Raw genomic sequence first — 125,669 nt, 5'->3', positions numbered from 1 at the left:
AAAGACACAGAAACAGGGTCAGGACCAGAATTTGGTAAGCCCCTTGTCAACAGAAGTTCCATGGCTCGTGATTGGTGACACAGAGATATTTGCTGACTCTGCATTCTTCACAATCCAACCCCCCTTTCTTATGCAGTCTTGTGGCTTCCAAACTCTGTGTGCTGAGTCAGCAGCAGACAAAGCAAAGGGCCAAGGCACACAATCTTGCCTATTCTGGATGCAGCCACGGGACATCCCCTCTGTAAACACAGAAGGATTGCCCTCTTGGATCAGACCCCAAAGTCCATCCAGCTCACATTCCAAAAGCAGAACATTTGATGCTTCAGGAAGTTCAAAAGCAGGCATAACTGGAAATAGCCAGCCTTCTCTCCACCCCACCCCCCGCCTGCCCGCCCGTTCTAGGGGTGCAGAGGTAAGGAATTCAGTTTACAAGGAGACAAGTCTATCTTGTACTTGCAATATGCAAACTGAAATGCCGCTATTCTTTGAAATTCAGACTTATCCAAATTTTGCAATGCAGCTTTCCAGTCATGTAATACATGGAAAACCTCATGTGTTAACAAGGGCGTACCCACCATACGGCAAGTTAGGGCAGCTGCCCTACTCTAGAAGCAGGGCTGGTGGGCAGAGGCAGAGCACAGCCCGGCGGAGCGCGAGTTCGCCATTCCCGCCGCGCCGCGCCGCACCCTCCCTCCAGCTCCCCGGCGCGCCCTCAGGCAAGGCCAAGCGCGGCGGGGAACCAGGGAGCGGGGAACCCACGCTCCTCCTCGCACAGCCTACAGCGTCAGGAGCGCTGCCAAAAGGCTTCCTCCCTGCAACAAGGCGCTGCGGATTTGAGTTCCGCTCTCAGAGCCCGCGCCTCCTTTGCAGCAACGCGGTGAGAGGGCTTCTCCCATCCCACCCACTTCCTTCTCCCCACCCCCCACAAATACGGTACTGGGCACCCGCCCCCCTCTCGAAAGCTGCTCGATCATTGCCTGTGCCTGCCTGCAGTGCCTTCATTTCAAGCGGGCTCAGGGTTTGCAAGGCGACGGTTGTGTGCACAGCGCGCACGGATTCGGAATCGGCCTCGATGAACGCGGCGGGGCTGACTCAACAGATGCACTGCAGGGATGCGCAGGTTCTCCAGCGAGACTGGCGGGATTTCCACCGCCCCCTCCATTATCTCTACGCAGACCTTTTCCTGCCTCCTTCCCCCAAAGCCCCGTATTCCCTTTCCTCCCGGTAGACATCCCCGCTTTTTGCAACGCGGTTGTCAGACCCAAAGCAAAATAATTAAGACGCCGTCGGCAGAACCGCGGCTATCTTTTTGTGAGACATCAATTAGGGATAAAGGGGCAGGTTTGTTCCAAGGGATGCTGCGGTGCGACAATACTTCAATACTTCGATACGTGTCTTGTTACGTAGTAAGAGGTAACCCGTTTGCGATCAGGCTGGCCGCCACACAACCTCCCGCAGCCCATATAATCCTAGCAGAGACCGTTTTCCCAACGGAGTTGCTATATACAGTATATATATGCTGTGCTCTGTCTTTACTCGTCTTGCATTAACATATGTCCTTCTCTACCACACACATCTATTGCAATCCGCAAACCTTAAGCCACCAGCAGATACGCTCATCAAATGTTCTATTTTAAGAACATTTTAAAAGCATCTGTTCCCGCCCACTTTGTGGCCCCTCCCCTTCCGTGCCTTGGCCCCTCCCCTTGCCCCCCCCCCTAGTTTTGATCCTGGGTACGCCCATGTGTGTTAAGTACTGTGTTGTTCATTAAAATGTACACATAGTGAAAATAACATGCAGAACGGTGGGTGGAGTATCACTGGATTCATTTCATTGGAAAGAGAAAATTCCGAAAACTTTATAATACCAGGTTATTTACTGGTATATAGATTAAGTAGGTGGGAACTTTACCATTATTATTATCACAGTCATAGAATTATAGAGCTGGAAGGGACCCCCAAGAGCAGGGCTGGGTTTAAGTTTGATGAGGCCCTAAGCTACTGAAGGTAATGGGCCCTTTATATGTCCAGCTGTCCTTTGTCAACAACAAATTGTCACTGTTTTTTGTGTTGAATATATGCAGTATATATTATAGACCTAATAGGTATCTAAAGCCATTTGCCACTGTTGCTGTATGTAGGTTTTATTTTATTTGTTTTTTACCTTATATTTTGGAAATGTACATCCAGGTGTTTTTTCCCTTTAAATTTTTTTTTGGGGGGGCAAGATAGTGGGATCCCTAAGCTATAGCTTGTTTAGGTTATACGTAAATCCAGCACTGCCTAAGAGCCATCTAGTCCAATCCTTTGCAATGCAGGAATCTCAACTAAAGCATCCGTGGCATATGGCCAGCCAACATCTGCTTTAAAACTTCCAATGAGAGAGAGAGTACAATCTCCTGAGGGAGACCATTCCACTGTTGAACAGCTCTTACTGTCAGAAAGTTCTTCTGATGTTCAGATGGAATCTCCTTTCATGTATCTTGAACCCATTGTTTCAGGTCCTTTCCTCCCAAGCAGCAGAAAACTAGCTTGCTCCATCTTCCATGTGACAGCACTTAAACTGTTTGAAGATGGCTATCATCTCACATCTTAATCTTCTCTTTGCCAAGCTAAACAGGTCCAACTCCCTAAAGCATTCCTCCTGAGGCTTGGTTTCCAGACCCTTGGTCACCCCACTCTGTGCACCTTCCAGATTGCCAATTTTCTTCTTAAAACTTCCAGGCATGGAAACTCAGGTGAAGCACATCCTTCCCTGCAGATGTGCCTTTCTAGCAAATTTCGTTTAGATACCGAGAAACATCAGCACATTTTGCAGATTTGCAAATGTTTACCTAGGGTAAATTTGTGAGCATGTGTAAACCCCATGGCCATAAAAGTCGGAGGTTCCTTCTATGCTTTTCTCCAAAACTGTTGTGAACCGCCTTCTGATTTTCAGTTGAAGGGTGGTATACACATTTAATTGATTATGATGATGATGACAGTGAAGTGTTGCCTAGAGTAGGAATGGTTTAACAATGAGGATACCTTAGAAAGGTGGCTGAGGACAACCCCAACTGTGCAACATCTAAATAGAGTAGAGTCCTCCTCAAGTTTGAACTGTGACCCTGAGGAAGCAGACATGGAACATAGGAAGCTGCCTTATACTATTTGGTCATTCCAGCTCAGTATTGTCTACAGCAGGCATGTCAAACATGCGGCCCTCCAGATGTTTTGGCCTACAACTCCCATGATCCCTAGCTAGCAGGACCAGTGGTTGGGGAAGATGGGAATTGTAGTCCAAAACATCTGGAGGGCCGCATGTTTGACATGCCTGGTCTACAGTGACTGGCAGAAGCTCTCCAGTATCTTTGTGAGGGTGTCTCTCCCAGTCCTAACCTGGAGATGCCAGGCATTGAATTTTGGACCATTTACATTCAAAGCAGATGACTGAGAAGGTGAAGGAAGAACTGTTGGAAACTGGTTTGGATTTAGATGGGGGCAGCGAATCACATTGCTTACTCCAGGGAGCTTTCTGTTCTGGAGCTGCTGAATGACTTCCCATCATTCAAAGCCACTTCATAAAAGCTGTCCTCTGTGGGGTCTTGCTGAGCAAAATGAAATATCCTTTCACTGCTTGGGGTTGCTGATGTGTGGCACGTCAACACCACAACGTCAGTGGGAGATGCAGTTGCCTAGCAACCCCACGGATCCATCTCCTGCTAGGATGTGAATCCTGAATGAAACAGCAAAGACACATGCTCACCAGCCAACAGCACTGAAGCACCTTGTGGATTGATGGACAACCCATTCCTTGCACCTTACGTTTGGCAAAGTGAAAGCCCAATTAATGTGTTACATGAAATGAACCATAATGTGTTACAAATGAACCAGAGGGGGGCGGCGAGAACTTCCAAAGGATGTCAGGTCCTACCACTGGTAACTCATGGAGACCAAAACAGGGTCTTGTGATGCTGATGGTAGCTTTATGTATGGTACTGAAGGGTGTGTGGGAAGTGTCCCTCAAAACTAGATCTTCTACAGCCAGCCTTCATCATTATACCTCCTGTGCTATCAGAATTCTGGTCTCTCAGGAAACCAAAGGCATTAGATTACATGTGCCCTATAGGACACCACAGTAGTCTAGTGGCAAATTCAAAAGTGCAGGGTCCCTTCATGATACCCACAGCAACATTTCTTCCTTGTCCGCCGTTGCAGCCCTCAATGTTCTTCCCATGTACTTTCTCCAGAGGGACCCTAGGAGCCCGTCCTCAGTGGCTGACTTTCATTCTGATTGGCACCAATGAGCACAAAGGGTGAGAAGACATCTTCTCAGGGAGCAAAGAGCTGGCACCTTGAAGCCACCTTGAAGCCAATAGGGACACACCAGGCTTTATAAAAGCCCTCACATCCATGTCAGTTCTCAGTCAGAGTAGCTACAGGTGGGCATGCCTTGCCTCTTCCAGAATCTGATCCTGCCCCAACCTCCCAGCCTACCTCTGACCACATTTAATTCTGGCCCTGTGGGAACTCTGATGTTTGCAGGGTCTTGACAATGAAGCAGGAATAATCTGACCTACTGTTATGTAACCTGGCAATGTGTCTGCTTCAGGAATACTGTGTGCTGTTCTAAAGTGGGCCTTCTCAAAATAGGGTATTTAAGTGCTACTTTGTGTGTGTGTGTGTGTGTGTGTGTCACACACACCCCAACCCCACCAGTAAATAAAACTGCCAGAGGGCTGGAACATTTTTTCTGACTGAAAAAGGTTATATGAACTCTAGCCTAGGGGTGGGGAACTGACTAACAGCACAAACCTATCCTTGTCCACTGGGTGGGAGTCGATGTGAGAAGATTGGTGCTCTCACAAAGGAAAGGCCTTTGTGTAATGAGGAACACAGTTGGGTGAATAGAGACCGTGTTGTCTCTCATGCACACACAGAAGACAGTTGTGCCCCGATTCCTAGAAAAACTTGGTGGTGTGCTGATGAAATAATGTTCTCGTCCCTGTCTGAATTGGGGGACTCAAGCAGTCCCCCCAACCTGCTGTTTTCAGTAATTGGCTTTCAGAAGCATTGCTGCCTCCATCTGTGAAGGCAGAGCAGAGCCCCTGTGGCTAGTAGCCATTGATAGTCTCATTCTCCTCCTCTATGAATTTTCCCAATCCTCTTTCAAAGCCACCTGAGTCAGTGACTAGGATTGCCTCTTGTGGGAGCAAGTTCCATAGTTTAACTATGCATTATGCTCTTTTAACACCTATTGGTGTGGTCATTAGGGGGTTTGGAGTGAGGTATCATCTATATGCTGGTGACATCCACCGCCATCTCCCTGTAACATCTGAATCATTCAAATCCTGACCTGGCGTCTGGATGAGGTGATGGGCTGGATGGCAGCCAACAATCTGAAGCTGAATCCTAGCAAGATGGACGCCCTGTGGGTGCATGAGATAGGTCAGTTGCCTGTTTTGGACAGGTTTGCAATCCCCACCCTACCTCCAGATCGGGGTACCTTCTAATAGTTTTTGCTTATATGACAGCTACAACTATTCTTGGGCGGGGCAGCAGCTGATCTCGGAGAACTATCACATCCCACCACTTTCCAGTCAGGATCAACCCAGAGCTTGATTATACCCTCATGGGGAAAAAGAGGAGCCTTCCAATCTTCCAGGATTACATACAGGATCTGAGCAGGCAACATCTCCAAATAGAGGCCCAGACCTGAAAATGTCCCATTCCTGAGAAGAAAGTCAGACTCTTCACATCAGGTATATACAATGTGCTGCCCTCCAATGTTGCTGGGCAACAACCTGCATTATCCCTGACCATTGGCTGTACTGGCTGGGACTGATGGGATCTGTAATCCAGCAACAGGTTACCTGTCTCACATGACCAGTCAGCTATAAAATTGTTCTGTTTCATGTTAGCCATTCATGTTAGCTGCTCCCTAGGCAGGTATGGAATTTGGAGCTCCACAGTAGCAATGGCAGGAACAGGACTAGGCCTGGAGTTGGGAATTTATCCTTGACACGAGATGTGAGCCTGTCGCCCTGCAAATGATACTGAACTACCAGTCCCAGCAACCCCTGCAAGCATGGCCAATAGTCAAGGAAGATGGGAGTCAGACTCCAGCAACATTCAGAAGGGCACAGGTTCCCCTTCTCTGACCCAAGAAGGAACAATTATTTATTAGAGGAATTGAAGTTGAAATCTATGTTTAGTGAAGCCAGCTTCACATGCACAGGATTATGGCTTGACCACAAAATGAGTAAGAACCAATTTTGGAGGGGCCTAGTTGAAAGTTAGAACAAAAAAGAGCTCCAGATAAGATGCAAAGAGGCCTCTGCAAGTACAAATTGGGCTGGGCGACATTTTCCAATGACTATGGTTGGCTGAGGTGCTGGGGTGAAAGAAGAGGGCAGAATAAAGTATGTTTCATAATGGAACGTTCTCACAGACTTTTTTGAATCTGACCTGTAATGCATTACTAAGTACGGCAAAAGTCTAATTGAGAATCTGGTTTGAGCCTCTGTATTGAACCCCTAAAGTGAATTTTCTCCCACAGGATCCATTTGCCACCATGTCATTATAGGGTTGTGCCCAAAGTGAGGTCGCGGCTAATTCTGAGGAAAGAATTCTGAGGAAACTCATAAAAGTATTTAGAGGAACTAGCTTAAATTCCCCAGTGGCAATATTAGCCTTAAAACAGAAGAGAGTTAGAGAAAGATTGTATGCTCTCAACAACAAGTAAGAATCCAAACGCCCACAAACAAACAAAAACAGAGGTACTATTATCACCATCGTCATTATTATTACTTCCTTTCAGAAAGAACTGTGTTTTTGTTGTCGTTGTTTTTTTTAAAAGCTCCAACAAGATTGGCCACATTAACACTTCTTTAGTTTCATGCAGAGAGAGAGGAAAAAAACTTGGGGTTACTGGATTGTTTCATCATTCCTCTTTTACAATATAGGCAAAATGGCAAAATGAATGCAGGGCGGGGGAGAGAAAATAAAGAAATACAAAAGAGGTGGGGAGACAGCATTCAGAGGGGGTGCTGCAGACATCGCAAGTCCCAGATGCAAGGCCTGCCAAGAGCAAGAGGTTTTGGGCCTTTTGGGGTAGGGCGATGAATAGATGGACGAAAGACAACATAATCAGAGGGCACATTGACCCCCTTCTACCCCAGCCAGGCAGCATAGCAGACATATATAAGTTGTGGGGATCTTTCTTTCTTTCTTTCTTTCTTTCTTTCTTTCTTTCTTTCTTTCTTTCTTTCTTTCTTTCTTTCTTTCTTTCTTTCTTCTTTTTGGCTTAGGTTTCTTCTGTGAGGGACAACACCCCTGCAGCATGAGTTTTTTTTTGTTCTTTTTCTGAGACACGAGACAAAAAATTATACAGCAGCTTTGACACACACAAAACGGCAAATAAATAGCTACCGATTGTTCAGAGGTCATTCAAAAGAAGAAAAAGCGTCTCACTTTTCCATCACGCACACACACACAAAATGAGAGCGTACAATAACAATGTCACATCATCATAATAATGTGTGTGTGTGTAGCATTGCAATTTGAACCACAAACCCAAATGAGGATGGACATCAATTTCAAATGGATTTTTAACACACACACACACGTGCGACACCCCCAGGATTTTAAAAGCAAAAGCTTAGCTGCGATTAAGCCATCCACTCTGACAGTTCCAGGCCGGTCCAGTGGCGCCCTGACACAAGACGTCTTAATGGGACCCTAAATCTCCAGTCTGCATGATTCTTCCCCCCCCCCCCAACCAGTAAGAGATATTTTAAAATGGTGCTCGTTCTTAATCCATTCGAAACAAACAAAACAGAATATTAACATGTGAGAGTATTCTTCATGGCCCCAAGGAAATGGCGCTTATCTTTTCATCATCCTCTTCATCGTTGCTTTCTCCTCCTCCTCCTCCTCCGCCCCCGCTTTTCTTTTCTTTTTAAATCGTTGTTAAATGCAGACGCTGGCAAATGGAGATGACGAGCTGGTTTTTGAGCACAAAGTGGTTGGGTTGACGTCACGCTCCAAGCACACCCCTCTCCCACGTTTTTAGCGCAATGAGGGGCTGGGATACGTCAGGCGAGAGAGTCTGGTCTGAGGTGGGTGTTTGATGGCACTGGAAGGGGGTTCCTTCAGGTGTGTCTGAAAAAAAAAGGGAGCAGAAAAGCAGTTAAAAGGGGGACAAAATTGGTACATTTTGACTTGATGGACATTCCTATGCTTACAGACTAAGGCAACATTCACACCATACATTTAAAGCAGAGTATCACTTTAGGCAGCCATGGCTTCTCCCAAAGAAATCTGGGTACTGTAGTTCATTAAGGGTGTTGAGAGCTCTTGTGAAAACTTACTATTCTCCTCACAGAGCTACAATTTCCAGAGTTCCCTGCAAAGAGGGACTGGTTTGTTATACCACTCTGGGAACCCCTCTATTATCACTCTAATGGCTGTCTGTTTTAGGTTTTATTAGTTCTAAATCAGATTTGGAAAGCACTAAGTTGGTCTCTCTAAATGGTCTGTTGATCCTTGGTGGTGTTTGCTGACTCTACTGACAGAACAAACCTGCAATATGGACATCAAAAGCTTGTCAGTTATTTGACCTCACAGGCAGAACCCACTCCTGTGACAAGATTCCCAAACTCCCAGCACTTGCATTGAGGTTGATAAATGTGTTCTCTCATTGGATATCCAACTCAAAGGAGACCCACTGATATTAATGAACATGGCTTGCTTAGGTTTATTACGTAATTACAATGGGTCTGCTCATGAGCAAGCTAGCTGGATAAAACCTAATGCATTTTGACAAGCCACTACTCAGTAAATTATTCACAGAATGGATATCTTGCAAATTAGACAATGGGTTGAGTAATACTATCCTCATATTCTACCTGTTCATTGATTAAAATTGGGATTTTATCGAATTCAAGAACCCTAAGAACAGCCTGCTGGATTAGGTCAATGGCCCATCTAGTCCAGCACCCTGTTCTCATAATGGCCAACAATATGCCTCTAGGAAGTTTTGTTAGCTAAGAACTGGAAATCTCATGAACTACCAACAGGGGATGACTGGCAAATGAAGATGATGGAGTACATGGAAATGGCTGAGATGACCGGAAGAATTCGCGATCGGGGAGAAGAAGCGACAGATGAAGAGTGGAAAGATTTTAAAATTTATTTGAAAAAATATGCAAAAAAATTATATTAAGATTAGATTTAGAATTGTATAGAAGCTGTGGATTTAGAGCCTAAGTAAATAGAAAGGATAGATTTGAAATTTTAAGAAATTTATATAAAAATGTATTGGAAATTGCTAAAAGATAAAAATGAAATGATGCGCAGAGGGAAGGAACTCGAGGAGGTCCCTACACACAATGTTAAAGAAACTTAGAGTTGTATTTAGATATTTTTTTTCATTTTTTGTTATGTTATTGTATTTTAATGTGTTTTATTGTTGTTTATTTTTCTGTTTTTTTCTCTTTTTTCTTTTTTGTGTGTAAAAAACTAATAAAAAATATTTTTTAAAAACAAACAAACAATATGCCTCTAGGAAACCCCCAGGCAGGACCTGAGCACAAGAGCACTCTCCCCTCCTGAAGTTTCTAGCAACTGGTACCGGTAGTCAGAGGAAGCATTACTGCCTCCACCCATAGAGGCAGGGCATGGCCATTGTGGAATTAATTTGTCACCTCCTCTTTTAAAGCCACACAAGTTGGTGGCCTTTACTGCCTCCTGTGGGAGGTCCAAAATTTAATTATGCACTTTATAAAATCTGTCCTGAATCTTCCAATGTTCAGCTTTTTGGGATGTCAATGATTTCTAGTGTTATGCAAGAGGGAGAAAAACGTTTCTGTATCCCCTTTCTCCACGCCATGCATAATTTTAAAAAACTTCTATTATGTCACCTCTTCCTCACCTTTTATCTAATCTAAAAAGTTCCAAGTGCTGCAACCTTTATTCACAATGGAGTTGCTTCTTCCCCTTAATCATTTGGGCCGCCCTTTTCTGAACCCCCTGTTAAAGAAATCTGAGGATGTATTCCCCATAAATCAGGGAGGAGGCACAGCATCTAGATGTTCCCAAAGCAACCCCTCATCCCTATAGCCCCCCTCTATCTTTTTTTTATTTTAAAAAATGCACCTACTTACCAAAGCATAAGACTGCAAGCTATACGAGTCCGTCATAGAGGGAGAGCGCCTGAACAATGGAAGGGTCAGCCTTGGAGCCCTCCTGGAACTCTTGCAGGGTGAGTTTTCCATCTGAATTCTAGGACAACAGAAAACAGTGAGGGATCAGAGAGGATAATCACAACAACTCTGTGAGGTCTGTGTGTGTGTGTGTGTGTGTGTGTGTGTGTGTGTGTGTGTGACTGGCCCATTATGGCTGAGGGAGGATTTGAGCTCAGGTCTCCCCATCCTCACATTTTCTACCTAGAGATGCTGGAAAGTGAACATAAGCTGTGGTTTTGCTTGCTCTCAGGTTCAATCCTCAACCCAAAATATTGTACTGTATTTTGTATGGAGTCAAGCCATTTGGGACTACCTAGCAGTACTGTTGACCCTGACTGGCAGCAGCTCTCCAGGACCACTAGGCAGGGTGTATTTCCAAGCCTTAATTGGAGATGATGGGGCCTTCTGCATTTGAAACAGGTGTTCTACATGTATCCCTTTAGAGCCAAAGGCCTCAATCCCTCGTGGGAAATCTTCTGGAGACCAGATGGTCGTGATAGGTGGGACCATATGCAAAAGAGGGCGGAACAACAGGTGTTGTTTTGTACATTTGAACAACCAAAGTCAGAGGGTTGCACCCACACACCTCTCTCTACCCAACATGCAGGAAAACAAGAGGTATGCATGATCAGAGTTCAAGGCTACATCCCTGCCAAGCAAAAACACTTCAGGAAGTTCTGAAGTGAAGCAGATAAGGACAGTGGTCTGAGGAGAGCCCCGAGGGCCAGATAAAGAACTGTAGAGGACCAGAGTTCCCTCTCACTTAGCTACAATTCTCCCCCCTCCTGCAGAGACTGTCCATGCAGATCTTCAGATCCGTTTCTGCCCACAGGGGGAGTTTGGTTCATGTGGGAATAAGCCTGATGACAGGGTGGAGGAGACAGCCTGCCTTCTGGGCCCTCAAAAGGCACCCTCAAATTAATTGAAGCAGGGCATGGGGGACATTGGTTGTGATCTCTGGTGTGGGAGGGTGGCAGGGAAAATGGGCCTGGCAATTTCTGAATGGTTGCCTCAAGGTGAGACAATGTCTGGGTGCATCTTACTTTATCCATCATGGCAAAAATCCGGTCCACCCGCTTCTCTGGGGTGTTTTCCTCTTCAGGGAGCTCCACAGTGTTCCCCTAAAGAGAAGAGAAGAGAAGAGAAGAGAAGAGAAGAGAAGAGAAGAGAAGAGAAGAGAAGAGAAGAGAAGAGAAGAGAAGAGAAGAGAAGAGAAGAGAATAGGGGTTCAGTCTCTGCCTCCTGGCCTGGAATGAAATAAATAAATAAACAAGCTTCTCCCAAAGAATTCTGGGAATCTGTAGTTTGTTAAGGCTGCTGAAAGTTCTTAGGGAACCTGCTTATTCCTCTTATAGAGCTACAATTAATTTCCAGAGTTCCCTGTGAATATGGACTGCTTGTTAAACTACTCATAACAAACTCCAGTGCCCAGTAGGGGGACCCTTTGACCCTTTAAGTTGGTATCATAGTGCAGTGTTTCTCAACCTTTTTTGGGCCACGGCACACTTGTTCCGTGAAAAAAATCACGAGGCACACCACCATTAAAAAAGTTAAAAAAATTAACTCTGTGCCGCCCTATATTATAATTATGACTGTAAGAAACACTTGCCAAATATTGCTTTCCGGCGGGTCAGTGTTGCGTATTGGCGGCTGCCAGGCTCGTTTGCACTGAGCTTTGGGAAAGAGGAGGAGAAATATTGCTTTCCAGCGGGTCAGTGCTGGTTATTGGCGGCCGCCAGGCACGTGACAATGCAAACCGCCCTTCTCGTCACCGCACGTCGCGGCACACCAGCCAGCGTCTCGCGGCACACTAGTGTGCCGTGGAACAGCGGTTGAGAAACGCTGTCATAGTGCTTTAAAGGTATGGTGTGAATTTGGCCTAAGACTACAAAAGCCTTTAGAGGTTTTACTCACCCCAAGGAGTATAATTTGTAGCAGCCTGGGGGGGGGGGAACCAACATAAACTCCCAACTTCCCCCATTTACAGAAGCATCCAGACTGGTCGCCTGGAAATGGTTTGCGAATTACCCAGGTGATGAAATTTTGCTCCTCCAGGGTGGAGCCTAGCATTTGCCCTTCCCTCCACCTGGTTCCTCTTTCTATAAATAACAGCTGGAGAATTACTCATATTGCATCCTGCTCTTTCAAACACTCACCACCATCTGGTAAATGGCATCAACAATGTCCAGCATCTCATTCCTAGTGATGTAGCCATCGTTGTCAAGATCATACAGCTTAAAGGCCCCTGAAACCACAAGTAGAAGGTTAGGGAGAGCTATGCCGACCTGCGGCTTAAAAGTCCTAATTACATGTTAGCCCCGCCCCCATCTGGGCATCATCTGGATGCCTAGATGGTGTGTCTGTGTGCATGCGAATGTGCGTGCTATGTACAGTCCTGGCAGAAGACTTTCATAAGCTGCTATCTGAGAGCAAGAGGGAAAGGGGCAAGATCCTGAGGGTGCCACATGCCAAAAAAGGAAGCCTTAGCTCACATTGCAAAGGTCAGTTTTGCTCGGGGATGGATTGTGGGAACTGAGCCCTAATTTAGAGTGTTGAATGCTGAAAGGACCAGTTTTAATTGTTAAATCCAGTTGACCACTTACACCGCAGTTTCTCATCCAACGTCCCCCGGGAAGTGACCGACAAGGCTTGGATAAACTCGGAAAACTCAATCCTTCCATCCTGAGAACAACAGAAAAGTGATTTGGTAAGGCTGGAGCCACCTAGAATGGCCCAGGGCAGCAGGCTATCTCCAGAGAAGCTGCCTGTCTGAAACCCTGGAGAGCTGCTGCCAGTCAGTGCAGATGTGATTGAGCCTGATGGAACAATAGCCCTGACTCTTATAAGGCTGCTTCCCAAACAAGGTAGTTCAGGCACCCCCAAACTGCGGCCCTCCAGATGTTTTGGCCTACAACTCCCATGATCCCTAGCTAACAGGACCAGTGGTCAGGGATGATGGGAATTGAAGTCTAAAACATCTGGAGGGCCGAAGTTTGGGGATGCCTGAGGTAGTTTGTGATGACTGGGGAAGTGGGTGGGATCTCACAGTAGGAAAGAGCACCATGCACTCTCTTGCATTGCAGCAAGGGAAAGAAGCCTCAATCTATTTCTGCTCCACATTAATTCCTCACACGCTCTTTCAAAAATCTATCCTGTCCTGCATCCAATTTAATCTGTGCTTGTTTTGAAAAAACATGCACAAAAATTCCTATTTAAATACATATTTCAGGAAGCATTTTATCCCCAAACAAGATGTTCCTAAGTGGAGTTTAAATTCTACATACACATTTGTAAATGCATTTTATTCCAAACTGCACTCAAAGAATTTTCACATGTTTAAATCTGTTGAGCCGAGAGCTCTGTGTGTAATATTCTGGAGGATGTTTCAATCCACACATCTAAGTCCAGGAGCTGCAAAATCCATGCCAGTTCACTATGGGAGACACAGAAATCAAAATTCCTAAACCACCTGGAAATACAGCATAGCTGGGCATTGCTACAAAGGAGATTCTGCTGGAACTATCAAGGACAAGCTTTCCCAACTGCCTTGCCCCACTCCATGCCTAGTGTGTGTGTGTGTGTGTGTGAGGGGGGTATTTTTGCCGCTATGTGGATGTTTTATATTTTATTGCCAGGCATCATTTCAGTTGTTCTTAGTGTGAGATGTTCGTTTGCCTTACAGACATTTTTTTTAAAAAAAATTGTGATCTGTTTTGTATGCTCCACCGCCACAGCTGGGGCACTAATGCTTCTGAATGCCAATTGCTGGAAACTGCAGGAGGGGAGAGTGCCCTTGTGCTCAGATCCTACTTTTTGGCTTCCCACTGAGGCATCTGGCTGGCGACTGTGAGAACAAGAGGGTGGACTAGGTGGGTCACTGGAGGAGCAGGAGGCTTGAGGTGGCTACTAGCCACCATGGCTGTGCTCTGCCTCCCTGATCAGAGGCAGGAAACACTTCTTCATCTTATTAGATTATATATGGCCTTTAATGGGCATTCATTCCAATTTGTTTGCAGGGTCATACAACAGGAGCATTCTTCCTGATTTGTTTGAAAGGTGTTGGCACACCTCCCCGTTAGTCATTCATTCATCTCACTCTTTCCTATGCATATCTCCATCATTCTCCAATACCAACAGTCACTGGGAGATCCAAAGGTACCTTTGCCAAAGTGGTTGCTTTTGATGTGTTGAGTGCTATTAACAGCTCAGTCTACCTTAATATTTCCTAAAGGTCACAGCTTCTCAGAGGAATGCTGGAGTACTGGCCAATTAACTTTCAGTTTCCTTAATGACAAAAAGCAGAAAAGGGGGAAAGACACGTCACACCAAGAATTCCCTTGTCCATTTAAGACTTATTGTCAACCATAAACCAGGCTTTTCACTCTGTCTTAGCCAGATGGGCAAGATATAAATAATAAATTTGTTGTTGTTGTTATTACTTTAACTACCAATTTTCCTTCTGTTCTTCTTAATGACAGAAATTCGTTACTCCAAGTTTCTGGACTATAGATTTTTCACCAGGAGACAGATAAATCTCTCTAGTTTGCAGTTTTTCCTGTCCCAGAAATGTTTAAGAAAGAGAGGGTGCGAATATTTCTACCCATGGAGGGTGTTTACATGGCATTCTGGCACAATGTCACTCCTTAGCTTGCCAGCTCTTTCTAGCTCCCGTCCAAGCCCCCAGGTGTGCAGACAGCAGAAAACAGCCTTGATCAAAGCATTCAAGGTACTCCCTGATCACCCTTATCTCCAGAGTGATTTAATAGTCGGACTATCCATCTGACCATCATCAATCACCACATACTGTAATTATACTGTGTTAGTGGCAAGCTAACAGAGAGACAGCCGAACCACCATTCATCTCCCTGGAATCCCACAATTCTCAGCACTCTTAACAAACTACAGTTTGAAAGGTTCTTGGGGGGGTGGGTGTTATTGTATGTATAGTGTGGATGCAGCCTAACGGAGGAATACCTTTTCTAAGATGGGACCTTCATAGGTACTTTCCTTAAGTTAAATTATTCAATATATTTCTAGCCCACCCTTCATCAGATCACCCTCATCAAAATAACCCATTCAAACAGTAAACACTTGTAAATATCAGTTGCTAGAAACCGCAGTAGGGGAGAGTGCCCTTGTACTCAGGTCCTGCCTTTGGGTTTCCCATTGGGGCATCTAGTTGGCTACTATGAGAACAAGATGCTAGACTAGGTGGGCCCATTGGCCTGATTCAGAATGCTCTTCTTGGGTTCTTAGGCTCATTCTTAGGTTCTTATCTTGAAATGTTGTTGTATCTTATTCTGTATGTTGCTATGAGTCACTTTAAGCATGAAAAATGAAAAAGTGGCATACATATAAACTGATTCACAGTGGTGATGGTGAGCATAGCCAGGTGCTGGGCTCCTCCAGTTCCCTCCCTACCTAAAAAGTTAAATAATCCACGGTTCTGCAAAGATGCCTGCAAGTGTCACGGCTTTGCTCAAGGTGGGAGGGATGTTCCTCAGTGGGATAAACCTTATTCTCTTGGATCCCTTTTGGAAAGGAAAAGGGGAGCATTAAAATGCCAGAGGAGGAAAGTGGTTGTGGGGAGCAACTTAGAAAAGAGCAGGTTCCTGATTAGCATTTAGCTTTACTGCAGCTCTGCTGGTTTCGAGATGGTGGGGGTGAGTTTAATCCAGCCGGCGAAGTTTAACCAGATGGATTGTTTAATTCCTGCTACTTTTACTGGATGGGGCGGTTGTCCCAGCAGAGGGTTTCCACAGTTGCATAACATGTGTTTCCTGCTTGGTGTTTCCTGCTTGGCAGGGGGTTGGAAAGGATGGCCCTTGTGGTCTCTTCCAGCTCTATGATTCTATGTCTTGCTTCCATCCCTCCTGCTTTGAGTGTTGCAACTATTATTATTATTATTATTATTATTATTATTATTATTATTATTATCCTGTCTTTTTTGCAGACTGCTAGTCAAGTTGGGTTACACAAATTAAACAATCTCAGATAAATATAATTTGCGGGGGTGGGGGAATGAGACACAGATCATTCTGTGATGCTGTGAAAATCAAATCTGACAGATCCACCAGTCCCTAGTGAGGGTTCAGACTAGGAATAAAACTATTTATCCTGCCTAAATAAGGCTACTGAAATGAAAGAAAGCTGATCACACATGGTTTTCTGCTTATGGCAGGACTGTGAGCTTAGCTCAGTTCTGTAACTGCGAACAAATCTCTACACCCAGAGTATGCTCAGAGGCACCCTTGTCCTTTCATTTTAATGGCATGTCTTTTGCACCTTGGAGCTGGTATTGGTAGATGATATTATTATTATTAATTATTAAATATATTTATATTCTGCCTTTTTTCCAGACCAGGACTCAAGGCAGCTTACAGAAATTAAGACAAACTAAGATAAAAGGCAGAAGGCTAAAAACTTTTTAAAAGTAATTAATAGAATTAAATTAAAAATATATAAAAATAAATCTAGTAAAATACAGATAATAAAAACAGCACAGCACTATCTGAAGGCCCTTTCCTTAAACAGTCAGTTCCCAGAGGTCTGTTGGAAGAAAATAGACTTTACCTGCGGGTAGAAGTTCAACAAGGGGAGAGCTGGTCTTGATTTAAAGAGGGAGTTTTACTTAATCTCATTTCCTCCCTAATAACAACAGACCAATAAATGGGTAAATAAATAAATTCACCCCTAAGGACTTGAGCAGGCAACCATTTTCAGCCACCATGGAGCAAAGGGATGGATTTTCCTCCCTTCTGAGACCAGCTGCGCTAGAAATCATTATGGTTTGGAGGTGGGACATTGGCCCAGGGTTTGTCAGATCAGGAGCATCACAGACCCTGAGATTTCAGGGCCCAAATCTGAAACCAAGGTGTTGTCACAGGGGGCAGTGATGTCATGCGGGTGGGCCCTAGACCTAGAGGTTAATTGGGACAGGGAAGCAGAGGAGGGCAGACCCTGTCAAACATCTACACTGTAATTTGCAGCCAGCTCCTGCCAGGCTGTAGCTTGCAAGTTGCATGCACAGTCCTCTTAATAATTTTGTTTATTATAATTAAAGGCCCTCTCACCCACCTGGAGATTCAAGCCCTCTGCCTGCCACCTGGAGGCAGCCAGGCCAATCTGGAGACTTCAGTTGACACCTGGCAACTGTGTGTGTGTGTGTGTGTGTGTGTGTGTGTGTGTGTGTGTGTACATGCTTTCTAACTGGCAAGCTCCATTAATGCTTCAGAGGGGAAGATAAGGATAAGGAAGTGAAGGGGGGTGAATCACAGAGAAACGCAGTGGACTTACTTTGTTCTCGTCGAAGACGTTGAAGACGAATGTGGCAAACTTGGTCGGGTCCCCAAAGGGGAAGAACTGCTTGTAGATCTTTTGGAACCCAGCAGCATCCAGCTGCCCACTGGGGCAGTCCTTGATGAAGCCTTTGTACCTGCGCAAGGAAGAAAGGGGAGGAGAAAACAGCTTGAAGGTGCCCCACAGTATTGACAAGGCGCTACAGATTCTGTTCAAGGTGGCTCTGATGATACAGCCTTGAGCAAGTGAGAAAGCAAGGGACATGGAGTTGTATCCGACTTGCCCTTCTCAAGAGTACACGACTGAAATTAACGAGACAATACCTTTGGTGGGTCTACTTTGAGTAAGACTGGCACTGGGTGCTGCTACCCATGGGATCCAACTCCCAGGAAATATCAGGTTGTACCTTTCCGGAGTTTATTTTGCCAGCTGCACTTGGCGGCCATTTTCCTTTCCCAGCGTGCCCTTGGTTAATGTGTGGCTTGAGGGCATTCCTGGGGGACAGGGAATGGTGGCCACCAGAGGGGGGGCACTTTTCTCCTCCTCCACACTCCATGGCATGGAATAACACAACGCCCAAGACATACTGGGGAATTGTGAAACATCTCCCTTGCCTAACATAAACACAATAGAAACCCTGAGAGTGAAGGCAGCATAATAGCTCAAAAGACTGAGCTAAAGTCAGCCATAAGTTCATTTCTTGCCTTTGCCATGAGATGAATAGGTTGGTCTTAATCAAGTCCCTCCCTTAGAGCCTTACCTCCAATGTAGGGGAGAAGAAGATAAGAAGACCCCTGAAGCGGGATCGTGACAATTGGCCCACACCTACATGATGTTAGTATTTGTAATGTAATTTCATTGGGAATGTATTTCACAAAGAACAGGTGGTATTGGGGAAAGGATGTGGCAGTAGGCAATTGGCAGTTGAGAATTGGTAGTTGGCAATTGAGGGTTGGTTGGTTATTTCTGTTAGTTCTATATTGACTGTGAAGGTGAGAGGTGTGGGGACTTCTTGCATATGCTGCCTGGAGGAGTTTGGAAATAACACTTGTTGTTCAAATGTTACCAACCTAACAAGTAAAAAGATTTACACTCAACTATTTGTGTAAAGGGGTAGGTGGGTGGGTAGGTGGGTGTGTATCACACCGGCCTCCTGTCCTCACAGTGGCCAACAAGATGCGCCAGTGAGGAGCCTGCAAACAGGACAGTTGGAGAACAGCCTTTACCAAAGGTGTCATGGGCTTTGAAGAAACTTGATCTCAGGACGCAAGGGAGAAACGTGCTAAGAGGAAGCCATGCTTGGCAAATCCACACCGTGAACAACTCCAGCCTGGAAACCAATGTCCCCACTGTGGAAGGACGTGTGGATCCAGAATTGGCCTCCACAGTCACTTACGGACCCATTGTTAAATCCGTGCTTATGGAAGACAATCTTACTCAGCTACCGGTATGAGCGATCGCCAAAGAAGATCCCTCTTTTCCATAAATTTGTCTGATCTTTTAAAGCCATCTAGCTAGGTTGGTGGCCATCACTGCCTCCCATGTTCCAGCTGGCCAAGCTGGCCTGATCCAGCAATGTGGTCTCATTTTGCACCCCCTTCATTCCACTGTGCTGCAGCCAATGGCCCATCTAGTCCAGCATCCAGGTCTCACAGGGGCTAACCAGATAGCCCAATGGAAAACCCATAAGCAGAATCAGAGCACAGTTTTCTCCTGTGGTTTCCCGCATCCAAAGGGAGGTGAAACACAGTGGAAATCCATCTTACTCCCTTGAGTCTGTGGTGGGAGCAACAGGAACAAATGGCCAAAATATTTACTAACCAGCACCCTGTTCCCCCAGCTGTTATTTCTGACTTAGGTAACACGGCAGCAGGAGTTATAATAATATTTACAGGAAAAGGGACCGTGATGGATGCGGCAGCTGTCACTGTGGGATTCTGGATTACCTTTCCTATCCACGCATGAGGCTTATGGGTAGGCTGGCTTGATCAAAGCATGCCATTAGAAGTTTGAGGGTTTGTTTGTTTTTTAAATAGGTAGCTCTTCTCCATATAAGCCCACTTGCGGGGAGGGGGGGGAGCCTGGCTGGCACACCTCTCCTCTGACTGGCTTGAGAAGGCGCCTGAGCCTCCCTAAATGATTACAGGAGGTTTGGAGTCCCAGGGATGATTTCACTATTGCCCTATATTGTACGGGATCATCATTCATATCACGTGTGAAGAAAGTAGGTAGAGAAAAGTTTCTCTCTCATAAAACTAGAACTCATGGGCATTCAATTAAGCTGAATGTTGGATGCTTCAGAGTGGATGAAAGAAAGAGATATTCATGCAATGCAAATGTAGACCATGGAACTCGCTCCCACTGGAGGCAGTGATGGCCATCGCCTTGAATGACGTTAAAGAGGACTGGACAAATTCATGGAGGAGAGGGCTATCAATGACTTCGAGCCATGATGGCTGTGCTCTGCTTCCACAGTTGGGGGAGCAACGCTTCTGAATATCAGTTGCTGGGAATTACAAGTGGGGAGTGTTCCTATTGTACTCAAGTCTAGCCTTTAGGCTTCGCACAGGCATCTGGTTTAACCACTTTGGGAACAGGGTGCTAGACTAGATGGGCCAATGGGAGCAGCCTCCCAAGGTTTCAGGCAGGGGACATTCCCAGCCTTACATGGAGATGCTGGGAATTGAATCCTCTTTTAGGACCATTCAAGCTGGTGGCGATCGCTGCCTACTACACATCAAAAGGCAAAAGAAAAGGTCTCTGCCCCAAGGAACAAGCTATCTAGATTTCATCAGTGGGAAGACTGGGGAGACAGTGGGAAGACTGTCAAGATGGCCCATGGGGAAGGTTCCCTCCCCTCTCCCTGTGTGTGGGAGGTCTCTTTCTCAAAAGACACCTTAAGATACGACAAAGGGCGAAAGCAAAGACTGAATCCATATCCCTTTTCTCATAGACACTGTAAGATGAGGAGAGAGAGAGAGAGAGAGAGAGACCATTCAACCACAGCCCCCCAAACTCTGCTCTGAAAGAGCAATCCAAGATAAGCCACAGGGAGCCCTTGCATTTCAGGCACCCAGGGGAATCTGGGCTGATCAGGTCAGAGATCAGGTGCTTTCCATGAAACCAATCCCTCTGACACACCTCAGGCACACAAAAGGAACAGCTGATGATACATTTGCAAGGGCTGCCTTCTGCTGGTGAAGGCGAGGTGAGGGTGACCTGGTTTCAGACCCTGCTCTCCACTTTAATCTATTCCCTGAAATTACCTCCACAGCAAAACCTCATAATCGTCTACCTCCAAGAGCATTTAGCCAGATTTTCAGCAAACAAAGAGAGGCTAGCACCACCTACACCAACACCTAATCATCAACCTGCTCTGCAGACTCAGAGCTGTTTCACCCAGATGAATCTATGAATTTATTAAAAAGATTTTTTTTATCGTTTTCAGCACAGCTGATCCAGAAGGTGGTACAGTCCTAATACTGACAGAATGGACTGCACCACCACAGATGGTAGGTGGGGAGAATATCATTTTCAAATATTTATCTATGCTGATTAACATTTAGAAAAGGCATCTCCCCACAAATAGAAAAAGCGCTAGCTAGAATCTTGCTGTCTTGCTCTGCTACTTTTCTTCTGGCAGGGAGCTTGCTTACTTACTTACTTGTTTGTTCCTTTCTTGCACGTATATCCCTTCTTTTCCCCCATGGATGTTAAGGTGGCTTACATGGTCCTCCCCAGTGTTGGAAAAGGTATTCCCCTCTCAAAGGAAGGGTGAATACAAGATACGAAAGAATAACTCTATTTGGAAGAGGCATTACTCCATGAGAGAGAAATGCCACTTCTGAGGTCAAGGATGAGGAACCAATGACCATTCAAATATTGTTGGACTCCACCTCTCATCCAGCACCAGCCGACATGTCCAAAAGACAAGGATGGGAGGAGTAGTCCAGCAACATCTAGATGGCCACAGGTCTCCCAAGTCTGCCTGAGGTACTGGCGTAAAGTTGGCACGGTTGTGCTACTCATTGCGGTTAACAAACCCACTTCAAACAATGGTTTCCCATTTTGGTTCAACCACTCAGATGCAACACTGAAACTGCAGCTACGCTCTACATTTCATCTACAGAGTACTGCACTACCAGAGTCCGCCTTCAGTTCTCAATCTCCTAAAACAGATCACACTATCAGCCTACCTCACAAGGTCATTGTGAGAGATGGCCCAAGAGAAAGCTCTTTTCTACTTGATTTAATTTAATGCATTACCTATAAGAGAATGTCAGATTCTTTCCCACACACTCCCTTTTTCAGTTGCAAGAAACTAAATTGAGGTGGGGATTACTCCCTCTCTGGATACCATGGGCATAGCCGGGGGGGGGGGGGGTAGGGAGGGACAGCTGCCCCTCGATCAATACAAATCAATAAAAATACATAGCAAACTGAGGTTCTGCCCCCTCAACAAAAGACCTGCCCCCTCCTAACAAAAGGCCTCCCCCCTCTTAAAAAATCCTGGCTACTCTCATGCTGGATGCTGTTTAGTTTAACACTAGTTGAATTCCCCACTTTTACAGCCTGTTCTGATGAGGAATTAATCCTCCCTTCCACAAAACAAGCTGTGCGGGAACCATCTCCTTCCCACGAGCCAAGATAAAATGGGAATAAACAAGGAACAGGAAGGGGGGGGAACACAGAGAGAAACAGCAGATGGGGGTGGAGAAGTGGGGAGGGGGTGAGATTAGGGGAGCATTATGCAACAGGGCCACCCAAATCTGTCAAGTATCAAACTGAGCAGCAAGGGAAGGGGGGGGAGCACTAAGATGAAACTGATCAGGAAATATGACAGGGAAAGAGGCAGCATCTTCTTTCCCTCATTGCTGTCCATGACACAGCAGGAATCAGAAATGGGGCGGAGATGCATTTGAGGGCTGTTGGAACAATAGAGAAGTGGGGAGGGCGGACACCTTTGAGGGAGTTTGCAGAGGGGGTAGCACGAAATCAGGAACACAGGAAGATGCCTTGGAATCACAGAACTGAAGAGTTGGAGGAGACCCTGAGGGTCAAACCAGGGCAATGCAAGAATTGTTGTCCTATATGGGGATCGAACCTGAAACCTTGGCATTATCAGCACCACGCTCTAACCAACTGACCAAAGAACATTAAGATGATCCCACCTAGTCCAGCATCCTGTTCTCACAGTGGCCACCCACTTGCCTGCTGGAAACCCACAAATAGGACCCGAGCACAAGTGCACCATCCCCTCTTGCCATTTTCAGCAGCTGGAGGAGGAGAGGGTTCTTGATGGCTAGTTGCCACAATGGCTATGCTCTGCCTCCATGGTCAGAGCCACATAGCCATCGTGGCTAGCAGCCATCAATAGCCCTCTCCTCCTGCATGAATTTGTCAAATCATCTGTTAAAGCCATTGAAGTTGGTGGCCATTACTGCCTCCTGTGGGAGGGAGTTCCACAGTGAACAATGAAATTATTCATTATTGTTCATTTATTAGTACTAGTAGTAGCAGTAATATCCTGCCTTTCTCTTGAGACGGGATTCAAGGCAACATCCAATATTTAAAAAACAACCTTATATAATGCAAGGTAATAAAAAGAAACTAATTGATAACAATAGTTAAAACACACGCGAACACATTTAGAGCCAGCCTTTCAAATCCAGTTTGCTGCAACAGCAGCCCAGTGATCAGCATGACCTGCACCTTACTTTCCAAAGGCTCGTCTCAACAGGAAGGTCTTAGCCTGCAGGCAGAAGGAAAGCAAAGAGGGAGCCAGTCCAACATCTCTTGGGAGAAAATCCCACAATATGGGCGCCACCACAGAAAAGTCTCTCTCTTTCTCTTGTGTCACCATAAACCATGCTTCTGATGGGACCAAGAGAAGGTTCTCACCTGAGGATCTTAGCACATTGGGCAGGTTTGTAGAAGGAGATACAATCTTTCAGGTAAGCCTGGGCCCAAGCCATATCAATCATGTGCTGAGCATGAGTGAATCACCCTCCTGCCCCCATACAAGTTCACTTCCCATTCACCAAACCATTCCCTGGAAGGAAACTGAGAAAGGAATAGAATGGAACATCCATGCCCAGCCATTTAACGCTTAGCCAGTTGATTAACTATAGGGGGCGGGAGGGTTGTGGGTGGACTTTTTCTTTTTCAGGCGGATGCTGTTCTCCTTCCCAGGAAGAACGAACTGTTTATTCTTCTGTGACTAACAGTGCAATTTGTTGTTCAATCTGGAACAAGCCAGGCCTGTTAGCTGGCCACACTCAACAGTGCAAATAAGTGAGCATGTTTGCATTAGCAGAGGGAATGCGCAGAAATGTTTCTGTGATATGCTATGTGCTAAGAAAGGAATCTCTGTACAGACTAAGGGTGCCTCTCCTCTCCATTTCCTGGAGCAGTTATTGGTAAGAGTGTGCGGTGATGGCCATCCATGTGAATTGCTTTAAAAGAGGATTAGATCAATTCATGGAAGAGAATATCAGTCGCTACTAGCCACAGTAGTGATGTTCTTTCTCCCACCATTGGAAGCAGCATGTCTCTCTCTGAATACCCATTTCTGGGAATCTGTTGCACCCAGGTCCCGCAAGTGGGGCATCTAATTGGCTACTGTGAGCTGAGTGGACCCCAATGGACTGATTTAATAGAAGGAAGGATAGAAGGAAGGGTCTTTGCACCTTTTGATCATGCCTAGTAGTTATTGATTGGGAGAGCGGGTGGCGCTGTGGGTTAAACCACTGAGCCTAGGGCTGCCGATCAGAAGGTCGGCGGTTCGAATCCCCACAATGGGGTGAGCTCCTGTTGCTCAGGCCCAGCTCCTGCCAACCTAGCAGTTTGAAAGCACATCAAAGTGCAAGTAGATAAATAGGTACCACTACAGCGGGAAGGTAAACGGCGTTTCCGTGTGCTGCTCTGGTTCGCCAGAAGTGGCTTTGTCATCCTGGCCACATGACCCGGAAGCTGTACGCCGGCTCCCTCGGCCAATAATGCGAGATGAGCACTGCAACCCCAGAGTGGGTCACCACTGGACCTAATGGTCAGGGGTCCCTTTACCTTTACCTCTAGTAGTTATTGATAGCCTCATCCTCCATTTTGTGCCTGAATGCTTTTCAAAGCTGCCCAAGTTAGTGGCCGTTCCCAGTCCAGTAGGAACAAATGTCCATCATTTTATTTATGCCCTATGTGAATGTACTATTAGGTCTGTCCTGGATCACTGACCATGTTCTTGCTCCACAGCCTGAGGCAGTAATGCTTCTGAATACGATTACTGGAAACTGGGAGAGAAATTGAAGGGGAGAATGCTCTTGTGCTCAGGCCTTGCTTGAAGGTCTCCCATTGAGGCATCTGGTTGACTACTGTGAAAACAGGATTCTGAACTACCGTAGATGGGTCTTTGCTCTGATCCCACAGGGCTCTTCTTAGCCATGGTAACTAAGTTTCTCTGTTCAAATGCAGTCTATCTCTGCATACCAGTTGTTGGGGGGCAACAACTATTGTGCTTGGGTCCTGCTTGTGGACTTCCTATTGCAGCATCTCACTGGCCACTGTAAGAACAGGAGGCTGGACTAGATTGCCATTGGCCTGATCCAGAAGACTCTTATTATGTCTTACCTCCACTGGTTGAGGCAGTATATCCCTGAAAATCAGTTAACAGACATCACAAGGTACTACTTGTGGGCTTCCTACTAGGGCATCTGGCTGGCCACTGTGGGAACAGGAAATGCCACTGGTTGGATCCAGTAGGACTCTTCTTAATTGCAGTTGCCATTTTGATGACCCAGTTTGGAGAGATTCCTTTGGAGCTCTCTGCAATCACCCCCTTCTATCCTTATGGTGCTGAATAATTTGATGTCTTCTGTAAACTTGGTAAAGCTATAGCTCTGTGTTTTCAAATTCTGGTATTTTAGTGTGGGTGGCAATTTACAGAATTGTTGCTGTTTTATTAATTTAAAACATGTTTTACCCTGCTATTCAGCAGGAAAGTCTCCCCGGGCAGCTTAGAGGTGAAAAGTCTCTATGTATATGTACAGTATGTATGTATGTATGTATGTATGTATGTATGTATGTATGTATGTAAAGATAGATATGTATGTACCGGTATGTATGTATGTATGTATGTATGTACAGGGGTACCTCGACTTACGAACGACTCGACAACCGAATTTTTTGACTTACGAATGGGGCAAATGGCCGCATGCTTACGAATTTCTCGACATCCGAACAGAAACCGCGGCGGTTTTAGATAGGGTTTTTTCGACTTACGAATTTTTAGATGGGGTTGCTTTGACTTGCAAATTATTCTGTTTCCAATGCATTCCTATGGGAAATCGCGTTTCCAATGGCACTTTTCGACTTACGAATTTTTCGACCTACGAAGGTGCCTTTGGAACGGATTAAATTCGTAAGTCGAGGCACCACTGGATAGATAGATAGATAGATAGATAGATAAATAGATAGATAGATAGATAGATAGATAGATAGATATGATAAAATATAAAGATAAAGAGATGGGGTGTGGGTGTGGGTGTGTGGGTGTTTACCCTGTTAGCTATCTAAAAGACATCACAGAAAAGGGAAAGGGGGGGGAGCAAACTCAGGCAGCAGCTCTTAAGATAATGAAAATTCCTATAGAGAACTGGCTGTGATGGAAACAGATTGAGGGTTTCCAAGTTTCAGGCAAGGGATGTTCCCAGCCCTACCTGGAAATGCCTGGAATTGAATATTCTGCTCTTCAGCTGCATTTGCATTCCAGGCTGTAAACGGTGGTGCCTGTCTTGCCCTGATAACAGCTGGATGCCTTCCAAAAAAACCCAAAAAAACTACAGAGGTTTGGGGAAGGAGCCAGCCTTTCTAGACTGTATGTATGCCCTGGAGGGAAGGCACCATTGATGGCACAACACAGCCATTTTTATTATTTTTAAGTGCTATCTACAAGATGAAAATATAATGAGAAGGTTTTGCAAATCAGATAGATGCAGGGTTTTGTTCAAACGGGGGGGGGGGATGGGAGCTTGTGCAATCCTAGCAAAGAAAAGAGAGCCTCTGAGAGAGTACAGAGCATTTTTCCACCATAAATGTAGTACATAGCAGCCCTTGTTTCTTGAGCTACATCAAGTTTCTCATTGTAGATGGACTCTTTGCACCCTAACTTCTGCCAAAAGACTGATATTGATTTATTGGAAAGATAAAACCATGGCCCGCTTTAAACAATTGATAGAAGATACAACAACACTCGCAATATATGAACAGATTGCATTTAGAAGTAGACTGTGCATGAATAAATAAAATGATATTTGGAATGCAGTTATAAAAATGCACATGTAAAAATTGTAATATATTGTAATTGTAATATATTGTTAGTAATTTTTCATTAGTTGGAATAACTATATTGCTTATATAATTACATATATCACAATTTCAATTTTTTTTTGCTTCTTCTTTAATTTTTGTTTTTGTTTTCTTCTTTTCCTTTTCTTCTATTCTATTCTCTAACTGAAAATTTTCAATAAAATAATAATAGTCTCTCACTGCATTTGGTTTCTGACTATACATTAGGCAGAACTGTCAGATAGTGAGAGCTGTTTGACAGAATGTAGTGGACTCCCCTTTACTGGAAGTTTTTAAACAAATGTCGGAAGGCCATCTGTCAGGAAATCTTTAGCTGAAATTTCTGCATTGTAGGGGGTGGACTTGATGGCCTTTGGGAACCTTTCCAGCTCTCCAGTGTTATGGTTCTATGTTTCCTTACAACTAACACAGCGGGAGTCAGAGGCAAAATAAGTGGAGCAATTAATGTAAAAAATTGCCTTTGTATAGTAGGCTAATTGTTGTTTTTCTCTCTTGCGCGCGCGCTCTCTCTCTCTCTCTCTCTCTCACACACACACACACACACACATGGTGTCTATAGTATCCCTCCAGGCAAAAAAGAAGCACTATCAGAGTTCAATGACACATTCCAGCCAGGCAAAAGCACTCATATACCTGAAGGAGCGTCTCCACCCCCATCGTTCTGCCCGGACACTGAGGTCCAGCTCAGAGGGCCTTCTGGCGGTTCCCTCATTACGAGAAGCCAAGTTACAGGGAACCAGGCAGAGGGCCTTCTCGGTAGTGGCACCCACCCTGTGGAATGCCCTCCCACTAGAGGTCAAAGAGAACAATTACCAGACCTTTAGAAGGCATCTCAAGGCAGCCCTGTTTAGGGAAGCTTTTAATGTCTGATGGATTTCTGTATTTTAGAATTTCTGTTTTTTTGGAAGCCGCCCAGAGTGGCTGGGGGAACCCGGCCAGATGGGCGGGGTATAAATAAATTATTATTATTATTATTATTATTATTATTATTATTATTATTATTATTATTAAAGCAGAGTCAATGAGGGGTGTAGCTGGAAAGTGGGTGTGGCCTGAGAAGAAGGGGAAATGGCTTAGGGAGAGTTCCAAGGGCCAGAGAGAGAGGTCTGGAGGACCGCATTTGGTCCCCAAGCTTGACGTTCCTCACCCCTGCTTTGTTCCTCTGCCCAGTCAAGATTTCATTCCTCCCAAATTATCAGGCCTACAGATGCTACATTCCATTCCAGAAATTGCACTCCACAAACGAGACAAGAAATTATAGAGACCAGCAGGCAAGCATATAACATGCACACCTGTGCAATGGTAGCAGCGGACTCCCCATTTCGCTTTTTTCATGCTCACGAACACAAGTGTGCATGCTTGTGAACTCACAAGACTCCAGAATAGCTCTTGAGTACTCACCACTGCTGGACCTCCTTCTCCGTAACTGGAAAAAGAACAGAGAAGGAGAGTGTTTATTGGTCATTCAAAGAAAAATGCAGTTTTGAGTTCTGTGTTCTGAGTTCTCACTACCTAAATGTTTCAACCTAGTTCATACATTCTGACTCACTGCTTTAAACTTGATTCAAGTACCATTGCTTATCAGCAACTGAAGCCTTGTTCACACTTTATGGTACAAGCTGCCTCTACACACATGCAAGTGTTTCTGTGAAAGAGAAAGAGTACAGCTCAACTGCCTGGGTACACAGGCACAAGGACCCTACACTCCCCTGAATGTTACATGTGAATAAAGTGAACATCTCAAATGTTTGTGAACACAAATTAGTCACTCATTGAATGTAACCACACCAATTTGAACATTCTGCCAGTGCCGCTGTTGCTGCTTCTAATGTTGAAGGCAAGCAGTGAGTGTCAAGAGCTCTGGAGCAAAAGAACAGTGGGATATATCAACAACACATCTTTACAACAGCAATAAAATCTAAGGGGCAACCCCTCCCCCCAATACTGTATAATAAAACTCAGTCTAATAAGGATAGTGCTCAGCAGCCAAATAACATTGAATGTCATTTAGAAAAGAAAAACAAGATGGATTGGGTCAGAACGAAATAGAGCCATGTGGAAGAGGCTGTGGCTGGCTGGCTAGCAGGCTAGAACCTTAAAGAAAAATAGATTTTATTAAAGCTTTTTCATAATGCAATAAAATAAAAAAGTAACTAAAAAACAAAAACAAAGAGAAAAGGAAACATCAAAGGAAAACAAAAAAGAAGAAAAAGAGAAGTAAATAAGAAAAGTAAAAAGGACTTTTGATTTTCTGTCAGTTACATAAAAGAAATTATTCAAAATATTGACTCTAGAGTGACACGCACCTGATCTCCTTTCTGTTACACAATATTTTCCCAATCTTCTTACCCAAATAGATTAATTCATTTTCATTTTTACACAAAAGGTCCAAAAGGATTCTCTAATTATTATTAATAATAATAAATGTCAGCAATAGTTTTTCTCTAATTAAGAATATTAACCTTGTCTCCAGTAACCTCAACATTCCTCCATATATTAAATAATAAGTCTTTGTCCACGCAAGATTCTCTCCACTGTGATCATATGAAAACAATATTCCATAGTTTTTTTTACTCATTTTTTACTCATTAGTTCGCACCCAGTTTCACATCATCTGTTCCTATTTACTGTTATAACTCCTGTGGTTTTCTATCTTGATTTTGGAAAAAAAATTTGCTTCTGTTTACTCTTTACAGCCATTCCTATTCCAAGAAAAGCGCTAGAGGTTTGATAGCTTTTTTTCTCTAAGTTCAAACTGCATACAGAGTCCTTTCTCTCTCTCAACTCTATCTCTGCCAGCTCAGGATGTCTCTTAATCTGTCCATCCATCCCTTCATTCCACTCCTCCACAACTTTGCTATTTGGCTGTTTCATTCCTGTAACCTGTGTGAAGGATGTCTCCACCATCTTTTGCTTCCAATTCTACCATTTCACTCTCCTTTTTTGGCAATCCTTCTGTTTTCTCTTTAATTCCACTGTCCATTTCATCCTTCTCTGGTCTGCTTTCATTCACAATTTCATCAATCTTAGAGCTCTACGGTAATCTCTTTTATTTGGTCATCAGACAATTTCTGAAGAATGCCAACAGTCAATGGAATGTCCAACAATGTATTTGCCATAAGGAATATTCTTTATCTTATCAACAATTCAGTATCCACCTTAAAATATTCACAGTCTCCACCTTAATAACTTCAATCTCCACCTTAAGATCTTCACAGCATTTTCTCTTATCAAACCACATTCCTTTCTGACACATGAAATGGGAGGTAAAAAAATACTTTTATTTAAAGGCAGCACTTTCATCAGGAAAACAGATAGTGATGATGATGATGATGATGATGATAAACTTAGCATTCAGAACTCCCTTGATCATTTAAAACTTTCTTGGTTCAAACAATTAGAACATGCTTCTTGTTCTACCTTCAGTATTTTAATGATCAACAGGACAGAGCCCCCAATAGCAGAGTTTAAATACACAAAAGTCAAGGAGTATAGTGTTAAGAATATAGGTTCCTAGTTTAGGCCACATGCGCCTCTCTTTCTACCCCTCTTGCAATGAACAGACCACACTGTTAAATAAGTTTAAAATGATTTACTTACAAAACCTTCCAAAGGTCAAATTCATGCATTTATCCAAGCAAGGAGAATAGAGGCAGAATACCCTTAGGTAGAAAATACAAAAAGGTAGCTTCAAACATGTGCTGGGGGGGGGGGGCAGCTGCCACTCTAGATCAAGTAAAACAATAGAAATACCTAACTAACTGATAAATCACATTGGTTCTGTCCCCACTAACAAAAGTCCTATCCCCCCTAACAAAAATCCTGGCTACGCCCATGTCCCCATGTCTGGTTTCAAAGGAGAGAAGACAAAGCCACTGGGGCAGAATGGTTAGAGTGTTGAGCTAGGAAGCCAGGACCCACTTGGCTATGACGCTCACTAGGTGTGGTCTTGGGTCACAGCCATTGCCTCTCAGCCTATAACATACCTCACAGGGGTGGAATGGGGATTAAATGAGGAGGGAGAGAACCAGGTACACCACCTTGAGCATCTTGGAGGAAAAAGTGGAACATAAATGCAATAAATCATCAACACCATCAGAGAATTCTGCACTGGTTATACTGTGCCTCCAGGTTTAGGCCCAGCATATCTCTGTGGGGGATGCGGGTGGCACTGTGGGTTAAACCACAGAGCCTAGGGCTTGCTGATCAGAAGGTCGGCGGTTCGAATCCCCACGACGGGGTGAGCTCCTGTTGCTCGGTCCCTGCTCCTGCCAACCTAGCAGTTTGAAAGCACCTCAAAGTGCAAGTAGATAAATAGGTACCGCTACAGCGCTTCCATGTAAACGGCGCTTCCATGTGCTGCTCTCACTCGCCAGAAGCGGCTTTGTCATGCTGGCCACATGACCTGGAAGCTGTACGCCAGCTCCCTTGGCCAATAACGTGAGATGAGCGCCGCAACCCCAGAGTCAGTCATGACTGGACCTAATGGTCAGGGGTCCCTTTACCTTTACCTTTACCTCTGTGGGAGGGATGATCCCTTATTTGAGGGGATGTGGCCTGGAAAAGTAGTGCAGCCTTGGGAAGGCCCTGACGACCAGTGAGAGAGGTCTTATAGGCCTCATTTGTCCTGTGGCCCCTTGGTTCTCCCCTCCCCCCAAACACACATCTTGTTTTCATTCAGACATTTCTGCTGATGATCAGAGACAAGATATAGTCATTATTGCCTGTTTCACTTGCTGGAGCAGGGAGGGCACACCACCATTATTATCCTGGCCCATCTCACCGTCCACACTGATTGGGCAGTGAAACTGTGGAATTCCCTGCCGCAAGAGGCAGCGACTTCAATGGCTTTAAAAGAGGATTATACAAATTTTTGGAGGATAAGGCTATATATGACAGTGGCTGCAATATGCCCCTGAATACCAGTTGCCGGGACTCACAAGCAGACAGAAAGCTCTTGCTCTCATGTCCTGTTTGTGGGCTTCTCATAATGGGCACCTGTCCAGCCACTGTGAGAATAGGATGCTGGACTAGCTGGGCCCCCTCTAGCCTGATCCATCAGCCCATTCTAATACCCTTATCATTCTAATATTCTTTTTCATACTTCATCAACCTGTCCCCCTCCTTTACAAGATGCAGTGATGACCACCAACTCGGATAGCTTTAAAAGAGGATTAACCAGACATGACTTCTATCCATGATGGCTACGTTCCTCCTCCTCCTCCTCCACTAAGGCAGGATTTCGAGTTGCTGGGAATCATACGTGAGGAGAGCGCTGTTGTGGATTTACCATCTGCTTGGCCACCGTGAGAGCAGGATGCTGGATTAGATGGCCCACTGGCCTCATCCAGCATTGCAGGACCTCTTCTGGTGCTCTAAAATTAGGAACTGACTCCCTGAACCATCAGGATTTCTGGACAGGGCTGGCTCAAACCTACAATGCCAGGATTATCAGCATGAACGCATACAAAAAATTCTATTTCCACCCACCACTGGTGTAAGGGTGATCTGAAAGGGGAAGACGACCCCTTTTGCCAGGTATCATAAGAACATTAGAAGAGCCTACTGCATCAGGTCAATGACCCACCTAGCCCAGCATTCTGTTCTCACAGTGACCAGCCAGATGCCCCAATGGGAAACCCACAAGCAGGATTCGAGCACAAGAACACTTCCCCCCTGAAGTTTCCAGCTATTGATATTCAAAGCATTGCTGCCTCCAGTTGAGGAGGCAGAACATAGCCATAAAGGCTAGCAACCAACAATAGCCCTCTCCTCCATCAAACCAAGCTCACGCCCCCCCCCCTCTCTGTTAGAATCATAAAAGCGTAGAACTGTAGAGTTGGAAGAGACCTCAAGGGTCATCTAATCTAACCCCCTGCAATGCAGGAATCTCAACTAAAGCATCCATGACAGGTGGCTATCCAGCCTCTACTTAAAAACCTCCAAGGAAGGAGAGTCCATCACCTCCCAAGGAGTCTGTTCTACTGTTGAACAGCTCTTACTGTCAGAAAGTTCTTCCTGATGTTTAGTCAGAATCTGCTTTCTTGCAACTTATAGAACTGTAGAGTTGGAAGGGACCACGAGGATCATCTAGCCCAACTCCCTACAATGCAGGAATCTTTTTCCCCGACATGCTGCTTGAACCCATGACCCTGAGATTAAGAGTCTCATACTCCACCAACTAAGCTACCATTGGTTTGGGACCTACCCTCTGGAGCAGGAGAAAACAAGCTTGTTCCATCTTCCATGTGACCACCCATTAGATATTGGAAGATGGCTATCATATCTCCTCTCAGTCTCTTCCTCACCAGGCTAAACATGCTCAGCTCCTTCAACTGTTTCTCATAAGGTTTGGTTTCCTGACCCTTGATTAACTTGGCTTCAACCTCTCGACTCATTCCCTGACAATAAATTTCCACTTGACTGTCAATTGGCAAGAAAAAGAAAATAGCATCTACCGGTAGATCTAGGGAAGTAATAGTACCACTGTATTCTGCTCTGGTCAGACCTCACCTGGAGTACTGTGTCCAGTTCTGGGCACCACAGTTCAAGAAGGATACTGACAAGCTGGAACGTGTCCAGAAGAGGGCAACCAAAATGGTCAAAGGCCTGGAAACGATGCCTTATGAGGAACGGCTTAGGGAGCTGGGTATGTTTAGCCTGGAGAAGAGAAGGTTAAGGGGTGATATGATAGCCATGTTCAAATATATAAAAGGATGTCATATAGAGGAGGGAGAAAGGTTGTTTTCTGTTGCTCCAGAGAAGCGGACACAGAGCAATGGATTCAAACTACAAGAAAGAAGATTCCACCTAAACATTAGAAAGAACTTCCTGACAGTAAGAGCTGTTCGGCAGTGGAATTTGCTACCAAGGAGTGTGGTGGAGTCTCCTTCTTTGGAGGTCTTTAAGCAGAGGCTTGACAGGCATATGTCAAGAATGCTTTGATGGTGTTTCCTGCTCGGCAGGGGGTTGGACTGGATGGCCCTTGTGGTCTCTTCCAAGTCTACGATTCTATGATTCTAAGAGAAATTAATCTATATATCTTTCCCCTGCTATCTCTAAGTCTTAAAAGCACGTAGGACTGGATTATTCTTCCAGGAGGGGTTTTAATTAACCTGAAATAAATCAATATTTATTCATTACTTGACAAGGAAGAGAGAAAGAGAGAGAGGGAGAGATTGTGGAGGGCGGTGTTGTTTTAATCTGCGCGGCTTTGGGAGATGGATACAGCAAGGAGCTGGCTTGAGCATGTTAGCAAAGGCTGGAAGGACAAAAGGAGCATTAGCCGAGTGATGGATTGACATACACATGCCTAGCGGGAAAGAGGGTTTTCTGCAGCAGAGGCAGCCACGCCGCAGTGACCACGCTCATCACACTGGTGAATGGAGAGGCAGGAGAACCATGCACTCCCTCTGCCAGGGAGTTTCAGCAGTGTTTAGGAACACGAGAAGCTGGCTTGTGCTGAGTCACAGCATTGGTCCATTTAGCTCATTGTTGTGTGCACTGACTGGCAAAAGCAGATTTCCGTAGTTTCAGGCAAGGGTCTCTCCCAGCTCTACCAAGAAATGTCATTGGAGATTGAACCCAGGAACAAAGAAATCTTCCTTATACTGAATCAGAAATATTGGCCCATCAAACTCATTACTATCCATACCGACACGGACTGAACCCAGGAAATTCTGCATGTCAATCAGATACTCTGCTGCTGACCTAAGATTCTAGTCCTTATAGAGTAAGGGCTGGATTCAATAGAAACATAGTAATCTGCTTTGCACTAGCAGATCTATGTGGTTGTCATGCTGACAGCTCTTGGCAGCCACCATAGCAATGCCATCCAACTGTTCTCTCTCACACACTCAACTCTCTCCCCATTCACACAAAATGCGCCATCGCAGCTGAATGCAAGCGCATTTCACACTTCTCTGCCCACCCACCAGCACCGCACTCCCGTCAGCAGCATTTACACTTCCTTCACAAGCAGGGCAAAAGTAAAAAATAAAAACTGGCAATGCTCAATTATCATAACTTAAGCCTCTAGCAGATGGTGAAATAATGCAGGAAGGTGGGGGGCAAATAACACGTAACATTGAGGGCTGCAATGGTCAGTTTTGTTTTGTTTCGTCAAGTAGTTTCGCTTGCATAAAGAGCTGGCTTTGAAAGAATTGAACTGGTGCATGCTTCCTCCCTTCAGTGGTAAAAATAAATAAAACTGATGACACACTTTCAAAGAGAGCAGGGGCAGCTGACCGGCCTTCTTGATGCTGTTGGAATACAACCCTCACCATCTGAGAATGTTTGCTGGGCAGGGGCTCAGGCTGATGGGAACTGGAGTCCTACAACATCTGGAGGGCCACACGTTCCAGAGAAGTGAATCAAGAAGAGGAATTATCCTTTGTCATATGGGAATGCCTCTCCCAAATAAAAGCAGTCTTCCATCTCTTGCATTCATCCAACTCTTGAGAAGGGAATGCCTCCTCTTTGCGTTGCAGAGGGTTGGACTAGAATACCCTTTAGGTCCCTTTCAACTCTACAATTCTATTATGCTATGATCAGCAGTGGGGAAGCTGATCTAAGAAGAGGCATTCTCTCAGGAGGAATACCTCTTCTATTTAGAGGCAAGAGGTATGGCCTTTGGAGAGAAGGGGTGTGGCCTGCAGAGAGTCAGGTAGAGAGGAACTGAGGGCCTTATCTAGAGCCTGGACTGGACTATTCCCATCCCTGATTTAAATCCTCATCAGAGTTTTGACTTTGCTGTATGTGCTTTATCTTAGAATGCCAGTCTCCTACACCATGATCAGTGACAGAAATGTCAGTGCTGGAAAACAAATCCTCATCCACTGACAGCCCTGCCTGTCATTCTCACTGAGGCTGTAAATCCATGTCTGGACTGTACTGCTTCAAATGGCAGAAGTAGAGTGGGGGAGCAATCCCGTGAGTGGCAGCTGCTCCTTCCAGGTTAGGTCTCAACAATCAGCACAGGCAGGGCTATGAAGCAGCAGGAGCTCATCTTTAAAAAATTTCCCACAATGCATCAGAGTGATGCTAAGCTGGGAGTGTCATGGGAGATGGAAATGGTTTCTTGGTGGAACATCCAGTGAGGCTCAGATAAAGGATCAGAAGTGGGGCCTACCAGGGCACGGGGTCCCTGGCAGTCGCCACAAGCTTCCAAGTGCTGCAGCCAACACTGTTCATATCCCCCACTACGATCTTGCAGAAAGGCTCAACGAGGATCCGCAGCAAATTTCGTAGCATATTTGCAGGATGTGCATTTTGCTGAACTGAAAAGTTTGCTTTTTCAGGCCCAGGCTTTTGGAAATGAATCGTGCAAAAGCTTCTCTGTTAAAAAGCAATCCATAGGTTTCCTGCATCTGTGTCCTGGGGACACCAAGTACGTCCAGCAGGCTTATATCAACTTCATGTCAGATGTTAGCTCCACATACACAAACACCCACCTTCACAAAACTTTGCAAACCCATAAAACAGGCTATTTCTCACCCAAAAAAACCCTGTATAAATTCATAATTCTAAAATTGATTATTATTGAGAACTGAGATCCTGGCAGTGATCTTAGCTTCTTCTTTTTTTTAATGCTTTTTGGTTCAGTGATTTCCTGCCCCATCAAAATTCCAGCAATTCGAGTTACGTAAACATTAAAAGTGCAAAAAATAAGTACAGTATGTAACTCATTCAAGTCCACATTTCGCTGAGGTAGTCAACCTACACCTGGGCTTCAGGTTACAGTCCACAGGTGCATGCTGCTCCATACAGCAACAACAAAACCCCTGCATGTCAGGATAGCCTTCTCCCTTACACACTAGGTCTTCCTGCTTTTTGTGTATTGCAATGGCTTTTCAATGTATTTAGAGGTTCTAAACTTTAAAAAGCTTTAGATTGTTTTAAATGCTTTCTAAATGCTTTAAATGTGTTTGTTTTCAATCTAATTTTAAATTGCGCTGTTTTAACAGTTTGCTGCTTGATGCCCTGCGTCCCTTATGGGAGGAAAGGTGAGGCACAAATTTAATAAATGAATAAATAAAAACCTAAAACTATCTGCATACACCCACCCACACACACACACAAAACCCCTATAAATATAAAAGCAGTTGTTAAACAGCCACAGTAAGTGTGTGCTGAATATGTGTTTGACACCAGTATCTATTGCATTTCTATCCCAACTTTTTCTCCAAGGAGCTCAAGGTGGCTTACATAGTTTTACTCTTCTTCATTTAATCCTCACAGCAACCCTATGAAATAGGCTAGATTCAGAGGCAGTGACAGACCCAATCTCACCCAATGAACTTCATGGCCACATGGAGGATTTGAACCCTGGTCTCTCCCAGGACCTGGCTCTCATTTAAACCCTACAAGAAGTCTGCCCAGTAAGTCAGGCTGAGAGGTAGCAACTGGCCCACAATCACCTAGTGAGCTTCATGGCTGATTGGGGAAATTGAATCATTGTCCTGGTCCTCATTTAATCCCCAAAATAACCCTGTGAGGTAGGTCAGGCAAGAGATAGTGACTATGACCCATACAGCAAGCTCCATGACCTGATTCAAACCCGTCTCCAACGCTCTAACCATTACACCACTACCAGCTCTCATATATGTGTGTGTGTGTGTGTGTGAATGAGACAGTGACTCCTCCCACTTCCAAATCTGATCCCACCCACTCCCATTTGGGCCCCACCCTCTCCTGGCATGAGGCCAGGGATGTTGGCAGCCGTCAGGAGTGCGGTAAAATGCTTCCTTGCCCTCCACTGAACACCTCATTGGGAAATAGGCCAGAAATTTCTCTCCCCACCCTCCCTCCTCCCCAGGCTTAAATATGAGATGCCGACTTTCAGAAATTTGTTCCCAAAGGGGATTTGCAGCTGGCTTCCTTCCAGCACTGATTTGTTGCTAGGCCAGTGTCACACGACAGGGAGGGGAAAGGCGGCGTTGACGGGGTGGAACCTATTGTTGTGCGGGGAGCTGGAGAATAAAGAAATCCCTGGCACTCCTGAGCTTATTAAAACAATGCCTACGCCTCTTCAATCCTGTGCCACCTGAATGATAATCAGAGGAGAGGGTCTCTTCAAAGGCTAGCAACATTTTAAAAATTTGCTTCAGCAGAGCAGCATGGAAGATCCACCCTCCCCTTCCGCCGCCCAGCTCACCCACCTATGCAGAATTTCTGCTCCCTTATGGAGACCAGGCCAAGCTGTCAAGATACAAGGCTGGGTGGTCAAGACAAAAAAAAACACAGAACTAAACAACAACAACAAAATCTGCTCCAGATTCCTCACTGCTCTCCCAGCACCCAGGAAGAGTGGGTGGAAGAGCTGCTTATTCTGAGACTCAAGGCATGACACCCATTCATTTCTAGAGTCAGTGGGCTATTTGGCAGCTGTGGCTTCCCCCCAAAGGATCCTGGGAATTGTAGTTTGCTATTACATGCCAAGAGTTGTTAGGAAACCGTCACTCTTTTCCCCTCACAGAACTACAACTCCCAGAGTGGGTTAGCAATCCTTCTTCTCGGGGGAACTCTGGGAATTGTAGCTCTGTGGTGGGTAAGCTGTGAGCCTCCTAACAACTCTTGGCCCCTAACAGCAAACTGAAGTTCCCAGGATCCTTTCAGGGAAGCCATGGGTGTTTAAAATGACATGGTTCTGCTTTAAAGGTATGCTGCAGATGGTGCCTTAGTGGACTACATCCTGGCGTTGCTGCTGTTGATTTCTTAAAGGTGAATGATAATAATTTTCAATAACTGGTATTCCGAGGCATCTTGCCTCTGACAGGAGAAGCAGAATGCTACAAAGCCTTCCAAAACGGAGCCCAGGGCTGGCAAATGTGGAAGTAAGTTCCCAGGTCTGCTGGAATATTTATTTTATTTTTAGGCTTGCTTCCTAAGAATGCAGCAACCAGTCTCGCCACTCCCGACACCCTAACAAAAGGCCTCAGAGCAGACTCATCCCATTCGCCCACCCCCAGGGACAGCAACAGAAAGTTGCGCTAATTCGCAATTAAAATCTCTTCAGGTGCCATTAAATATTGAAGAAAAGGGACTCGGTAGGTTTTGGGAAATGGATTCAGCAGACAGAAGTCTCTGAGTCAAGATTGACAACGTATGGTGATAACTGCAGGGAGTGGCCTTAAATCAAATCACACCACAGGATCCATCAAGCTCAATACTATTTGCACTGAGAAGCAGGAAGCAGCTCCCCAGAGTTTCAGGCAGGGAATTTCTCCCAGCTCTAACTGGAGTGGTCAATATCATCATCATTATTAAAATAAAAAAATTCCTTCAGTAGCACCTTAAAGACCAACTAAGTTTTTATTTTGGTATGAGCTTTCGTGTGCATGCACACTCCTTCAGATACCCAACACGGCTACCTACCTGTAACCATCATCATTATTACTACTACACTGGGGGATGCTGAGTTCAGATTCTCCACCCCCAGTGCCAGAATGTCAGCACCACACTCCACCTGGCTTCCACCACACTTTTGATGCTGTTCCCTTTCCAGCTAGCCACTGCCCCCTTTGATAACCTAAATTTCTGTCCTCGGGACTGAACCCACTTGTGATTCCCAGCAAATGGTATTCAGTGGCTGGCTGCCTCTAACAGAGGAAGCAGAATGATAGGTTATCCTCAACCTTTGGTGGCAAGCTGGCTTGCTGGGAAAGCAAAAACAGTATTTATTTTACACATTCCTTTCCAGTAGGCCGCTTTCCACCAAAGTTGACAACAGTCAACAACAAACCAACCCTTCTATCAAAATAATGTGGCATTTAAAACACAGCATTGCAGCATAGCTCTTCTCCCCAAAGGCGGAACATGCAGGAGGTCTGATCTTCAATCCTCAGCATCTCCTATTCAGAATCAGGAGGATTGGTTTCTTTATTTTTAGATGAAAATAATAATTAGAAAAACTCATGGAGGAGAGGGCTATCCATTGCTACTAGCCACGATGGCTATGCTCTTCCTCCACAGTCAGAACAGGAATGCTTCTGCATACCAGTTGCTGGAAGCCACAGGAGGGAAGAGTCCTCTTGTGCTCAAGGCTTGCTAGAGGGTTTCCCTTTGGGGTATCTAGCTGGCCAGTGTGAGAACAGTATGCTGGACCAGATGCACTCCCTTTGGCCAGCAGGCTCTCCTTATGTTATTAAGGGCCGGACTAAGTACAAGGCAAAAGGGACCCAGGTGGCGCTGTGGTTAAACCACTGAGCCTAGGGCTTGCTGATCAGAAGGTCGGTGGTTCGAATCCCTGTGACGGGGTGAGCTCCCGTTGCTTGGTCCCAGCTCCTGCCAACCTAGCAATTCGAAAGCATGTCAAAATGCAAGTAGATAAATAGGAACCGCTACAGCGGGAAGGTAAACGGTGTTTCCATGTGATGCTCTGGTTTGCCAGAAGCGGCTTTGTCATGCTGGCCACATGACCTGGAAGCTATACGCCGGCTCCCTCTGCCAATAATGCGAGATGAGCGCGCAACCCCAGAGTCGGTCACGACTGGACCTAATGGTCAGGGATCCCTTTACCTTTACCTTTTAAGTACAAAGCAGCTTCTTATTTTCCCTCCAGGTCACTTTTGAAATTCTGGGTTAGCAGAGGGACCAACTGGCACCCCATTAGATTAGGCTCTGGGGACCACTAGATGTTGCCTACCGCCCCCGGACTGGGGCAGACTGTCAATCCAATCCAGCAGGACCAGCAACCTGCCATGCATTCTTTGGAAAGACGCTGTCTGCTCTCTGAGCCTTCTTGAAACGGTGCTGGCTTTTTAAGGGTTGTGCATTGCACCACTGTGCAGGGAAAACACATGAACCTGTGGCGTCCTCTTTGATTGCCTTTTTGGGTAAGCAATTCTGTGGACTGCAGCAGAGGCGGCAACAGAGGGAGGGGAGGGAGGATGAGAGTGAGCACACCTTTGCCTGGGTACGTGCTCTGGATTCAACAGTTTTGCCAAAGCTGGAGCCTCGGACTCAATCTGCACATTTCCAAGGCGAAAAAAAGGAAGGAGGGGCAGAAACCCCACACTCCTTGAAACGTGCCCCCAAATCTCCACTTAAAAACAGCTCCACCTTTTTTTTTCTTGTCAAGAGAATCGCCCCATTCAGAGCAAACTGATCATGCCAAATAGAATAAGTCAGTGGCTCTGTTTAACACTGCGAAGCATGTTAAACGGGGGGGGGGGGGGGTGAGATTCCTTTCAAAAGACAGATTAGCCCAAAGATCAGTAGAGGATGGAAAGAGAGCCTGTTGGGCATTGTCTGAAAAGTTCATTTGTACGACATTTACGACATTAAGAAGTGTTGTGTAGGGACAAAGCTGTGGTCTATCTAGGGCATTGGTCTTCAATCGGTGGTTCGGGACCCACTAGTGGGTCACGGCCAGATCCAAGGTGTGTTGCAACAGGAGCACTACCGCGGCTATGCAAATATATGAGGAATGATTTAGAAATGGGTCCCAGATGCATATTCGGGTTAAAAGAAGGCCCTGGATCTGGAAAGGTTAAACACTGTTGATCTACCTGATGTTCAAGATCCTAAGAGCTGCCAGCCAGACATCTCCAGGAAGCCTCCAAGCTGCTACCAGTAGTCCCCACTGACTTTTATCGGTTTTTATCCTAACTAATTCTCAAACATGACTCAAGGTGGCTAACAAATCCAGAGCTTCATATATATATATATGAGAAACAATCCACATGCTGACTCACATCACAAGATCATAATATTATAAAAAAAAAATCCCAACAAACAAACCCAGGGCATCCTATATAATAAAGTCCAAGTGTCTCTGCGTCCAGTCCCTGTGTCCCTGGGTTTGCGCTACTGCGCATGTGCCCCACGGACAGCCATTGGGACTTGGAGCGCAGAGACTTTGGACGGGATAAACCAGGACCGTGAGAGAGATTACATGCTTGCATATACACAACCATACAAAAAAAAAGTGTGTGGCTTCCCCTGCGCTACAGAAGGATCTCTCTCTTTCCTCCTGGTTTCTTCTCCGTTAGAGGGGAAGGAGAGGAGGCAGGCGTGTGCCGGCGAAAGGGAAAGGGAGGGTAGGTGGGTGTGGATAGAGAGAGCGCATGAGCCGCAAGTGATGCGGCTGCTGGGCTGAAGGATCGTTTAGCCGTTACTGAGGGGCGAAAGCAGGAGAGTGGGCGGGTGGGCGCACCCGCGGGGGAAGGGGGAATTAGTCCCTGGAAGTGTGTGTGGATTTGGGGGGGGGGTTGGAAGGGCTGCTGCAACTGGGACCAGCGAGGGGAGAGAGGGGGGGGAGAGAGAAAAGAGGAGTAGAAAAAAGAGGGTGGGAAATGGGGAGGGAGAGAGGAAGCTGAGGAGGCAGCTGGCTGGGGCGGGGGGCGGCGAAGGGACTGAGTGAGGGGCTGAGGTGGTGGCGGTGGGTGAGTCATCGGGGGGGAACCCCACTAATTAATTCTAGCACGCGTTAATTTAACGGGCTTCATGATACTAGTCAATAATAAAACATCAAACCAGAAAAATAAATCAATAACCAGTCAATAGCCTTTTATAAACATTTTTTGATTTTTAACTAACTCGTTTTTAAATAAATAGAAATACGAGAAACAAGTATCCAGCATTACATCTAATAGTGTTTTTTTCTATCCATTGACTTTAGACATAGGCTTACACACTCAATGTGTTCAAACATTTTACTTACTGTAACCTCTCGACTAAGTATATTGAGTGGTTGATATAATTTTGGTTGTTAACATAGTTACAGAAAGGGGCCCATGTTTGTTGTAGGGTGTTTCTATGCATATGTCCTTAATTGTCCTCCTTAGACTTTGGTGTATTCCATATATTATTTCCCCATATGCTCAGGGGTATTTCAGTCTGGTTCTTCCATTGCTGATGAGCTATTGCTAATTGTGCTGCAGTCAGAAGCTGTCCAGTTTTGTGGTGGAGAATGGAGCCCAAGTCTATGTCCAAAGATCATAGGGCTAAGGCAGGATTTGGAGAAAGGGGTTGGCTTATCATGGAGAATACTCTATTCCAAAAGTTTTTAACATGGAGACATTCCCACCAAACATGAATAAATGACCCCAGTTCACAACAACTCTTCCAACATGAAAGGGAAAGGGAGGGATTAATTTTTGCAAGCCTGACTGGTATCCAGGGCCACCAAAGGATGACCTTGAGCAAGGCCTCCTGTAAGCAAGGAGAGGTGGTTTTAAGGCAGTGAGGCAGAGGGGTGTCCAGCTACCCTCCCATTTGTGATCTTCAGTTGGGTAGCCTAATTCCCATTTTAAAAAAATGAAGGCCTCTAGCATCTCCTGCTTTATGACATTACCAATTGCTGTATATTAGGAAAGCAGCACCCTTCCGGTCATATGCTGACTTGCTGTAGAAGGATTCAAACAAGGTAAGTGTGCACAAGCCCTCTCCTCTGCTCTCTAAACAAAGCACAAAAGAATGAGCCTGATTTACCTAAAACCAGGTAGTACAAATGCCTTTTTATTTAACCTGCAGTTTCTTTTTGGATATTGCTTTCGCTCTGGGAAGCAGGGCATGGATTGTGTAAATGCCTACATCTTCCCAATCCTTAAACAGTTGATATTTATCTGTGTGGATGAAAGCTGGATGATCCAGGAATGGGACCAGTGGTGAGGGTCAGGGCCCAGTGTTTCACTCCATGTTCTCCACACCATCAGTACTGATCTTGTAAATGGATTGTCTATTTTCCTTACCTCCTGCATATACAAAGGTAAGAAAAGGTGACTTCCCATTGAAGGTGTGGAAGAGAGCATCTCATGTTGGACTCAAGGGTCCTCTGTTCTTACCCTGAGCAATGGAATCAAGGATTGGATTTGAAAAGCAGCAAAACAGAACACTTTCCACTCCTCCTTTTGTTCTGTGTCTACAGAGCATTGTTGCTTATCCTAGATTTTTTGCCTCCCAACACAAATGCATTGAGTTTGTTTTGCCATCTCTTTAGATGAAGAGGAGGGATTAGAATAGGCAAACTTGAAAGAAAAAAAAGTATAAGCGTTTAGGTAACATTAACATTTAGACTACGGCTATTTGCCTGAGCCAGCTAATGCTAAGATGTTTCCATTTCCTAAATTCTTTTTATACAGTCCCCTATAGTTTCTATGTCCCAGTTGTCTTGTGTCTACAGTAAGGTTAATACTTAAGTATTTAAATCCTCCATGTGCTATGGCAAATGGAGAGTTAACTAGCAACCAGTCTCTTGTAGTGTTGTCTAAATTGATAGGAGGGAGCAGGGATTTACAACAGTTGATTTGCAATCCTGCTACCCTACGATACATTTCTAACTGCCGCTTAAGTGGATTTTGCAGAATTAAGAGGGTGTCATCTGCAAACATATTCATTTTGTGTACCTCATCCTCTCTATAAAAATCATTGTGCAGTTGAAAGGCTAATGCCTCTATGACCAATGCAAACTGCATAAGAGCTCGATAGCCTAAGCATCGAAGCCATTGATTGAAATGATTGCTTTTGATTTGGAGTATCATTGCTTAATGAGGTGCAAGGACTTAGATCCAAATTTCAATTCGCCTTAGCAGGTGTGTCAAAACCAATGAATCAGTTCTATCAAAAGTCTTATAGGCATCAAGAGATATTAATATGCCAGCTCTCTTCTCCCTATTCAGCTCATGTGTAACATTTAGTGCCCTTCTAATGAAACTTGTGTTGCTTCTCTTCTAGCCAGCATGAACCCTGTTTGATCTGGAGATATGTATTGATTTATAAACGTATTTAGATGCTTGACCATTATTGATGTGAACAACTTTGTGTCTACATCAATGAGAGCTATATGACTCAAAGTAGCATCTGTTTTGAAGAACACCATGTTTGCGATGCTTCCCGCCCCCGCCCCCTTTCTAGTTGTACAGTTTGGTCAGCCATGGGGGGAAAGCTCATTGCAAAAAGCTTTATAAAACTCTCCTGTAAAGTCATCCAGTCCTTAGGACTTTCCAGATTTAAAATTCTTAATTACCCCTAGGACTTCTTCCCAAGAAATGGATTGGTTTAGGTACTAATATTAGGTCTAGGTGACATTGACTTATGGGAAAAAACATGAGAATTCCCTGCCTTCTGGGTGTAGTGCCTGCCAGGGGTCTGCTCAGTTAATATTTCCACCTAGCATGGGTTGCAGATTTTGTTCAGTGCCTACTTCGGTCCTTTGTGTCATTGCTGCAGCAATTGAAGTCTCTACCTATTGTGGTTTGTCCTCTTTTTAAATGGTCTAATTATGTTAGCATCTTCCGGAGAAAGTCGTCTTGTGCTGAGTTGGGTGCATATAAATAAGCAATGGTGATTTCATGGCTGCCTATGACACCTTGAACAAAGAGGTATCTATCTGCCTGTCAAGTCTTCCCAACTTTCCCCAACACTCAGAGGGCAGTGCTTGCTTATCAGGACAGCCACACCTCTGGCTTTCCCAGAGCCGGGGGCTTGTACTTGCTCGCCTACCCAGCAAGGCAGCCCTCTGGTTCATCTCCTGCAGGAGAACAATGTCTGGATGTTCCCTTTGCAGGGCTGCCTCCACTCTGGCTCTTTTGATTCGTGGCCCTAGCCCTCTAACGTTGAAGGAGAGAAGATTTATACGTAGTTTGGCTTTGAGGAATCATAGTAATGTTGGTAGAAATGTGGATAGCAGAGGGTTAAATGCTAGGTATGTAGTTCCTGCTCTATTAAAGGTGGAATTTTTCAAGAAACTCAGTTTTTCTGCTGGACTTCTATAACTTGGAAATCAAATGACTTAAACCTAAAACTACATACACAAATGCTAGGGTGTGCATCCCTGCTTGCCAACAGGAACGTGGGAGTGGTGGAGATCTCTCCCATGGTACCCAGGATCAATTAGGGGGGCAGGCGGGGGCTTGTTGCTAAGCTGCACACACCTCCAAATGCCCAAGGACAAAGGCTCTTCCAATTTACTGTTGTGCTTGTTAGAGTGGAGTCCAGATGCTTTTCATGTATTAAAATAAAATAAAATAAAACAAAACAGTTTCTTACTTTCTAATTGGAGTTGCCTTATTTCTTTCTGCCCTTTTTGGTTGTCCAGCCTGAGGTGGTGTTCTTGTGTGCTTGAGCTGGGGGGTGATATCTCCTGCTTAGAGCTGGAGTTCTTTCAGCATGTTGCCAGTCTGCTGGTTATCACTTGCAACCCAGGTTCTGCTTTTTAGCTGGACTATCAACTTAAAAGGGAAACCCCAGCAATATGCTATGCCCACTTCTTTTATAGCCTTATGTATAAGGCTGGAGAGTCCTTTGCCACCACAGTGTGGCTGGGCTGATATCCTGAAATATTTCAGCGGTGGCTTCGCCATATTTTAGGTTCCTAACATTCCTTAGTGCTCTGAAAATTGAGTCTTTGAGTCTATTCTGTTCAAAAAGAATTACCACTTCTCTTGGGGCTTCCCCAGTTTTGCTTCTGCCTCCCGGAACCCGATGGGCTCTTTCATTGGGGGACAGTGGTATGTTTAAATTCAAGGAGAGTATCTAGTCAATAATGAATTGAACCATGTTCCCGCCCCTCTTCCTGGTTCTCCAGTAGGCGTTGTAGATGAAAAATTTTTCCTCCTATCCCTCTCAAATTGTTCCTTCAGCTTCCTAGCCGTCATTTGTAAGAGTTTGATCCCACATTGGTTAGTTAGAGCAAGATTGTGTGCATCATTTGTTGTTTTAGAAATATATGACAGTTGATTAGATAGCACATCAAATTTCTGCTGAAATAGCTAGGGCTGCTCCCCAGTCCAAGACCAGTCCTTGCCTTATTTTATTAATGTACTCCTCTGAGCCTCTGTCCTCTTCCATTGTGACAGCTACTGTTCTTTCTTTGGGGGCCTTTATATTGGCTTTGGTCATGTCAGTGTCTGAGGCCTCCTCCGAAACCTCAGTCAGGGCTCTGTCTATTTCTTCTTAAGATCTCGCCTCACAGATTTGCTTTTTGGTTCCCATATTCCTTAGATCATCACCTTGCTGGGGCTGTATAAAACTTTTTATTTAGATGTCAAGATGATCCATTCTGCTTAGATTTTGTCCCGGGGCAACTGGAGACAAAGAAATATGCCACCATTTAGCTTTCCAGGTACCCCCCGCAAACCTTTTAAAACCAACTACTTTTTAAAATCAGCTGCCTAAAATAGTAAAAGCATAAGATGAGCCTTGCTGGATCAGGCCAAAGGGGGTGGGAACCATCTAGTCCAGCATCCTGTTCTCACAGTGGCTGACAAATGGCCCAATGGGAGGTCAGAAAGTAGAACCTGAGAGCACCAGTGATTTCCCCCACCTATGAATCCCAGCAACTGGTATTTAGAGTCATTACTGCCTCTAACAGTGGAGGGAGAATACTGCCATTGTGGCTAGCAACCATTAGCCATATCTTCCACAAATCTGCAATTTTGTTTTAAAACCATCCTAGTTGGTTGTCATCGCTACAACACCGTCGGCCCCCAAGCCGTCAGGGCCAATTCTCATGGGTGATGGGAGTTGTAGTCCAGCAGGATCTAAAGGTCAGCTATCCCCTGGCCTAAAGGTAAAGGGACCCCCGACCATTAGGTCCAGTCGTGACTGACTCTGGGGTTGCGGCGCTTATCTCGCGTTATTGGCTGAGGGAGCCTGCGTACAGCTTCCAGGTCATGTGGCCAGCATGACAAAACCGCTTCTGGTGAACCAGAGCAGCACACGGAAACGCCATTTACCTTCCTGCTGTAGCGGTACCTATTTATCTACTTTCACTTTGACGTGCTTTCAAACTGCTGGGTTGGCAGGAGCTGGGACCGAGCAACATGAGCTCACCCCGTTGTGGGGATTTGAAACGCCGACCTTCTGATCAGCAAGCCCTAGGCTCTGTGGTTTAACCCCCCCCCCCCGCCACCCGCAATTCCTTTCCTGAGAACCAGGTGGACTACCTAGCTGGGTTATGTCAATGGATCCATCCTGTTTACCACTGCCTTCTGAAAAGAACCAGCCAAAGACCTCTGCAAACCTCCCAAGCAGGGCATTAAGCCAGCTAGCCCTCCCAGGTCATCTGTCCCCACAGGCTCCTTTTAGCCAGCCTGGCTAAAAAATATTGATCAACAAATTTAACAGAGGACTGGGTTAAGTCCTCTTTTTAAAAATCCAGGGGCTGGCTATCCACACATCTCATATCAGCGTTAATTCCTTTAAAATAACTGTGTTAAAAGAGTCTTTGAAGACTGGTGCTCATTGGGACTGATTGGGCAGAAGGCAGAGTGCCCAAGCAGAGCCAACAAAAGGCAGAGCCAAATAATTCTAGTTCTGTCCCCATCTTCTCCCTGCCTAGTTCTACAAGGGGCAACACTGAGACTGAGGAAAAGGAGGAGGAAGCTTGACTGGTTGTAAGAAGGCAGGCAGGTACGGATTGGCTGAGGGCAGTCTGTGGTGGTGGTGGGGGGAAACAGTACCCCATTTGCCCTAATGAACCAACCTCTAACTGTATTCCATTCATAGAATCATAGAATTGTAGAGTTGGAAGGGACCCCAAGAATCATCTAGTCCCTGCAATACAGGAAATGCAGTTGTCCCATATGGTGATCGAGCCTGCAACCTTGGCATTACAAGCACCACGCCCTAACCAACTGAGCTATCCAGGTTACATCTGTTCTGAACCTATGTCAATCAGATTTAACTGGGAGACAGCCACACCCTCACCACAGACTCCCAGCATCACGGGCACATTACATTTTAGGTGCGCCCAATTGGCAAGCGATCACAGACATGCAGGTCCTCTTGGACCTGGGAGAAGGCAGAACAGGGGGCAGGGAGGAACAGAACGGGGCAGAGATGCTTATAGTCACTCCTGCCAATGCACACAACAGCTGGCTGTATAAGAGAGAAAGATCTGTCCATTAGCCCTCTCCATACTAAAAGTTTGGTCAATAAGAACATATAGAAAAGTTGCCTTATGATCAATCATACTATCGGCCTATTGAGAACAGCATTGCTGACATCAACCTGGTGCTCTCCAGGTGTGCTTGGACAATAGCTCCCATCAGCACCAGTCAGCATGGCCAAAAGGTTCTGGGAGGTATTGTCCAGTGGCATTTGAAGGCACCAGGTTGGGGAAGTCTGGTCTTCTCTAACTGGCAGTGGCTCTCCAGAGCTTCAAGACTCTTTTCCCAGCCCTGTTGGGAGATACCAGTGGGTTTGAATAAACAAAACAAAGTTATAGTCCTCATGTAATCAGGAACATGGGATGGACCCTACCTAGTTGAAAACAGCAAAACTCTTTCAAACCCCAGCAATGGAAGCAGGAGACAATGGCATGCCCTCTCTAAAAGTCAGCTACCCACATTGATAAATATTTCACATACATATTTTCAGCAAACAATTAACTGATAATCCCGTGCAGTTCAATGTACTGTCACACACACACAACCCTTCTGAAAAGGTAGCACAACACAATAAACAACGGATCAAGCACAGCCCAGAGACCCAGGTTCAAATCCACACTCAGCCACGGACTCACTGCCTGACCTTAGGCCAGCTCCTACTCTCCTTCCAGGCTCATCTACCTTGCAGGGTTGTTGCGGTGAAAAAAATAAGGATGCAAGGAAGGAAAGCACTCTTGAGTGCTTTAGAAGAAATAAGGTTTTTTTAAAAAATACAACTTTCATAATACAGAAATAATACTTCCAAAAAGTTATTTTTTTAATTTTTTATTTACTATGCCAAGATAGGGCACAGACAAGACAGGAAAAACAGGATCCCGCTCCCTGAAAACAACTCTATGGAAAATGGGATGGGAAGCCAACAAAAATAAAAGAAAAGATGAAATTGTGTTTCGACTGTATACGTTAAAAATGTTGAAACTTAATAAAGTATAATTGTGAAAAGGGGGCAGGGAAAAAGAGAAGCTGAATTCCTTCAAACTAAAATAACCACATTCTGGCTTTATCTGTGCAGCAGGAAACCACCCCTAAAGAGCAGAGCAGCTCTCCAGATGACTTGAGTAAGTGAGCCAAACTGAACAGGCAGAAAAGTGGAAGCAATCTCCAACACAGTCCCCAGCCTCTTGTTTTCCCTGAGGAAAAACAACTTGAAACACAGAAATCGCAAGCATGAGTTAAGAGCCGTCTTCCCGCCACCGCCATAGGAAAAGTCACTGCAGCACAAATCAGCGACCCACTTTCATTATTAGAAAGGCATTTTGCTTCCCTTGCACTAACACAATAAAGGGAGAGGAAGGTACAGAATCTCAGAACTCCAAGGAGTGCTTTCCAGCTAAAATTCAGGACTTTGCGCACAAAGCTCCATCAAAATACCAAAGGAAACCACAAATGGACCAAAAATATATACAAGTTGCCTGCCACATTTGTCTGCTTAGAGTAGACCCATTAAAATGAACGGGTCTAAGTTAGCTGTGCCCATTGTTTTCAATTCAGGGGCTGGCCCCTGTGAAAACAAGATGCTGGGCTAGACCAGCATCTCATCTGAACCAGCAGGGGTCTTTTTATATTATTAATGGGTCTACTCTGAGTAGGACTTGCATGGGCTAAAAACAAATTGGTCTGATCTGAGTACCACAAACTATAACCCCCCCCCAATGGGGCTGCTTTCAACACTGTAAGTCTAGAGGAAACCCACATTGAACATGATGCACATGGCTACACCTTGGATCCTCCTTTGCACAGAACTTGTATACAGGCATCCATCTTCACCTAATGCCCTTTGTTTTATTTCTCCACATACACATTTCTCTCTCTCTCTCTTTCCTTTTCCAGATTGTTAAATCTCTCCCCGCCCCACAATGCCCAGTTTCAGGGTTGGCAAAAAGACAAACCGTTCTGCCTTTGCCACGAACCACCACCCCCCTTCTGAGCCCCCCCCCCCGGGCTACAGCGGGCTATCAGCTCCCCAGAAATGAATCAGGAGGAGGTTTGGCTATTACGTTCCCCTTCCTCTCTCCTCCACACATGTGAACTCACACACATCCATCCTGATTCCATACCGGCTCACAGCCAGTCCCCACCCCCAGGAGAAGCTGAAGGGGGGGGGCGACACCCGAGAGCATCTCAACACTACATGAATCACCACAGAACATGTGAGCCTCCTTGGCGGAAGAAAAAGAACCTGCTTGCCTTTTCTATTATTGTTTTTACTTTGACCTATGGAGGCAGGGTTCTCCTTGCAAAAATTACTCCCTCCACGCCCACCCACCCTCACTCCCAGTGCCAGCCTCTCGGACCACCACCCCGCCTCCCTGCCTCTCCATCGATGCAGCAGATTTTGCACCACTCAACTACAGGCAGGCTTGCAGACCCCATATCCTGCCACTAAACTCCCCCCCCCCCAAGATCTCCTGGCCAAAATCTTTGTGTGTCATCACACAAGTGCACCCCCTATGCCCCCCCAGCCCTCCCCCAAATCCCCTACAACCAACAAAGATCCCCCGTCCTCTGCAGTCCAAGGCCTTCTCTGCATCCTAGCTGGCTCCAGTACCTGGGAAAGTTGTACCATTAAGAGAACCCAAGATTATTATTATTATTATTATTATTTTGCTGTTCAAAGTAAATTTTTAATTAAAAAGAGAGAGAGAAAGGAATGGCTTACAGTATGTCTTCCTCGTCAGTTCTTCCACAACTTCAGGCTTCAACTTGCTGTTCGATTTCCCCATCTCGATCTGGCAAGGTTTGTCCACTGGACTTTTTAACAGGGCATAAATTTCTCTCAAAGCCCCTTCCTGCACTTAGCGGAGAAGCATATAGGAAGCCAGTGGGGTGGGCAGAGAGATCCGATGTGAAGGGTGGAGGACGACAGAGGAACTGTCTCAGTTTCAAAGCCAAACCGGACCCTTCCGATTTCCTCTAAGTAGCGCTAACACACACCCCAAAAAATGGGGGGGGTGGAAAGAGGTGGGGGGGAAGGGGGGAAGAGAGAGGGGGAGAGAAAGAGAAACAAGGGGGTAATAAGCTTTATAAGTTCAGCTGCAATTCCAGTGTCCGGAGTCCCAGAGGAGGTTTACGTCCCCTTATTTTCTGGCATCCACAACTCAGCTCTGCAAAACAGTCACAAGCAGATGGCGAGGCGGTCGTCTCCCTCCATACCGGCTGGTGTAAAAGGGGAAGGTGGGGAGTGAGAAGACAGAGAAAATAACCTTTCGTTATTATAATTATTATTTCCCAGTGAAACAGGGAAGGTCGTTTTGTTAATGTTTCAGCAGGGCCCTCCTGAAATAAAAAAAAATGACGAGATTTCGCCAAGCTCACTTGCCTTTCCTTTTTTTTGCAAAACAGAAACGGAAAATTCGTGGAGCTTTTTCCTCTCTGCCTCTCTCCAGACAGCCTTTTCTCCTTCTCCCCTTCTTCCTACCCGTTCTCTCTTGCTCGCTCCTCCTCGCTGGAGCCCAGTGGCGGTGTTGCTGCTGTCGTCCCTGGTTACAAAACTGCCCTCCCCTCTCCACCGCTGTCTCTGGTGCTCTGGGTTGCCGTAGCAAACGCAGGATCAGCCTCTGCACTGATAAGGTGCTAACTGGAATCTGCCAGTCAGGCAGTGGGGGGCGGGGGGGGGGGCTGCCTAGCAGGCTCTTCCTTTTGTCTTCTCTTTGCTTAGCCTTTTTTTAGATCAGTCCTTTGGGTGTGGGGAGAGAGAGCAGGAAAGAAATTGGGGGGGGGGGAGAGAACAGCACAGATGAATAAGGTTTCTCGTGCAAGGCAAAAGCACTTTTTATTTTGCTTTGATTTTTTTTAAAATCATGTTTTATCTTGTTCTTTAAGTCAGCGTTGCTTTGTTAAAAGAAAAAAGAAAAAGAGAAAAGGAAAGAAGTTTATGCATCAACCTGCTCCAACCCTGAGGCCCTCCAGATGTTTTTGGACTCCAACTCCCATCATTCCTCTCCATTGCCCATGCTGCCTGTGGCTGATGGGAGTTGAAGTCCAAAGCAGCTGGAGCACAGAGGGTTGGGTAGCACTAGCGTACATTGTTGCTAACAATAAAAAATGTGGGTTGTTTTATATATATATCTCCAGGCCAATGTCAGGAATGATTATGCTTCCAGCTGCTTTTTGGATATTTACCTACTGAAGTGCCTTGGCAAGTGTTGAAATTTTCCAGCAGGCAATGAAAAGGAGGGATGGCATTTGGGGAATGGGCAAGGTTTTGGAAAATGATGGAGGGGCTTGGGGGTTGCCTCTAATGGTAGTCCTAATTTAGTCTATTAATTTCAGTGGGTCTGCTCTCAGGAGGCATAGGCTTAGCTAGGAGCCATAATAAATAAATAAATAAAATAATGTATACAACTCAGAGTAGATGCACTGAAATTAATAGGCCTTAGATAGTCCTACTCAAAGTAGATGCATTGGCTTGCATCCAACTAAATTGACAGTAAACACATTTTGAAATTAATGGGACCTAAGTCACATTCGTTAATTTCCATGGGTGTATGCTTAGTAGAGCTAACATTGGAGACAACCCAATGTTCTAAACTTGGGAATACATATGAAGAATACTCAGTGGTTCTGGAGACCAAAAGGAAACATCAGAGAATGCTTGCAGTTGTTGATAAATCATTAAATGCTTTGGGCTAATGCCCAAATTCCATTCCACTTTTTATCACCCATTGGTAAATATCAACATTTAACAAAGTAAATGTTGGTAAATGTTCAAAATGCAGCTAGAAGCGTAATAATTTCTGACACTGTCCAGAGGACCAAACTACTACTGTTGTTGTTGTTGTTATTGTTGTTGTTGTTGTTGTTATTTCTTAAACCCAGGAGAGCTGCTTTCAGTGAACAAAGGCAATATGAAGCTAGATAGACCAATAGTCTCCCTCGGAATAAGACATTGCTTCCTGTGTTTCTGTTTAAGTCAGCCCCTTCTTCAGAACGATGAGGACTAGGATCTTAATTTCCAGGAATGGCTGCAGCTCAGTGGCAGAGCATCTGCTCTGCATGGAGAAGGTCCCAGGTTCAATTTCCAGGTAGGGCCGAAGATATCTTTGCCTGAAACCCTGGCAAGCTGTTGCCAGATACTGTGGACAATGCTGAGTTATGTGGACTAATGGCAGCTCCCTATGTTCCTAATGCTGTTATGTGTTCAAAGAACGCTTTCTAATGGGAGTCAGCTCATACATTCAGCAGGAAAGTCTCTAAGTGGTGACCTCATCGGCCCTATGAAATCATGCCTCAAGGCAGTTATTAGGTAACCCATCAACAGAGCACCAAGTCAAAAGGAGAGGAGATAGGCAAGGGAAAGGCAGACTCTTGAATGAATTGTAGAGTTGGAAGGGACCCAAGGATCATCTAGTCCAGCCCCCCGCAATGCAGGAATGTGTCAAGAGGACTTTGATCATGTCTCTTACTTGCCTGAAGGACACAGAGGGGTGTGTAGAAACAAGTCTACTGTACAAAGATAAAATGTGCATTCATTGCTCCACCCATTATTTCCTCTGGCCCGACCCACCACTGGCATGTTGCCCAGAAGGAGAATGTGGCCATCAGGCTTAAAAACACTTTCCCACTAATGACTCCAGCGGTGATACCCAGAGCAGGAAGCCAGTCTGATTTAGAAGCTTTTCCACGTGGCCTGTAGATATCATGTGACCCACTCCAGCCTATCACGGTGAAGAGTCCTTGTCTTTGGCCACATGGAGGGTGGTGCTAAATTCCTTCCTCACCTCTCCAAGGTCCTGGGTTCTGGAGCTGCTGGTACCAGCTCTCAGGCCTAATGCCTGCCTGGGCTAGTATTTCCAATCTCCACTAACCTTTTCAGGAACCCAGGCAAGCAAGATTCCTGAGATCCTGCATTATTAAGATCATAGCTACTACAGAAATTAGGGTAGCTCGGCTTTAGAGAAATGCAGGCCTTATTTCCAAAGCAGACACTCCAACTACCATGTGGAAAAATAAGAAGCTTCCTTAGTCAGACCTTTGGGTCTATCTAGCTCAGTATCATCTACACCAGGCACCCCTAAACTCGACCTTCCAGATGTTTTGGGACTACAATTCCCATCATCCCTGAGCACTGGTCCTGTTAGCTAGGGATGATGGGAGTTGAAGTCCCAAAACATCTGGAGGGCAGAGTTTGGGGGTGCCTGATCTACACTGACTGGCAGTAGCTCTCCAGGGTTTCAGACAGGAGACCTTCCCAGCCCTACCTGGGGATGCCTGGGATTGAACTTGGGACCTTCTGCATGCAATGCAGGTGCTCTACCACTGAGCTATGGCCCTTCCCTTTGCTCACAGCCCAGGTCTTCGTACACACCACAACCCCATACTCACTACTAATAATTGTAAAAGTGAAAGAGCCTGGCATCAGACACAGAATTCAGCTTCTTGTAAACCTCAACTTTTTTAAAAAACAAACGAACACATACACATTCAAGTTTCTAGTCCCCTTGATGGCAAATACTACAGCACTTTTAAGTGAAATCTCAGCTCCCAGAGGGGTATCCGAATACAGCGTAAGAAGAGCTTGCTGGATCAAGCCAAAGGCCCATCTAGTCCAGCATGCTGTTCTCACAGTGGCCACGCAGTGGTAACTAACCCACAACTAGCTCCTCCTGGTGGCTTCCAACAACGGGTATTCAGAAGCATAGGAATTCCAAAGGGGTTGTGGGAGAGGTGCCGCTGCCTTTGCCCCCACCAACCTCCCACTGATTATGTCAAAGCACTCAGATCGCATAATATATACCCAGGTTGCGAAATTCCACAGGGCACGGAGCAAATACACACACACACACACACACACACACACACAGTACCACAGTCCTGCTCACTGCTGTCACCGCTATGAGTTCCTTTTCCTTTTAGTGTGCTAGCCATCTACCCCTCCTGCTAAATCCCCATGTCCTTTGTTCCATAAGCCAGTTTTCAATTAATGCCACTCTGTTACGCCTCAATTAACAGAAAAGGCAACTTTCTGTAAGTAGGAGAGATAAGAGGGAACCGTGTACAGATGGGATTGATGCAATGTCTGGGTAGCAGAAAGGCTTTCTCAAAATGAAACACGTCGTCATCTTTTGTTTGCCAGGTCTTGGCAAAAAGCCATCTGTCTAGTCTCCACAGAGGCAAGATTAACACCACCCTGGATGAAATGATAGACTCTTAGCTTGGCCAAAGAATCGGTCCCTATAGGAATCCTGACCCAACGTCACTTGTATTATTATTTACTTGATGCATTTATATCCCACTTTTTTCTCCAAGGAACTGAAGATGGCATATATATTTCCCCCCTCATTTAATCAGCACAACAACCCTGTGAGGTAGGTTAGGCTGAGAGGCAGTGAATGTCCCCCAAGATCACACCCTGTGAGTTTCATGGCCAAGTGGGGATTTAAACCCTGGTCCTAGTTCTTGTTCAATCCCCACAACTACCCTGTGAGGTAGGTTAGACTGAGAGGCCATGACCCAACCAAGGCTTCACGACACTTGCTCTATTCCCAATTGAGCCAAGAGTTGAGGTGGATTGCAACGAAAATTAAAACTGCCCCCCCACACACACACACATCAAAAGTTTCAAAATCTATTTTACAGAAATACTTTTATTAAGTCAACTGAAACGGCAAAAGCCCTTGTGGTATGGTGGTTTGAATGTCAGATTAAAAATCCCCACTCTGACAGGAAGCTCAATGGGGAACCCTGGGCCAGTCGCTGCTTCTCAGCCTAACCTACCTCACAGGGGTGTCGCAAGGATGAAACAGGGCGGGGTAAGAACCATGTATGTCACATCGAGGTCCTTTGAGGGAAGGTGGAATACAAACGTGATAATAAAATAAAATAAAATGCAAACGAAACCTTGCTCTCCTGTCTCTGTGGGAGTAACTGCAGGGTTTTATAATTCCGAGCACTGGAAGGGGGTGATCACACTGTTCTGTGACCCTTCCCCTTGCCCCCAGCCTTAGGTACAACCTGAAACCACAGGAATTTTACTGGGGCAATGGGGGAGTGGACTGGTTCTTCACCTGCACATTTTGCTTCATGTCTCAGTTTCATAGAATCATAGAGTTGCAGAGCTGGAAGGTATTCCAAGGGTCATCTAGTCCAACCCCCTGCAATGCAGAAATCACAGCTGGAGAATCCCTGACAGGTAGTCAACCAACCTTTGTATAAAAACGTCCAATGAAAGAGTCCATCACCTTCTGAGGTCGTTCACCCCAATGCAGAAAAGCTCTCATTGTCAGAAAGTTCTTCCTAGCGTTTAGTTGGAATCTCCTTTCTTGTCACTTGTATCTGTTTCAGGTTAATTTCGTGTGCATGCACACGAAAGCTCATACCTATGACAAACTTAGTTGGTCTCTAAGGTGCTACTGGAGGGATTTCTTATTTTTATTTTGACTGCGTCAGACCAACACGGCTACCTACCTGTAACTAGGTTAATTTACAGTTTACCTTAGAATTAATTATTGGTATCCAATATAAGTCCTACTCTGACCATTGGTTCCGGAAGTCTGTACTTAACCTGAAGCGTACTTAACCTGAAGCGAACTTTCCCATTGAAAGTAATGGAAAGTGGATTAATCCATTCCAGACGGGTCCGCAGAGTACTTAAACTGAAAGTACTCAAACCAAAGCCTACTTAAACTGAGGTATGACCGTACTCACTAAAGCTAAAGGTAAAGGGACCCCTGACCATTAGGTCCAGTCGTGACTGACTTTGGGGTTGTGGCGCTCATCTCAGGTTTATTAACTGAGGGAGCCGGCATACAGCTTCCATGTCATGTGGCCAGCATGACAAAGCTGCTTCTGGCAAACCAGAGCAGCCCACAGGAACGCCGTTTACCTTCCCGCTGTAGCTGTACCTTTTAAAAGCATTTTTGGTTGGACAAGCCTACGAAGATGTTTATAAACTTGAGGCAAGTTTTAATCTGTTTTAGTGAATTGTTATTTTAACTTTTTGAAAGTCTTAAATTATTCTTATTAATCTTTCTTATGGATAATTTTATTGTTTTATATTTTCTGTACATTGCTTTGAGAGTTTTATTTAAAATCAAGCAATGTATATATTTCATGAAATAAAACAACAATGAATAATTTCTAGCGATGTGAGCCTGGCAGTGACTTAAACAAAATAAAAACTGCTAGAGAGGACTGCCTGGGTGTTTTTTTAATCTACAGATTGGGGACTGATTTTTTTTTCTGAGAAGCAATTGAAGTAGCAATGAGATCAGCTAGAAAACATAGCTGAATGTTTCGTTGTCAAGAACCGAGCTGATCATATCAGATTTTCAGGTGGGCCCTGGATGAAATTAAACTTTGATGAGAGCAAACTCAAGGACTGGAGGTTCAAATCATTTCATGATTTCACTACTGCATTGCTAATTTGATGCGTGATGCACAAAAGTGTGAGTGTTATGTGAGAAAAAGGCTGCATCTTTTGGGGCTTCTTATCATTTAGGAAAGAGGAGCTGCTGCAGACCTCAGAATACACCAAGAGGGCTGTGGAAGGTGAAGTGATGGTGATAGGTGACTCTCTACTGAGGGGCAGGTAACAGGATGCCTCAGGAGGTGTGTTGTCTTTCATTGCAAAGATTCATGATGCGACAGAGAAGTTGCCAAGCCTTAAAAAGCCCACTGACCACAACCCCTTCCTTCTGATTTATGTGGGTACAAACAATACCGCCACGCAAAACCTTCAATGTATAGCAAAGGGACTATGAGAAGGCCTCGGGACACAGGTGGTCTTTTCATCACCCCCTCCCCATTGAAGGTTGTGGTCCAGGAAGAGAGAGGGAAATGCCGAAAGCAAACCACTGTGCAGGTGGTGTAGTCAGGAAATGTTTGGCTATACTGGCCACGGCGGTCATGCTCTGCCTCCACAGTCAGAGGCAGTAATGCATCTGGATATCAATTGCTGGAAAACCGCAGGTAGGGAGGAGTGCTGTTGAACTCAGGTCATACGCAGGTAAAATGAGCTTGCTGGATTGTGCCAATGGCCCATCTAGTGCAGCAGATGTGTGTGGGGAAACCAGCAAGCAGGATTCAAGCACAAGAGCACTCTCCCCTCCTGGAGTCTCCAGCAACTGGCTTTCAGAAGCATGACAGTTGCTGGCAGAGCACAGCCAACTGATAGCTCTCTCCTCCATGAATTTGGCCAGTCCATGTAAGTTAGTGGCCATCACTGGCCCCTGTGGGAGCAGGTTCCATAGTTTCACTCTACGCTGCCTGACAAAATACACCCATAATGTAACTAGAATAAAAACATACAGGATAACATAAACCCATTTGTGTTACTTGGAACCTTGTGGTGTTAATTTATTATGCTCGGCTTTTGTATGGAAATTTGTTCCTATATGTTTGGTTCTAGACGTCCCACTTTTATTTTATTTTTGGAATCTGTTATTCTACTTCTTTAGGTTTTTTATTATAAATATACGTAAACCATAAAAACCATTTCTGTTTGGCCACACACCCCTGGCAATTCCATAGCCCGTGGGTTATATACAGGTATGCTTCTCTCACCTGCTACATCTGGGCTGCTCTGACACAGAATTTCTCAAATTATTAGCACCCAGCAAAGAGTCCAAAAGGCATCTCTGGGAAGAGACACAAAGCCCATCCTGCAACTTTGCAAAGGCAGCAGCAGTTCCTATTGTTACCAAGAAGTGGGTGCGGGGGGGGGGGCTCTACTGTAGGAGTGAAGAGCCTTTGAACTTTTTTTTTCCTGCCAAGGACTGCACCCAGCTACAAATATCCAATCCATTTATTTTTTTCCTGCCGAATTGAAAGTTACCTGTCACTCCGATTGAAAATTAGTATGGCAACTGAGGGCCAAGTGAAGGCATCTCAAGGGCAGGAAGTAGGGTTGCCGTGACTTTGTACACCCCCCCCCCAATCCCCAACCCAACCTGTCGTTTATTTTGTCTGACCTGTCCTATATTTTGCCCGACCAAAAGTGGGAAGCCTACCCAGAGGTCTGATTAAAATTTAGTGTGGCAACTGAGGGACAAATGAAGCCATCTCAAAGGAGGGTGGCCATTCGCTCAGTGGCCCAGTTCAATTAAGTATGGCAACTGAAGGCTAAACAAAGGTATCCAAAGGGAGGGTAGATCTCAGCTCACAAGGCTGATTACAAATTAGCATGGCAACTAAAGGCCAAGTGAGGGCATCTCAAAGGAGGACTGGCCTTGGCACAGAGGCAGGGGCGGAGCTAGAGGGCATAGGGGGTGGGCCACCCTGGGTTCCACTCTGGGGGGGGTGACAGTCGCCGCCCCACCCAGCGACTCCCAAGGCGAGCCCCTCCAGCCTCCCAGAAAAAGCCCACCGCTGCTGCGCCAAGCAAGCTTTTTACCTAGAGGCTGGAGGCTCGGGAGTCGGGGGGCGCCAACTGTCATCCCCATCCAGCTCCAGGGTGGCACCCATCCGCCGCGCCAAGTGAGGCTTTCTACGCTGGGGGCTCTGTTTAGGCTCCATTTTGAAGTCACGGGGGGGGACACGATCCCCCTCTATATAGCACGCTGCGGGCACGCTGCGGCAGTGGGCTATCTACCTGGAGCCTAGATGCTCCATTTAGGCTCCATTTTGAAGTCACAGGGGGTTGCGATCCCCCTCTACGTTGTATGCATGCGTCGTTATGTAGCGGCCCCCCCCCCGGGTGCATGGCAATTTGCCGTCCCGGGTGTCGTGGCGGCTCGCTCCGCCGCTGCACAGAGGACTAGTTTAAAATTTACTATGGCAACTGAGAGCCAAACAAAGGTAAGTCAAGGGGAGGGTAGATATGAGATTGGAGACCTGATTCAAAGTTAGCATGGCAACTGAGAGCCAAACAAAGATAGGGCAGGTGAATCTCAGCTCAGAGTCTAGCAATCACTCATCCCCTTAAGAAAGCTTAAGATACAGTCATCTCTTCATGCAACACAATCACAGTCCCGTAAATTGCAAGACTGTGTTGGTTTCTTCAAAAAGGGGCGAGGATTGGTTCTTATTACCCATACAGAGTGATTCCTTTCCTAAGGAAAAGAGGCCTCACAATCAATCATCCAGGGACATATTCCCTTCAGCAGCCATTTGAAAAATACATAATCTGCTATTAGCCAGTCTTCTGAAAACAAGCTCATTAAAGCATCAGTGCTTAAAAACAGAGCACCCGTATTTGTCAACATGTCTCCGGAGCAGGGAATGGATTTAAATAGGCTGAGGCAGGGAAAGTGAGAGAGAGAAAGAGAGAGACGGGTAATCAGAGGTAGAGCACATGCTCTGCATGCAGAAGGCCTGAAGTCCCAACCCCATTGGCATCTCCAGGCAGAGATAGGAAACTCTGGAGAGCTGCTGCTGCCAGTCAATGTGGGCAACACCAAGCTACATGGGCTAATGGTCTGATTCAGAAAAGGGCAGCTTCCTGTGTTCTGATTTAAACCAGCCTTTCAATCAGAACCTTACTTTAAGGGTAGCCCAGCAGTTAAGCATCTGTTTTATCCTACAGAAGGTCCCAGGTTCGATCTCGCCTGAAACCCAAGAGAGCAAGTTGCCTGCCAGATGGACCAACGGACTGACTCAGGAATCTGTTTTTGTTTTAAAAAGCCCCTTATTCAGAGCCACGAGGACTAAGACCTTAATTTTACAGAAGTGTTGTAGGTGAGTGATAGAGTACAGTATCTGCTTTGCATAAGGCAGCTTCTTATGGTCCTATATTTGGAAGATGCTGTGCTATAGAGCTTCCACATGACATTCGTGTGTAAGCATACCCAGAGATCATGTTCTTGTCCTAGGAGACAGGAAAAGTAAAGGTTGGAGGCAAAAGCTGGTCGAAGTTTGCTGGGCCACAGATGGCCACCAGTGAGCAACCAAGGTTGGGAACAGACTGAGGCATTTTTTTGCCTCTGGCCCCACACGGTGTCCTCCAGGCTCCAACCCTGGAACCTCAGGCCTGAAGACGGGCACTTCTCCTCCCTCCCTCCTCTTACACTCTGGGCACTGCCAAACTGGCTATGTGTGGTGGGAGTCACCTAATTCTTCAAGCTCAGGTGGAGGTGACCATGAGGGTCTCTGGCCCCAAGCTCCCAGCCCTTAGGGCTGCCAATATATATGTGCTTGAAAACACAAGGGCAATGTGGGGAAAGTTGACTACTAGCCACAATGGCTGTGCTCTACCTTCACAGTCAGAGGCATTAATGCTTCTGAATACTTATTGCTGGGAACCACAAGAGGGGAGAGAGCTCTTGTGCTTCAATCCTGTTTGTGAGCTTCCCATTGGGGCATCTGGTTGGCCGCTGTGAGAAGAGGATGCTGGGCTGGATCAAGAAGGGCTTTTATCTTACTTTATTTTTTTGCATTCGCACCCCATCTTCCTTCCAAGGAGTTTGATGTGGCAAACATGGTTCTCCCCACTCCCCCATTTCATCCTCACAACAAATCTGTAAGGTAGGTCAGGTTAAGAGGTGATGACTGTGACCCAAGGTCACCCAATAAACTTCATGGCCAAGGGGGAGGATTTGAATCCTGGTCTCCCAGGTCAGAGCCCAACGCTCTAACCATTACACCACACTGGCACCCACCCCTGCAGACTTGGTGTAGGGTAAAAAAAATTCTAGCCACCCTTGGAGACCCATCCTATTCTGCTTTTGCCACATACAGAGGCAGAGGTGGCTGAGAATCAGGAATAAAACTTCTCACCCTCTGCACATTTGCAGAATCATGCTGTGTCGTTTTCTACGCAGGTCACAGAATTTTAGGTTTCCTCTGGTGCAATGTTTCATTTTGGTTTTGCCAGAACCAGGCAGGCAGAGGCAAGGTCCTGACCTGCCTGCAGCCCACAGTGCATCAACTGACTTGATGCCAAAAGAGAGAGAAGATGCAAACTGATTTGTTCTATTTTAAAACCTGCCCTGCCTCCGAGATCTTGTGGCCAGAGCATGAAAGTCACCAGAAACAGCATAAGTCAAGGCTGATTTACTCCCCCTTCCTAATTACAGGATTTGGTTCATTCCTAACGCCAGGAAGCAAAACTGGCAGCATCAGGCGTTTTGAAGCTCAGGTGCACAAGGGATGGACAGCACAACCTAAATAGTACAGAATTGCAAAGAGACCCAAAGCATCATCTAATCCAACCCCTGGAATCACAGCATGAATGAGTCAATTATTATTATCACCATCTCCACAAATTAAATGCCTTGTGGTTGCCTTTATTAATATTATGCCTTAAGGTGCCTTAAGGGACCCAGGTGGCGCTGTGGGTTAAACCACAGAGCCTAGGGCTTGCTGATCAAAAGGTCAGCGGTTCGAATCCCTGTGACGGGGTGAGCTCCCGTTGCTCGGTCCCAGCTCCTGCCAACCTAGCAGTTCGAAAGCATGTCAAAGTGTAATTAGATAAATAGGTATCGCTCCAAGCGGGAAGGTAAACGGCGTTTCCGTGTGCTGATCTGGTTCGCCAGAAGTGGCTTTGTCATGCTGGCAACATGACCTGGAAGCTATACGCCGGCTCCCTCGGCCAATAATGTGAGATGAGCGCGCAACCCCAGAGTCGGTCACGACTGGACCTAATGGTGAAGGGCCCCTTTACCTTTTTAAGGTGGAAAAACTAACTCAGAATTGCCTAGTTACAGGTAGGTAGCCATGTTGGTCTGCCATAGTCGAAACGAAATAAAAAAATTCCTTCCAGTAGCACCTTAGAGACCAACTAAGTTTGTCATTGGTATGAGCTTTCGTGTGCATGCACACTTCTTCAGATACACGGCCATGCACATGAAAGCTCATACCAATGACAAAGTTGGTCTCTAAGGTGCTACTGGAAGGATTTTTTTTATTTTGTTCAGAGTTGTCTACACTGACTGGCAGCAGCTCTTTGGGGTTTCAGGTAGGGGACATTCCCAGTCCTACCTGAAGATGCCAATAATTGAATGTGGGACAATATTCTAAATCTCATGCTTCTGAATAAAGGGCTGATTTAAATAGGAGCATAGGATGCTACCTTATATGGAGTCGGACGCTTGGTTCATCTGTTTCAGTGCTATCCACACCTACAGCAGTGGTTCTCCAATGTGTCAGGCTGAAGCCTTTCTTCAGCCCTACTTGGAGATGCTGGGGATTGAACTCAGGACCTCCTGCATGCAAAACAGATGCTCTACAACTGAGTGAAATGCGCTTGTCCAGAGATCCACCAGGTGCCAACTTCACGTTCTCCCCAGCACCAGGTTAAAACCCAGTTATTTACTCTAGCTTCCAAAGTCATGGTTAATCTCACTGTTGTATTTTGAAACGAACATTGCTTGGCTTTTAAAACTACTTCTGCTTTTTATCCACTCCTGACATTGCAGATAGATGCATGTATTGTTTTAATTGTTAGGTGTCCCCCACTCTGAAACATTTGGAGAGGGGACGGGCTGCAATAAGCATTTAAATAAATAAAGCATTGAAAATAAAATCTTGCAGATGCGCCGGTTCAGATACCAAGTCACTATACGAACTGCAGCCGGCTCTGGGATGAAGCCTCTGGTCTCAAATTTCTGCGGCTCTTGTTACCTCTCTCTCCTTTCCCATGATAACTGCAATGTAATCGGGAAGCATGCCAGATATTTATTATTTTTTCCTGAGTAGCAACACCACACAACCCCAAAAGCAACAAAAAGATATTTGAAACCCGGCAGGGGCTGCACTGAGCTTCCTATTCACATACACACAAACACTCATCCTGCTCATTAAGTGACTGTTGGCAACATACGGCCACACACCTTCTGTTCACCATATTGCAAGCTACTAGTGTGAAAATGTGCATGTATAGATTTGTCACCTCTGGGGCGCGGCAAGGCTAAGAGAGAAACAGAGAAGGAGAGAGAAAAATTTGATACTTGAAAACAATAAAAACTCCTCCAAAGCAGCTACTTCAATAGTCCAAATTGGGCCAGTTGCCAACTCAGCCTAACCTACCACACAAGGTTAATATGGAGATCAGGAGGGCCATGTACACCATTTTGAGGTCTGTTGCATGGGCGTACCCAGCATGGGGCAGGGAAGCAGCTGCCCCCCCTAGAAGCAGGGCAGCTGGGGAGGACAGGCAGGGACGCTGCCTGCTGTACTACCCCTTCAGCCTCCACGGCACGCCAAATGAAGTGCCGTGGAGCATTGTGGGGCAGCACTTTCTGTGCTGTGCTCGCTGTGACTTGAAGGAGTGTGGGCTGAAGTTAGCCCAGGTCCAGGTCCAGGTTTCCTTCAACGGAGGCAGCTTCGTTGCTGCTGCCTTCTTTTAGTCACCTCTGCCATTAAAGGAGCGGCCGAGGCAGGAGTGCAAGCGTGGGTGGCTCCGTGTGCTGCTTTGCAAACGGCCCCCTTTCCTCTGGGGAGGCGTGGATGTTGACCATGCCTCCTGGGGGGATCCTGGCCACATCATTGCCAGCTAGCCAATCGGGTGGCTGGGGGGCATGGCTGGTGTGCCCCCCTAGCTTTGATCCTGGATACGCCCATGGTCTGTTGTAAATACAATTAATTAATATTGTAAATAAAAAGGTAAAGGTAAAGGGACCCCTGACCATTAGGTCCAGTCGTGACCGACTCTGGGTTGCGCGCTCATCTTGCGTTATTGGCTGAGGGAGCCGGCGTATAGCTTCCAGGTCATGTGGCCAGCATGACAAAGCCGCTTCTGGCGAACCAGAGCAGCACACGGAAACGCCGTTTACCTTCCCACTGGAGCGGTTCCTATTTATCTACTTGCATTTTGACATGCTTTCGAACTGCTAGGTTGGCAGGAGCTGGGACCGAGCAACGGGAGCTCACCTCGCCGCGGGGATTCAACCGCTGACCTTCTGATCAGCAAGCCCTAGGCTCAGTGGTTTAACCCACAGCGCCACCTGGGTCCCATAATATTGTAAATACAATTAATTAATACAAGAACCTTGAACATGGCCGGGTAATGCATGAGCATTCGGAAAAAGCTTCTGAGCACTGGAGCTATGCTCTTATGTGCAGAACATATCATTGCACCTGCCATGGGCATCAGAGCTGTCCCACCTCCCACTCTGGCAACTGTGGCCACCAAATGTCTTTCTTCCAAAGGCACATGAAATGCAGATCCGGCTTGCAAGCCCCTTTTGCCAGTGATGCTAGGAAGGCATTTTAGGTCAAAAGGCTGCGCTTCGGATGCACAATTTAGTCATTACGTCCAAATTGCAGATGCAGGAAGCAGAATGCACTCAAGACAGTCTCTTAAAAGGATGGCTTTGGAAAATGGCATTGTTTGTGCATTTCAAAGTAGCTTATATAATAAGATTATAAGGACTATTCCCCTTCCCTGCACTCTCAGCATATGTCCCTAATTAACTAGCATCTCCAGTAGGGCTGAGGGGTCCCTTCCTCTCTCCCCCCCCAAAAAATAATAATGTGGAGAGCTGCAGCTGTAAAATGCTGAGCTAGGTGGACCAGTGACCTTACTCAGGATAACGCAGGACCCGTAGCTCGGTGGTGGAGCATCTACTTTGCATGTAGAATGTCCCTGCTATGAAAGAACCAGCTTCCTATGGAACCCAGGTCTTCATTAAGAATTATGAGGAGTAGAATCTTGCTTTGTTTTTAAGGGAAAGGCCATAGCTCAGTGGTTAAGCAACTCCAGTTAGTTAAAACATCTCCAGTTAGGGCTAGGAAAAGACACACACTCCGCCTGAAAGCCTGGTGAGCCCCTGAAGCCGGCCAGTGCAGAGAGTAGCCTACTGAGCTACGTACACCAAGGGTCTGACTCCGGGTAAGACAATGCAAAGCGAGATTCCCAGCCTTTGATGGAGGAAAGCCTTGGTAAATGGGCTCCCATTCAAAAATGCAGGCTAGGAAGGGAGGGGGGGTGTGCAGGCGCAGAAGGAGGCGCCACGTGGATCCCGATCGAAGCCCGCTCAGGCTACTCACCGCTGCGGAAGATCTCGGCTGCAGCTGCCGGGAAACCTCGGCGTAGCTAGAGGAGGAGGAGGCCGCGCAGCGGAGGGAGGGAGCACGCGCTGCGGCTCCGAATTGGCTCCGCTCCCAAAAGGCGACGCGCCAATCCGAATTCGCCCACTCCGCTTTCTAGGATCTGGGGTAGCGTGGGAGGCTTGAATCTCGCGAGTCAGGGGTGAAGCCGCTTCGGTAGTAAGAACTGGACTGGGCTTAACTCCCGACCACCCCGCCACTCTGCAAGCGCGCTTCGCTGAGGATCGCGGCTTCCCCCGACTGGCCCCTTAATTCGGGAGGAATTGAGTAGGCAAAGAGACAGGTAGTAAGGTCCGCGGCAGTCAAACGGACTTACCTGCGAGTAAGGGCTCATGGGGTCGGTCCTCCAGCCTTAGTCAATGCGAATTTGATTTAGCAGTGCAGCCTTTAACACGGCTTATTCCGCAATAGTTTTGCAATGTTAAATTACCTAATTTGGTCTCCTTTTTTCTCTTTTATTGAAGAAGAACAGGGTGTATTTTAATGTCATCATCATCACAGAGGTGTCTGTGGAGGGGATATGTTGATTGAAAATGTCTAGCAAACTGGATCGGTAGTTAGGTTCCTATTGAGGGTATTCGACAAGCCAACGTGACAGTGATGCGGCATTGAGGATCGGAGTGACCATTCTGTGATACTAAAGCAGTGGACAAAGGTGTATTGTTACTTTTGAATAGATGTTTATTAAAAATAAAATAAAAAATAAAAATAAAAGGGACCCAGGTGGCGCTGTGGGTTAAATCACAGAGTCTAGGGCTTGCTGATCAGAAGGTCGGCGGTTCGAATCCCTGCAACGGGGTGAGCTCCTGTTGCTCGGTCCCAGCTCCTGCCCACCTAGCAGTTCGAAAGCACGTCAAAGTGCAAGTAGATAAATAGGGACCGCTCCGGCGGGAAGGTAAACGGCGTTTCCGTGCGCTGCTCTGGTTTGCCAGAAGCAGCTTTGTCATGCTGGCCACATGACCCGGAAGCTGTCTGCGGACAAACGCCGGCTCCCACGGCCTATAGAGCGAGATGAGCGCCGCAACCCCAGAGTCGGACACGACTGGACCTGATGGTCAGGGGCCCCTTTACCCTTTACTAAAAATAAAATACCTGAGCGGTTCAGATTTCTCACCTGCCTCAACCCAAGGAGACAGTAGGACCCTAAGAAGAGAGGCAGAATGGTGCAGTGGTTAGAGCATAGGACTAGGACCTGGGAGATCTTGGGGACAGTTACTTTCTCTTGGCATATACTACCTTGCAGGGTAATGGGGAGGAAGGGGAACCCCAGGCACCACCTTGATCACCTCCTAGGAAGAAAGGTGGGATATGACTGCAATAAGTAAATAATAAATAAGAGCCTTGCAGCTGGGTCAGGCTAAAGGGGGAACCATCTAGTCCAGCAACCTCTTCCCAGGGATGCTCCAAAGGGAACCCCCATAAACAACAACACTCATTTGTATACTGCCTTTCTGTCAAAAACAATGCTCAAGGCGACTCATGGGGGGGGGGGGGAGAATAACATGAAGTTGCAAAATGTAGCAACATTTTTAAAACCAGGCAATATGTTAATGAAAACATCCCATTAAGAAATATTTAATAAAATTAAACAATGCCTTTATAATTCATAATAAGGCCTAACAAATAAAATAAAACAAAACAAAAAGACAGACAGCCCAATGAGGACTGAGTGTACTAAGTTGTTGTTGTTTAGTCATTTAGTCCTGTCGACTCTTCGTGACCCCATGAACCAGAGCATGCCAGGCACTCCTGTCTTCCACTGCCTCCCGCAGTTTGGTCAGACTCATGTTGGTGGCTTCGAGAACACTGTCCAACCATCTCGTACTCTGTTGTCCCCTTTTCCGTGTGCCCTCCATCTTTCCCAACATCAGGGGCTTTTCCAGGGAGTCTTCTCTTCTCATGAGGTGGCCAAAGTATTGGAGCCTCAGCTTCACAATCTGTCCTTCCAGTGAGCACTCAGGGCTGATCTCCTTCAGAATGGATAGGTTTGATCTTCTTGTAGTCCATGGGACTCTCAAGAGTCTCCTCCAGCACCATAATTCAAAAGCATCAATTCTTTGGCAATCAGCCTTCTTTATGGTCCAGCTCTCACTTCCATACATCACTACTGGAAAAACCATAGCTTTAACTATACGGACCTTTGTTGGCAAGGTGATGTCTCTGCTTTTTAAGATGCTGTCTAGGTTTGTCATTGCTTTTCTCCCAAGAAGCAGGAGTCTTTTAATTCCGTGACTGCTGTCACCGACTGCAGTGATCAAGGAGCCCAAGAAAGTAAAATCTCTCACTGCCTCCATTTCTTCCCCTTCTATTTGCCAGGAGGTGATGGGACCAGTGGCCATGATCCCCCCTTTTTTATGTTGAGCTTCAGACCATATTTTGCACTCTCCTCTTTCACCCTCATTAAAAGGTTCTTTAATTCCTCCTCACTTTCTGCCATCAAGGTTGTGCCATCAGCATACCTGAGGTTGTTGATATTTCTTCCAGCAATCTTAATTCCAGTTAGGGATTCATCTAGTCCAGCCTTTCGCATGATGAATTCTGCATATAAGTTAAATAAGCAGGGAGACAATACACAACCTGCTCATCCTCCTTTCCCAATTTTGAACCAATCAGTTGTTCCATATCCAGTTCTAACTGTAGCTTATTGTCCCACAGAGATTTCTCAGGAGACAGATGAGGTGATCAGGCACTCCCATTTCTTTAAGAACTTGCCATAGTTTGCTGTGGTTGATGCAGTCAAAGGCTTTTGCATAGTCAATCAAGCAGAAGTACCGTAGATGTTTTTCTGGAACTCTCTAGCTTTCTCCATAATCCAGCACATTTGCTATTTGGTCTCTGGTTCCTCTGCCCCTTCAAAATCCAGCTTGCACTTCTGGGAGTTCTCGGTCCACATACTGCCTAAGCCTGCCTGTGAAATGTGCGCAATTGTGTAGTAGTTGGAGCATTATTTGGCACTGCCTTTCTTTGGGATTGGGATGTAGACTGATCTTCTCCAATCCTCTGGCCATTGCTGAGTTTTCCAAACTTGCTGGCATATTGAGTGTAGCACCTTAACAGCATCATCTTTTAAAATTTTAAATAGTTCAGCTGGAATATCATCACTTCCACTGGCCTTGTTATTAGCAGTGCTTTCTAAGGCCCATTTGACTTCACTCTCCAAGATGTCTGGCTCAAGGTCAGCAACCACACTACCTGGGGTGTACGAGACATCCATATCTTTCTGGTATAATTCCTTTGTGTATTCTTGCCACCTCTTATTGATGTCTTCTGCTTCTGTTAGGTCCTTACCACTTTTGTCTGTTATTATGGTAATCTTTGTACGAAATGTTCCTTTCATATCTCCAATTTTCTTGAACAGATCTCTGGTTTTCCCCATTCTATTATTTTCTTCTATTTCTTTGCATTGCTCGTTTAAGGCGGCCCTCCTGTCTCTCCTTGCTATTTTTTGGAAATATATTTGGAATCTGTACTAAGTAGTCATTGATTATGAAGCACTTGTGGATGGAAGAATAGAGAACTGAACTGGGCATGTGGGAGAGCTGACAGAATAGCATATATTGGAAGAGGGCATAGTTGGTTGGCTAGCACCCTGAACACCCACACTGCAACATTTTGTGGCAGGTCCCAACTGTATCTCTCAAAGTACTATTTTGGGTGGGCAGCTGTTGAGTTAGGGCAGTGCTGTTGAGCAGGAGGGACTCGATGGCCCTTTGGGATCCTTCCAACTCTAGAATTCTATGAATCTATCATCTCAAGGATCCACTTGAGGGCCTTCAGGGCAATATGCAAAGCCTGTTTTTGCTGCCCTCTGATTTTTTTGAGAAGTGGTTTCTTTGCCCGTTGAAAGCTCCACCTGGTCTCCAATCTGCATGCACGCCATTGATCCACTCTTTGGCTGGCAAGGCACAACCTCACAGAAGGGCTATTTTAAGATTGCCCCAGATGATTCACTTCCAGAACACGGCAGCCAGAGACGCCTTCAGCAGTCCTTCCTGGCCACCGGGAAGAAGCCAAGGACAGCACTGGCAGAGTTCGCTTCTTTTGCAACATTATTGTATCTCCAGGCATCCCAAAGACCTTCTGCAGTCGTAAGTTCCCTTCTGCTGGGAACTGTCCCCCAGAACATTGGTGTGGCACAAGCCCCTGTTTCCTCCATATCCCCCTTGCCCTGAATTTTAAATTAAGAAGAGCCTCCAGGGTCAGGCCAGTGGCCTATTTGTCCTCACAGTGGCTGACCAGATGCCCCAATGAGAAAACCACAAGCAGGACCAGAGCACAAGAGCACTCTCCCTTCCTGTGGCTTCCAGCAACTGGTATCTGTGTGACTAGCAGCCACTGATAGCCCTCTCCTCCGTGAATTTGTCTAATCTTCTTTTAAAGCCATCCAAGTTGGTGGCCATAATTGACGCTTGCAGGAACAAGTTTCATAGTTTACCCATGTGCTGCATAGGATCATAGAGCTGGAAAGAATCACAAGGGTCAATTTGTGCAACTCGTAGCAATGCAGAAATCTTTTGCTGAAGGTGGGGCTCGAACCCACAACGCTGAGATTCCGTCTTGTGCTCTACTGACTGAGCTATCCCAGGCTCATCAAAATAGGCAACGCCCAAGCAGGGACTTGAAGAAATGCTTTGTCTGTCCTGAGTCTTCCAACATTCAGCTTCTTAGGATCCCCACAAATCAAGTATATAAGAAAGGAAGAAAAACTGTTTTCTATCCACCTCCTGCATACCATGCATAATTTCAATCACTATCTGCAACATTTCCTCATCGGGTCACTCTATCCCCTTGACCAGGTTTGTATTGAAGATTTTACTATTTTACTTTTAGAAGACAACTGAAGATGGCCTGTTTAGGGAAGTTTTTAATGTTTGATGCTGTATTGTTTTTAATATTTGGTTGGAAGCCGCCCAGAGTGGCTGGGGAAACCCAGCCAGATGGGCAGGGTATAAATAATAAATATTATTTATTATTATTATTATTATTATTATTATTATTATTATTATTATTATTATCTTGGTTTACATAAGTACATACAGCACCTCTGCTTTCAGTTCATAAGAGTCTTTTCTACAGATCAAGTTATATTTGACATGAGGCTTTAATGTTCTATACAGTATCAGGTTGGGAGAAAAGAGATGTGTGGAGAGAGAGCAGGGGTGGGGAGAGAAGCAGGGTAGAATCATAGAACTGTAGAGTTGGAAGGGACCCCAAGGGTCATCTAGTCCAACCCCCTTAATGCAGGAATCTCAACTAAAGCATCCATGACAGATGGCCATCCAACTTCCATTTAAAAACCTCCAAGGAAGGAGAGTCCACCACCTCCCGAGGGAGTCTGTTCCACTGCTGAACAGCTCTTACTGCCAGAAAGTTTTTCCAAATGATTAGTCAGAATCTCCTTTCTTGCAACTTGAAGACATTGGTTCGAGTCCTACCCTCCAGAGCAGCAGAAAACAAGCATGCTTCCTCCTCCATGTGACAGCCATTTAGATATTTAGAGATGGCTATAATATCTCCTCTGTCTCTTTTCCAGGCTAAACATACTCAGCTCCTTCAAGCGCTCCTCATAAGGCTGAGTTTCCAGACCCTTGATCATCTTGGTTGCCCTCCTTGCACACCTTCCAGCTTGTCAACATCCCTCCAAGTATGGTATGACTGAGGCAGAATAAAGTTATACTATTACTTCCCTTGATCTGGACACTACATTGGTACCTCTGGTTAAGAACTTAATTCGTTCCAGAGGTCCGTTCTTAACCTGAAACTGTTCTTAACCTAAGGTACCACTTTAGCTAGTGGGGCCTCCCACTGCTGCCATGCCGCTGCTGTGTGATTTCTCTTCTCATCCTGAAGCAAAGTTCTTAACCCGAGGTACTATTTCTGGGTTAGCGGAGTCTGTAACCTGAAGCATTTGTAACCTGAAGCGTTTGTAACCTGAGGTACCACTATATACTGCTGTTGATGAAGCCTAGAATAGCATTAGTTTTTTTCTTTCTTTTTTGCTGTGTTGTTGACGCAAGTTGCTGTGTTGTTGACGCAACTGTTGACGCAAGTTAAGCTTGTGGTTCACCAAGACCCCTAGATCCTTTTCACATGTACTGCTAGTAAGCCAGGTGTCCCCCATCCTATATTTGTGCATCTGGACGGTTCTTCCTGTCTAGGTGCAAAACTTTACGTTTGTCCCTACTGAAATTCATTTTGTTAGCTTGCACCCAGTTCTCCAATCTGTTAAGGTCATTTTGATGTCTTCCGCAGCATTAGCTACCCCTCCCAGTTTGGTGTCATCTGCAAATTTGATGACCATCCCCTCAATTCCTTCATCCAAGTCATTTATAAAGATGTTGAACAACAACGGGCCCAGGACAGAGCCCTGTGGCACCCCACTTGTCACTTTTTTGCAAGATGACAAGGATCCATTAATGAGCACTCTTTGGGTTCCGTCAGTCAACCAGTCAACCAGCTACAAATCCACCAAATAGTTACCTTGTTCAACCCACATTTTATCAGCTTCCTTGAGAGAACATTCATTATTTTACATAGTGCATGTGCAATGTTTCTGTGTCAGTCATGTGGGCAGGTTCTATTTTTTTGTTGCTTTTTTATGAGCCTTTTCAAAGCTAGTCAAAGCTTGAGTGTTAAGCTAATGAAGGTGGAGACCTGGCCCTGTCCTCCTCTGTAAGGTTTCTGCTCGCATTAATGACACTACCTAAAGAGTAATATTAGACAAGTTCAACCCAAGAAGCAATTGTGCTAATCTCATATCCAAAGGACCAAGACCTCATACTGCTGTAACGTGACTCCAGAGTAAAGTACAGTACAGACATTTCCCTCCCTGATCAATTCTAACTTCTGGGAACATCTAATGTCCTTCCTTGTAACTCAGTAATCAAGGCTCTTGTGAAATCGACCACCTGCCAATATCCTGACTCGTAATCTGAAGGATTCGACAACCAGCTGTGTCATGTGTCATCTCATGACACAATGTGCCATCGCATTGTTGCGATGACTCGTGACTCCAGGTGGGTGGCAGGCGGGTTAGGAAAAGCTTGTGGTGAGACAAGCAGCAAAAGTGGTGGAGAATGCAGTCCTCCTCTAAATCTTACATTGGGTCCATCTAGCTCAGGATTGTCTATCTACACTGTGGTTGAGAAACATAAGAGCTTGCTGGGTAAAGGCCAGTGGCCCTCCTATTCCAGCATCCTCCTCTGTGTGGCCAATCAGATGCCTGTGGGAAACCCATAAGCAGGACTCAAGTGCAAGTACACCCTCCACTCCTATGGTTTCCAGCAACTAGTATTCAGAAGCATTGCTGCCTCCAACTGCGGAGGCAGAGCAAAGCCATAACGGCTAGTAGCCATCAATAGCCTTCTCCTCTTTTAAAGCCATCCAAGTTGGTGGCCATAGTGTCAAGTTTTCCCTTTTTTAAAGGGAAATTCCCTTATGCTGAATAGACTTACTCGTGAGAGAAGGGAAAACTTGACAGCTATGGCCATAACTGCCTCCTGTGGGAGCAGAGGAGCAAACTCCTAGGAACAGAGGTGCCTTAGCTCCCCCCATAAAATATTTGTGTCTATGCACTGCGTCATGTGATTATGTTGGGTAGGACCTCCGTGGGTCCCCCAATATTTTATTGGCACCCATGTGTGGGAGTGAGTTCCATAGTTTAACTACAGACTGTGTAAATAAGCACTTCCTTTTACGTGCCCAGGGTCTTCTAACCTGTGGCCCTCTACCCATTATCTGAATCCCCAAGATCCAAGAAAATCAGGTGTCACATCTTGTCAATCAAGCAATTTGAAGTCCTACTTTGTTATTTCCTGTTCAGGAGGATCCAGTGGCCAGTGTGGGTGAGCAAGGTCATCCCACCAGGACGTGAGAAGGCTGTGATTTAATGAGGTGGAGCATAATGTATGCTGCCTTGAGCTCCTTGAAGGGAATGACTCTCCTTAGATCAGAGGCAGCTCTCTCTATTGTAGAACTCCAGTTCCCATCAGCCCATCAGGCCTGATCCAGCAGGCACTTCTTACTATCTTATTTCCAAATGCAGAAATTCACCAAACAGGGCAGAAGGGAAGGGAAGAGACAGAAGGGAAGGTGGGGGAGGTTCTTAACGCTGCCGCTGAAAAGCATTGATTAAAAACTGTGCTGCCCTAGTTCGAAATATCTGACAGGCAAGAATACAGATGAAGACGCTTATCAGCCTGAAGGAAGGGAGGTGTGTCTTGAACATCTTGAAATGAGGGCATTTGAGGGTAGAGGAAGACATCACACCAAAGGATAATCGCCACATAGATGTCACAGAATGGTGAGCAACCCAGAGCGGACTTAGTAGGATATTCACACAAGCATAATTAAAAGAATAGAATCATGGAATTGTAGAGTTGGAAGGGAACCCCAAGGGTCATCTTGTCCAACGAAGGATGAGGCTATCAACAGCTATTAGGCATGATCAAAAGATGCAAAGACCCTTCCTTCTACTAAATCAGTCCACCCAGCTCACAGCGGCCAATCAGATGCCCCACTTGCAGGACCTGGGTGAAACAACAACTCTCCCCACTTGAGATTCCTATAAAGTGGTGTTCAGAGAAATATTGCCTCTGACAGTGGAGACAGAACGTAACAGCCCTGCTGGCCCATCTAGTCTGGAATCCTGTTCTCACAGTGGCCACCCAGATGCCCACAGGAAGCCCACAAGCAGGATGCAACCACAAAAGGATGCTTCCCTCCTGTGGTTTCCAGCAACTGGTATTCAAAAGCAGAGCAGAGCCATTGTGGCTAGTGGCCATTAATATTCGTCTCCTCCATGCATTTGTCCAATCCTCTTTTAAAGCCATCCAAATTGGTGGTGACCACTGCCTCCAGGGGGGACAAGTTCCATTGTTTAACTATGCACTGAGTGAAGAAGGGCTTTTTTACATAACTCTACTTACGAATGTTTTTACTTACAAATGGAGCTCCGTCTGCCATCTTGGATGAGGTTTAGATAGAATTTTTTCTACTTACAAATGTTTAGATAGGGTTGCTTCGACTTATGAATTTTTTCTCCCAATGCATTCCTATGGGATTCGACTTACAATTTTTTTCGACTTACAAATGTGTGTTCGGAACGCATTAAATTCGTAAGTAGAGGTACCACTGTAATTGTCCTCATCCCTGTGATGCTTTAGTGCAACCAAGAGGGAGCATGGACAGATGCTTGTGGAAGCCCACCAGCAGCGCCTAAAAGGAAACCCCTCTTCCTCCTTTAACCACTCCCTGTGCTGGCTATAGGATATGGTAAGATGAACTATGTCTCTCACAGCAGTTCAACCCAGCCCAGGAGGAAGTCAATTTTTAAATAAAGCAGCCCAGGAGAAAGTTTCCTAGTCATCAAGTCTTTTATTTTGTACATCTCTTCCATATCAGAAAAACCACATTACATAGAGAAAAGGTCCCCTGATTGGTATTGCCCCCTGCTCCCCTTTACAGAAATACTGCCGTTTCATATATCTATTTTGATAAAAGGTTAAAAAACCAACAACTTTAAAACATGAAGAGATTCATGAAGGAATACACAGATGTTTGAAGCACCCAATAAAATAAACCGCACAGCTTTCTTTCTTTCTTTCTTTTGAAAAAAAGGATCTATTATTGTAACTTCTAAAAGTTCCAGCAGTGAAGGAACCTGTGACCTTCCAGGTGTTATCTGACTCCAACTCCCACCAGCCAGCGAGGCCAATTGTCCAGGGACGATGGGAGTTGTAGCCCAAAAACATTTGAAGGGCCGCAGGTGTAGCCCATGTTACAAATAAATAAATAAATCAGGATTCATGCGGACCTATTTTCTGAGATTAACCAAGTCACTTTGCTAAGCTACCCAACTGGTCCTCCACCACAGGTCTTCAGGTGTTTAAAAAAAGAAAGCAGGACTATCCCCTGGGTTGATGTGGATGATGCAAGCTCCCTTTTTCAATGTGAGATGCCAAAATCTCCACTGGGAGTGGGGACACATCTTGTATGAGTGCTCACTGCAAGAAAATATAGGTTCCAGCACAGTCACATAATGGGTTCTAGAGCAGTTGCACAATGAGTTCCAGAGGGAGAAAGAAGCAACTTCTTCCTGCCCACCTTTTAAAAGGGATACTTTTTATTTTTTTTTAAAAAATGGCACAGTGCTTGTTTTTTAAGCAGTGGGCTCACCATTTGAAGACAACACACTGGTGGAACATTTGCATTAGTGCTATGTTGCAATCTACTGAGAAGCATGTTTTTTGGGGGGTGCTTTTTGTCCAGTTCCTTCGTTCTGCAGGAAGGATGGGTGAGTGGAGGACAAGGAAAGGAGTAGGCTATGTGGAGATTGTAATGTCAACAAACAACCTCTTCCTCAACTTCAACCCAAACTACCGATGTTGCCATTTGTCGGTCAACAAAACTTCTAATGGGCTGACTGAAGTTGGGAGATTCTGGTTGCCCGAAGCAAGGTTGATGGCTGCTGAATAAACCCTTAGTAGGCAAGCCATACCAGAGCTCAAGATGCTATAATCCTGGCCGGTGGTCCCACCAAATATCTGAGGGGCGGAGTTCAACACCAATGGCTTCTTGAGGCTGATAGGGCTGTTCTTGTGGAAGAAGATACCATGGATCTCTTTGAGATAGCTTTGTGTGTCCTTCATGCAAACTTTGGGAGAGAGCACACCTCTGGATGATCACAGAAGACACGTATTGATGCTTCTGGACCTACCAGCTGCTGCTTGAAGAAACCTCACTCACAGTGAACAAGAAGAAAGGCTCATAGGACCACATAGCTCCTGATTCCACAGCAGGTCACTCACTGATCCCGCCAGCACATCTAAATGGTAGGATCCAGCTTCTCTTTGTAGCATATCTTCATGTTTGTACAAACATATCTTCCTGACTGGAGACCCCAGGGGTCCCTCCAGCTGCCAGGTGAACAAACTCTCTCTCTGCTCACCTGCTATCTTACTTGCTTTGCCAGCTCACATTTGCTCTGCCCAAGGGCAACGCAATTCCCACGCATTATCCCCAAGCTAGCCAGGTGGGGAAGGGGGCATTGGGAGAGGAGGGAGAAGGGATTTTTAGATCACAATGCATAAGCAAAAAAAAGAAAAAGCTGGTGTTCTCTTCACAGAGTGAAGACAGAATTTCCGTTGTGGGGTCAGAGACCTGCTTGGGCTGTTTTCTCAATGCAAAGAGAGATGTCTTGTACTGCTTGCAGATCACCCATTTCACATATGAAAGGAAGCAGCAGGGGTTCCTTTCTTGGGAGTATTCCCAAGAATTTGGAGAGCTCAGCTTCACCAATCCTTTAGCCAAGAAACCCCTAGGAGCAGCTGTTTGTGGATAACTCATTATATGTGGAATTTATTTGGGGCGGGGATTTGAAGCCTGACCTCATCACTTTTCAGCAAAGGGGGAGAAGAAATAATAATAATAATAATTCAGTGAATATCCCCCCACTCCATTGCACACATTTGGAACCCCTTGAGGGAAATGCATAGAGTCAAAATGGGACCCAGCTTTTTGGTCCACACCATTAAAGAGGGTAGTAAGGAAACCTTGGTCTCAAAAAAGGAAGAGAAAAAAAAGAAAACATTTCTATTCCTATCTGGAGGCAGAATTCCTCTTTGCTCCCCATTCAAATGAAAAAGGGGGAGAGAAAAAGATGCCTAAAATCAGCACAACATTTACAAGTAAACCCCAAAAGATTCTCCCCTGCGCCACACCCAACACTTTTCAAACCATTTTGTCAAATCTCCCCAGCACACACAAAAGGTTACACATTGCAGGGAGGGGTGCATGTCAGAAGGCATCATATAAAATATAGATATACATATATACTTTTACATATACAACTTTCACCAGGTTTTTTCACATTTGGAAGTTGTGTCCCAAGGAGCCAAATAGAACCGATGGTTCAATTTTCTTTCCCACAGAGTCAAGTTTCCGAAAGAAAGCAGGGGAAGTGTTAAAAACTTTAGCAAAAATGTTAAAAGGTTAAAAAAATTAAAACAAATACAAATCTGCCATCACCATAAAACAGGAGAGCTTCTTTGCAAGGCTCCAGAAGAGCCACAAATCCTCAGGACAAATGAATACGCAGGATTGTGATTCTCTCTCAATTTTGCACAGGATTTTGCCCCCACCCACCCCTGGCCGCCATTTCCCACTGCCCTATGTTCTCCAGTTCCCATATCAGGAAGCTCAACTCCCCTTCTGTTGAGGGAAGCAGAAAATCAATAAATTAAAGTTTATCTGAAAGTGCTGCCTTGTCCTAATTTGGGGGGGAGGGGTGGGGGCGCAGAAGGGAGAGAAGAAGAAAAGGGGGGGTGAAAGTATTGACTCCGTCATGCAGCACTCTCCCTCTCGCCTTGGGGCTCCGACGACGAGCCATTGATGACCTTCTTGACTTTCTTCATACCTTCCATGACCCCTGAAGTTGTCACCCTGTGGGGAAGACAGCAGAAAAAAAATCGCTCAGAGATAAGGCAACACTTCAGTGCTGTTCTTGCCCTAACCAGGGCTGCATGGCGGGAAGGTTCTCTCCCCCCTCCCATTCCTGGGTGCAAGAAGAGGTGTGTCTGGAACCTTCACTGCATAGCTTCCAAAGGGTGCGGAAGACGCTGGCCTCTTGACACTGGAAGTGTACATTTCATGACCCACCTTATATTTGTGGTTATAAGTTGCTTTCAACTGTTTCTAATGTTGTGTTGTACCCCATTCCCTGCCGCACACACTCCTTGGAGACCTTATGGTGAATGGTGAGCAATAAATCAACAATAATACTGATTATGAACATGTCAATGATTTTTAGTGCAATGACCGTGGAGGGCTGCATGGGAGAATTTAGGTCCTTGCTTCCACCACCTTCACAAGCAACAAATGCCCAAGCTTTAACACTCTATTTGCAGCTGGCTCAGCAGCCTTGGAAGTAAAATTCTAACAGGTCAGCAGCCCTGGGAGTTTAGATTTAAAGCTTTTGCAAGACATATGCGGTATTCAGATGTCTAGAAGAATCACTCTTGTCAGGGGACATAAAGCCAGCAAACAGACCTTTGATCCTGCTGACAGGGACACAGAGCATTTCACACAGGACAATCATCCCAAGATCCTTTTGGGGGGTAAAGGTCTAAGACAGGCATCCCCAAACTGCGGCCCTCCAGATGTTTTGGCCTACAACTCCCATGATCCCTGGCTAACAGGACCAATGGTCGGGGAAGATGGGAATTGTAGTCCAAAACGTCTGGAGGGCCGAAGTTTGGGGTTGCCTGGTGTAAGACTTTAGCCACTGGACAAGAGTCAGTGGAAGGCTGAAACTGGCAGATGGAGCACCACCTTCCACCTTTTTCAACCCAAGAGCCACATTAGCTTCAAGGCAACTTTCGGAGGGCCACATGCCAGTGAGGGTCAAGGCAAGAAGCAAAAGCAAGCAAAGAATGGAAATTTTGATTTCACACTGTAGGCTAGCCCCTTTGAAATGCTAAAGAGAGTCATTGAGATGCCAGGTGATTTGACAGGTGGGTGGCTCCACCCATCCATCAAATCCACACACCCCCGGCACCACCCGCAGGCGTGGCAATTTATTTATTTTAGATATCTCACATGATTTATGTAACCATCTGATTGTAATAAAGCACTGAAGTGGTTTATGAAAGGTATAAAGCAATGAAACGATAAGCAAACAAAAACAACTACGGTACATATTTAAAACATTTTTTAAAAATGAAAACCAACGCGAAGCTACAAAGCAGATTAAAACACATATGAACGTTCTACATGTCAAGATAGGCTTGCTTTTAGAGATGCCAAAAAGAATAAAGTGAAGGCACCTGCCGGATGTCAGCAGGCAGGGAGTTCCAAAGTGTGGGGGTCTGCCACACTAAAAGATAGCTAGATAATGGATCTGAAACCATATATCTTGGGCAACATGAGGCAAGAACAAGAGCCACCCAAAACATCGCACATGGGTATGGGAACCTGTGACCTAGGTCTTGTTCCAAGCTCCTATCATCCCTTGACATAGGCCCCACTGACTGGGGATGATAGGAAATGGAGATTTAACCACATCTGGAGCGCCACAATTTCCCCACTCCTTACCTAACAGGATAGAGTAGATCATGGGACCACCCACCTTGTTAGGAGCTTCTGATTCAATACACCTCTCACCCAATTCCCCACCTTGCTGCTCCATGTAGGCCAGGCTGACTCCACAGGAGCTAGGCAGGAATCCCAATACACAAAACAAGGTCGCTTATGCTCTTCAATGCTTCACACATTGCTGCTGCAAATCCTTTCCCAGATGGACCAACATTCAGAATCACCTGGGTTTGAATGAGGGAATCATGTAAAGTTTGTCCCAGATGGAAACAGCTAAGACTTGGATCATAATATGCCAATTGTAACTGCTCCCTATTTATTGGTCTTCCTTTCTAGTAGAAGTCCAGCACTACGAAAGTACCCTTTGGGTTTCAAATTATATATTAATTGTTGAAGTGGTGGGGAGGATCATAAGTGACATTAAGGGATGCCCCATTTCCTGCCATTTCTGCCACTGCTCCAGAGAACATTTCGTATTGAAGGGTCTGAATTTTGGAAAGAGAGAGAGTTGGGACTATATTAAACAGGAATGTTGAGATCGAATCAATGTCTAACATCAATTCTTCCAGACACACCCAACAGCAACTAGTGTCATATATCTGTTGTAATCAGAATGCACCAAAATCAAGAGACAAATTGCAAAGTCCTAATTTATCTGTTTTCCCCCCTTAAAAAAACAAACCCTGTATATAGCAATGCTTAAAATCTTAATACAAGTTATTACAAGGAAACAGGCCCCTTACACAGCTTCCATGTCCAAGACATCATCATCGTCCTGAGAGAGCTGCAAGTAGGGATTGTCAGAGGCAGGCCGGAACTTGTAACCGGTGAGGACAAAGAACACCAAGGTGGCCATTTCATCCAGCAGCTGCAACAAAGAAGAGAGGGGCACTTGGAAAAGATTGCTACGGTAGACAACAGGACTCCCACCCAAATGGGGCTCTTAGTTCATTAGAGTCAGCCACTGCTGAAGCTACGATCACCTTTGCTTACATGTGAAGCAACTTTATTCCAAGTGAAACCACTGTTCCATCTAGCCTAGCACAGGTCTGAAAAGCTGGTTAGTTTCAGTGGGTCTGTCCTGAATAAAACATGTCCTTGGGGATCCATGCCCATTCTGTGGGCATGACCAAGCCAGCGTAGACGTCACTGAGGCAGGGTTGTGAGCATGCTGGGAATGTGGGCTTGGGAGAGCACATCTTTGTTTGAGACTGTTCTGCCATGTGATGCCCAAAATCTTCCTGATGCAGCACTTATGGAAGGCAATGGGGCATCGAGGCATTGCTCCTGGCGGTTGTAAGCTTACCAAAACTCACTTCCATAAAGCTCTTTATAGGTAAGGTTTCCAAGAATAAGCCATCATACTGGACGGTGCCACACATGTTCTTGTAGAAGGACACAATCATCTTGTGGAGCTAAGGTGGGCATTCTATCTTGTGGAACAGTGTGAAGAGTCCTTTTTGGGTGATGAGGTCAAAGGCCTTCATCAGGTCCATGAAGGCGATGCACAACAGGCATCTCTGCTCTTTCTCCTGCAGCTGACGCAGTGAGAAAATCATGTCAGCTGCTGACCTCTGAGCTCTAAAGCTGCATAATGACCTGGGACAAACCCTGTCAGTGAATGGCTGTAATCTGTTGAGAACTACATGGGCAAAGAAAGGCTTTTCCCACAGGACAAAGCAAGGAGCTCCCATGGTAGTTGTTGCAGTCACGGCGGTCACTTTAGTTTTTGTAAAGGGTCACAGTGCTGGAGTTGCATATGACTTGTGGCACAGATCCTTGTCCCCAGCATTGGAAGAAGAGGCCATGAGGGAGGAACTGAAGCCAGCTTTTCAGCACTTCTATTAGGATTCCATCCTCTCCTGGGGCTTTACAACATGCCTGAGAGTTGATGGTTTATTCAGCTTGACAAGGGAGGGAGAGACGTCCTGCTCTTCCAAGACAGGCAGGGTCTGGATGCAGTCGATTGCTGTGTGAGCGACCACATTTTCTCACAAGTACAGTTCTAGATAGTGCTCTGCCCATCGCTTCATCTGCTTGCTGTGGTCTGTGATGATCTCTCCTGGCAAGGTTTTCAAAGGTGCAGTTTTTCCTGACGGTTGGTTCAAAGGCTTTCCATCATGCCTTCGTACATTTTGCGAGTGTTGCCATCGTCAGCAGTGAATTAGATGCTCTGACACAGCTTTATCAAACACTGTCCATTAAAAATTTACGGTATGATCCAATCGTAATGTGATTTGTATATCTACAATATGTTTTGGAAAGTTGCCTGCCTGTTTGCTATGCATTTTGGACACCTCTTAAGATACTGTAAGCAAATTTTACATGATGGTTCCCAAGACCAACAAGTCCTGATAAAACTAGACGCCATTTTTAATCGAGACGGTGGACCAAACCAATTTCAAAACTGCAACGATTCTCTTTTTTGTTTCTTAGACTTTCCAAGTATGAGGCTGTTGCCCTCAAGTATTATTATTATTATTATCATCATCATCATCATTATTATTATCATCATCTCTGTTGGTTTATGGGTAGTTTTCATTTATTTATTTTCCAATTTAGGACTTGCTTTTCTTGCTGATGTTCCCACCCCCTTTCCCCATAATCTCTCCCTGACCCTTTCTGTGTTCTCGATTAATGTCTGAAGGGCATTTCTTGAATGTGTGTGTTCTGAGATCAATAAAGCAATTACTTTTCAGTCCTAGCGTATAATAACCTGCAGTAAGAAAAAAGAACTGGGGAAAGAGGGGGGGGGGATCAACATTTCAGGAAGGGGTGGGGAGAGCATCAGGCCTGAAATATTGGCCACCAGTGCCAAAGCTTAAGAATAGCTTTCCATGATAGATTTATGTTATATTACAGCTTTGAAAGAAGCATGCTGGGGTGGGGGGGGTACCTGGTACAGCCACTTCCACTGGAATGGAACGGCGATCTTGATGAGAATAGCAATGATCCGCGTGAAGTAAATGTAACACACGATCTGTGAGCAGAGGGAGAGGATCAGAGTTAGAAGTCAGAACGACGGAGACACAACCCTTGAGAGACTCTTGCCCCACCGATTAATCAAAATCTCACCAGGGATTTGGGGCAGAGCCACAGTGTACATAGAAAGCACACCCAACACACATTTAAAGCACATGAAAATCAGTGTGGTGCAATGATCAGAGTCTTGGACTAGGATCTGGGAGAGCAGGAATCAAATCCCCACTCAGATGCATGAAGCACACTGCATATGAACTTGCCTTCAAGCCTATAACCTACTTCACAGGGCTGTTGTGGGGAATAAAATGAGGAGGGGGAGAACCATGTATGCTTCCCTGAGCTCCTTAGACATAAGAGTGGGATATAAATGCAATATACAAACAAACAAATGGCTTTCCCCCAAAGAATACTGGGAACAGTAGTTTCCTCATCACATAGCTAGAATTCAGAATTCCCTTAACAAACTACAGCTCCCAGGATTCATTAGGGGGAAGCCATGTGATTTCAGGCTGCAATGGATGGGCTTTCTATGCATCTGCTGTAAGTCAGCTGGAAATGCCTCTCACAAAGGTGGAATTGGAGGAATGGCAGCGCTTGATTTCCATCTGATCATTCAAGTCACAGCGAATCAACCTGTTACTAATTTTGATGGATCCCATTTGCATTTCAATGGGCTGGTGCCTTCTAGGGAAGATGATTACCTCAAGCAGTGACTGCCCAACAAGCATATTCTTCTTCTCCTGCCAGAGAGGCAAGGCATTTGGCAACAGTTATAACTGAAACCACCTTGCTTCAGAAAACTCAATGTGGCTTTTGGTGTGTGGAGGGGCAGGGGTGGCGGCATCCAAGCAGACTTCCCATCCAGGCACTTACCAGGGTAGGACCAATCTAATAGTCTATTCTCCAGGTCTCTCAGGGCAGTCTGTCCTTCACCGGTAGCTCAGTAGCAGAGCACACAACGGAAGTTTGGGTGCCACTGAGCTTGCTGAGAGGGTTTTGCACAGGGTTAAAACAGAGCAATAGACTCCCAGATTCCCAGACTGTCCCTGTACCTTTGATCTATGGTGCTAACCTCCCTATCTCTTTAATTTTAGACTGATACATCCTAAGATGCACCCTGTTTGCAATTCCCTCCTTCTACTTCTCTCTCTCAAGAGGTCATCTTTGATCTATTCTGTGAGAACAAAGGATGAAGCATGGCTGTCTTTGTCTTCTCTAGATTAGTGAGTTAACTTAGAACTTGAAACCCATTTCCAACCAAGTGACATGCTTCCTATAATAAACAACTTTGCTGTTTTCTTACTGTACAAGCATCTCAGTGTGTGTGTGACTGCAGCAACTGAAGTCTACCCTCTGGCAAGAGACACAAGCCATGCTCTGCACACTGGAAATTCCAACAGCACATGATTTGCACACAGAAGGTCCCAGGTCCAATCCACATGGGCATTTCCAGGTAGGAGTGGGAGAGGTTCCCTGCCTGAGACCCTGGAGATCTGCTGCCTATCAGCACAGACAACATGGAACCGGGGCTCTTTACAAAGCAGTTCCCCTTGGTCCCTTGTGGATGTTCGCAGAATCATAGAACTGTAGGGACCAAAAGGGTCATCTAATGCAATCCCCTGCAATGTGGATGGACTCCCAACTCCAATCACTCCCCATCCAGCACAGCCAATGATCAGGGATGATGGGAGCAGTGGCCCAACAACATCTGAAGGTCAGTGAAGAATTAGCATCATTATTTATTAAATTTGTATACTGCCCTTCATCTGAATGCCACAGGGCAGTTCACAGCGTTAAAACGAAAACACAAAATACGTAATAAAACAAAAATACAACAAACCAATAACCCCCCTTCCTCAAACAGATTTAAAAGGACATGGAGTGTTATAATCAGTCAAAGGACTGGCTAAAGAGAAACATTTTTGCCTGGCGCCTAAAGATACCGCATTTTTCTGTGTATGACGCCCCCATGTATAAGAAGACCCCCCCCTTTTTAAAGTCAAAATTAAGAAATCAGTATTTTAAACATCAAGCAGAAATACTTTTATATTTTACTAAATATTCAAAGCACCAGCACCAGCGTAGCAACCCCCAAGATCGCCCAAAGTTGTTGAGCTTTTTTCATGAGATTGCGGAAGTGGTAAGTGAAAAGACTGGCGGTTCCGGCAGCTTCTTCATGGCAGCCACAGGAAGGCAAGTAGTGTTTGTTTTTTAAAACGACAACAACCCTGTGTTTTCATCATCCATGTATAAGACAACCCCCTATTTCTGACCAAACAAATTTAGCAACAACCACTTATACATGGAAAAATACGGTATATAAGGAAGCAGGGGCGTACCCAGGATCAAAACTAGGGGGGGGCAAGGGGCGGGGCCAAGGCACGGGAGGGGAGGGGCCACAAAGTGGGAATGTGGGCGGGGCTACAGAGCCCAGGTGAAATCAAAATAAACCTGAAGCGACGGCGGCGAAGGGGAGAAAACCAGCGGCCGCCTAGAGGAGAAGAGGGAAGTCTGGGGGTGGGCGGGGGGGGAGAGAAGGGAACCAGGCTTGGATCGGGGCCTCCGCGGAGGTCTGGAGCAAAGCCCCGGCCTCCGCGAAGCTATCCGAGGCTCCGTTGCTGCAGCGGTCTGGCAGGCGCTGAACGACTCCCGACGTTCGGGAGACCTTTGAGCACAGCCGCGCTGTGCGCATGCGCCCTGCACGGCGGCCGCCGGTGTCCACAGCCGCGCTGTGCGCATGCGCCCCGCTTTGCGCATGCGCAAAGGTCTCCCGAACGTCGGGAGCGTCAGCCCTTGCCCCCTCCCACACAGCGCGGCTGTGTGGACTCCGCACGGCTCGGGCGCAAGAGACTGCTGCGGGCGCCGAACTCGCGCTCCGCTGGGCTGTCCTCCGCCTCTGCCCACCAGCCCCGCCGGCAGCGCCACTCTTGCCCGCAGCTGCCCGACCGGCCCTGCCTCTAGAGTAGGGCAGCGGCCCCTCCCTGCCCCGCGGTGGGTACGCCCTTGTAAGGAAGGCACCAGGCAAGCTTCCCTAGGGAAAGACTTCCACAAACAGGAAGCCACCGCAGAAAACGCCTATTCTTATGTTTCTAGCCTCTGGACCGCTCATGGAAGAGGCACAGAAAGAAGGGCCTCGGATGATGGTCGGTTTATATGGGGAGAGGCAGCCTTTGATTGCAGTTCTAAGCCGTTTAAGCTTTATGACCTGACCGTTAAGTCCAGTCGCTGACGACTCTGGGGTTGCGGTGCTCATCTCGCTTTACTGGCTGAGGGAGCCAGCGTACAGCTTCCAGGTCATGTGGGCAGCATGCCTAAGCCACTTCTGGCGAACCAGAGCAGTGCACGGAAATGCTGTTTACCTTCCCGCTGGAGCGGTACCTATTTTATCTACTTGCACTATGAGGTGCTTTCGAACTACTAGGTTGGCAGGAGTTACATTTTGTAGGTCAAAACAAACACTTTGAATTGGGCTTGGAAACTAATTCGCTTAAACCATCTTGCCCCAGTGAGCAACCTGGCAACTGAATTCTGCACTAGATGAAGTTTCTGAACCATCTTCAGAGGCAGCCATACATACAACGCATTGCCATAATCTAACTGAGAGGTTACCAGGGCATAGGCGACAGAAGTTAGGCTACTTCTGTCCAGATAGAAGTGCAGCTAGGCCCCCAGCCAAAACTAATGAAAGGCACTCTGCACTGCCGACAGCACCTGAGCCTCAAGCAACAGCAATTGTTTCTGGAGTACCCCCAAGCTACATAACCACTCCTTCAGAGGGAGTGTAACCCCATCAAGAGCAGGCAACCTCCCATTATTGAGGCAAGACAATGATCCAGCACATCCACTGCCTCACTTGCTGGTGTAAAGGAGAAGAAGAGCTATGTGTCATCATCATAATAATGCTGATAACACATTCCAAAGCTCCAGATGACCCCACTCAGCGGTTTCATGTAGATGTTAAACAGTATGAGGGATAAGGAGCCCCGTAATGAAGGCTCCATGGAGCTGAACAGCATTCCCCAAGCATCACGCTCAGGAAATGGCCATCCAAGTAGGAGCAGAACCACTGCAAAGCAGTGCCACCCATCCCTAACTCAGACAGCTGTTCCTCAAGGATCCCATGATCGATGGTATCAAAAACTGCCGAGAGGTTGAAGAGAATTAACACTGACACATTTCTTCTGTTTCTCTCCTGACAGAGGTCATCCTACAGGACAACCAAAGCAGTTTCTGTGCCAAAACTGGGCCTGATTGAAGTTGATCTAAAATATCAGTTTCCTCCAAGATTGCCTGGATCTGGGTCCACCACCATTCGCTCAAAAACCTTACGCAAGAAGGGGAGATTGGCAACTGGCCAGTAGTTACTCAAGATTTTCCAAATCCAGGGAGGGTTTGTTGATGAGTATTTTGCCACTGCCTCCTTCAAGCAGACAGGGATTAATTAACCCCTCTAACAAGGAGACACCTGCCTGGCCCAGTCAACTGTCCCCTTCCTGCTAGTTTTTATCTAGTAAGGACAAGAGTGCAGGTGGTCAACCTGACTGATTCAAGCATCTTGCCCACATCCTTCAGCCTTACTAATTGAAACTCATCAAACACAACAAGCCTAGACAGTGCTCTGGACACTCCTTCAGATTCATCTGCTGTAACAGCAGAGTCAAGGTCCCAGTAGATGCAAGCTATTTTATCAACAAAATACTTTGCTAATAAGTTACAGTGAGCTACCATCAGTTCTTCAACCTTCTTTGGGCGAGGTGGTAAGAGGCCCTGGCACCACCCAGAAAAGCTCTTCCAGAAAGCACAATGAGGATGCAATTGCAGCAGCAGAGTATGCTTTCTTTGCTGCCTTAACTGCCACTAGATAGGCTGGATGGCCCTTACCAGTGTTCAACTGCATTGCACTAGTTTTCCTACACTTGCGTTTCAGCTGTCTCCTAGCTTGTTTTCTCGCCCTATGCTCCAGGATATACCAGGGAGCCAAGTGGGCTCCACATAGTGGGAGAGGGTGCTCAGGGGCAATCGTGTCAATGCCCCGAGACATCCAGATGTTCTAGAGGTCAGTTGGGGCTTTGATGGGAGGGCCAGTCATATCAGCCAGAAAATCCTCCACGGCCATCTGGAAACCCATTGGATCCATCAGCCTCCTAGGGTGAGCCATCCTAATAGGTTCCCTGCCTCTGCAGAGAGGGAATAGTGCCTAAAATCTCAACAGAAGGTTACTTGTGAGATCTCCAAAGCACGGCCTCTATTGAAAGAGGCTATGTAACTGCTCACTCCTGGCCCCAGTGAGCAAGCAAGAGCAGTTCAGAAGCAGTGGAGGAGGGTTAGTCAAACGGTGCCAAAGTGTGGGACCAGCCACGAGGACTCCCCACTCACAGCTGCTCATGTCAAACTCCTTACCATGACGTAGTAGTGCCGGAACAGCTTCAGCTTTGCTAGGTTAATAGCAGCTGTGGAAAAAGGAGAAAGTATGGATGGTTGAAGACGGGAGGGGCAAGGTGGCAAAAGCTTGTCTGCAAAGGGAGAAAAATGTAGCATTTATGCAATTATTGTTGTTTAACCCAAAGGTCTCCAAGAGACTCAAAACACAAACCTCTGAGTTACACGAGCTCTTGATGAGCACACAAAAGTTTTTATCGACCCCTATCCACAACCCACATTCTGAGGAATGCAAGTGAAATGAAGTCAAGAAATATCAATCAAGTCATTTATCAATCACTACTGGAATTAGAAAATGTAAAATATAAGGAAAACAAGTGAAAATAATAGGGTACCATAATACTCTGTGCATGCCCAGCCCTTGACTACTTAGGCTCATGGTCCCTATTTAATTTTTTCACGCCATACCTTGTAAACTTCTTTTCTACCCATGGCCCTTTTGAACCCTAGATCTTTATTCACCTCCTGCACAATCTCATATTGACCCTGTGGGAAACCTTGCACTTTACCGTTTTAAAAAATGATACACTACACCTACACTTCATTCTTCTCCAGGATAAGCATGCCCAACCACTCCTCATAAGACTTGGTTTCCAGGCCCGTTATCATCTGGGTCACCCTCCTCTGCACATGGCTGGCCCTCAGGCTTAAGAAGATTCACTACCTCTGCACTGGACCACATGCGCACACACACAAACACACCATGTCTCAGGTCAGAACCTATTCAGAAGGCCAAGATGCAGGGAAGTTGAAAGCCTCGGCTCTAAATAAGCCAAAATTCTCTTTCCACCTGCCAAGTTAGCATTTGCTGGCTTCTGCCTTGCCAGAGACCCAAAGCCATGCTGGTTTCAAGGTCAAGGTGTTGGGGGGGGGGAGGCGGGAGATGTGAGAGAGGAGTCCACAGAGTGTGGTGATGGAAAACAAGGCTAGCTGCAGCGCCATCAACTTAAGGGGGGGGGGCGGAGTGGAAACAGAGAAGCCTCTGCTGCAACCTGAAGGAGAGAGTGAAGGTTGAGGAACTGGCATTGCTTTGAGGAGGGCAGACTCTCTTTGCCACGCAGAACAAGGTCCCTTGAATGAGGACACTGACCGGTCCTGCATTTTATGTTCACTGAGGACAAACCAAAATGGTCATAAGGATGGAGCAACTCTCCTATGAGGAAACACTGCAGTGTTTGAGACTTTTTAGTTTGGAGAAAAGGCAAGTAAGAGACGACTTGATAAGTCTATAAAACAATGCATGTCATAGAGACACTGGAGAAAGAAATGCCCCCCCCAATCTCTCTCTCTCCCCCTTCCTCTCGTTAACAATGGGAGTCACAGACATCCTAAGAAAGTGAATATTAGACGGTCCAGGACAGATAAAAGGAAGGAGTTCCCTCATGCGGTGCAAAGGTGACCTATGGAACTCACTCCTGCAGGAGGCTGTGAGGGCCAGCAACTAGGAAGGCTTCAGAAGAGCACTGGACAAATTCATGGAGAATTCTATTAACAGCTACTAGCCATGATAGCTATGCTCTGCCTCCGTAGTTGGAGGCAGTAACGCTTCTGAATACCAGCTGCTGGAAACCGCAGGAGGAGAGAGGGCTCCTGTGCTCAGGTTCTGCTTCAGCGTTTTCCACAGGCACTTAGGGAAGCCCACAAGCTGAACTTGAACATGCCAGCACTCCCCCGTTCTTATTCCCAGAAACTGGTATTCAGAGGCTTAACGGCCTCTGGATGTAGGATGTAAGAACACTGCTGCATCAGGCCACAGACCCATCAAGTCCCGCATCCTGCACTCAGAGGGGCCAAGCAGGTGTCTATTATGGGGAGCCCACAAGCAGGACAAAAGTGCCTCCGGCACTGGAGGTAGCACACATCCATCACAGCTCGCAGCTGTACGCAGCCTTATCCTTCATGAATTTGTCTGATCCTCTCGTAAAGCTGTCTGAGTCCACTTCGATCTGTCAAAAGAAGACGGCAGACCCCACACCACCAACAGCTAAGGCTCATTCCGGTAAGTCATGCTGCGGTCATAATGGGACAGAGCCACGCTCAATCATGAGGAGCAACACGGTTCCCATGACACATCCTCGTAGGTTAGTCAATGAGCATTATGTCGAGGGAGCCCAGAGCCATGGCGCTGGTTGACTGGAAAGGCTAGGGAAGAGATCTCCTCCACCCCTTCTTATCGGCACAGCCAGGAATGGCAATCAATGGCAGATGGTGCAGGTGTCACACTTGGCTTGGCGGAACGAGGAGTGTGGCCTCCTATTGTTCCCCTGCCCTTGCCGAGGACAAAGGGGGCACCAGCCTAACAGGCACCGCCATGCAATTTGCTTACAAAGCAGTCAAGAACTCTCCTGCAGAACAACTGCGAAAAGGGGTTAATTTACACCGCATGGGTCTTGCCTGGCACTGCACAAAGAGAGAGATATTTCCATTTGTCATTATTTTCAGAGGCAAAAAAGAGGCCTCTGCATCAAAGACAGAGGACCTTTTTTCAGCCCAAGGGTCACATCCCCTTCCAGGCTACGTTTCTGAGGGTCACACGCCAATGGTGGGTGGGGCCAACAGTAAATGTGGGTGGAGCAACAAATGCTTTGGGGTTTGTTGTATTCCCCCCCCCAAAAAAAATAATCCAGCAGTGTGTAAGTCTTATGAAATGAGTAAAATAGATTTATTTATTTCATAAAATGTATGCACTGCTTGATTCCAAGGCACCTGCCTGAAATCAACAGGCAGGGAGTTCCAACGTTTAGATGCTGGATTGACAAATAAATAAACAAACATTTGTTTTAAACCCTTTTTTAATGCTATATTTTAAATTGTTGTGACCCACTCCTGAGATGCTAGGGAGAAGCAGGTACTTTGATTTGCCGTGCTGGCACCGAAGAAAAATTCTGGAGCGAGAAACTATGTTTTTAGCTATTCAGTTAAAATGTTAGGAGAAAAAACAAGTATTCTAAACCAAGAGAGAGACAGAGAACACTGGATTAAATACAGAGGATCAGGAGGAGAAGAGTGGAACAGAATACCGTGCGGTTATTCTGCATTTTTCTGTCGTTTCTTTTTTCCATTCCCACCTAGCCTCCCAATTAGTGGTGAACTGACTGAAGAGGGATGGGTTCTCTTTCTACCCACCCTCTTCTTCCAAACTTTTAAGCATAAAGGAAAAGAGACAGCAGCAGGCCAGAGAGGTGGGTGAGAGAGAAAATCACAGAGTCCATTTATGACTCAAAGCTACCAGCCCAATTGCCTTTAGCCTCTTATTTTGGGAACATAATGGATTGTGATTCATTTGGTATGCTTTAAAAAAGCGCAAGGTGAGGAGATGATAGCTAAAGAACTTGCCTGCCATTTCAAAGGTTGGGATTTTTAATGACTTATGCTCCCCTGCAGAAGTAGCTCCTACATGTTCTACCTTCAGTGTTACAAGAAGTATGCATTTGAATACTTCCTGAGGACAGGTGACTTGCATTGTCCTGAATGCAAACAGGTTCTAGTGGGCTTGTCCAAGACCCACTTGCATGCTCACCTATGGCAAGTGCTGATTGTCTCCAGGCAACCGGGAACAAAGGCTTTTCTAAATGGCACAAGAGATTAGCTCCTCCCACTGTCCCCTCTATTTGGGCTTTTTGGCGCACTGAAGACCACGCAGACAAGCGTGGCTGGAGAAAAGAGTTTTAAGAATATAATAAAAGCCTGCTGGAAAAGGCCGATGGCCAATCTAGTCCAGCATCCTGTTCTCACAGATGCCTGTGGGAAACTTACATGCAGGATTCGATCACAAGAGCAAGCTCCCCTCCTCCTGCGTTTCCCAGCAGCTGATTTTCAGAAGCGGTGCAGCCTCCAAATTTGAGGCAGAGCATAGGATGTGGCTGGTAGCCATCGAAAGCTCTCTGTTAAATCCCCTTCTAAGGCCAGCCATGTTGGTGGCCATCCCTGCCTACTGAGACAGGGAGTTCCACAGTTTAACTATGGTGCTGCGTGAACAAGCCCTTTCTTTTATCTGTCCTGAACCTTCCAACATCCAGATTCATTAGGTGTCCACAAGTTCTAGCATTTGGGGGGGGGCTTTCTTTCCACTTTCTCCATGCCACACATCATTTTATAAGCTTTTATCATGTTGTTTCGTACTTGCCTTTTATCTAAAGTAAAGTCCCAAACGCTGGAAGCTTTCCTTACAGTGAAGTCACCCCATCCCCACTATTTTGGTTGCCCTTTTCTGAACCTTTCCCAACTCTTGCAATATCCTATTTGAGGGGAGGCAAATGCTCCTTTTACCTGCCACACAGAGAGCTTCCTTCAATTCAAAAATGTCACCTTGACAGACACTTTCCCCTCCTGGGCCCCAGCATCATCTTATACTGGGCTGCTACCATTTCTCTTTCCCAGCCTTTTCCTCTAATTTTATTGCTTGCCCTTGCAATGTGCCCAGTGGCGCTGAGCAAGGGAAGCACAGAGTTTGAAAAACCAGAGTAGGTGTTCTCTTACATGCAAACACCTCTCACAGTGCCTAGCAGACTATTTTTACAACGCTGAAAGAAGTCAACAGGAAGGGAGAATGTCCGGATGTCAATGAAGATGGGCAGTCTCAGCTTAAACTGGCAAGAGCAGGCATTTTCCAGAATATGCCTGCCAGTTACAAACAAAGGAAGCTGCCAAGTCAGACCACTGGGCTCATCTAGCTCAGTGCTGTCTACACTGACTGGCAGCTGCTCTTCCAGCCCTACCCAGAGATGCCAGGGACTGAACCTTTGGACCTTCTCAATGCAAGGCAGATGCGCTCTGTTGAACAACAGCCCTTCAACTAAAAACAAAGCAAGATTCTAGTCCTCATCAGTTCTGAATAAATAGGAACATAGAAAGCTGCATAAACAGAATCAGAATCAGAACATTGGAGCCCATCTAGCTCAGTACTGTGCTCACTGACTGGCAGCTGCTTTCAGGCTTTCCCTGGCCCTGCCTGGAGATGCCACCGAGCTGTAGGTGTAGGAATAGAATCAATCAACTTACCTTCATGTTTATTTATTAAGTTTGACCTCAGTTTCCTTCACTGAAATATGAAAAGGGAGAAGCAGAGTACCTGGGGCGGGACCCTTTCCCCTATGAAATCACCCCCAAGGGAAGCCTAGACTGCTCCTCCTTGTGGCTTTCCTTCCACCAGCCTTCTAGCGTGATTTGATTCCAAAGGATAACTGAGGCCCTCTGAACTGCTGCATTAGGAATGCTTGCTTGCTTGCTGCTGGTGGTACCGTTTGCACACACACACACACACACACACACACACACCATATCGCCACATTCATTTACTACATCTTTTATTATTTCATTATCTGCTGGGCTCCTGGCAAGCCGCCTTGGGAGATGCACTTGCAGAAAATGGCAGGCTATAAATATTTTTTAATAATTTAAAGCAAAAGCCCTCCAGGCTGCCAGCTTCAATGCAGGAAAGGTACATCGTAAATCAACCACCAGACAACTCTGGATGCAGACGCCCATCTCTCTCTCTCTCTCTCTCTTTCGCCAGCATCCACCGTGGAGTGCACATTTGACTGGCCAAATATTTCACCAGCAGACCTAACCACCCTTGAACCAAGAACAGCTAAGTTTATGTGACCAATTTTGCACAGAGCATTCCCTAAATATATGCACAGGGTTCTTACTTCTTAAATAAAATGCATCAAGCAGCCTAGCATAACGGGCTCTAGCATGGGCTTGCAAGACATTAAATATGCATTTTTTTAAAAGTGGAGAATTGGGGAGAGAAATGCAGAGTAAAAGTGATAGCAGCGTGTTTGTGTGAAGGTCACAGATCACAGATTCATAGAATCATAGAGTTGGAAAGAATGTCAAGGGTCATCTACGGTAGTTCAACTCTCTGCAATGCAAGAATCTCAACTGAAGCATCCATGACAGATGACCATCCAGCCCTTGTTTTAAAACCTTCAAGGAATGAGGGTCTACCATCTTCTGAGGGAGCCATTCCAATCTCCAACAGCTGTTACCATCGGAAATTTCTTCCTAATGTTTAATCAGAATCTCCTTTCCTGTACCTTGAAGCCATTGGTTTGGTCCTAACCTCCAGAGCAGGAGAAAACAAGCTTGCTCCCTCTTCCTTGTGACAGCCCTTTGGATAATTGAGATCGCTACCATGTCTCTTCTCAGTCACCTCTTATCCATGTTAAAATACCCAACTCCCTTAATCATTCCTCATAAGGGATGGTTTCCACACCCTTGATCATCTTCGTTGGCCTTCTCTGCACACGTTCCAGTTTGTCAATAGCTTTCTTAAATTATGGTGCCCAGAACTGTATATAGTACTCCAGGTGTGGTCTGATGAAGGCAGTCATACTGCTTATTTTGATCTGGACACTAGATCCTTTTCAAATGTACTACTAGTAAGCCAGGTGTTCCCCCATCTTATATTTGGTTCTTCTTGCCGAAGTGCAAAACCTTTCATTTGTCCCTATCGAAATTCGTTTTGTTAGTCTGGGCTCAGTTGTTAAGGTCATCTTGAATCCCAATGCTGTCTTCTGCGGCATTAGCTACCCTTCCCAGTTTGGTGTCATCTGCAAATTGGATGAGCATCCCCTCAATTCCTTCATCTAAGAAACGTTTGTCCAGGATGATGAGGAATCCTTAGTGAACGCTCTTTGGATTCAGTCAGTCAACCAGCTACAAATCCACCTAACAGTTACCTCACACAGCCCACAGTTTACCAGCCTGTCAAACAAGAACATCATGTGGGACTTTGTCAAAAGCCTTACTGAAATCAAGATACACTACACCCACAGCATACCCCTGATCCACCAAGCTTGTAACTCTATAACAAAAGAAATATGATACATCTGGCATGACTTATTTTTGAGAAACCCATGCTGGGTCTTAGTAATCACAGCATCTTTTTCTAAGTGCTCACAGACTGACTGTTGGATTATATGTTCTATGACATTTCCTGGTATCAATGTCAAACTCACTGGTAGGTAGCTACATGGATCTCCTTCTCTCTTTTTTTGAAGTTGGGGACATTTGCTCACCTTTAGTCTAGTCTAGGTCTTCACCTGGTTTCCAAGAATTCTCAAATATTACAGAGACTCTGAGAGTACACCTGCAAGCTCCTTTAGTACCCTTGGGTATAGGCCCTGCAGATTTGAGCCAAGTGTTCCCTTAACACCTCTTTTCCTACCTTGAGCTGCAGCTCCATCTTTACATTCCTTTTTCTGTTATCATAAGGTTGGACACTGTGTTGCTTTTGGGTGAAGACAGAAGCAATGTAGGCATTGAGCAGTTCTGCCTGTCACCCAATTGCATTTCTCCATCTTCACCACCCAGAGGACCTACTTGCTTATTCTTCCTCTTGCTTTAAACATAGCCAAATACACCTTTTTATTATTCTTAAGCTCTCTTGCAAGCCTGAGCTCATTTTGAGCTTTGGCCAATCAGACCTTCTCCCTGCAACTATTGGCTACTCCTCCTCCATGAATCCCCCATTCTTCCATTTCTTGCACATGCCCTTCTTAAATCTCAGATCATCTGTAAGCTTTTTATGTTGCCACACTGGTTTCTTTAGATGCCCCCACTTTTCTTTCTTGTTGCAATTGTCTGCATTTGTGCCTTCAATATTTCACCTTTAAGAAACTCCCATCCATCTTGGGCTCCCTTCTCTTTGAGTATTTCTGACCATGGGATCTCATCCAGTAGCTTCTTAAGCTTCTGAAATCAGCCTTCTTAATGTCCAGAGGGCATGTCCAATTACACTGAGTTTTCCTTTGCCTCTGTAATCATGAAACCCAGGAGGTCACAGTCACCTCCTCCCAAGTTTCCCAGTACTTCCACTTTGTCAATTAATTTCTCCCTGTTGGTGAGGACCAGGTCCAAGATAGATGATTCCGTTGATACTTCTTCCACCTTCTGGGAAATGAAACTGTCAGCAAGGCAATGGAGGAATTGGTTGGACCTTATGTTCTTGGCAGAGTGAGTTCCAATAGGTTATCAGGGAAGTTGAAGTCATCCGTAACTACTATAGCTCTCCTTTTTGAATGTTTGATAATGTGCTCTAGGAAGGCTTCATCCAAGTCTTCAGGTCCCACGCAGAGTTCCTGGTACCTCCGTTTAATAAATAATAATAATAATAATAATAATAATAATAATAATAATGGTTCTAGTATCAGGATTGGGAAGGGCTCTCTCAGCCTGAGAAAGCAGCTGCTGGTCAGAAGAGGTAATCATGAGCTAAAGAGACCAAGGGGCTGACTTCACATAGGCAGCTTCATATGTCTGAATGTTGCATCAGTTTAAAAAAAACAACACCTTAATGACAAGCTAAACAGGCTTCCTAATAAATCTTAAAAGATAAAACAGATAACAGAAGTAACCAAAGGAGCTAAAGATGGCAAACACCGTCTTGAGAGGCATGCCCCCTTCTCTCTAGTTCGGTGGTTCTCAAAGTGGGCTGCACCGCCACCTGGGCAGTGGGATTACCTAAAAGGCAAGGGGGCAGCAGGGGGTGCTGAAGGTGTAAATGACTATCACATTTTGAAAAGCTGGTGTCAATCGAGTTCATCAATTTTGTTGAATTCATTAAACAAAATGGTTTTAATGGGGTTTTGAACAAATGTGCAGTAATTGTTACTGTTTTGAATTTTGTTGTGTTATTATTTCTCTTGGTGGGTTGTGAAGGCCACTATTCTATATAATGCTTTTTATAGGGTATGGGGAACTTGGGAGGAATTCAGGAAACCACAAGTCTGGGAACCACTGATTTTGCTGGATGCAATTAATAGGTTTGAAGTCTCACTCCACAGTAAGAAAATCTAAATGCCCTTTAAAAAAAGATCAGCAAAATGCCAGGATGAGGTGGGGGGCAGGAAGGGATCAGACTTGTGTAGCTTCACTCTCCACAACAGTTTTATGGGGAGCAGAAGCTCAATGGCAATGAACAGCTTACCCTTCCCATCTGTTGCAGAAGCCTCCTGCAAATGTCTTATTGACCTAGAAGAGAGAATTAAGGTGAGTTGGTAAGGAGACACCAATTTAAGAGTTCCAGTCAATAGATGCTCAGAAAAGAAAAAATGGCACCACCAACCCACCAGAAGGAGGCACACAGACTGCAATGGACTTTATGCAAGTGAGGAGCGTCCTCTGCTGGCTAGGAAAACTTGCTGATACATTCCCTGGACCAGCCAGGCATGCAAGACAGACAAAGGCAGTTTTGAAACAAAACACACACACACACACACACACACACACACACACGAGAATTTTTTTAAGGTATTAGACTTAATCCATTTGGTATCAAAGGAATTAGAGACAGTTATCAAGGCAGAGTAAAAACAAGATGATGGGTAGAGTAAGTATTACTTATTTAAAGCATTTGTACCCTGCTCTTCTTGAGCCCCAAAGACTCCCAGAGAGGCTTAACATGGCATCAATTCATACAAGACAGTCCCTGCCTGCAGGCTTACAATCTAAAGGCCATGGCACAAAAGCAAAAAGGGACAGGGAAGGTAGAGGGAGAAAGAGACAAACTTCACATCACACTCACAAATAGTTGCCCTCACTGGTACTCACCATACAACTGGGAAGAGGATGGCCCCGCAGCAGAGCAAGTCGACCAGGAAAAGGATCTCTTTCCAGAGGCCATACTCCGTCGTGCCTTCTTCTGTTGACTCGATGATTATGTAAGCTACATTGGCCAGGACCTGGTTAGAAGGGCAGCAAGCAAGACATCAGCCACTTGAGCATTTGGACACCCAAGCCTTATGAAGAACGGTTGAAGGAGTTGGGTATGTTTAGCCTGGAAAAGAGGAGACTGAGAGGAGATATGATGGCCATCTTTAAATATCTAAAGGGTGTCACATGGAAGATGGAGCAAGCTTGTTTTCTCCTGCTCTGGAGCGTAGGACACGTACCAATGAATTTGACTTACAAGAAAGGAGATTCTGACTAAACACCTGACAGACAAAGTTGGTACACAGCGTGACAGGCTCCCTCCGGAAGTGGTGGACTTCCCTTCCTTGGAGGTTTTTAGCAGAGGTTGGGTGGCTACCTGTCATGTATGATCTATTTGAGACTCCTGCATTGCAGGGGGTCAGACGAGGCAACCGTTGGGGTCCCATCCAGCTCTAAGACTCTATGATTCTTCATTTTATTTCATGTAACATTCCTAAGAATCTGGGTTGGGGGTCAATGATGACTTCATAAGCTCATCAAGGGTGTTCAAAGAACTCAGAAGTTCTGAGATCATAAGTGCAACACAGCACACCCCAGCATTGGAGGTCAAGGCCTCACCTGGAGTGGAATGACAATCATGAAGATCTTCTTGTCCTTGTCAGAAAGGATGTGCTTGATGAATGCCCAGCCTGTGCCAATGAGAGCAATGGTGATGAAGAGCAGAGCCCCCTTCAACCTGGTGAAAAAACAAAATAAATTAAATTGGCATCAGCAGAGGGAGTAAATGCTTCCTTGAACAACTGTTTTAGAAGCTACATGCATGAAAACCAAGAAGAAAAAAACCATGCCCATGTGACATTGACAGTGCTCTACAGAGAAACTGATCAATCTTTATGTAAATGTCATAAGGGATTTCAAAAATGTAAGTTATTTAATTTCTGTGCTTACACTCCAAGCCATCTCAACAGAAGAAAGCAATTAATTAGCAAAATGTACACAAAGGCAGAAATCAGAAGCACAGGAGAACACCAACCAACATCTGCTTAAGGGTTACAGAAATGGGGTTAGTCTTACTCAGTGCTAGTCTTACTCAGTGCTAGTCTTACTCAGAGTAGGTGCACTGAAATTAATGAATGTGACCAACTTCGGCCCCTTAACTCCAATAGGTCTACTCCAAGTTAGACTAGCATTGGCAGCAACCCCTGGAATATAAAACATAATAAGGTAATCATAAACAATATTATGAGTGTATATAGAGCAGGTGGCTTTGGCCCTCCATACATTTTTGGACTACAACTCCCATCATCCCTGGCCAACACAGTTGCTGGGGCTGTTGATAGATACAGTTCAGGAACATCTGGCCCTCCACCCCACACCCAATACAGATGGAGGTGACAAAATATTTTTTCTTGTACCTACAACAATTGGTACAGACATCAAGCAGGACTGACTCTGTGCACCCCATGACCAATCATCTGAGAAGGAGAGGACCCACACACTCCACTAGCCAGCCTCTGTGGAGGTGGCAAACCACATGGCAGACAGCATCATGGTCCACATACTTACAGTTACAGGTAGGTAGCCGTGTTGGTCTGCCGTAGTCGAAACAAAACAAAACAATTCCTTCCAGTAGCACCTTAGAGACCAACTAAGTTTGTCATTGGTATGAGCTTTCGTGTGCACGCACACTTCTTCAGATACTTACAGGTGAGTGATGTAGTAGACGACAGCCCAGCCTTCAATGGGAAAACCTTGAGAGGAGATGTAGTGGTAGTCAATCTGGAGGGGGAAAGGGCAGGAGTGATGTCAAAAGTGTGTATATGAACCTTGTTAAATAAATAAATGTACCACCCAATGATTTGAAGATCTCACTGCCTTTTCTACATTTGAACACACAGCTCATAATCATCAGTTTCATGTAAGAGAATAATAGTTTTTTTCTTTATTAGTTGCAACTAAAAAAACAGACAGTGGTTACTTACTGCATGGAAGACTAATGAGAGGGACTTGGTGAAAGGAAGAGCAGCCATCAGCCAGTGGATCTTGAACACATCAGCCCTGAAACAAAGACAAGACGGAAAGTCAGAAGAGAATAGTCCTGCTGACACTCTCCTGACAGCAGAAAAAAACCTATAATACAAAAGGCAAGTTCGAATCAAAATAATGTAGCAACAGAACCCACTGACATCTACTGCTTTTTATTAAAATATTGTTACCCTTTCCTGGCAATGAATATTTATAGTCATAGGTATGCGCAGCAGGAAATCATAATGGACGCAGGACGGTTTTGACTCTCTCTCTCTCTCTCTCTCTCTCTCTCTCTCTCTCTCTCTCTCTCTCTCTCTCTCTGGACCAAAGTAAGGCACCTATTTACAAGGATTTGAAAACCTATCTTGGTACAGCTACCCATGTGGAAATAGCCAATTTCTGTAAGGGTGAGGAAGGGGAGGTGGGCATGTGGAAACCGATACTTGCTGAGAAGACCTGAGACCTGAGGGTATAGGGTGGCATAAAAATTTAATGAATAATTTAATTTAATAAATAATAAATAAAGAAGAGAGTGTATAACAGCCCTGCTGGACCATGCTAGCAGCCCATCTACTCCAGCATCCTGTTCTCACAGCGGCCACCCAGGAGCCCATGCAAAACCTGCAAGCAGGGCCTGAGCACAGCAGCATCCTGCACATCTGTGATTTCCAGCAATTGCTATTCTGAAGCATGGAGGCAGAGCATAGCTATCAGGGTTACTGCACACTGATAGCCTTAGCCTCTTACACAGCAATGCAAGCTTGCTAGGGGGCGAGACAGAACAGGAGGCCTTTACAGGTGACTGGTGACCAAGTCTTGCACAGATAAACCCCGACCCTGGATTTCAGAGGGATACATTGGCTTGACTGACATACCCGGTATATCTAAAATGTATGAAACAGATCTCACATCTGAGCACCAACTGTTGAAAACTATGCATTGTGGAGTCAAGAGTATATATGCTCTTTTAAACTGATGGCTTTTATGTTTGCATTCATCTATTTGATTGCGGAAAGTTGGCTCTCTCTGAATGAGTGGCTGCTTTGCTGAGGATCCCCACTTTACCTGCGTTTCCGAAGAGTGTGGATCCACACGGCTCCGAAAATGAAGAAGAAGAGGGCCATGGAGATGTAGAGCTTAGGGAGAGGGATCTCTCCTGCTGAGAGGTAGCTGCTTGGATTCTTTTCCATAATCTCAATCTGGAAGCAGACAAAGTATTGCACTATCAGCATCGTCATTTAGTGAATGTGTATACACCACTCAACTGCCAAAGCTGCACCTAAGCAGCTTGCAAGCATAAAACTCATTAAAAAAACTGGCACATTTGATCAAAATAAACATTCATGCTATACAATGTCAATTGTGAACTCTGTTCAATCCTTTAGTACTAGTTACAGGTAGGTAGCCGTGTTGGTCTGACGTAGTCGAAACAAAAAATTAAAAAAATTCCTTACAGTAGCACCTTAGAGACCAACTAAGTTTGTTCAAGGTATGAGCTTTCGTGTGCATTCTTCCGGCATTCTTTTTTATTTTTTGTTCTGTTCAATCCTGTTTCCCCTTCATTTTTCTTTAAGCCAATTCAAGAATCAATAACCTAGATGTTGACCACTAGTGATGAACCACGTGTTGTAGATATTACTGTGAATTTACTATACTATGTTTGTGATGTACAAATAACATGAGAAGATTTGGTCTGTTTATTTCTATCATTTATTTTTTCCTATGATTCCTGTTTATAAAACCCAATAAAAAGTTATTCAAAAAATAAAATAAAAGTAAGCACCAACAATTAAAACATAAAATAAAACAAGACAATTGTAAAAGGAAAAAGGAAAAACAGTGTAGCAATTAAAACAGTTTTAAAAAGAGTTTCAAGCCAGGAAATTAGGAAAATTGAAAAGGAACTATCAGCATGGAGAATTCAGATCAGCAGAGGTTGCTCCATTTGGGTAAATTGTCGACTGCCCCACCAAACATTGTCTGCTCCCAGCCAGCCCCCACCTGCCTGCCTTATTGATTAGAACCAGTCCAGAGGGCAGCAGCATAGCTAGCCACCTGGCTGCCCAGGGCAGCAAACCCGAAGGCACCCCACTGGGGGGCATGGTGTCCGCCGTGCGCATGCATCACGGCGCACGGGCGCACAGGAGGCATACGACGCGGCAAACCCCGTGAGCAAGCCGCGGAGTGAGGCAGTCTCGCTTACATCGGGGCTTCTCCTCCATGGCGGTGATGCAAGCGAGACTGCCTCACTCCACGGCTTGCTCATGGGGTTTGCCGCGTCGCCGTGTCGTATGCCTCCTTGTCCAGCCTGCTGCCCGGGGCGGTACGCCCCCTGCCCCCATTACTACGCCACTGCCAGAGGGTGACCCTAGTTGTCAGTTTTCTCCTCCTCCTCAGTCTGATTTGCCCCTTGTAGAGCTAAGGAGGGAGGAGGAAGAGAATAAAACTAGAATCAATTGGCTCTGCCTGGTCTGGTTCTGGCTCCGCCAACCACCAACTCTGGCTGGGCACATCACTGGCTCTGGCTCCCTGCCTTCCACCCCACCAGTCCCAATGTACACCAACTGCTGCCAATTTAGATGGTGCAGGGTGAGATACCATGGGGCATTCCTAGCCGATAAATATTTTGGATGTCATTCTCACACTCTCCCAAAGCAGTCCAGAACAACAGGAGGGAGCTGGGTGGATGACGAGTCTGGGTTCAAAGCAAAAAAAGTAAACAAAAGCCCAACTCACATCAAGACTGAAGAGGAGCTGCTCATTCTTCGGGACACATTTGTGAAAATACAGACTGTAGAGGCCTTCTTGGTTTTCTGAGCTGATGTTGAAGGAGAACTGAGAAGAAGAAAGGAAATGTCAACAATCTGTGCAAATGTTCACGAGTCATTCCACTTTAAAGTAGTCCAACTAAGGTAAACAATTGTTTAAGAATTGGTGTCAAGTTTGGTTTTTTTCCTCTGATCTCCCTGTTCCTTTCCCCTTTTGTTATGGTTTTGTTTCCAGATTGTAAGCCTGTGGACACTGATTGTATGCAAGCCACCCTGGGAGGCTTTTTGGCTGAGGAATGGGGTACAAATGCCCCGAATAAATAATAAATAAAAAACAGCCCTGACTCTAAAACCAACTTCTTGCTTTCAGCTCAGCATTATTAATTTATATACTGCTTCTGGCGAAGGGAGAGCCTTCCAAGCAGCCTACGAAACAGAGTTATAAATCACTGAGTGCTCTCCCAAGTGATGCTATCGGACCAGGTTTTTAAGGCAGAGATTATTGTAAAAGAAATTATGGCTGACACTGAAGATGGTTTGGAAACTTTAATCAGTGGGAGAGAGAAGAAGGAAGCAGCCCAGGTGTTGGTGGAATCCAGAGAGATGGAATATGGATTATGCACCAATGGCACTGGCTTCCTGTCCATTTCTCACCATCACTGATCTGTACACCATCTTTTCACAGTTAAAACAATGCTGATGGCAGCTTAGCACACCGAAGAAGCTGAATAATTCACCTTAGCAATCACAAAATAGTAGCAAATTTTTTAAAAGTCATAAATAAATGAAAATATCTCAACAAGTGGACACCAAAATCAAGCAATCCCCATGTAATTCATAACAATAAAGACACAAAGAACTGCAATGTCATTGACAGAAAAAATGAAGCATTTCCAAAATTTTGGATTTCTGTGCCCCAAAGAAAGGCTTTTGAAGCAGATTTTGGTGGTTGTTCAAGTTTAAGATGGAGAAGGTGGCATTTTAGGAAACTTCCAGCAAAGCAGACACTCACGCACCCTACTTATGTTTCAGGAGCACTGACCTGGAATGAATAGTAACCATCTTTGCTTTGGATGGGATGTGTCTTCTCTGGCGGCAACTGGATCAAGGAGCAATTGAGACAAAGTCAAACTATTGCCAATTCACTAGGAACAGGTTGAATTCATCAAGGGAAAATGCTAACTGCAAAACCATCCTCATCAGTGCAGCCTTAAGATATGCAAAAAGTTGTTAACTGAATTTGCATTTCACCCTTCCTCCCCAAGGAGCCCAGGGTGGTAAACAGGCATACAATATAAAATCAAAAACAAGCAAAAGCAGATCAAAACATTCTAAAAACAATTACAATCAAAAACATTGAAAAGGCAGTTAGTTAAAAACTTTCTAAATGAAGTTACAGCTAAAAAGATTCTTCCATCCTCAGGGTTGCTCCCCTTTTCCCATATGCTCCTCACGTTCTTTGGATGATGTACTTGTTCTTACATTTTTCTGTTTTGTGTATGTCCATTCTGTTACTGGTTGGTACATATTCTATTGGTTAATAACAATAACAACAACAACAACACTAATAATAATATTCAAAATAAGGCAACAGTTTCTTACCTGGGGTTCTGTCACATTTTGCTTGGATTGTGGTTGCTTAGGATCTAGAGGCATAAAACACACAAGTGTGAGAACAGGGACCTTGGTCAATCACATGATGGTCTGCACTACTGAGACCAGCAGTCCAATGTGCTCAGCACTCTCATGCAACCAGCTTTGATGGCTATGCTCTGCTTCTGTAATTGGAGGCAGCAATGTTCCTGCGTTCCAGCTGTTTGCTGGTTCTCCCATATAGGTCTCCCAGTGAAGACCAGTAGTTGAATTGCGGTAGTGAACTCTACAGCCAGGCCATTGACATGCAGCTTTTCCTGATAAGACACAGGCATGCAACTGAAGCTGTTCATTAAATTAATGGCCAGCCATAGAGTGGGGATGGGGGAGGCTTACCTGAATTCTGCTTGCTTCCCACATTCACACTTCCATCAGTGTCATCAAATACAATTTCTGGCAACTGGGGAATATTGGATTTGGGCTTGACTTGCACACTGGGGAGAAAGGGGGAATGCTTTAATGGCACAAAAATATCTATATGGGTAGCAAAAATATATGACATTGGGACCCTGGAAACTGCTGCCTTATGCCAAGTCAGAACACTGGTCCATCTAGGGCAGAACTGTCCACAATGATTGGCTCTCCAGGGTATGGCTTGGGTGTGTAGAAACCAGCCTATTATATACAGGGTGGGTCCTTTAAAAGAGGCCTCGTGGATACAGAGTACACATGTTCCATGGGGCCTTTTTAAAAAGACTCACTCTGTAGAAGTAAATACTGCACCTATAGCAAGGTAGATTTCAAATAGAAGAATGGCATAAAGTGTGGAACGTAGAGATTAATGATGAATTCATGTGTGCTATCAAAGAAGGGGAATACGGAAGAGAAATTATTTTGAGGAAATATGGAAGGCATTTGTGGAATTTGTATTGTTAAAGCAGAAAGGGGTCAAACCATCTCAAGAAGTGTTAAAATTTTGGAAACTTGGATAATTATGATAAATAATGGTCTCTGGGGTAGGGTGCATTTTTTGGATTATAATTGTTGTTGTTGTTTTAAAAAAAATTAAGAAAAACCTGTAGCTCAGGAGCAGAGCACCTACGTTGTATGCAGAATGCCCCGGGTTCAAACCCTAACATCTCCAGGTAGTGTTGGGAATGTCCACCCTACTGCTTGAAAACCCGGAATGCTGTTGCCAATCAGTGTAGACAATGCCAAGCTAGATGGACCTTGCATATGATCCTAAACGTCGTATCCGTTCCACTGCCCACCTTTATTTCTGGCCCTGCTCACGACTGGGATGGGGCACTTGGAATGTTTCCCAGGAGGGAATGAGGCCCCTGGGCTGTAAATTTGTTTCCCAGAGCCTGTGCTTTCTTCTACAGGCTCCAAATTGGGTGTGGAGGGTGAGAGAATGGAGAGATATGAGAAGCATCTCTTACATCTTCTTTGTGAAGTCCAGTATCAGACGGGTGACTGAGATGTCATGGTCTGGCGTTTTATTCAAAATGCAATATTCCATTTCTTCATCCTGGAGAAGGAGGAGTAAGCAAAAACTGATGATTCTAAACACCAGCCACCTCCTTGCATAAGGGGAGGAAGTAAATGGCCTAGGGACTTTAGCTTGTCAATATTTTTATTATTATTATTATTCATTCTTTATTCTGAATTCAAACAAGGAACGCATAAAACCAGAACGAAGGACAAAAATCAAATTACTTGCAAATTTCTCCAAACAGATTTAAGAGGGCATGAAAGCCAGAAAGTTGTTTCTATTTGCATTTATTTATTTATTTATTTATTTATTTATTTATTTATTTATTTATTTATTTAAATGTACGTACTGCTTGCTTGTAAAAAAACAAGCAAACCAGAGATCTTGGGCGACATGAGGCAAGAACAAGAGCCACCCAAAGCATCTAATGTGGGTACGTGGGCATGGGAACTTGTGGCCTTCTAGGTCTTGTTATCGACTACAAATGTAATACAAAATTCCACCACCTGCTGCATAGAGTTTTTGAGTTCCGTTTGCCCCCTTAAGGTGCGCATATAATGAGTAAGCTTCTCAGAAACTGCCATAATTACAGCATTTTTTGGTACCAGTTCTCTATAACTAACAAGACACTTTTCTATCCTTGTGAAGTAACTAGGCATGCTCCTACCATCAAATAAGTGATTACAGGTTTGCAAACACTCCTGGCATTTTCTCAATCTATAGTTTAGGATCCTATACTTCTCTCTCACTACTACTTCTTTCCAAAAAGGCTCTCTTTTTTTCTCTCTCTCTTTTTTAAACAGCTGGATAGGTCCACCAGAGGGTTTCACGTAGCAATAACATCACTTTTTCAGAGAAGCAGACATAAATCTAAGGAGGTACTACCAATACATTGTCACCTCAGTCCATGTTGTGTCCAAGATGGATTTGTACAAGGCAGAGCATTCTTCTTCATCAGCCAAAAGAACTCAGCAGAAAACAATGATAAATTTGGGTGTTCTAATTGGTCTTGTCTGAGCTAGAATGTACTCAACCTATGGCCTTACCAGATAAGTGGAGAATCCATCATTCCGTGTTCGGTCTAAACTGAATCCCACCTAAAAAAGAAAAAAGCACATACATTTTTTTCCCAAAGAATGAATCATTAAAATTCAAGGTTTTCAACAGATTCTAAGTATGTGTGAAAAACGGTAATCAAGCTTTTTACTTCTTGATAAAAGCAGTCATTTCTCATATTAGAAAAACTTTGCTAAAGCAGTATATAAATGAAATTAAAAAAAACAACGCCTCTCTCAGAAAGTGGCACTGTCACTGGAAGTGTTTAAACAAAGGTTAGGTGGCCATCTGCCAAGGATTCTGTAACTTTGATTCCTGCACTGCAGGGGTTGGATTAGATAACCCTTGGGGTCCCTTCCAACTCTACAATTCTAGGAACTACCATCATCCCTGGTTATTAGTTACCTGAGTCTGATGAGAATTGAAGTCCAGCAGCATCTGGAAAGTCAAGGGCTCTGACCACCACTTCTGGCTCAAAAGTATAGACCTTTGCAAAGGGCCAAGTGGTGTTTGATCCCAATTCATGACCCTCCCTTTGACTGCCCAACCCTTCCATGAAGGCATGGGGGGTGTTCCTTCAGTTGGGGTGCAAAATACAAAAGGGATGCCTACCAGGAAGTCTTTCACTCCGACTGGTTTTACTGAGAGGTTGTGCACGTTGACCATCATGAAGCCATCTTTGAAGAAGCCGAAGGTGTTCAGATGGACTTTCTGACGTACGTCTTCCTGGAAGAAAGGAAACAGGGCTTATTTACAAGCTGCAGTGAGGCAAGCTGATGCAGGGATGGGCAGGGAGGGCACTTGTCACTGGGGTTGGTGAATGCCTTGTCACTCAAGGAGCAGAGGGGGGCCATTTGGGCAGGTGGGATGCTGCCCCACAGACCTCAAGTGTTTCAGCATAGCTCAGTTGGTTAGAACATGCTGCTGATACCACCAAGGCCACAGGTTTAATCCCTATATAGGACAGCTGCATATTCCTGCAATGCAGAAAGTAGGACTAGATGATCCTCAGAGTCCCTTCCAACTCTACAATTCTATGGATAAGTCTACCAACAGCCAGCCCCTTTTTTGCTTGCTTCCATAAGGATGACCCTGCCTGGCAGTCTCAGTGTTACACCTTTTAGAACTCAATAGGGAGGGAGGATGAGGATGAGGCTAGACCTAGAATTACTTGTCTCTGCCTCTCATTGGCTTCGGCTTTTCACCCACCATTGACTGTAGCTGTACCTGTCATTGGCTTTGGCTCCACCTAATGCTTGGGCTCCCTGCCTTCTGCCCCACCAGCCTCAGTGGGCACCAGCCAAAACTACACTCAAGATTGTGACTTGTCTCCCATTGTATAGGGATTTATAGCTTCCCACCTTTCCAGTCCTTCAACCAAGTCCCAAAACAGCTTGCGGAGAATCCAAATTATAATAAAAAAAGCTGGTTTTTTTAAAAAAATAATAATTTTTATTTTAAAAAATATTGAATTACAAAAGAATGTTATATATATATCATCATAGAGTCTCTTAGTTACACCCAATGTAAGACAATGTTGTATCCAGTATAACGTCGAAGGGGAAAAGAAGTAAAAGGAGAGACTGTTGAAAAACAGTACCAAAAAAGAGATGATGCTAACACAAAATACAGAAGTGTCCAGAGAAAAGGGACTAAGCCAATGATGTATCTTTACCAAGCCCACAAAGGGAAAGTCCAAGCCAGGAATAATTCCAAACCAAGTGGAGCTTGAAGTATACTTGAAGGTTTTGAGGGAAATTGTCAGAATTAGGCAGGCATTGCCAAAGATTCCTGAAAGGGAACCATCTGGTCAATCATAACAAAAATATGAGCAGCACGTTCTAGCCTTCTTGGGCTTTGATGCCATTAGGAGATATAGGAGGAGAATGGGCAAAACCATGATATAATTATAGTCTTAGCCTCATTGTGATTAAAGGTATTATGGGGGATAGGCTCCAGGATAATGTGCTCTCCACAAACATGATATCCTCCGTTCATTTGCATTAACCTAACAATGGTTACTGTCAATCTGGGTTTGCCTTGAAGAAGGATTTGAAAATCAGGGTTTGAAACTACGGTAGTTAGCAAACCCTGGTTGAGAGGGAAACTGGTTAGTGGCTGGCAACCTTGGTTTAAAAGGTGGTACTGACATATCTGTTAACCTGGTCAAGTCCACAGAGGGAGAGGAGAATGGCACTCTAGAGAGGTAGGAGCATAGGCTCTTGCAGCCTGTCATTGGTGTAATGTGGTGCCGTGGTTAGAGTGTCATACTAGTCAGCAACCTAAAGCCCATGGGCCACAAGCGGCACATGGGGGCCGTTTAACCAGCCCACGAGCCGAGTCACCAACTCGGTGAGTCCCTGCACACTGCGCTAAACCGGCACGGCATGGGGACTCGCTTCCATGACGCCAAAACTCGCATCTGCGCAGACGCCAAAAACTATGGGCGCGGGCACACAATCTGGCCCACAGAGGGATCTCCGCTGGAGTGAACCAGCCCAGGCAAGGTAAACCTTGCTGACCCCTGTACTAGAACCTGAGAAAGACTAGGGTTCAAATACTCATTCAGCCATGAAGCTGGGTGAACTTGGGGCCAGTCACTGCCTCTATCAGACTAACCTACCTCACAGGATTGTTGTGGGGATTAGATGAGGGAGAAAAAGAAACATATATGCCACCTTGAGCTCATTAGAGAAAAAGTTAGGATATAAATGCAATAAATAAATAAAAGCAATGCAGGGCATCTTGGCACCCTGTAGTTGTTGTTTGGACTCCAGCTACTATCAGCCGCAGGCAGCCTGGCCAAACGGTCATATCTAGAAGGCACCATGCTGGCCACCCCCGCCTAAAGGGACAAGCTGTACCAGCTTTCAACAACCTGGTGCTGCTTCAGATGCTGTTGGACTCCAACTCGCCTCAGGCCCCAGCCAGCTGATGGGAGTTGGAGTCCAAGAACATCTGGAGGACACCATGTGTTGCTATGCAAAATAAAACCACAGCTGCAAGTCTCTGCCTGTGCCATGGAAGGCGGACAAGGAGCGATTCATTCAAATGACAATCTGCCCTGCCCAAGATACACCTTATGGTTCTGTTTTCCCACACACACCCAGCCTCAAGAGCACACACCCGGCTTGCTGATGGAGGTCCAGTTATCTGCAGCGCTGTTTCTCTGGCCATTGCTTCCAGTTAAGAAGTGTGTTACATTTACTCAATGGAAATCAGTTGCATGTGAAATGTCCAGGACTTGCCACAGAGACAGAGATTCTTAAGACACCCGCTAGATTTATCACTGAGACACAAACAAGAGCAAGCTTGGAGCACTTGAAATCTGAAGAGCAACACTTTCTGGTTTAATCAGTAGGGGGCAACGTCACCACAGCCCATGTACAATGAGGGAGCTAAAGGATCTCATGAAACAGGACTGGAAATTGTGACTAAGGCCCTAGGGGGCATGTCCACACACACAAAAGCCAACTATGGATGCTATGATTAACAAGAACATGGGAATGTGTCAAAGTATTGAATGCTGAACCTGCATTTGCCACTACAGTACTTAAGAAAGTAGGGGGTCAACAGCAGGGGAGGGTTTTCTCTTCATGCCCTGTCGGGATCCCTGAAATTACTGCGTCAGCTAGTGTGTGTGTGCGTGTGTGCATGTGCGCATATGTGTGTATGTATGGAGAGAGAGAGAGAGAGAGAGAGAGAGAGAGAGAGAGAGGGAGAGGAATTCTTACAAACCCTAACCACATCTCACAGCTAAAGTCTGAAGAAATAACCTGCTTTGAGTCATACCCACCACCCTTTTTTCAAAATAGACAGAGGGAAGAATTCAATCAACCTTGCATAGTCTTTTTTTTTAATTGAACACAATTTATATGCTGCTTGTTCAACAGAAGACCTCTAAGCAGTTTATAAAGAACACCTAAACCCTATACCTGCCATTATAAAGAAGTTCAAGAGAGCCGGACAAGAAAACCACTACTGTTCTTTTCAATCAACCTAGCAAAGTTTTATTACTGTACATATGAAAAATCAACAGAACATGATTACAGGCCTCCAAGGACACATGGCAACTTGTGAAATGACACATTTGTTTAAAAACTGAAATGACTTGAAAGTTAAATGTAATTAAATATAAATTTGGTACTTCTGAAGGGGGGATTGTTGAACATTGATAATTGCTTCTTGTATAAATACAGTATACGAAAACAATAGGCCTAAAATATTGGGGGGGGGGGAGTCCAAGGATGCTCAGACAAGAATACAGTAACTTGGGGTGGGGGAATCACAGACCAGAAAATAAAAAAGGAAATGCATTAACTATCAGTTCAAACCCTTAATTTTAAGCAATATAAGCATGCCAATTTACCATTAATAGCATTTTTTAAATGCTGGATTGGTCTCTCCCTATACCTAGCAGCTGAATTTCACAAGACTGAATTACTCATAGAACCATGTTGAGATTTCAAATGTATATATTATCTATGCAGCCCATTATTCTACAGTTTCGGTTACAAGTGTTTTGCAACTTCTGAGAAAGAACTGCACGCCGGCAAGGGAAATGAGTAAGATGTGATGGAGGAAACTGACAAGGGAGAAAAATAAAATCAGCATAGTTTTACTTTCAAGCATCAGCCTCACACATCTACTTTTGTTTACCCCATCCATGCTCTTGCTTAATGACGCATGTCTGTACTTGCAGCTTGAGAAACCACAATACCAGGTCACCAATCATGCATAAGAGGATCAGAAGACCATGGCAAACCTCCTAACAAATGGCAGTACTATTTTTTCATTTTGTTCTTTGTAGAGTTATTTTTAAGCATGCCACACACCCAAATGCTAGCAATTAAGCAGCATAAGTGCCATTAAATTAAATAGTTATTTTCATTTTTTAAAGGGGCTAGTAGGTTTAATGAATAATAATAGAGAGTGTGGTACAGTGATTAGTGTGTCGGGCTAGGGCCAGGGAGAACAGAGTTCAAATCCTCATTCAGCTATGAAACTCACTTGGACCACTGCATCTTTTCAGTCTAATCTACGGTACCTCACAGAATCTTTGTGGGGATTAAATGAGAAGGGAAACCTTGTATGCGACCTTGACCTCCTTGGAGAAAAAGGGGATATAGAATCATAGAATCATAGAGTTGGAAGAGACCACAAGGGCCATCCAGTCCAACCCCATATAGATGCAATAATAAAAAATGAAAATAATAATAAATGCACATAGGGTTGCCAGACTCAACAGAGTACAGGACTTCTGTGCCTTTAATTGCCCTGCTCTCTTTTGAGTCTGGAAACCTTAGAGAGAAACCAGCAGACCCTTTGTTTAATTTCCAAGCAAAGGGTCTGCTGGCTTCTCTTTAAGGTTTCCAGACTCAAAAGAGAGCAGGGCAATTAAAGGCACAGAAGTCCTGTCCTCTATTGAGTCTGGCAACCCTAAATGCATAAGGCTCAAAAGCACTGAACCAGAGGGGCTTCATATGTTGTGGTCCACCAGAATCCTGCCCTTGAAAGTGAAGCGATTCTAACATCTTGGACATACAATGGCCAAGGAGGTTCCCCACTCAAAGAAAATTTGCCAATGGAATTGTGCAACAGTGAAAGCAAAAAAACAAAACAAAAACAAAAAACCTCTCTGGTAGTAGGTGCTTCCCAAGATGGTCCTGCATGTGTGTGAGGGACTCCACGGAACACGCCTACCCAGTGATCACCTTCGATGTCAAGCCTGCCACCACCAAATATCACACCTGGGATCACTGTTCACATCTTCTGAGTTGTTACTCATCTCAGCAATGCCAAAGTTGGGAGAAAAGTAGGGGTGCACTTGCCACTGCAAGTGAAGATACAGAAGCCTGGCCACACCAATGGTACAACAGTCATTTTATTTGCACACCAAACAAACACTCTACAGTTGAGCTACAGTCTCTCTGCAAAATCACTAGGAAAGTCCCGATGTGTTCCATGGGATATGTTATATACAGAGCATTGCACAGCCCCAATGAATCACACAGATTGGCTATTTTGGTCCACATCCTGTTTTTCCTACAGTGGCTAATCAGATCAATACAGGATTCAGCTTTCATTACAGTGCAACTATGTTACTCAGAGTCCATCAGGCTCACTCCCAAGTCTGCATAGAATTGCAGTCTTAAGTGGATATCAGTTAAGCAGGCTCTTACTCAAATATCTAAGGATTTCAAAAGATGCATTACATCAGGAATATTGCAAGGTGCCTTATAAAGTCAAAGCATTGCACTGCAGATTTGCATTGCAAATTCTGCACTGTAGGGGGTTGAACTAGAACACATGACCCCTGGGGTACCTTCTAATATTACAATTCTATAATTCTGTGAAAGTGTTGGCCCACCTACTTCAGAACTGGAAGTAGCTCTCCAGGCTTTCCCAGTTGAAAGTTACCTAGAAATGCCAGGCATTGGACCCATTTCTTTCTATAGGAAAAGAAGGTGTTCTACCACTGAACTAGGGCCCTTTGTTTACCACATTGTAGTCCTCATGGTTCTGAATAAAATGCAGAGTCAAACAGGAACATAGGAAGCTGCCTTATACCGAGTCAGACCATTGGTCAGTCCAGCTCAGTACTGCCTACACTGACTGGCAGCATCTCTCCAGGATTTCAGGGGCTAAAGGGAAAGGGAACAAGGATCCCCCAGCCCAGCTCTCATAGTTTTAACCTCCAATTGGAACATAGCTAATTTAGGCAAATGCTTTACCTCTCAGCAGTGCTAAGCTGTACCTGTTAAAATTCCCGTGGATGTGTACCTAATACCAACAATGTTGACTTCCTGCTGACATGACCTTAGGTCGCTTGACATAAGGTGCAGCAGACTTCAGGCCATGCAAGAACAAAAAGCAAAACAAGTACTTGATTGAATCTCAAGCTAAAGGTTCCTCCAGTCCAGCAGTGGCCAACCAGATGCCCCAATGGGAAGCCTCAAAAAGTTGTAACATCTCCTCACAGAGGAGTTGATCCAGCTCCTTAATTAGTTTAGCAGCCCATCCCCGCCTCTACAAAATCCTTTTTGAGGTGCTGCAACCAGAACAGTACACAGTGGCCTTGTTTATACAACATAGAAAGCCAAACAATGGCTTCTAGGGGTGGAGAAAGTTTTCAGACAGAGGGTTGCACTCCTGCAATGCTGAGAAAGTTAGAAGTAGCAAGCAGCAAAGCACTGGCGGAGAAAAATTATGCTTGTAAACTTCAACATTACTGTTAAACAAACATCCCTAGAAAGTTGGGTCAGGACCTACTTTTCCTCCCACAAACAATTTTGAAAAGTGGGTTACAGTAAGGGTGGGAAAGCCTCAGGTCTGGGGACCAGAAGCGGCCCTCTAGGTTTCTCTATCTGGCTCCCGGGACACTTCCTGGGCCACACCCCTTTCCCCAGGCCACACCCCTTCACACTCTTCTCAAGTGCTTTTGCTTGGCTGGAACACACTTGAACTGTGACAATGCCTTTTGATTCCCTGAATGGAGGATGGAGATGTGTGTACGTGAAGATGCAAAGGCTGGGGGAGGAGCGGACAGAAAACATTAGGGGAAACAAGGGCATGTCAGAACCAGAGAAGTTGACATGAAACTGAAGCAAATAAATAGTTGCACTCTAGTTTATTGCAATTTCTTCCCAACTTTTTCTGGGTCCCCCCCCCCCCAGGCCCTCACATTTCTCTGTACAGTATGTATAAAAATCTCCAAGCTTTGATTAGCTGGCATGTGGGTGAGTCACATACATGGCTTGGCCCACTTTTGCCTCTGGCCAAGCCCACCATTGGCATGAAGCCCCCAGAATGTTGTCCAGAAGGGAATGGGCACTCACTCATCTTGAAAAAGTTTCCACACCCCTGATTTATAGAATGTCCAATAGCTTACATGTTTATTTCTTTTGTCCCTGTGTAATGAAGAGAGCAAAGACAAGGTGAGTTTGGAGAAGGCAAATTAACCTGAAGCTTTTATTCACCTGCAGTTTTCCAGTTTGAGGCACTCAAACGTTATGCACTAGTCCTTACAACAGAAGGAAATGACCTGCTAAAAGGGGCATTGCTCAACTGAGCCATGAGCTAAAGAATGAGTAAGCATTTTTGTTGTTGGGTCTTTCCTGACAGCTTCAGAAAAAACTGAACAAGAAACGGGAGGGGATGAAACAAGATTGTAATGGGTGCAATTATAACACTGCCTAAGATGATGGCAAACCAGGCCATCCACACCTTCTGGTATGCTTAGCTCAACACATGCCACATCATGGAATGAAGTGGAATGAAGCTTAGCTTACAAAGGGCAGGGCTTTCCCAGCCAGGGTTCCAACACTGTGGAATGTCCCCGACCCCCAGCATTGAAGCCTGGCCTCCATCCCTGACCACTCAGTCCTTTCTCCAGAACTACAAACTGCAAAGACTAGAATCTTCCTTTATTTTTTAGGGAGAGGCACCAGCTTTGCATGCAGAAAGTCCAGCATGTGACCTACCTTCCAAATAATCCTGGGAACTGTAGGTTGTTAAGAGCTCTGGGAATTGCGACTGTGAGTGGTTAACTACAGTTCCCTTGATTCTTTCAGAGAAGCCATGTGCATTAAATGTACAGCATGGATGTGACCTGGATTGAAGCATATTTTGGAATCCCTATGATTGTAGGCTTTCCTACACATTACACTGCATGATCTGGATGCAGGAGGCTCCAGGTTCAGGCCCTGGCATTGTCAGGAAAGAATCAATTCTGAACCTTGGAGAGTTGCTGCTAGTTAAGTGTAAACAATGCTGAGCTAGATGGACCAACAGCCTGACTCAGTGTGCATAGGAAGCTGCTTTAAACTGAGTCCCACCATTGGATCCACCTAGTCCAGTCAGGCAGCCTCTCCCAACCCTAGAAGGAGGTGCTATGAGTTGAACCGTTGCACCTTCAACCATCTGCATGCAAAGCAGATGCTCTACCACTGAGCCCTTTCCCAGATAAGGCAGGTTCCTATGATCCTGCGCTTTACCATCTTAAAAGTTTAGTGCTATTAGCTGCCATAAGATAAAATAATTAATATCCTGAACTTGGAGGACTTTCAAAGATCTGAACTTACAGTACAATAGTCCTCATTAATGGTGTTTGTGTATAAGTAACACCAAGGTGGGAAACTCCCAAGTTCCAATTCCATTTGACTATGAAGCTCACTGAGTAACTGGTGGTCACTGTCTTAGCCTAACCTCCTCAAAGGATTGTTGTGATGAGTTTTTTTTTTTGGGGGGGGGGGTCTGACGGAGACTAAAATTAAAGTCTCCCACATTGCCAAGAAGCTTGGAAGGTGATCGTTTGGCCAGTCATAGAGGTTAGGATAAAGAGGATAAAATGAGGTGGGGAGGTGATAGAGGGAATAATGAACTACACTGTCTTGAGCTCCTAAGAGAAAGGACAGGACAGAAATGGTCTTTCATCATTATTTATTAAAGCATAAGAATTTCCCTTATGAGCCAAACCTTTAGTCTAGCTCAGTACTGTCTACATTGGCTTTTTAAAAAAGATATATTTTTTAAAGCAACAGATAAACAAACACCTAACAGCAGCCATAAGTACAAGCCATAAGTACAAGCAGCCATAAATGGGGGAAAGAGTCAAAGCAGCATGAAAGGCTAAATGACTATCTGAATAAAGTCTTTTCCTGAGAGCAGAAGGAGATTGATAGGAAGGGAATTCCATGGCTGGGCACAACCCCTAAAGAGGCCCATCCCTGCCACATGTGCCTTGGATACTAGAAGAATTGGCAAAAAGACTTTCTGGAAGATCTCAAAAGGCAGGTTCATTGATAAGAAAGTGGTTCTTTGAGTAACCTGGTCTTTCTAGAACTTCCAGGTCGTGATCAACACTTTGAGTTCTGCCCCAAGAGCCACACAAGTTCCTGTAACTGTTCCCATTCAACACCTTTCTGCAGCATTCAGAGAAAGCTTCAAGTTTCTAAACACAGTTGAAAAGGCAGAGTTGCACAGAATATATTAGAGCAGTCCACATTAGATGTAACCAAGGAATGTTATCATGGCCAGATCTAACACATCTGCTGTCCTATGGCGTTCCAGTTTACTGCCAAGATCTGGATATCCAGGCTCAGTAATGGCTTCAGGAGAGCACCCAGGCTCTGAACAAGAGTCCTCTAGGGAAGCACAGCCCTAGCTAAGGCACGATAACTCATATTCCCAAATTCTACTGACAACACAGGGTTCTGAAGTGGCTCAAGCAATTGTTCATACCCTCAAGCTGCACAAACAGAGCTGTGCCCATAATAACTAGATGAGCAGGCAATGGACATGCCACATGATAACCACAACACCTAGGCCCATATGCCTATCAGCAGCTACATACAGAGTGTTATCTCAAACTAACCACCACACCTGTAATTTATGCATATTTAACTTCTGCACATTCAGATTTAAGTGGGTAGCAATTCTTTAAGGGGACAGAATTCTTGAAAAAATAACTTTGGTAATCCCACACAACATTGAACCCAATGTGTTTTGATTATATACAATTTTGGCTTTTGGTGTGATACCTGAAACATAACCTCCATATAAGTTGCAGGCTTACTGTAACGCTCATTATCATCCCAATTACTAAACACTCATTATCATCCCAATTACTAAACACTAATAACCTTTAATTATATTGCTAACAATAAGAATAGGTTGTATGCAACTTAGTCCTACTCATAATTGATCCCTTGAACTTAACATATCTAAGTTACTCATTTAAATGTTTCCAGGCCCAATTCAAGATGATCAGGTTAATGTTTAGAGCAGGCACCCCCAAACTGCGGCCCTCCAGATGTTTTTTTCCTACAACTCCCATGATCCCTAGCTAACAGGACCAGTGGTTGGGGAAGATGGGAATTGTAATCCAAAACATCTGGAGGGCCGAAGTTTGGGGATGCCTGGTTTAGAGTAAGGTTACCAGACGTCCCCGTTTCCAGGGGACAGTCCCCGGATTTACAAATCGGTCCCCATAGAAAATCCATTGAAGTTTAAAAGTGCCCCCAGATACATTGAAAAAGATCTGGTAACCTTAGTTTAGAGCCCTAAAGATTCACTGAGCTTAAGATTCACAGAGGGGACCCTCTTGGTAGTTCCACCACCCTCTGAACCCTGACAGGACAGCACCTTCTCTGTGGCAGGTCCCCCCACACAGAGGTAGGTCTGACTTCCTTAGAATACAGCTTTGAGGTGATCCAGAGACAGTCTACTGGCCTATTCCTACCTCTTTTTCTTAATGGTGACTGTTCTTACTCAGGCTGCACAGAAAAAGCATTCTGATTCTTGAAACTAATTCCAAGTGTACAGATAAAACATAATAGAATTCTTACAGGATGTGGTATTAGTGTGTAAAAACAGTCCAGATCCAATGATCCTCAGGCATGCACCTTCAGATGGTGGAGATGCCAGGCACCATTCTGGCACCCCGGCATCTTCGCTTGGTGACAAGTGGTTGATAGCCAGGTGCAAATGCACCAGGCACCTGGCTAATTTTGAACACTGATAGGGAGAGATGGTCCTTGAAGTAGTGTGATCCTGAGCCGTTTAAGACTTCATAGGTCAAAACCAGCACTCTGAATTGTGCCCAGAAACTACTTCGCAGTCAGTGCAGGTGGGCCAGGATTGGTGCAATATGTCCTTCCCCACTGAACTCTGCACCAGCTGAAGTTTCCAAACTGTCTTCAGAGGCACCCCATATATACAATGCATTGCAGTAGTCTAACCGAGAGGTTACCAGAGCATAGGCGGCATAAGTTAGGCTATTCCTGTCCAGATGGGGCACAGCTGTGCCACCAGCCAAAACTGATGGAAGGCACTCTCTGCCACTGAGGCCACTTGAGCCTCAAACAAAATCAAAGGGTCCAGAAGGACCCCTAACCTACATACCTGCTCCTTCAGAAGGAGTGTAACCCCATCAGGAACAGGCAACCTCCTATCCAACCAGTCTTAGGGAACCACCCACCAACAGTGCTTTATCTGGATTGAGCTTCAGTTTGTTGGCACATCCACTGCCACACCTACAGATGTAAAGGAAAAGTAGAGTTGTATGTCATCAGCATGTTGCTAACAGAACCCCGGATGACCCCATTCAGCAGTTTCATGTAGATGTTGATCAGCATAAGCGGGGGAGATCAAACCCTGAGGTACCCCACATTGAAGGCTCCATGTGGCCAAAGAGCACTTCCCAAACATTACCCCCTGAAAACAACCATCCAAGTAGTACTAGAACTACCACAAAGCAGAACCACTCAACCCACAACTCAAGACAGTTTCTCTAGAAGGACCGCTGAGGTAAAGAATTGACAGGGATGCCTTTCCCATGTCTCTCTTCTGCCAGAGGATATCATACAGGGTGGCCAAAGCAGTTTCTGTATCAAATACCAGCCAAACCCCCAACTGAAATGAATCCAGAAAAATCACCATTAAGTCCTTCTCAGAGGTGACCCACTGGAAATCAATGACACCAAGTCAGTCATAACCATCAATTTCAAAGGGCCTACACTGAGTAACATTAAACCAGGCTACAACCCAATAAAAACAGTTTTAGCCATCTAAGTCCTACAATACCCACGGGAGGCCAGTGACCCCAGAGTCAGCCACACGGATCAATTTCAAGAGGTCTCCTCTTGGGTATTGTTGTTGTTGTTTATTTCCGATCCATTACCCACCGATTTCAATTGTTTAGTCTCGAATAGGCCTCAACACTGCCTACAACCCAATAACGATAAGGATGGGCTTCATCCAACGAAGTCCTACTCAAGAGTAGAACGCACTGGTCACTGCCCACTGTCTTTCAAAGGGTCTCCTGCCGAAAAAGGGCAAGCAGTGATCGCAGTCCTAGCAGGGTGGAAGAAGTTGTCTCGCCGGGTTCAACCCTCGCCACACCGGCCCCGTGACCCGCCCGATTCGCTCCTCTCCTTTTCTCTCCTCCCCCTCCTTTCCCCCAACCCTCATGCCCCCCTCCAGCGGGCCTACTTTGAGAGTGAGGTGGTGAACTCGGGCCCGCGCGGGGTCCCCCAGGAGCAGAGCCGCCAGCAGGATCAGCGCCGCCTTAGGCGAAGGAACCAAGCAGGAACCGCCACCGCCTCTCCTGCTCCTGCACGACGCCATGTTTATTCCAGCATCAACACTGGCCATCCTCGCAGGCCCCTCCTACTTCCGGGGTCAAGGGGCGACGTGGAGGAGGAAGAGGAACAGACCGGAAACTACGCTACAGCAGCAGGGATCATAGAGAGATGGGCTAGACTAGAGAAACGTTTACTAGGGCCTCACACCTTCGAAAGCGACGAGCCTTGGAAGCCGCGGGGTTTTTTCTCACCTAAGGGATGAGCGGGGCAATCAAAAACCCCATATATGGAATTATTTCCTCCAAGAAGCTTAAGGTGGCATAGGTGGATCTCCCCTCCCTTCCATCTTATCCTCACAACAACCCTGTGAGGTAGTTTAGGCTGAGAGAGGCAGTGGCTGGCCGCAAAGTCAGACCCGGCGAGCTTCCTGGCCCCAATCCCTTATTCCTGATTTTACTTAATTATTATCTGTGAATGCTTTAAATAGTTGCTTTAAACTATTTTTTTTAGCGATCTTTTGATTCTAATTGTAAACCGCTCTGAGGTGTTATTACAGTCAAGCACTATATAACTCTTGTAAAATAAATAAATAAAAGATAATAAATCAAACACAAGATTTTTAGGTATCTGGGATTGGGCTAAAGCTACAGGTCCACCAAAATGATCAGGTTGTGTGGAGCGAATCCCCTATGAGGAAAGGCTGCAGCATTTAGAGCTTTTCGGTTAAGAGAAAAGGGAAGTTGGGGGGGGGGGATATAGGTGTACAAAATTATGTGTGGCATGAAGAAAGCGGATGGGGGGGGGGAGTTTCGCTCTTATATCCAAGAAAACTGGATGTAGGAAGATTCAGGACAGATAAAAGAAAGTATTTCTTCATGCTTTGCATAGTTGAACTATGGAACTGCCACAGAAGGCAGTGAGGGCCACCAACTTAGATGCCTTTTTTAAAAAAGGAACAAATTCACATCGGGAGTGGACCTTCATTCTCTCTTAATGCACTCAAAAACACTGCATGGCTTCCTTAGTCCAGTGTTTCCCAATCTTGGGACTCCAGCTATTTTTGGACTACAAATCCCATCATCCCTGACCACTGGTCCTGCTAGTTAGGGATTATGGGGGTTGTAGTCCCAAAACAGCTAGAGACCCAAGATTGGGAAACACTGCCTTAGTCCAATCCATAGCTGCCAAGTTATCCCTTTTTTAAAGGGATTTTCCCTTATGCTGAATAGGCTTCCTCGCGAGAAAAGGGAAAACTTGGCAGCTATGGTCCAATCTAATCCATTTGGTTCATCCTTGTGAGTCATAGCATTGAGGGTTCCCATTAGTTTTCTGTAGCTCGGGATCCAAGCCCAGCAAAACCTGGCCTGAGGCAGTGATGCTTCTGAATACAGTACTAGTTGCTGAGAATCAAAAGTGAAGACAGTCTTGCTGTTGCAAACATGCCCTGCTTTTGGGCTTCCCATTGGGGCATTTGGGTGGCCACTGTGAGAACAAGATGCTGGACAAGTTGGGCCAGTGGCCTGATCCAGCATGGCTCTTATGTTCTTAAACCCAGCACCCCACCCAAGCCAAAACTGGCCTGCATTTTTTCTTGCATATAAATTCCACTTGCATAGAAAGATGTCATCTTCACAGTGACCACTAGATGTCACGTGAAGACAGCAAGTGGCTTTTGGTTGCCCAAAGTTATAACAATTTTTCTATTTGTTTTTGAACAAATACAGGAACCATTAAACACTTATCTAGCATTACATCTAATAGTGTTTGTTCCTATCCATTGACTTTAGATGCAAGTCTGCCCTCCTCAGACTTTGCTGTACTGTATTCCATATATTTTTCCCCATATGCTCAGGAGTATTTCAGCCTGGTTCTTCCATTGCTGAGCTATCACTAATTGTGCTGCAGTCAGTAAGAAACTGTCTAGTTCTCTGTGGTGGAGAATGGAGCCCATGTCCCAAGATAGTAGGGCTAAGGCAGGATTTGAATAAAGGGGCTGGCTTATCATGGTGGATATAATGGAGAATATTCTATTCCAAAAGTTTTTAACATGGAGACATTCCCACAAAACATGAATAAATGAACCATGTTTTCCCCAACCCTTCCAACATGAAAGGGAGGGATTATTTTTTGCAAGCCTGACTGGTATCCAGGGCCAGTGGAAGATTACCTTGAGCAAGGCCTCCTGTAAGCAAGCATGGGTGGTTTGAAGTGTGTGTGTGTGTGTGTCCAGATACCCTCCCATTTATTATCTTCATTTGGGTGTCTAAATTCTGATTCCCATACAGTTCCAAGGCCTCTAGCACCACACCACCCCTTCATTATCAAATAGATTGCTGTATATTAGGGAAGTGTATTCAGGTCATATGGATCTGCTGTGTTGTGTATTGAGTCAAAGGATTTTATATCTGTATTATTATTGTCTGTATTTGCATTAGGATAAAGTAACTGCCTTTTGGTTCCAGAGGGTACAGCTACTATTGGTTCATTTAAGCTGCTGTATTTGGATCCTCTGTCTTACTGGTTCCCTCCAAAAGGCAGCACTGTGATTGCCTGATATTGTTCCCTCCAAAATGTATCCCTTCCTAGCTAGTCCCCTGTCCCTATAAATGTAGCTTTCCTCTCCTCAGTCTTCAGTCTTGTTCACTTTAATAAAGAGCTGTTACTAGAGAACTGTCTCCAGCATGTTTTGTCAAGAGAGCTGAAATCACAAACCCCACGTCACAACATGCTGCATATGGATTCGAACAAAATAGCCCCTCTCCCCTTCTCTCGGGGTTCTCCTAAGCAGTGGGATCAAGGATTTGATTTGAAAAGCAGCAAAATATAACATTAAGTTAAGCATTTCCATCCCTCTGTTTGTTCTACGTCTATAGTTTTGTTGCTTATCCTAGATTTTTTGCCTCCCAGTACAAATGCATTGAGTATGTTTTGCCATCTCTTTAACTGAAGAGGAGGGATGGAAACAGGCAAACTTGAAAAAAACTATAAGAACATAAATACAGGAATATAAAAACACATTTAGACCAAGATTGATATTTTTCCATTTCCCAAGTTCTTGTTGAATGCCTTCATGCAATCCCCTACAGCAGCGGTTTTCAACTAGTATGCTGTGGAACCCTGGGGTGCCTTGAATAATGCTCAGGGGTCCCTCTTTCCTTCCCTCCCTGCTTTGATGTCCTCTCGCATCTCTGCCTCTCAAAGGCTTGCACAGCTGTTTGTTGCAGCAGCCCTGGCTACAAGCTCCCCAGGCGAATGGTGCCTCTGGGGCTGGCCAGGGGGTGCTAGCTGCCAGGAGCTGAGGTGGCCTCAGAGTAAGCAAGCAAGTGGTAGAAGGGAGCTCAGCCAGCCAGTCTGCCAGCCTTTGCTATTGGGAATGGACAGATGAGTCCCAGGCCCCTGTAGGGCAGTGTGAGAAGGCACATCTCTTTGGAGGGGGGCAGCTCAGAGACCAGGGAGAGGGGAGGGATGAGGAGGAGGAGTTTGGATTTGATATCCCGCTTGGATTTGATATCACTGCCCAAAGGAGTCTCAAAGCGGCTCACATTCTCCTTCCCCTTCCTCCGCCACAACAAACACTCTGTGAGGTGAGTGGGGCTGAGAGACTTCAAAGTGTGACTAGCCCAAGGTCCCCCAGCAGCTGCATGTGGAGGAGCGAGGAACACTCCACAAGCGAGGGTGTTGGAAAAGGGGTGAGGGGCTGCCAGCTCTGCATGCAAAGGGTGACATAACTGGGCTCCAGAGCCCCACAGGTGTCACAGAAAGAATGTAGTTAGTCAAAGGAGCTGTGGACTCAAAAAGGTTGAAAACCTCTGCCCGATAGTTTCTACATCCTAGTTTATTGTCTGTAATAAGGTTAACACCTCTAAGTATTTAAATCTTCCATGTGCTGTGGCAAACAGAGAGTTAGTAGTAGCAAGTCTCTTGTAGTGTCCTCTACATTGGTAGGAAGGACCACGGATTTAGAATACTTGATTTGCGATCCTGCTACCCAATGATACACTTCTAACTGCCGCTTAAGTGGTTCCAGGGCTGTTATTGGATTTTGCAAAATTAGGAAGGTGTCATCTGCAAACATATTCACTTTGTGTACCACATCCAGCACTGTGACACCCTATATAGAGGGCAGCTAAGCCAGGTTGGTTGCCGCGGGTGAAGCCTCCAGAGGGGTACCATTGAGGCTCCCAGCCTGTGTGTGTGTGTGTGTGTGTGTGTGTGTGTGTGTGTGAATGTGCATGGGGTCTGCCAAACTGGATCTTTGACCCAGGTGAAATAAAGCTGTTTTGCCCCTGAGGAAGGGTGTGACCCAACTCAAGCCACAAATAGGGTTGACAGCTTATTTACAACCCATGCTTCTGTGGGTTAATAGAACATTCCATTTCCGCCCAACACTTTTTTCCTCAGTTTTGATGCACATATCCTGACCCCTGTATATAAAGCTGCAGTTAGAGCATAAATGTAGCAAGAGGAATAAAAAAATTCCCCATAAATTTGCTACCATGCCCGAAAAAAAGCCAGCTATAAATGTGTGTTTGTCAGGCTCTTTACTGTAAAAGGGAAATACAACAGAGCTGGTAAAAGCTTGGCAGACCTCACCAAATATGAGCCTGGCTCAGAGAGCAACAAGCGGACTCTCTCTCTCCCTCCCTCCCTCCCTCTCCCTCTCTGTACTGTAGTTTATTTTCAATACACATTCCATCTGAGCTCTTCCACCATCAGCCGGCCTTTTGCAGCCAGAAGTTAGCAGGTGATAAGGCGTCTTATCCCACTCC

The 125,669-nt window shown here is 45.4% G+C and overlaps 2 protein-coding genes across 4 annotated transcripts; both read right to left on the bottom strand.

Annotated features, from left to right (window-relative positions):
* Positions 1-6,759: 6,759 nt before the first annotated feature.
* NCS1 (neuronal calcium sensor 1) lies at positions 6,760-66,908 on the bottom strand. 3 transcript variants are annotated; one of them, XM_088664751.1, is made up of 9 exons: positions 66,644-66,908; positions 51,438-51,934; positions 28,287-28,311; positions 17,523-17,661; positions 12,830-12,908; positions 12,383-12,471; positions 11,270-11,347; positions 10,146-10,263; positions 6,760-8,142 (listed from the first exon to the last, which is right to left on the bottom strand). In XM_088664751.1, the coding sequence occupies exons 2-8, from the start codon at positions 51,499-51,501 to the stop codon at positions 10,165-10,167; spliced, it is 573 nt and encodes a 190-aa protein (XP_088520877.1). In that variant the 5' UTR covers positions 51,502-51,934; positions 66,644-66,908; the 3' UTR covers positions 6,760-8,142; positions 10,146-10,164. The 3 variants fall into 3 exon arrangements, with proteins under 3 accessions (XP_088520877.1, XP_088520876.1, XP_088520878.1); XM_088664750.1 differs by lacking the exon at positions 66,644-66,908 and adding an exon at positions 52,098-52,425; XM_088664752.1 differs by lacking the exon at positions 66,644-66,908 and adding an exon at positions 52,098-52,237 and having other exon boundaries at positions 28,178-28,311.
* A 9,150-nt stretch (positions 66,909-76,058) lies between these two features.
* Positions 76,059-120,988, bottom strand: GPR107 (G protein-coupled receptor 107). The gene is made up of 18 exons (XM_035112988.3): positions 120,809-120,988; positions 108,428-108,541; positions 107,806-107,856; positions 106,707-106,795; positions 105,661-105,758; positions 105,274-105,317; positions 104,714-104,770; positions 103,640-103,738; positions 101,969-102,102; positions 100,858-100,933; positions 100,581-100,654; positions 99,494-99,611; positions 98,774-98,904; positions 98,151-98,194; positions 89,177-89,226; positions 83,691-83,774; positions 81,538-81,662; positions 76,059-79,144 (listed from the first exon to the last, which is right to left on the bottom strand). Exons 1-18 carry the CDS (start codon positions 120,968-120,970, stop codon positions 79,045-79,047), a joined length of 1,650 nt encoding a protein of 549 aa, XP_034968879.2. The 5' UTR covers positions 120,971-120,988; the 3' UTR covers positions 76,059-79,044.
* Positions 120,989-125,669: the final 4,681 nt, after the last annotated feature.

This window comes from Zootoca vivipara, chromosome Z2 (assembly GCF_965207765.1).
Source record: "Zootoca vivipara chromosome Z2, rZooViv2.hap1.1, whole genome shotgun sequence".
Classification (NCBI taxonomy): domain Eukaryota; kingdom Metazoa; phylum Chordata; class Lepidosauria; order Squamata; family Lacertidae; genus Zootoca; species Zootoca vivipara.
Note: the sequence above shows the minus strand (reverse complement) of the source record. Positions and strands in the feature narration are given on the sequence as shown.

Excerpts from the sequence above, each read along its gene's own strand:
- NCS1 (XM_088664751.1), bottom strand. The coding sequence starts at position 51,501 with ATGGGGAAATCGAACAGCAAGTTGAAGCCTGAAGTTGTGGAAGAACTG. Across the intron at positions 17,662-28,286 it reads GAGAAGGAGGTCCAGCAGTG|GTACAAAGGCTTCATCAAGG; the intron begins GTGAGTACTCAA and ends TTCCTTGCGCAG. Across the intron at positions 10,264-11,269 it reads TTTTTGCCATGATGGATAAA|AATTCAGATGGAAAACTCAC; the intron begins GTAAGATGCACC and ends CTGTTGTCCTAG.
- GPR107 (XM_035112988.3), bottom strand. The coding sequence starts at position 120,970 with ATGGCCAGTGTTGATGCTGGAATAAACATGGCGTCGTGCAGGAGCAGG. Across the intron at positions 105,759-106,706 it reads CTGGACTTCACAAAGAAGAT|TGTGCAAGTCAAGCCCAAAT; the intron begins GTAAGAGATGCT and ends CTTTCTCCCCAG. Across the intron at positions 99,612-100,580 it reads GTCTACTACATCACTCACCT|GTTGAAGGGGGCTCTGCTCT; the intron begins GTAAGTATCTGA and ends TTTTTTCACCAG.